The sequence below is a fragment of the Crassostrea angulata genome, chromosome 5 (assembly GCF_025612915.1).
Source record: "Crassostrea angulata isolate pt1a10 chromosome 5, ASM2561291v2, whole genome shotgun sequence".
NCBI lineage: Eukaryota > Metazoa > Mollusca > Bivalvia > Ostreida > Ostreidae > Magallana > Magallana angulata.
Genome location: NC_069115.1, coordinates 11994189 through 12138367, shown reverse-complemented (window position 1 = coordinate 12138367; position 144179 = coordinate 11994189). Strand labels below are relative to the sequence as shown.

General features: G+C 33.4%; 3 protein-coding genes and 3 pseudogenes across 3 annotated transcripts; 3 read left to right on the top strand and 3 right to left on the bottom strand.

The window, feature by feature from the left end:
- Positions 1-19533: 19533 nt before the first annotated feature.
- LOC128183453 (putative uncharacterized protein DDB_G0274435) lies at positions 19534-20050 on the top strand. The gene is made up of 2 exons (XM_052852435.1): positions 19534-19550; positions 19732-20050. Exons 1-2 carry the CDS (start codon positions 19534-19536, stop codon positions 20048-20050), a joined length of 336 nt encoding a protein of 111 aa, XP_052708395.1.
- A 19079-nt stretch (positions 20051-39129) lies between these two features.
- Positions 39130-39570, bottom strand: LOC128185104 (uncharacterized). Its single transcript, XM_052854783.1, has one exon. The coding sequence runs from the start codon at positions 39568-39570 to the stop codon at positions 39130-39132; it is 441 nt and encodes a 146-aa protein (XP_052710743.1).
- A 22648-nt stretch (positions 39571-62218) lies between these two features.
- LOC128183849 (uncharacterized) lies at positions 62219-88145 on the top strand (annotated as a pseudogene).
- Positions 88146-89111: 966 nt separating this feature from the next.
- On the bottom strand, positions 89112-92163 carry LOC128185695 (uncharacterized). The gene is made up of 6 exons (XM_052855322.1): positions 91831-92163; positions 91151-91636; positions 90800-90923; positions 90442-90572; positions 90246-90310; positions 89112-90126 (listed from the first exon to the last, which is right to left on the bottom strand). The coding sequence occupies exons 1-6, from the start codon at positions 92161-92163 to the stop codon at positions 89697-89699; spliced, it is 1569 nt and encodes a 522-aa protein (XP_052711282.1). The 3' UTR covers positions 89112-89696.
- Positions 92164-93062: 899 nt separating this feature from the next.
- LOC128183847 (uncharacterized) lies at positions 93063-105865 on the bottom strand (annotated as a pseudogene).
- Positions 105866-107243: 1378 nt separating this feature from the next.
- Positions 107244-126378, top strand: LOC128184901 (neurogenic locus notch homolog protein 1-like; annotated as a pseudogene).
- Positions 126379-144179: the final 17801 nt, after the last annotated feature.

The window sequence follows — 144179 nt, the reverse complement described above, 5'->3', positions numbered from 1 at the left end:
TTTTTTCAGGCATTTTTTTCAATATCAAATTCAGAGTACCTGTGTGCAATCAGAATGATTTTTAACAACTTTAAATGACAAGGAAAGCATTTTTACGAGTTTCATTTTTATTGAAAGAACAACAGCCGATCATATCAAAAAGCCTAGATTTTAATTTGTAATGAAAGAATTGTTGTATAAAGCGTTAAAATAAATCGTACGTATAATATTCAATTTGGTAAGATTTTAAGACCTCAACGTTTTTGGGAGTGACTTTAATCAACTCTCCTATGCATTTACTCGGGCACACCGAAAGTGAAACAGTGTTTGGACCCAAGCACAAATCAACACCGCTGACAACATTTAGTTCTAATCAATAAATTCGATGTAATGAGTTCTTAAGCATTGTTCTTCAAGGAGACTCATCTATAGATACCTTGTAAATGGTCAGATTTTAAATGGTACGAACATTTGGATATTTTTGGAAGTCGTACATTTTATGAATTCCTACGCCAGAGTTCAATATAGTCTTGTTCAACAAGACGCTCGGCTGTCTCCGTAAATCTCCGACAAGCATAGGGTCTCTCTTGCTTGTCGCAGATTAACGAATAAAGCTGAGAATCTGGTTGAACGAGAGTAGAGTTCAATTTTACTGGGATCCATACAATTTCTCATAACTATTTCGATTACTAATTACTAAGGGTAAAAAAAATGTGCGTATTTCAAATACTTATAGGAATTTACTTGCCACGCAAAATAACATTCTTGATTTTAAAATAAATAGCAATCGATAAAATCAACTCCCGTCAGTACTCTGATTAATAATTCATGCGAGTTTTTTAGTATCCACATCTGCCTCACACCGCTTCTGGAGTTTATTTTTAGCTCACCTGAGCTGAAAGCTCAAGTGAGCTATTCTGATCACATTTTGTCTGTCGTCTGTCTGTCTGTCCGTCTGTCTGTAAACCTTTCACATTTTCAACATCTTCTCAATAACCACTTGGCCAATTTCAACCAAACTTGGCACAAAGCATCCTTAGCCTAAGGGGATTCAAAGCTGTGAAAATTAAGGACCACGCCATTTTGCAAAGGGAGATAATTAGGAATTTATGAAAATTTTCGATAAATTCTCATAAATCTTCTTCTCTTGAACCATAAGACCAGGAAAGCTGAAACCCTCTGTGGAAGCATCCTCAGGTAGTGTAGATTCAAAGTTGTGAAAATAATGACCCCCGGAGGTAGGGTGGGGCCACAATGGGGGATCGAAATTTTACATAGGAATATATAGAGTAAATCTTTGAAAATCTTCTTTTCAGAAACTAATCAGCCAGCAAAACTGAAACTTGTGTGGAATAATCCTTAGGTAGTGTAGATTCAACGTTGTGAAAATCATGACCCCCGGGGGTAGGGTGGGGCCACAATTGGGGATCTAAATTTTACATAGGAATATATAGAGTAAATCTTTAAAATCTTCTTCTCAAAAACTAATCAGCCAGGAAAGCTGACACTTGTTTTGAAGCATCCTCAGGTAGTGTAGATACAAAGTTGTGAAAATCATTACCCCTGGGGATAGGGTGGGGCCACAATGGGGGGTCGAAATTTTACATAGGAATATACAGAGTAAATCTTAAAAAATCTTCTTCTCATGAACCATAAGACCAGGAAAGCTAAAACTTCTGTGGAAGAATCCTCAGGTAGTGTAGATTCAAAGTTGTGAAAATCATGACCCCCGGGGGTAGGGTGGGGCCACAGAATATATAGAGTAAATCTTTAAAAAATCTTCTTCTCAGAAACTAATCAGCCAGCAAAGCTAAAACTTCTGTGGAAGCATCCACAGGTAGTTTAAATTCAAAGTTGTGAAAATCATGATCCCCAGGGGTAGGGTGGGGCCACAATGGGGGATCAAAGTTTAACAAAGGAATATATAGGGTAAATCTTTAAAAATCTTCTTCTCAGAAACTAATCAGCCAGATGATTCTTTATAATTGTTAAGACTTTGGCCCCAGGACAATTCTTTAGCCTCACAAGAAGGTTCAGAGTTTGATGTACGTTTATATCCGATATATATAAACTATTGTTAAGGATCTTTTTGGGAACTGCAATACTCAACATATGATATGACTATAAAATCATCCTGTTAGAAAAGGGACTAATGATTATAAACATAAGAATATATAAGGGGAAAATGAATTTTATTTATACAGGATCTACATGTATTATTTTACATTGTCCAGATAGTTTGTATTATGACTCCATTAAGCTGATTTTATCATACCTATTGTTCCTCAGGTGAGCGATGTGGCCCATGGGCCTCTTGGTTTACTGTAATCATGAAGTTTCTCATTCACTAATGTAAAAATCTTCGCAAGGTGTAAAGATAGAAGTTTGGTGGACATTTTCTGGAACCTGTTCGTAAAAATAGGAATCAAGTACAAATAAGGTAAATCAAATTCATTTTTGGAATCAAGTACAAATAAGGTAAATCAAATTCATTTTTGGAATCAAGTACAAATAAGGTAAATCTAATTCATTTTTGAAGAAGACAACCGAGTTTAAGGGTTTTTGTCAGACAGAAAAGTAACTTGGATTTCCAACCCCCTCCTATATTCTTACCACATACATGTAGGTGGATAGTAGGAGCGGATTTTTGGCAGATGTCACTTTCAAGAAATGAAAGTATGGTTCATGATTTTTTATTAAATCAACTTCTTTAAATTTACAGGGTTTTTTTTGCATAAGAAAATAGGTGAATAAGGTGTGTAAAATGCCCATATGAGGAATGATTAGATAATAAAAAATAAGATACCCGAGTATGTCTAGGAAGCAAATGGAATCTGAGTTATTCCGTGTAATCACAAATCATAGTTATTATGTACATATTTATATATCTAAGCAACGAAACGTTGACCAAAAACAAAAAAAATACTAAAGACATATTTTTTCAGAAATTAGTTTGTATTAGGTAGAATTACACATTGATGACTTCATGATAAAAAGTTGAATGTCGTGTGAATTTGATCGGAAAGCATTGTAAACATATTCAAAATATAAGTCTTCTTCTAGGATTTCATTTTCGACTGATATTTTTAAGACAGAGAATTCTTAGATATTGAATCGTGAATGTAAAAGATCATGCATATTTTGAAATATCTTTCCTGATTTAATATTAGCTGTTTATAACACTAGTATCATTCAAAATTTGAATTACCTCAAACGTGATGTCAAGGGTAGAATTGTAGCAACGTTGGTGGTTAAAATCGTTTGTCGGAACAATGCATTTAATGGTGTAAAGCACATCATTTCTAAGGGTGAAATTGATGGCTTTGTCTACCCAGGGAGTAAGGACGCACGTCTGTCTCTCATAAGAGAGACGGAGTTCTCTCCGCTGGGTCCCGTAGGACGTAGTTGCCGCCTCTCTGACCTGATGATGGAAAAACTGTTACGTCTAATAATGTAATGCAATATTATATGCCTTATAAACAGCAAAATAAATGCAATGCAAATACAGTCGTTATGGCAACTGGAGAAAGGGAAATCATTGTCCCATCTCCTACTGTGGCGGCGTCCTGCATTTTTAACATGGGTGGGTTTATGAACCAATCGCGGAGGCCTCCGACCCCAAATGCGAAAAGCTTGTGTCCATAATATATATATTGTTACTTACATAGAGCTGTGATGTAGTGTAAGCATTAATTTTAATTTGTGATTTAGTGCAATATGCCAGTACTGCTCATCAGGACAAAACTGTATATGAACTTATTTCTTTTCAAAAGCAATAAATGAAGATGCGAATATATTTACCACTAATATCTAACACGATTTACAAGCATGGTTTAAACATAATTTATAAATACTAGCTTGCAATTTTATATAGAATGACGTATCTAGATTATCTTAAACAAATAAAGGGATCTAAAAATGTGGCTTAAAGAGCAACATTGATCCTAAATTGTATGGATCTTTTTGAGAGAGTATGGTAGATAAAAGTCTTAGTAGAGGTCTCATCTACCATAGTTCTCATGAGTTTAAGTACAATATCCGGAACTGTGTCTGTAGTGGCCTTTTGTAGGGATGGGTATGGTTGGTTTGGCAGCAATGTACCTTCTGACAAGTGAAGCACTGAAGCTTCCTAGCCAAGACTGTCACAACTTCTGGCATTATCCCACATAAAACTAGGCAATAGTCAGCTCCAAATGGCAATTCCACAAGTCCTGCATTATATTGTGAAATGAGATTATCTTAAACATATTGAAAAAGAAAACAATCTACAACCCATCACTTTGATAAGATAAAATTGTATCCATAATTCATTATTATCTGCTCAAGAAAATATAAAAATGCATTCATTATTATATGCTCACGTAAATAACATGAATTTGATTATCAAGAATTATTTCTTAAATACACTATACCGGTACTATTAAACTCTGAAGGTTTAAATCATGCCCTCTAGCCAGATCGATTAAAACAACAGCTAGCATTTTTTTTTACTGGATGATGGTACTATGTACATGTATTAAAAAATGATGTTAACTTCCAAACTTTTGTGTAAGATTTACTGTTATTTGTATTTGCATAAAAACATACAGCATAATATAATATATGATAGTATTAAAACCACGAATGGGTACTGCCCAAAATTACATATTGTGATATATCATGGTTTTTTCTAAATTAAAAACATGATAATTTTATTCAGAGATTGAAGTACAATTAACCAAAAAAACAATTAGTAAATGAACATGCATATACTTAAACAAATTATAAAATTAAAACGGTGCTCTGCTGATCGGAATGTGTAGAAATAGCGAGAGGTAACTGGCGTTGTGGATGGAAACAGTTTCCACCTTACTGAGATTGATATCACAAAACCGCGATGATGTGGATAGGTGAAAGTCTACACCGCGAGATTGCCAAGTCTTACATGAGCTAAACCGTGATCAATTCCACTACACAGGGACACGCGAAATGTCAACAATTTTCTCCTTGATTCTAAGTCTCACTTTTCCGTCATATGTTTCTTTTGTAAAGTGAGACTTGGATCAGAAGTAAGCTCGTCTAAGTTTCATGGCCCCGGGGCCTGGTACCACCAACACCTTTTCAACAAATCTTGCAAAGTAATAACTCCTGAGGAAATAATTTCCTTTACCTTGTTCATTGGGTTATTACTATTTGTCGAGTCACCAAGAACATCTGTAGTAGAACCCGCTGTTGTTGAACATTGTATCGACAAAAGTTGGTGCTTGACATAAAGTTATTCCACGTTCCTGTGAAGTTGTGTTCACTCACTTCTTGAATGTCTTGGTCATTTTCTTAATTGTAATCCGTAGAAAGGAACAATTTCTTGCCACATTTTCGGGAAGACAATGAAGAAGTTCGTTTTATTTTGGGGATACGGAATTGATAATAATTTGTCTATCCTGCTGTAAAGAAATATTTGCTAGATTTGCTTTACATCTCCCCCGCAGTTGTCTAGATTTTTACGGGCCGCCAGGAGGAGGTTTTCATTTTTCCCCTCAAAACAATGTATCAGGATCTATATACGGGACATTCCACAGGCCAAAAATACTAAATACCTGAATGACATGAAATTTTATATAAATGTTATATTTGCTGCGTCAAATAAAATGGCTTTGTGTGTGTGTGTGTGTGTGCTATAATATAGTTTTAAAAATATTGAAATAACATTTTTACATTTAAATAATTTGAGGGTATGTAAAGATAGTTGTCATTGATCTGCTATTTACCTGCAATTATTGTATTGATTGAAGATACGAATTTTACAGAGGGAAGCAATTTTCAGGCGGAGTAAATAAATCATTCTTCACTTAACTTAAAACACTTAAGTAGCATTGTAGCAACAAATATTGATAGTTCAGAGTTGTGGCACAAAGCAGGATAATTAATCCCTGAAGACTTATTTATGTTCATCTTTTCAATTTGGCTGTGTAAATTATTTAATTATGATAAAAACTCTTGATAAGTTAAAAATAATAGACTTGTTGAGATATCACAGATAAATAAAATCATAAATTAATCAGAAAAATGATGTTCTTTCATGTCTCATAATCTACTTACAAAGCTTTTTTAGTTCATCCATCAATAATACTTCTTCAGTCTTGTCTCCATTTCTTTCTCTTTTTGCTTTTTCGTGTACATTGTGGAGATCATTAAGGGTGATGACTTGGCGTTGTTGTGCTTCAATGTGTTCTTCAGGTATTTGACTTTTACACCAAGCTCAAGCATTGTTTCCACTTCTCTTGTTCTTTGCTTCACTTAACCGCCGTTGTTCTGGGTAATGCTGAAATGCATAGCTGAAAAAAAGTTTAAATACACATTATTGTTCACATGTATATGTTATTTCATTTAAAAAAATAAATCAATATGTTTTATGTCAAGATTTGATTTAAATTGAAAGCTTAATTTGTTAATGTTTTTCTTTGACTTTGTCAAAAGTGCAATCCAAATTTGATAGATTTTCATTGGATTTCATTTTTACATTAAGACCTTAATACATAAATATAAATGAAATCTTATGCATACTTACTTGCTAGTCTCATGATTGTTAGCAGTGACCTGAGTTTGAACAACAAGCTTTGTCTTCTCTTTGTTAACAGTGAGAAAAAGTATTGCTTGGCAATCTTGTTTAAAGGAACTAGAATTAGAAATATGAAGTATTATCGAGCTGTTAAAAACTGTCAAACAATTACCATGATTATTCTGACATAAAGTATTTAGATTATTATTCAGACTTAAATCATGTTATCATTTTTGATAAACACTCCACATTTAATAGCGTAGTGAAGAATTTTACAGAGGTAAGACATATGTTAAAATAACGTTACTCACCGTGGCATCCGCCTTGAGCTCAAATCCATAAGTTTGATGGTAAGTTGTGTTAAATATTTTATAACACTTTTTTGTAAGGAATTTTTCAATATATTGTTTTTTGAATGGTGAAATATTGGCTATCGTCTTTTCCCCCTGGACAATAGCTTGTACAACATAGTTAGTCGATTTCCCAGAAGGGCTAAATCGGGAATTTATGATTCTAGTTTCTATTCCAACTACTGCGTAAATTTTGATGCTCTACAAATAAAAAAAATATCCAAAATAAATTAATGATTTTAAAATCCGATTGATTCTTAACTCGAATAAAGAATAATGTAAATGATTTCATGAACGACTTAGCAAAACACAAACCCAATATGTTTAAGTACGAGTTTATACTGATTCTTTGTTGAGTTAATTTATTTACAAACTATGTTTAGAAAAAAAATTCCGAATAATTCTTGGTACGACGTAACCAGATCGGAATAAATCTTATTAATTACGATTAAATAAAATCGTAATTATAATTTTAAAAAAGATTTCAATAACAACATTCCAAAAAATTTCCTATTTGGTCTTCCGTTGATGTCGAAATTAAAGTTGGAGAAACATATTTCGAAAATCACTGTATTTTAAAATTATACAAATATACAAATACAAATACAAATATTTTATTGGCACAGACACAATTACAATAATTGGCAAAGGCCCAATGAATATATAAGAACATCATTGTATGTTTACAATAGTTGCATGTACAGTATATATATTTTTACTGATCTATATAGATCAGTTTAACATTTCCTTAGACTAATTGACATCTGTGTTCAAAGCAGTCATTAATGAATTTAACAGTAATATTTAAAATAGTATGTATTTCACTATTTAAACATACATATAAAATGTATCTTTCTTTGTCCAAGTTATTGGCAATATTTATGTTACTTATCTTATAAAAATTACTAAAATAATTGTTCCTTAGATGAGAATAGGTTTTACATTGAAAAAGAAAATGAGTTTCATCTTCAATTGCACCAGTTTTACAAGCATTACAATATCTTTCATTCCTAATTGTGGCATTATATCTACCACTTTCTATTGCAAGTTTATGTGCACTTAATCTTATTCTACTAATAGAGGATCTCTCAGATCTTTTCCTGAGTATATCAACATAAGGACTTCTTTTTCTCATATATAATTTTTGAAAAAATGAAAGTTTTTCTGAACTAAAAATTTTTGATGATTGCTCTTGGATACATTGGTCAATGATTCTTTGCTTTATGTTTGGTAAAAAGTGTTGGATTGTGCTTTTATAATTACTAATGTTTGAGAATCCCAAATTGTCTAGGATGCCATAAATTTTCTTAGTCCAGGAATTAGAATTGATCGTTCCCTGATATAATTTAAATGCCAAAGAATTAGATGTTATCAAGTGATTCCAATATTTAATGCTTGAGAATGAGATTTTAGACCAAAGTGGTAACCTGTTTAATTCTGCCAAACAACCAGCATTAGATGCTTTGCAATGTAATCCAAGTATATCTTTAAGAAATTTTACATGAAATTTTTCGATAACTGAAATATCTTTCAATGAGAGATCCACTCCCCATATTTCACAACAATAAAGAAGTACAGGAAGTACAATAGAATCAAAAAGTTTTTCTAAGAGCTTACATGGATTATCAATACCAATTATTTTTTTCATTTTAAAATATGCTTTTCTGGCCTTTTCAACAAGCACAGATGTTGCTAAATTAAACTTCCCATTACTTTTCAATACAATACCCAAATAACAGTATTTTGATACAACTTGCATAGTATTTCCATTGAAAGTGAAATTGATGCTTTGATGTTTACTATTTGAGTTAAAAACCATGATTTTAGATTTATCAACATTGACTTGTAATTTCCAATTTGAACAATAGTTGTAAAGAATATCTAAACTAGTTTGTAAACCACTTTTGCTCTCTGATAAAATAACAATATCATCAGCATAAAGCAGACAGTTTACATTGAGATTATTTACATGTACAGGTTCACATTTTACATTTTGTTTCAAGTCACTGACAATACCATCAATAAATATATTGAAAAGTGTAGGGCTAAGAACATCCCCTTGTTTGACACCACATTCAGAGTTAAATATTTTACCTAACCCATCAGAAAATTTTATCCTACTGGTTGTGTTGCTGTACATGGAAAAAAGAATATTAAATAATTTTTTAGAAATATTAGAGTTAAGGAGCTTATAAAATAAACCTTCTCTCCATACAGTGTCAAATGCTTTTCTAAGGTCAATGAAAGCAGCATATACTTTTTTACTTTTATAATGGTCAATGATAGTTTTTATAGAGAACAAGTGGTCTGATGTTCTACAGTTTTCTTTGAAGCCAATTTGATTTTCACTTATAAGTGACATGGACTTTACAAATTCAAGTAACCTAGTATGTATTATTCTATTGAAAAGTTTTCCAAGATTTGAGGTAATTGATATACCTCTGTAATTGCTAGGGTCAAGCCTATTTCCAGATTTATATAACAAAACTAAATAACTCTCATTCCAGCTTTGAGGAAATGTACCAGAATTTAGTATAAAATTAAACAATTTTCCCAAAGAATTTAACATTAAATAACCTCCATGTTTTAACATCTCATTTGCTATCATATCTGTAGATGAGCTTTTCCCATTTTTCAGAGATTTTAAGGCAGTTTTAATTTCATTTATGGTGATTTCTGGTTCAAGGAAATTGCTATGGTGTAGTTTATTTTTCATAGCATGAAATTTTTTTAATATATCTTTATGAAACTCATTAAGATTGTTGTCAGCTTTATTGAGGTTTGTAAAAAATTGGTAAAATTCTTCAGAATTAACTTCATGAGACGAAACCTGTCTTGTGGTAGATTTATCCAGTTTGTTCAATAATTCCCAAAATGATTTAGGATTATTGTTAATATTTTTGTAAATATCATTACAAATTGTGTTTCTATAATTTTGTTCCTCAAATTTACATAGTCTTCTGTATTTTGCTTTATATGTATAAAACATTTTCCTGTATTCACCATTGAATGGGTGTTTGTTTACAAGTTTCTCATAATTTTTAACTGTATTCCTAAGATCAGAGCATGACTGTGAGAACCATGGTTTTTTCCTTGTTTTATGTTTGCCTTTTGATGTTTTCATAATAAATTTGGTTGATATTCCTGCACATTCAACAAGTATTGAGCTAAAGGCTTTTGAGATTGATTCACAATCAAGAAATTCATTATTCATAAATTCAGAAAATTTAATTTGAAATAAACTGCTTTGAATATTATTAGTGTATGATTCTATTGCATCATTGTTCCACAGAAATTTTCCGGGAATAGGTTGTAAATTATTTAATCTATCAGAGCAAGGTTCTGAGCAAAAACTGTCAAATATTGCACAACATATAGGCCGATGGTCTGAGAAGGATGTAAAATCTAAAACTTCAAAGTAACCTACTGAATTCAGAATATCCTTAGATACAAGACAATAATCAACAAGACTACAGCCGTTATATGTTATACAAGTTGGCTGACCAGTTAGGTCACCTGTTGTTCTACCATTTAAAATTCGTAAACCAGATTCCTTACAAAGGTTCAAAAGGCATTTGCCACTATTGTTAATATGTTTGTGGTCAAGATTATTTCTTGACATAATTCTATCTGGTTGATATAGAACATCATCAGAACTTGTGTGTTCAAAATCAAACATAACAAAATCAGGTTGGGTATTGGTGTACGCATTGAAGTCACCTTGTATGATTACATCACCATACTTACTATATTTCACAATATCACTTAGCAGAATTGAATATATGTCTTCAATGTCGTTTACAATGCCGTTAGAGTATTTAGGAGAAATATAAACAACTCCAAGATAAATATCCCTTTGTAATCTAAAAAAACTTTTATCAAGTTTGATCCATAAAATATCTGGATGATTATTACTTACTGGTTTTATACCATTTATAATTGTTGTTTTAGCATAGATATGTATTCCGCCTGAATAACGCCTAGCTTTTTTATGTTTTTTCCTAAAACTTGAATGAATTAATTGGTGATTAGGAAATCCATTGAATTGGTTTGTTTCACCTGTCCAGGTTTCGACTAGACTAGCTATGTTAAATTGGGACAATTGCTTTTGAAAATGAGGATCTTGGATTTTTTCATTTGATAGACCTTCAACATTCCACATACCCAACTTCAGAAAATCTGCATTACACTGTTTGGAGTGTTTTGAATATTTTTTCATACTAAATTGAAATGAAAAGGGATACTGGAAAAATACACTTTTTGTAATAAGTATATGCATATCTTTGAGCAAATATTCTTTGCTAACACTAAAATAGAATAAAAAAGAAAAAGAAAAAATTACTTGTTCCTGAAAACCCACAATTCATAGTGGATAGAGACATTAGTTAAAGCATCATATACGATGTATTCAATAAGTCATCAATAGAGTGATGAAATGTCGTAATTATATGGGACAATTCAGTACATTATATGTAGTACAACAATTTGGATAACAAAAATTCTTCAGCAATACCTTACAATGCTGACATTATACAGTAATCAGACTAGCTATCTGATAATAAACATATATCTTAATGGACATATATGTCTATTTTGTAAATTTGAACAGTGCTTTTTTAGGTTTTCAAAAGTAGCTTACATCTAAAACAAGAACAAGTAACATATTATCATAATACACTGTATTACAAAGTTGTTCAGTGCTAAATGAGTAATTGAGTTGTAGAATGTTTTATGTAATTTAACCGTTATTTATAATGTTGACATTATATAGTATTCAGACTAGTAATATCTGATAATATAAAAAAAAGAAATAAAGAAAAAAAGAAAACTTATTATATGTCTATTTGTAAATTGGTACAGTGTTTTTTTTAGGTTTTAGAAAGTAGCTAATATTAAAAACAAAAGCAAGTAAATTATCATAATATTCCCTTTAAATTGGTACAGTGTTTTTTTAGGCTTTAGAAAGTAGCTAATATTAAAAACAAAAGCAAGTAAAATATCATAATATTCCAAAGTTATTCAGTACTAAATGAGCCACAGAACATGTTTCAAGCAGTTGAACAGTTATTCAATTTTAACGTTGGAACTGGGGAATGGCCCAGGGCGCCCTCCACGGATCCGCAGGCGGAAAAAACCACGGTGCACTGCCTGGGTGTCCATGGAAGTGGAACATAGGAGGGTTCTCGTATTTGGTGTTACTCACAGGCCGAGATCCGCTGTGCCGCATGGTGGCTCCCGCCGAGCCCAGGGTAGATTGACGACGACCATTTCCATTGTCACGAGCAATGTTGAGAGCGAATTTTAAATGTTTTACAATGGCTGGTAGGCCTTTTCTAAAGTTCAGGTGGACATCATCATGGTACATGTCTTCTGTTGGTTGGAATGGGTCTGCAACAGTGACTTTTGAGTATTGACGACAAGCTGCATAGATTGCAGCATTTGCCTGATCCACTTTGCTAGCATTAATATCTTTTCGGTATATGATTGGTAATAAGTATATTTTGGAGTGTGTCCAAACTGTTGTACATAACTTTAGAAGATCTGAGAATTCCTCACTTTTTACGTTGTTGTTGTGGAGGTCTCTTGTTCCAACGTGAATCAACACTGATTTTGGGTTGAATTTATGATAGTACTTCTCAACGAAGTTTGAACACACCTTTGCGCCTCCTCTTATAAAACGTATTATAGTTTTCCCTTCTGGTGTAAATCGCTTTGGTTGTATTCTTTTAAGCATGGAATCACTTAGGATAAGGACATCACATTCTGTAACTGTGTTTGCATTATCTTCTGTTTTTTGCAAATTGTTGTCAAGAGGGTTTGGTAACATAACATCTGCTGGTGAAGAGTTTACAACCGGATTATTTGCATTTGTACTGCAAATCGATGATTGTAATGAATGTGGTTTAGGAAGTGTTGGGCTTTTGCCCGCTTTTGGAGAGACCACAGGTAGATGTTCATTGAGATGTTTTGGATTGTCGATATGTGTAAGCCATGATGAATTCGTAGTCTCTATGTATTCAACACGGTCTTGTAGGTTGTGATCTGGGACTGAAGAGTTTCTAACAAAGAAGTCTGTTGATTCTGAGATCCAATGATTTCTTTCAATTGGTTATCTAGTACGTTGGTCTTTACATGTAAAGAATATAAGAAATAAGATTATAGCTATAGTCTGTCCCAAGATCTTTATGCAGCACATTTGGACGATTTTTAATGAAAATACACTTACTTGTGAAAGAAGTGCAATTGAAATAGTTTAAAGGGATATTTTACAAGATAATTTCATTGACACATTATCATCTTTCACTCGGAAAAATTCACAGGAACGAAAACAGATTCCTTACGGAGTTTTATAATGGGGAATGTTTACATCTTTTCTCCATTCGGAATACACTCGGAATACATTGCGCAATATTTCAACGTTATCATCCGGGCTTGCTGCAATACAAAATATCCGTAGACATCACATTTTTAGCATTGGATTGAAACCTAATAAGCTAACAGGGGCGTTTTGACTGAGAAATCTTGGAAATTTTTCATACTTTTGAATGAACATCGTTTGAATCCTGAGGTATTTATAAATATCAAGCAATTAAGCCAAATGTGAATCCAAAATATATTGGGACAGAGTATATGCTCTAATACACATACTTACAATTAATTCCGATTTTAGCTCGTACTCGTACCGGGTGAATGTAGCCGAGAGAAGCTTATCATGAATACCCAGGCACCAGCTTGTTTCTGAAATCCTCCTTGGAAAGGCTGATTACACTTGGGATGGTCTCGCCTTCAACCAGGCCGGAGATAAGGAATTTTGTTGCCTTGTCCCTGACAGAGTACCTAGATGTAATGGCTCTTGTCTCTGGCTCTTCCAAAATGAAGCACTTGACATTCTGGTATAAAAAGTATTGAAGAAATTGTGTAAAGTGAATTTGTTATCTTTTTAGCAATTATTTTCAAAAGAATTCAGGCAATTAAATCTCATAGTCTCCTTAATTTTTTTTTTTTTTGATAATATTTTTAAAATAAAAATTTTACAAATGATCATGGTGTAAAAAATGTCCTCAGGTTATCTGAGAATTCATCGACTGTTGCTCCCCTCCCTTTGTCAACATTAAAAAAATAATACGGGAGTTAACAATCAGAGGAGTCTAAGATGAGTGTGTTGACTTAAAAAAAGCAGCCGAAATAAATTGCAAACTAGAGCTCCCTGATAGGTGTGTCAAGGCTTGTTGCCCTCTAATGTTGATTTCTTTTATTATTGTACAGAACCTGGCTCAATGTTTCACTCTAAGCCATTCGCCATTTATAGAAGAAATATTGTTGTGTGTACAGGAGCTATATCATAAAATTGAAACTCTAAGACCAGGAGGATATGCAAATTAAGACCTTTTTACCATAATTTTTTTTTTATCTCATACCATTTACTGTCAATCAATCCTCCCCCCTTTCATTCTCACTCTCTCCGTTCGCACCTGCATTCCAGTCACTCCCTATCACCCAGTCCGGACAATCGGAGGGCGGCGTCCTTCTTGAGGGTACATCAGATATGATCCTATTCCTTTTGTTTTCCTTTAGATGGTCAGGCAGTTGTTGATTGTAGATATCTTCCAATGTCTTCTTCATCTTCCTGACCTTTAACCTCTGCCATGGAAGCTGTCGGACACGGAAAACCTTTTCTCCACCTTCCGTGTCCGATTCCTCTGACGACATATATTGGGCTGCCATAATTGGTTCTACCTTCTCCATACATTTGGTTGTGTAGTTGGCCTTCATATTCAAAAATAATAGTTTTATTTAGTTTCACAATGTGAAGACAAGTAAAAAACTTTAAGTAAACCATCAAAATAAATTTGTAAATATCAATTAATGAATGCATAATACACATACTTAGCATATAATATTAACTGTGAAATCATCATAAGTCATAGGGGACCAATGTTTGTGGCTTTCGTTGGTCATTCTCGCCCACGAATTTACATCTGTTTTTAGTACAACTGGTCAATTGTACAAATGTTAAAATTTTAAGGTATCCTATCCATAAGAGCCAAATACTTAATAAATGCATAACATATATGTATGGGTTTAATTCTTAGTATACTTGGACTTATTTTCATGTTTAAGTATCAGTATGGAGGAGTGGATTGTGTCCTAATAAATGATCTGTTCTCAAAGAGTTCCCCCTTTTGATTTTAATATATAAAATTATTTTAAAAAAATATACGGTATTAAATTTTTTTTCGATAATATACGGTATTAAATTTTTTTTCGATAATTTTTGTAATTCTGAAGATGAAATTCGTTATTTCAACAAAGCATTTATTGATATATTTAGTATTTACTTGTTTTTTAAAATTAGCTTGTCCCCATAGACCTTTTAAATGCAATCTTCATTAGTTATTTACTGTTTAATTAATAAAATTTGATTTTTGTTGCTTCATAATTTCCTGGGCAGAGGAGCCCACATCAGATTGTGATTTAAGTGCCATAGTGCATATATCTTTTCCTTTAATAAAATAACAGATTCGAATATTTGACATATGACAGTCTTCTTAATGTTGTGTGCTTTTTTCTTCTTATGATGATGTTGATGATGATAAGGAAGGTGATGCAGGTAATGGACGTGACTGAAAAAAAATAAAGTTTGGTTATTATAGTCTTGGTAATTGGTTCCAAATATAATTTACTTTCTAATACTGATTCAATAGATGCATAATCATTACTAAAAGATGAATCAGAAAAATATTCATCCATGTCAATATTGTTTGATTCATAAGAGTTTAAAATACAGGTTTCTTTATAAACACCAGCCATATTTATGGCTTTTTGTCTAGTATCAAACTGCTTTTTTTTTAAATAAATGATACCGAGCGCAGCGAGAGGCGGGCGAAGCCCGCCTCGCGAAGCGAGGATTAATGGTAACACGTATATATAAGAAAATCAGTGAAAAATGAAAGTTGAATCAGGGGTACTAAGGCCAAAAAAAATTTCTTCCAGCCCTGGGCGCCGCCATATTGGCTGCCATTTTGTTTTTAAAAAGTTAGTTCGATCATTGATTGACTGGTACTTATCGATGTATAGTGCCTCTAAACTTGGTTAAAATGTTTCAGTGTTTCAATAGAAAGTTATTTGAATTAAAATAAATAAAAAAAATGACAACAAATAAGTTTCAATAGTGCTTCAATCAAGAAACACGACTAATTCTATGTATGTCTTATCAAAATATCAGATGGAAAATAAAAGCATTAACATCAAGGAACTGACCTTTTAGATACTATATAAAATATTTAATTTCATTACAGCGGCATTCATATGAATTCAATTGATGAACAATGAAAGAAGAAATTAAAAAAAGTTCGGAATCACGTAACTCTCTTCGGCTATTTCCGAAGACAAAACTTGAACGTTTTACGTCTGAAATATGACGTCATAATGTAGACTGAGCACGCGTTAAACGTTGGCTATTGATATGTGTAGGCAACCAGGCGGATCCTACTGTGTGCGTTTCAAATAAATTTTATTCTTCAAAAATCAATATCCACTGTGTTAAATCTGTGCTCGGTCCAACGGTCACACCGTTTACATATTAAATCTATAAATGCTTATTGGAAGAAACAACACAAGTAAAAAAAAAAAAAATAAAGGTAACTTAAATTCATATGATAAAAATTTGATTGCAAATTACCTAATATAACATGGGTAGAACTAGGCAAAACATCAGGTGTCGTAGAACCAGTAGAGGAGGGGTAGGTGGAATTGCCTATTCTACCTGTAGACCTCACCCCCTCCTCCACTTGTGTCGTTGCCTCCTCCTGTGGGCTGGGCCTCCCTGGGGTGGTGGAGGTGGGGGCAATGCGCGAACCCTCTGTGGTAGTAACGGATGTGGGAGCTCTACCGGGACCCTCTGTGGTGGTGGTGGCGGACGTGAGATCAATCTTCTGACCCTCTGGGGTGGTGGTGGTGGCGGAGGTGGTGGACCCCCATCCTGGACCCTCTGGGGTGGTGGTGGCTGAGGTGGGGGCACTGATAGAATCCTCTGGTGGTTGACTCCCGTCCTGGACCCTCTGGGGTGATGGTGGCGGAGGTGGTTGACTCCCATCCTGGACCCTCTGGGGTGGTGGTGGTGGCGGAGGTGGGGGTACTGGTAGTACTCTTTGTGGTTGAAAGCGTCTTTGCTTCTTTAAAAAAAGACAATAATTTAATATTTTTCTGCATAATTCATAAAAATAATTAATATATATTCTGCATTAAATTTCAAAAAGTAGAACTCATATATTTGGTAAGGTGTATGAAAATCAAGGTGTGAATGTTTTATCGAAATTTGGCTCTCCATGTGCACCATCTTGTTACCAAAAAACCGATGATGAAATTCGAATGGTAAATCGAGTTGAAAAATATGCAGGTATTTTTATAACAAAACACAAAGTATTTTCTTCTTTATATGTTAACTTTCTTCTGTTTATTCCTCCCCCCCCCCCCCGCTTTTTGATGCGATGCATCAGCTAAAAAAATGTGACCTCGTGTTCCGTAAATTAAATCGCGGTGTATGACACTTTGACAGATAATCATCGTCTGCAATCCGATCTTTTAATGGGAAAATAAATGGATCGTGAGTTAAGTACATTTAATACCTTTCACAATCTAACAAGTATTTTCTTTCCATCAAGCCCCCCCCCCCCTACTAAAATATAAAAAATTTAAGTGTCGGAATGACAATCGACATGTCATCTACCTACCATCTTCTTTCGAATGATGCGCACTCAATAAAGTTCAATAGTTGAAAAATGATGGCGTAACATCCGAACTTTTTCCGAAATAGTCTCCTCATCCCTGAATTATTTTATTACTTATGAAATAGCATAGACTTTTATTTATTTTATACTAAATTTTAGGATTTCTTTTATTTTAGATCTTTATTTAAATTTTTAAACAGTTACAAATTCATACACCCCTCCCTTTTTTGTAAATATTTTTTTACATGAAAAAAATGATATCTTTGAAAAAATATTGTCAAAAACATACCTTGACATGGCATCCGTGTATAGACTGTGGAGCTCTGCTGGTGGACAATTATTTTCTCTGAAGCAAATATTCTGTGGGTAGCGCGGCCAATGTCCACAATCTTGTTGTCTGCCACCGCACACAGAGAAATACAGGAAACATGGATCCCTCTGTAAGGGGCAATCAACCCCGCGAGCGGTTTCCCGACAACAACGGTTTACATTATTACATTGTTGTATTGTTGTAATAAAAGATACTCGGTGTGAAATGAAGACAAAGTGCGGTACTGATAAAATGTTTACCTTTACTTATATAGTTTAATTGTGACCCTCATAGCATTAAAGGGTCAAAAACGATAATGAAAAATCGGGTGTAGCAATTAGTCCTATAATTGAAAAAACCTTTCAAATCTTGAAAAGAGCTGACCTATACATACTGACACAAAATGCGTCTTTAGGTCAACAGTTCATTGTATTAAGGGAAGTGTAGTAAATCCGTGTTAAAATAAATTGAATCAGCACAATTATTTGTCAGTAGAAATCACTAATAAAAATTTATATAGAAATGTAGAATTTAATTTGACCAATAAGGTCAAAAAAGTTTCTAATCGGGTTGATTTTATTGTAAATGCAATTACTTTTGATGGGTCAAACATTTCCAAAAGAAGTTAAAAAATACAAAGTCAGCAGCTTTGTGCCCTTTTACCAGAGTAAAAACTGATCACCATCATGGAGTGATTCATTCTTACAAATAATTGCAAAAAATGTGAGGGTGAGGGGTGATTTGCACTTCTCATTCAATAAGGTCATCCTATTTAAAAAGTAGTTCACATATTCAGCACTTTCTTAAATATACGCAAAAAAATTTACTAATGTTACAAAACCCATTAACAGTGTATCAAGTTATGTATTCAATATATGAAAACTATGCGCTTCTCTTTCAATTTTTAAAATCGATGTCATCTTAACAAAAATTCTTTCTCGTCACGTAACACATCATTATAAGTACAATCTTATAAAACTTTGAAAGGGTTACGGTATCAATTTTATCTACACCTGTAGGATAATATACATATCATTAACCTGTTTCAACACACTGTACCAGCTGCAAAGAACTCGTTTTCTGCATCCAATCAAAAAGAGTAAAATAGTTTTAGGAGGGAAATTTAACATTTACAATGTATAACAAGACACCGCTAATATCCAATCAAAAAATCTTACGCTGTACTAATTGCAAAGAATTTGTTTTTTGTATCCAATGAGTAGGAGTAAAATAGTTTTTGGAGGGAAATTCAACATTCACAATATATAACAAAACCAAACCAATATCCAATCAGAAAAAACTTAAACAGTACAAAAAATTGGAGGGAAAATGCATCTCTTTTTTATAAAAATCAAATTAAATTTTAAGAAAATCACCTTGCAATCTTAAATCCAATAGGACAAGTTCATTTTTTTCACCAGATCTGAACAATTCAATTCACCCTCCAAAAAAAATGGAAGTAATTATTATGTAAGTATTTTTTTTTTACATCTATGCAGATTTTATTTTATTTATTTTTGTCTTTATTTATCCTTTTAATTTATTTTTTAATATTCATTTCTTCATTTTTTTAGAAATGACTTGACAGTTAATAACAGCATTACCATACAGTTTACAGAAAATACCATGCATTTCACAGTCAGGTATGCGTTTTATTTAAAGCAAATGAAAAAAGGATAATTTGATATAAAAAAAAATATTAAGAAAACTTTTTATATAAAACATTTTTTTCTACCGAATGTTTTTCTTTGTTTAATTTTCACTAATTTTAAACAAAAAAAAATAAACTTATGTAGCTTTAACCTTCTTTTTATATAATTACAGTAACTCCAATCTCCCCTTAAAATCAACCAAAGAAGTAGGTACTTCTTGTGAAGGCCTAGAGCAATTCAGAAAAAAAGAAACACAACATCAAGAAACAGAAGAAGACGAAGAAAAAGAAGAAGAAAAAGCAGAAGAAAAAGAGCAAACGGCAGAACAAATGGAAATTGGCATTGACGGTGTTATGTTGGAGAGGCTGGTTAATAGACAAGAAGAGTTAAAAGAAGAGAAAGAAGAAATTGAAAGACGCTTAACAGACTTACAGTCGAGAGTTGATAACATTGAAGAAGAACTTGAGGATATCAGGTATTTAATGGATTAACGGAAATTTTCGCAGTGCATGTATAGTTTGTAGAGTTACCTCTCTTTTCTCATCATTAAGTAATTTATCATGATTAAAAAACTCACCTTTTTCACTGATGTCTAGATGTGAAATGAAAAATGCCTATATCTTAAAAAAGAATTTTGCCTTATATATATATGTCTGTATTTATCATTTCTAAAAATATTCTTTTAAAAATTACGTATAAGGCCATTATTATTTCATCACGTTTATGCAATACCATTCACTTATTTTTTTTTTTTAGACATTATAACAAATGATAGCAATTATGTTCTATATATAAAACATATTCTTATAAAAATTATGTTTTTTTTTAAAATGTTATATAAAAAATATTGAACATAATTTTAATTTGTTTTTTTCTTAAATTTCCGTTATTTTTTCAACTTTCTTGCTTCCTACAGTTATTTATCACAAACTTAACTGATTAAGCATATGAAAAAAATTAACTGTAGGTTGTCAAGAAAAAATCTTTCATTATACAGTACATTCGGTGGAAAAAAAACCTTTTCACCTACTGTACTCGAATAATACTTTTCCTCTAATGCACACGTTTCATTGTATTAGAGACATCTTTTCGAAAAATTTGGTGGCCGTTAAAACGACCGTTGAAATATTTGAGCTTCAAAGAAGCTACTGTTCTTTTCTCTTGTCTTCTTCCTTCTTCTCCTTTACTTCTTCCTTCTCTTCTACTTTTTCTTTTTCTTCTGCTGCTTCTTCTTTTTCTTCTTTTTGGTCTACTAGATTTTGTAAGTACTGTTCGTACTTATAATCAAACATATATACCAGGCTGCCATCAATGTCCCTTAACCTCCCAGAAGGATAGGGGCCCATTGCTATTTCCCAATCCCGGTCTTCATGCTCAGGGATTGGTAAAGCAGTATCCAGCCCGTTTACCGCAGCCGAAGGGGTTGAATCGTTTGGTGTTAAAGGCATTTTGAAAAAATGATAAAAAATTGTAACTACTTTTTAAAATATACCCTAAACTTTTTTAATATACACCCTTTTTTAATGTTCAAGTGCGCATTCTACATCACCGCAATTTTTCATGTAATTTTTTTTATTAAAATATCTCTCTCTGTGCACAGGTAAGTATACCTTATTTTCACTGTTTGCTCAAAATAGGTAATCCAAATCCACCTATTATTTCTAAATAAAATTCACGTATTGCTTAATATCATCTATTTTACGTTATCGATACTACAGCGCATGCTCTTTAACCATAGAATCATCTTATGGTTTCGTCATAACCTAAAACCTCCTTTTTTTACGCATGCTCACTAAATCTGTATATTCAACCTCCCTTTCTAAAGGCAACCAATGAGAACACGACCTCTGTAAATTTACTGTTCTAAAAAGTCCCTCTCTATAGGGCCTCAATAGTAACTACGTCACCACCTCTATATTCAATCCTCCAATGAAAACGCGACCTCTATATTGCTACCTTTTCTAAAAATAGTGATGAAAAATCACCTCTATAATACAACCTCTCTAAAACAGCCAATCCGAAACGACCTCTATAAATGCATAATTACGTCATCACCTATACCTCCACCTCTATATCACTATATATGCTGCTGGTATGTGACTGTGTCTATATTATACTTATATTCTAAATCTCAAATGAAGTGAATATGTGATGTGTATGCACTGTAAAACTAAATATATAAGATGATTTGAATAACTTGTACATGAAAGTTCGAATAAAAAAAAAATAAATTTTTTTTACTGAAATCTGATTGGTTTAGACGCAGTTGAGAATCCGTTATATTACCCTCAGCATTAGCAACTCCCTTGGCAACGGGTAACACAACAAATTGTTACATACGCGTACGGTTTGCCGTATAATTCTTTTCTATGTAGAAGCAGTAAAGTGTTCTCTAAAATTAAAACATTCAGTATAATAAAATAAATAGTCTTGTTTTGGAGGGTAACAGTTGAAATTGACACAATTGAAAGTATTAGATAGGCGTACATGGCAACATCCATTTTTATAAAACTTGATATAAATACAACACAATCTATGATCTGTTGAGATCTGACATAGACTTCATTAAAGCCAACGATATATCCTAAACTATACCACGAAAAACGACACACAAGGCTGTTTAGTCGATCCTTATTTTAATGGGAAGCAACTCCATTTTGTATAAAATTCTTACATCCGGTAATGTTAATGCATTCATGTTATTTCCGAGCCTGTCGGGAAGGCCCGAGAAGTTGCAATTAGACTGCACTGATAAGTAACACAAACGTACAAGCGGAATACAGAGACACATGATTAAGCACATTTAATTACAACATTATGATAATCTGTCTCTTGCTGTATCATAGATATACAAATTCAGTGACATGCAATCCATTAAATGTGCACATATTTTTAACATATAAAGCATGTAAATGTATATTTAGCCATGATCAGTGGCAGTCAATCTCTAATATTAAACTGATCGTACGAACAAAGCCCTGAGATGGCTTTAAAAAATGTAAAAGATTCCGTTCCGTTCCGTTAAATACCAATATCCATACTGATATTGGTATTTTGCGGAACAGAACGGAATCATTAGAAAATTATTAATAAGTATAGAATCCACATTCTTATATTAATATCTATTTTAATGTACTACAAATAAACTCATCAATTATTTTTGGAAATAATGTTATTCCTCAGAATATGTTTGATATAATATAAAATTCTACTGAATGTAAACATTGTGTATTGTTAATTTGATAAACAAACTCGTTAAATCTCCCGTAAACTCCCGTAACAAATACATGTTCATTATAGATTAAATAAATGCCATGCTTGTTATGATATTTTTCATATTATAAAAAATTTGAAAGATTCCGTTCCGTTCCGTTAAATACCAATATCCACACGGGTAATGGTATTTTGCGGAACGGAACGGAACCACAAGAAAATTGTTCAGACGGAAGGTAAGTGATAAATATTACACTTTTTCCTTGCGAATGTCCTCGTTAATATTTTGAATTCTACGTAATATGGGATACACATTGCGTTATTGCTAGCTTAATGAACAAACTAGTAATATCATCCGTGTAAGTAATGTAGTATCATAGACGAAATAAAAGTTATAGTTGTACACAACACAGGAGTGATATGCACATATGCAAGATGTTAAAATTGATGAAATTATTTGTTTATTTGCTTCATTTTCCCCAAAAGAACATAGAAATAAACAAACGGAGTGTAGTTGTTGTGATATATTTTATATTTTAAAATTTTTAAACGATTCCGTTCCGTTCCGTTAAATACCAATATCCACACCGGTAATGGTATTTTGCGGAACGGAACGGAACCAGAAGAAAATTATTTATAAGTATGGTAACAACATTTGTTATATCATCATTCATTCAAACTTATTTCAAATAAGACTATCAATATTTTTATCGATATTATCCCTGCGCTGCAAATGATCTTGGTATAATATGAATTCTACTTGATATAAGCATATTTTACATTTCAAAATTTTTAAACGATTCCGTTCCGTTCCGTTAAATACCAATATCCACACGGGTAATGGTATTTTGCGGAACGGAAGGGTATTAGAAGAAATCATTCAAAAGAAAGATTACTGAATCAATTCTCATCGATTTTACACACACAAATTTATTGCATTTGGTTTAAACCTCAACTTTATATTAAGAGTGTCAATCTAACATCTTAAAACAACTAATGACTTTAGGTTTTCCTGGGAAAGAAGCGTGTTATGACTTATAGACCAAAAGTAGCACATTTTTTATGTAATACTTAGTCCATTCAAACATCAAAATTTGTAAAACAATCTTCCATTTACGATAGTTTGAATTGAAATATTGGTTTTTTTTTAAAACTGGTTCCGTTCCGTTTCGTTCCGTTCCGCAAAGTACCAATAGCCAGAATAAGAAAAGCACTATGTACAAAAGAAAACTGTAGTTAGTCTAGCTTAACATTTTCATATCCAACCTCAGACACAGAAATATCGTCCATCGCTCCTGAAAGTCTTTTGAGACGATATTGCTTATGCACGATGATGACAAACACACAAATCGCAATGCAGGAGAAAGCGAGAGACGATATTCCTGGGACTATGATCCAGGGAGTGTCTAAAAAAAAACCAGATATGCTCAAAATTTTGTTTCCGTTCCAGCTCATTATATTTGTAGAGCATTTGCATTTTATGAAAATATAAATATTCCTGATTACAAAAAATAAAAAACACTTACTAAACCCAATGGCTGCAGTCTCTATCATGCTTGTTGTCGTAGAGGGGTACATGTAACTTCCGTCGGTCAGTTGAAACTTGTAAAAATAACGGCATTGGTTATAAATTAATCACAATATGAACAAGTTTACACAGTATGCACGTAAAGTCAACATTTGAACATAAATTACACTTGCAGGTTTACATAATCTGTCCCCCCCCCCCCACTTTTTTTGCAAAGTTAGACCTAACCATTAGGAACATAGCACAATAGAGGGTTCAGCCCCCATACTTTTTTTTTGCAGGAAATATAATTGTTCATTAATGTACCTTTGAAAGATTGAGAAGTTGGAGTCATAGGCATACTAGCGCCCCCCCCCCCCCCCCCCACACACACACACGGATTAGGATTTTCATGATTTTGGGAATTAGGTTTTTTTCTCAATATTTCTGAGGACCAGTCTAGCCCCCCCCCCTTTCAATTTGCTTTTGACGCCAGTGTATCGTGCATTACTTGGACCATTCAATTTATTGTTTCTAACAAACAAATAAGTTCTGTAAAATAGTGTCAAGCATGGTGCTGTTAACTTAATCGACAGGGTTTTTTGTATTATTACAAACGGGTTCGTTATCGGGTTGGTCTGTTGAGACGGTAAGAAATGATATTCTGCATAACAGTGCATTGTTTCGGTTCGGTGTGTAATAAATAAATGAGAAAAGTATATAGTCAGTAATAATATCGTGCATAACTTGGACCATGCCGTATAACAGTCCATTGTTTTCATAAATTTGTACAAACCGGTAGGGGACGTGTATTGCTTATGCAATACTCTCAGAATGCTTGTTTAAATCAAAAATCGCTACATTTAATATCCACACAAATTATCGAAGAATATTTACGTTTGCAAATATGTTTCCTTTAAGAACCTATAGAACAGCGAAAACGTTAGATTTTGTGTAAACTTTTCCTGACGTCACAATGCTCGTAGCACGCTCTTAAATCGATTGTCGCTTGGATTATTGTAAACATAAAATCTCATAGTAAATATGAAGTATAAAGTTGACCGGGATATGAAGTTGGTGGGTACGTGATCAAATCTACTGAGAAGCCCTTTGGGCTTAACATGATTTGATCACGTGTGGGCTTCACAGAATTTGATCACGTGACCAACCAGCTTCATATCTCCATGAGTTTTTAAAATTGCTGTTTGTTTCTTAAAAGCATTTCATTTTTTAATATTTACATCTTATGATAAAAGAATTAATGAGTTGGTCGTAAGGAATATAGTAAAATTTATTGTTAATGTACATCAGTTCTTTAAATGGAATTTCAGTCTGACATCATCATCATGATTTTAAAGTTCGTGATTTTTCTTCGGTACAACACATTAATTGAATTAATCGTAAAAAGGTTGAAAGACGTATCTAAATTACTGTTAAAGTTCATCAGTACGATAGATAAGAAAAAGCCAAGTCTAGAATCTTCATAGTTATTTTAAAGCTTGCGATTTTTTCTAGGTTGCTGAAGAATCCGACCAATTAATCAACTAATCTACCAAATTCCTTATGATCATGCAAATTTAGATCACACGAGTTGCTCATACAACGACTGGTATCTTGGCAGGTACAGTTAAAACCATTGAACGATTTTGAGATCATATCTTTTATTTAGATCTTTTAGTTGAGTCTCTGCTTATCGTTTTTCCAGAACATAAACCTTTTATCCCTTTAAACCTATGACTCAAACGATATTTTTAACAGCATTATTCTATTTGCAATCTTCTAAAGTTTACCTTAAATTTTTTAAATGATTTATAATCTATTTATTGTCAATTAAATTTGGCTTACTGAATTACAATAGGTTTCTCTTTTTAAGGAAAGTTGCTGGTTGACAATTTGAAAGCTGCATTCTTCTCTGGAATTGTGACTGGAAAATTGAAATGTGTTAATATAGATTGTCATGTCAATTATTAAAGTTTTTGCTATGTCAAGTTTTTCAAAAGTAAAGATTTTATCGGTTTTTAATAAAGTTAATATTTGAAATACTATAGCTTAATTACAAAGACATACAGCACGTTGTACATGTATTGTTTTCATCGACCATGATATGTTTAAAAATATATTACCAAACTGCATAGAAATTCAAACAAATAATAACATATAATTAAAATTAATAAATGAACTTTTTTTCTAAGCTGAAGACCTTGTATACATATAGGTGGTATTTTTTTAGATTATTATTTTTAACAGAAGCATTATCCAAATGAAGTTGATAACCAGTCCCCTATCTGGGCCCAAGTGTTGCGTGCTTGAAATTTATTCCTACGATCTTTAAAGCCCTTTTTGAAGTTCAAAATTAAAGACGTGCATCGTTTCGAATGACTCCGATGCGTATATGAAACCGTTACGACTAAACGATTAAAAACCCTATCTGATTGTTTCAATAACAGAAGCATTACATTTTATAATGTATTCGGCAAGGAACGGGTGCTTTTATTGGTATCGTTCTATGTGTTAACCGTTATTTTATGTTTCCAACGTTCTATTATTTTTATGGTAAGTATTTCTGTTGATTATTTGCGTTAATGATAATTAAGATTTTTTTCAAAATAAACCAATGTACATTATTATAGGAAATTTTTATTATTTTATGACAAAGGATGTACAAAATGTATTTTATCAGGTTACCTCTTTTTTTTATCAACACAGTAGTGTCAATTTTAAGCATCCGGCAAATGTTCCTATTTGCGCACGCATTGCGCATTGTACTTCTTTCTTTTACTATTCAACGACAGTCTACATGTAGATGACTTAAACCGTTATTCTAATGAATTTACCTTTAGAGAAAAACATTTATAGAGGAACATACATAATGTTTTTTTTTCTTTTTACATATGCATAAGAATATGAATCATAAGTACAGTTTGCCTTCCAAATGCAAAGTTATTTTGTGTCTTTTTTTTGAAATTAACAATATGGTGCGACATATCTTATTATTCATATCTATTGCATGTCACAAAATGCTTTCGACCAATAATATTACATGCCGACCATTTCTTTAAAAAGAAATACTTCTATTAACAGATTACAAAATAGAGCAGTTTACAAACTTGACAAAGACAATTTCGATGTTGTATCTGTATATCGCGACAATTTTATTTCAGCCGTAAATCGAGTTGATATTAAATGCATCATAACAAACGCATTATGATTGTAGTTTTTTGTAAAACTAGAACTTTCATTTCTTTTTTTCAAAACTACAAGTCTTTTATTCACTGCCAATTTTATTGAAAGATAAGAGAAATATTAAAATTTGTCTAATTTTTGAACTTAAGATGAAACTGTACTCGCGGTCTTACAAAACCCAAGTTATTTTGCAGAATGCTTGCGCTTTGTTCATTGTTCCTGAAGTAAACTAAGTGCAAGAAAAAAGAAATGTAAATTCTTACTTGATAGTCTCTTTTCATTACTTGCCTTGGTCTTTTATATAGCACATTGATCTAAATTGATTCCATTTAAACAATAAATGCTTTCTTTAGTGATTCATAAGAGACTTAAAAGGGGGCGACATTGCAGCAACAAATAAATATTTCGCGTTAGGGGGTTATAAGGTCTTTCCACCTTTCGGGTGACAGACCTCTTGTTTCTTAATGGTTTTTATTCTTCTTCTTTTTTTCTATTCACCTCGGGGTCACTTTTTTGTTATTAGGGTTATCCAAACAATTTAAACTTTATGTACTTGCTCATTAAAAGTTATAGTACCAATTGACCCTGTGTCAACAAACTCCCAGAACTTACAGAGTTAATGCCCTTTGAGAAGGATATGGTTGTTATCGCTACCTGTCTGAAACCATAAGAGACAGAGACTTGGAACTTTATCCAATGTCTTTAGTACAATTAGAGAGTTCTTCAATCTATTCAAAGTGAAAGGATGTGAGGCTTTCTTTTAGTAGATATTGCCCATGAAAGTATTTAAATTTCCATAAAATAACTTTTAAGTTTTATATAACTAACTATATAGACTTCGGACCACTTCGGATGGAAGTGTCTACCTTCGCCGAACAAAATGACATAAAGGTCAAAGTTCAAGGTCATTTGAAAATCCGTTAATTAATAAGTTATTATATCTCTTTTGTTTAGGATGGTAGAGAAAAACTTTATCATGGATGTAGTAGGACATCTAAGACATTTAAAAATATATCCTTTCAGCCCCTACCTTAAAACAATTACAGAGTTATTGCCCCTATTGTACGAAATGGTTGTTATCGCTACTCCTCTGAAACCATAAGAGATAGAGACTTGGAACTTTTACCAATGTCTTGAGTACACTTAGAGGGTTATCCACTCAATTCATACCGAAATGAACTGACGCCCCCTTCTAGTTATTGCTCCTGAAAGTATTGAAACTTCGATAAAACCACTTCCAACCGTTTTACTATATGTCATAGAGACTTCGGACCACTTGGGATGAGGCGTCTACCTTGGCCGAACAAAATGACATAAAGATCAAAGATCAAGGTCATTTAGAAGTCTGTTAATTTCTGAATTTTCATATGTTTTGAAATACAGAATTATAGTAAGGATTTCAATACCTTGCTTGATTGCGCAGTTAGATATTCAATTGGGTCAGCCAGGTATCACATCAAGTCATGTGGTTACTCAAGCGGAACTTATTTTTACAGTCAACTCATTCATATTGTACAAAGATACTCTTCTATTGTTAGGTTTTCTGTTTATATGCTTTTGTAAAGAAAATTCACTTGGCTCAGTTGTTTTGTACAGAGTAAGTGCCAAAAAAAAATCAGAAAAGAGATTAAATAGATGTTTACGATACACAACATGGAATTCTTAAAGCAATTGATTGAAATAAAAAAAAACATTCTTTAAAAATCACTTATGAGTTAGTGGTTTTCCCATTTCGTAGCATAACATAGATTAAAGGTACGAAATTTGTTTGTATATCTTATTGAGCAATCTAGCAATTTATTAAAAAATATTAAGATGGAACTACCTCTAAATTGTTCGAGAACAATTAGTCTACTAGTTCAAATTTAAAATGGCTACATTCAATATACGCACAAGTCATCAAAGAAAGCATTTTATTTTTTCATTATATACGCACAAGTCATCAAAGAAAGCATTTTATTTCTATTTATTTACTTTTTGGAATTTAAGTCTGGCTTTAACATAATGATTTTTAAAGTTAGTGATTTTTCTTTCGTACAACAAATTAATCGTAAAGAAGTTGGAAGACGTATCTAAATTACTGTTTATGTACATCAGTACGATAGATAAGTAAAAGTTAAGTCTAACATCTTCATAGTTATTTTTAAAGATTGTGATTTTTCCTAGGTTGCTGAAGAATCCGACCAATTAATCAACTAATCTACCAAATTCCTTATGATCATGCAAATTTGGATCACACGAGTTGCTCATACAACGACTGGTATCTTGGCAGGTACAGTTAAAACCATTGAACGATTTTGAGATCATATCTTTAATTAAGATCTTTTAGTTGATTCTCTGCTTATCGTTTTTCCAGAACGTAAACCTTTTATCCCTTTAAACCTATGACTCAAGCGTTATTTTGAACAGCATTATTCTATTTGCAATCTTTTAAGGCACGCGTTCTATTTTACAAATGATCTATTATCTATATATGGTCAATTAAATTTGGCTTACTCACAATAGAATTTTTTTTAAGGATGGTAGCTAGTTGGGAAACTATTCAAAAGCTGCATTCATATGTAGAGTTGTAACTGAAATCGATATGTGATGATATAGATTGCCATGCTAATGAAAGGTTTTGCTACGTCACATATCATCTGACAAACATATGCTAGAGGATAACGTTAACACTGAGCAACTTAATGATTAACAATCACCAGTTTGCGTCTAGAATGTGACTTTCATAAAGGTATGTTAATCAGTTTTATAATGACAAAGACGTCTATCATGTAGCACGTTATATTTGTTTCATCGACCATGATATGTTTAAACAAGCATTCGGAGAGTATTGCATAAGCAAAACACGTCCCCTACCGGTTTATAGAAATTTGTGAAAACAATGCACTGTTATGCAGAATATCATTCTTACCGTCTTCTGTACCCCGAATCAACAGACCAACCCGATAACGAACCCGATTGTAATTATACAAAAAACCCTGTCGATTAAATTAACAACACAATGCTTGAAACTATTTTATAGAACTTATTTGTTTGTTAGAAACAATAAAAGGAATGGTCCAAGTAATGCACAATATTATTACTGACTACATAATTTCCTCGTTTATTCAATACACACCGAACCCGATATCGAACCCGAACATTAAAAAATTGGAATATAAAAAATTCATTGTCTCGAAATTGTGTCAACCAGACGCTACAAAAATGTAAACTTGATCTGTAGTTTGACATTTTGAAGCTGTCAGCAAATTTTATGTTATTCCTCAAACGCATATAGAAAAAAAGCGTGGAAAACTGAAGTGGGACAGACAGACAGACGGACGGACGGACGGACAGTCAGACGGACGGACGCAGAGGAAAGCTATAGTCCACCCCCGTGAAACCGGTAGAGGACTAATAAATTAGCAAACTGCATAGAAATTCAAACGATTTATAAGATAGGTTTAAAATCATTTAATTCAGGCAGGTATTTGATTTTCTTAGTTGAGTTGTATAGGTGGTATTTTTAGATTGTTATTTTGAACAGAAACATCATCCAAATGAAATTCAGAGCCAGTCTCCTGTCTGGGCCCAAGTGTTGCGTGCTTTAAATTTTATACGTACGATCTTTAAAGCCCTTTATGAAGTAGAACATTAAAAACATGCATCGTTTCGAATGACTCCGATGGGTATATGATACCGTTACGATTAAACGATTAAAATCCCTATCTGATTGTTCGAATAACAGAAGCATTATATTACAGAATGTATTTGGCAAGGGTGCTTATAGGTATCGTTCTATGTGTTAACCATTATTTTATGTTTCCAACGTTCATTTATTTTAATGTAAGTATTTCTGTCGATTATCTGGGTTAATGATAATTCATATCTTCCAGACTAAATGCAAGGCACATTTTTAAAGCAAATGTTTATCATTTTGAGACAAGGGATGTACAAACATATTTTATATAGTTACTTCTTATTTAAGAAAGTTTAAATAGAACAATTTAGAAACCTGGCGAAGACAATTTCAATTCTGCATTTGTAAATCGCGTCAAAGTATATTTTAAGCAGTTAATCCAGCTAATATAGAATGCATTATAACTAATGCATTATAATTTTTAGTTTTTGTAAAACTTTAACTTTCATCTTTACTCAAAAGACACGATACAAAATACAAGCAGTGTAGCAACCTGTAATGATACACCGTCCACTAATGATATAATGTTGCATTAGTGGTAAGGATGTTGACCACTAATGATATTATTTTATCATTAACGAACAACCTAACCGTCCGCTAATGTTACAATTTCAGATTTATATCATTAGCGGTCAAAAATCTTAACCTCTAATGACATGGGGAAAAATGTGAAATAAGTACTGCCTTGACCACTAATGATATACATTTGCACACATTTTCAATTGCATTAGTGGATGGATTTGCAACCTTTAATGATATAATATGATATTATATAATTATATAACATATAATCAAATTTTAAAATCGTACTTGAGTATACCTGAGCTCTATACTTACAAAGGCAAAATATCAAGGACAAAATGACGATAATACTTGTGCTTGCGAGCTGTAACACAGCACAAAGGAAACAGAGAACAAAGTTCAAATAATTTTTATAAGGTTACGAAGCAAGAGATGAAGAAAATACATATCAAGTAAGAAGTTATCTCGGTTACAAAGTCCAAGAATTCAAAGTTATGGTTATCGTTCCAAACAACAGGCACCCCAGATAACACAATCTCTGACGGGAGAAGTTGCTCTACATTCTGAGATCGTAATAACTTTAAGGTTTCAGGATGACCGGAGAGTATGCTCTTCGGCACTGATGGATGGTGATTTGAGGACTGATCTCTTCTGACCAAGTCCGAGTATTTTATTCAGAGGTGATCCTTAATGTCCTTAGATGAAAGGACATTCAACCGTTACCCTGATAGTCTTGCCATAGAGTTCAACGAAGTAGATGACCATGTCAAACCTGATGATGTTTATAGCACTAAATGCTCATTTATGATCCCCACGGCATGGTCAGAATGTCCTTGGGTGTCATCAGGTGTAAGTACATCCACCCATCCCTCCTGTGTCAGTGACAATATCCCTCGAGGCGTCGTATACCGGTGCACTGGTGTCCGCATGAACAAGCACGGCCCTGGTCGAGTGCCTTGGGGGTTGTGTGTTTCTCATGTAGACAAGTGTAAGATAGATATGTGAATCAAAGTACTGAAGAACTGACGGGAGTTGCTTTTGTCGATGTTCATTTATTTTAAAATCAATGATATGTTATTTTGCATGACAAGTACGTGTAGTTTCTAATTTGAATTACGCACATTTTTATAATGTGAACTTTTGGACTTTTTCGACAAGAATGTCGAGAAACCTCTATAAAAATCATGTTAAATAGTATTTAAAGATAAAATAAATTCAATGAAACTATGTATCAGTAATAGAAATATTTCTCGAAAATTATATGGATCCAAGCAATATTGAACTCTAGTCTCGTTCTACCAAACGCTCGGCTGACACCGTAAATCTCCCACAAGGATTTACAGAGACAGCCGAGCGTCGAGTTGAACGGGACTATATTGAACTCTGGCGTAGGAATACATACGACTACAAAAAATATTTATATTGTTCGTACTATTTAAAATCTGACTATTTTCAAGGTATTTATAAATAGGTTTCCTTGAAAAACAATGCTTTAGCATAAATTACATCGAATTTATCAATTATTTTTAAGAACTAAGTCTTGTCAGCAGCAATGATTTGTGCTGAGGTCCAAACACTGTTTCACTTTCGGTTTGTCTGAGTAACTGCATAGGAAAGTTGATTAAAATCAACCCCCAAAAATAAAAAAGGATAATGATAATCACATAATTTGTTGAAGCTAATTTTGTTACAAGGCTTACAAAACTCAAGTTATTTGCAGTGTTTTGTTTAGGATTGCAGGATAAGTTGCGACAGCGATCTGTTCAAAATATACAAGTGTTTTAATTAACAAAATTAATAAATTTTCATTTGCAATGACTGCTTTAGAGACATCGGATCTTTTTGGTATGGAGATACTGAAAAATCCTTAAAGTCAATAAAGGCAAAAGTTTAAAGACTTAATCTCTGACGTTGTAAGAGGAGTAGCTGTAAAAAGTTTATTGTGTAATATAGGCAATAACTGTATGACTATTTCAAGATAGGGACGAAGGGCTATACTTTGAAATGTCTTAAAAAGTTCTACTAAAGAACTATTTAAGATATAGGTCAAATTTGGCCCCCATAGTTCGCTATTTTTTAAATGATTCATGTACATTATTTTTTTGTGTTATTTTATAAAAGATATGACATAAAATATTTTTTCACCTATTTTTTTATTTATATTTTCTCAATGTCAGTAAATGACGTCAGAAGTGACGCTAGTTTTATAATTCAATCAAAATCAATAAAAAATTGACATTTTTCTTATCTTTTTTCGAATGAGAAATATAGAGCGACTCTTTGAACAAGAACGAACTTGTTGTCACTTATAAGTATAGGAAAAATACATCTTTGGTGAAAATATTTTGTTTGTTCAAGTAGTCGCTTAGTGTTTCCTTAAAGAAAAACTGCTTCAAACCAAGTCGTTTTAGGCTAAAAATGAGAAAATGGCGAGAAAATGTAAAATTTATGATGTCATATTTTAGCCTATTTTTAGCATATTTTTATTTTTAATTTGTGGGTACTAAAATCAAAATAAAATTATGAAAAAACTTGAAATGTACATTTGTACAAATTAAACAAAGAATTACAGTAAAAGGACAATGTCCATTTTAGGGGGCCATTTTAGGCTTCAACCATATACATGTAGAGTCCTTTATGAAGTTTTTTCTGTACCACTTTAAACAAAAATAGATAACAAAACTCATTAATACAATGATTTTTAATAACAAGTATGTTTCTGTATCTGTAATGTTTTACATTCCAACATGAAAACGGTAAGCAAACGGCGAGTGAGCGCTGAACGAAAGGTGAGCGAACGCAAAGCAAACACAATGGTAACTGAACGGTGAACAAAATTTTGTGAACGGTGAATGCACAGTAACGCAAGATAAACGATTTGTTTAAAAAAAGTTGGAAGTTATCCTCCAATGCTCAAAATTTCCACAAAAATAAAGATTGAAAATTTGAGTCTTGCTTTGTTATTTAATTTTTCAAGAACGGTTGCTTTTAATTTAAGATTTGGTCAAGCATTGAATTAAAAAAAATATATCTTTGTGATGAATGAACTGTAAACGTTATCTATACAGATATTTATCGAATTTTATTGCTGATTGATAAATGTTATGTTTTCAAAATGAAGTAATTTTTGGCGAAAAGGAAGTACAATTTAAACCTTGGTAAATTTATTTTTAAAAAAATCAATATAAAACTAGATCCCGTTGAAGGTTAGCAATTTAAAACTAAAATTCTATGTAACAATGTACTCGGTAGTTGCTACAGGCCCTGAAACGTGCTACTACACCTCTAAAACGAACCATACCGTTCCGTGCAAGAAACGAACCGTACCGTTGACAAAACGAAACGTACCGTTCAAAAAGCGTACCGTACCGTTCACAAAACGAACCGTACAGTGCAAAAAAGCGTGCAAGATAATTTATGAAAGACCCGTCTCCAGACGAACAAAAAAGCGCACCGTACCGTGCAATAAGCGTGCAACTTCCATATGGGTCAATATAAAAAAAAGCAGCTAAATAGTTCAGGTCAAAATGATAAAAAATAGTCGATCTTTCTGCACCTTTATTGAACTAATAGTAATAATACAACATTATATTTTTCAAAAAACACATTTTTCAAACAGTAGTTAATATAATTTGGTTAGAATGCTCTTTTGAAAATGGACAATAGCTGTTTTATTGTCATTGGTGTTACCTGTAAACAATAAACTGTACTGAAAAAATAAACAACTCTTTAAATTAAATTTGAGGTACAAATGAATGTCTGATAATAAGACTTGACAAAGAATAAAAATTATCAGCATTTAGTTATGACAGTAATTTTCTTGTTACAGTTTTGACATGAATGCGAGCCAATTTTGTAAGGAACATCTGCTGTATTATATTTTTAAATATAAAAAAGGGCAAAAATAACCATAATTTCAAATCATACATTTCATCTGGAAATTCCACACATTATTTATCATGATCTACAAACCAAAAAATAAATGAATTTTAAGACGAAAAAACATTTGGAAGGCTGGTTACTCCAATGACTTTATATTAACACCAATGACAGTTTCAGTAACGCCAATGACTCATGTACTAAAATTGTGTCTTAAACATCTTAAAGCAAAGAATAATTAAAAAAACTTCATTTTAAATATATTAACCTCTCTAAATTACAAAGATGAGAAATTATTTCTTAAGTTTAACACTTAAAACGGGTTGCAAAAGCAAAAATTGACAAAGGAACACCAATGACATTTGGTTATCCCAATGACAAAATTCAAGCAAACAGTTTGTTATTAACGTCCCTTTTTTAATAAAAGCTTGACAGATGCTTAAAACCACTCAATTTGGTATATCTACCCACTAAACGAAATCTTTACTCAACATACATTTGCACAATTTTGGCCCATTTTTCACTTTCGACAACATACTTAGATCCAACTCTAGTTGGCTCTTTAATCAAACATGCAACGTTATCTAAGCTATACCAACATTCATCTCGGACGCATTTTGGCCAGTAAAACATACAGGAATCAATCTTCTTTCCGGGAACTCTCTGCATACAACGAACGAAAACATCATCATTGTCTACGTCTGAAACATATCCTGGATAAGGCATCCCATCATACAACACGATGACATACTTATGTAACAAGTCATCACTTGATGTATATCCTTTAAATTCATCATCATCTGGCTCTTTTGAATTCTCATCATGCTGGAGGGTGGCATCTGGATGTGGAATGTCTTTGTATGTTTCTCCATCGGAAGGTTTCTCTTCGATTTCTTTTTCGTGCTCAGGTGCCCTACTCTGTTCAGAAGTATCGAATGGTGCGATTTTCCTTCTTGAATGTTCTGTATTTTTTTCTAGAAATGACTCTTGATGTTCTGTTTTTTCTTTTCTTCAGCTGATTTGAACATACCATTGTTATTCGTATCCTTTTGGGTTTTAACCTTTTCTTTGGTTCTCTTAGCTTTAAGTCTCCATCTTTGGATTTCAATGTCTGATGGTTTGTGAACTACATCTGTTGGCAACACTGGAATGAAATGATTTGGAACCAAATGGACATGTACCATATCGGTTCTTGTACTTGTCCACATAATAAACGCCTTGTTGCTTCTTTGTTCTTCTCGGGGAAATATTGTCCTGTTTAGGTCCATTCTTACTGAAGGATTTCCAAGCAGAGGATACAGAGAGACTATGGGTCTTTTCAGGACACTAGAAAGAGCAAACATCTGCCAAATGCCCATATAACATTTGTATCTACTTACATTAAAAACCTTTTGATCGAAGTTGCATTTAACAGCAATCCAGGTAGGTAAGATTCTGAATACATGGCAAATCGCATTGGCAAATTCGTAGTTGGAACATCCAACCCCCTCTGCAGATATGTCTGGTCAAGATACAACTGTGGATGAAGTGCAAGCTCTGTTACAATGCGAACCCTCATTTCTGCTCCCCTTTTCTCAGTGCCAAATGCATGCACACTGCCAGTGTAAGGTAGGCAATTACCATCTGCTGAAACAGAAACAGGATACATAACATGTTCTTGTGTTATGTCTGCTGGATATATACTCATCGATATTTCATCTACGCTCAACCCTGTATTGTGCAGTGAAGGGATAAACTCACAAATTTCATAAGACTTGGTGAGGTTTTTAATGCTCATGGACAGTGTGAGTATTTCGTCAAATGTTTTCATTTTCGCAAAAGCCTGAAGTGTTTCTTCAAAGAATTTTGCCCGCTGGTCCTCAGCAGATAATGCCACGATAGAGTCTTTTGCCATGTTCACTGGAGTTGAATGGCTTTGTTAGCAGGATGAGAGTCAAAAACAAACTTTTTCAAATCGTGGCAAGAATGAGTGTATGGGTCATAGCATGTACAGCTAACAGATCGATAGGCAATCTCTCCAGGTTTTTTTGTGATCATCTGGTGAATTTTCATGGTTCTAGGCATGGATTTCAATGATGGAAGCAATTTGCGCTTTTCTTCAACCATATTAGTAGGTCCGTGGAAGACTGAAATATTCAATTTCTCTTCTTCAAGCGTTTCTTTAAAAGAAATTGCGTCTTTTATATCTCTGCCATGCAACACCTTCCGATTGGCCGTTCGTTTGAGGGTGCCTCTCACCCCGTCAGGAGCACCTTTCCCGTGACCTGATTCATGGAAATTCCATGTAGCCATTGATATGCCACGAGCTGCAATTTAGGTAGCAAAAACAAAGAAATTTCCTTTTTGTCGGTATTGAGTTGTTGGACCGTCACTAAAGATGTGCAATGCATTTAGGTGTGGGTTTTCTCTTTGCATTCTGTCAAGAACTGGCTCCAAATAGGTTCAAATTGCAGGGGGGCTGTGATCCATTGAGTCTGATACAGTCGCAAAAGAACAGGCTGAATTGTTTCCGTTGTAGTAAACTCCTGTGTGAATTGTAATTTGACTGTGTGAGGCACCAAAGTGCATGCTTTGAATTTCTCTACTAAGTTTAGTCTGAAAATTTTCAGCAAAATCGATGTGTAGAAGAGCTTCATTTTCTTGCAAGTTTTCCTTGGTCAGTCGGTAGTGTTTAAGCTGATTACCAATGTTGAAAGAGTGTATCTTGAATCTGACCATTTGGTCAGTGAATAAGTCAAGAAGGTTTCCAACAGTACCTTTTGTCTGTTCTTTCATAGTGATTGTAATTTCTTTTTCTTCTGACCTAACTATTCTTTTTTCTTTTCTTTTTTGACACCCATTGATACCATTCAATATCCATATTGGAATCAATTTTGTTTTCTGTGAAACATACATCTTTGCATGTTTCACAATACCAATACATGCAGCTCATTTGTTCAATGTCAGATGATTTTTCCTTTAAAAGGAGCAAGAGTTTGCTGGTACTGATGACTCCTTTTTTGTATAAGGCATCTGTGTATAAGGCATCTGCCATGAATTGGATGTTTTCGTGAATCTTGCATGCACAAGTCTCACGGTCTCTCTCTGATGGTGGAACAACCCAAAATGGTTTTTGTTTGCAAAAGGGTGAGTAACTTATCCTGAATATTTTTTCACCCAAATACTTCTGATGTAGTTCCTTCAGGCTGCAAAGCAGAGTTCTTTTTTGTTTCTTTACCTTTTTTCTTGTGACAGTATCCTTGACTCCTGCGGTCAAACGATTATTGTCGTCTCTTTCAAAGAAGTTTTTTAACTCCTTGTTCAACCTCTGAGTCATACTGTATTTCCTCTTCTGAATCTTTTTGTTTTGCATGCCAATCTCCATTTTGGCTCTGCTCAGACAGCGGTATTTACGAACAATGTTGGCCGAAAGAACATTTGACAATGTGCGTTTTAGCTGTTGGTTTCCTCTCCTGTACTTTTGCTTTATTACTTCTGTTAGCACAAAGTGAAACTCAAGAGAGCGTCTTACAATGTTTCTTTTCTTTTTAGATGGAAAGTTAAATTTTACACCTCTCAACATTTTCGTTGACCTAGAATGCAGTGATTCAACTGAACATTTCGTGTTTTTCTCTTTTTCTCTCAACCATCTCTTCATACTTCATATACATCATTTTTTTCTTTCTCTCTTCTCGCAGCTGCTCTTGTAACTTGATCTTATCACGATAACATTTTGCTCTAGACTTTTCGCGACGTTTGGCCCCAGAAGATTGTTGATGTGGCTGAGCAAGTATTGGAGAATCAGGAGGGGTAAGTAAATTCTGATTGTCCTTTTTTCTCTTTCTGCAGAGTTTTTGAATTTTCCGCCATGTTCTTCGTTGCTGTCGTTGATCTCTCGAACTCAGCTGGTCTACGTGTTTCCGTTTCCCGACAGCTACATCTTGGATATATCTAAGTCTTCTCTTTTCCGGGTACTGTGACCTTCTCTGAGGATCACTGTCTCTCTTTTCCCGATATCTTCTCTGCTTTTCTGCATTAGTTAATGCCATGAGCTGAAGAAAAAACAATAGAAAAAATTGTGACTCTCTCTTATTATTATATATATTTTGAATGAAATATAATAATTTAATTTAATGCCATGATTTTCAATTATCAACTTTAAAAATTATCAATATATTATAAAAGCAAAGGTGTAATTGATACATATAACATGCACATGTCATTGGCGTTACCATGTACTTTAACTTTCTTTTATGAGATAAATATTCAAAACGGATAAACTTAGATTATTTTAATTTCCTTGGAGTTTATTAATTTTTTATTTACTTGCTAAAAAATAAACATTTCATAATTTCACATAACAAATATTTATTTTATAACACTTTTGTCATTGGTATTACATGCGCATGTCATTGGCGTTACTATTGTACCTAAAATTCTTTTTTGAGATAAATTGCAAAACTGGATTAACTTTGATTATTTTAATTCACATTTAAGTTAAGTTTTTCTTTATACCAGCTTAACTAAACAAACATTTTCTTATTTCACAAACAAATATGCATTTTATTTTAATGTTGTCATTGGTATTACATGCACATGTCATTGGCGTTACCATTTCATCATAAAATTTCTTTTTTGAGGTAAATTTTAAAAATGGATGGACTTTTATTTTTTCTTCTGATATGTATTCTATTCCTTGACAATTGACCAGCTTTATAAAATTAACATATCATTATTTTACAAAACAAATATTCATTTTATGATATTTTTGTCATTGGTATTACATGCACATGTCATTGGCGTTACCATTTTATCTTATATTTTCTTTTTTGAGATAAATTTTAAAAATAGCAGAACTTTTATTTTTTCTACCGATATGTATTCAATCCCTTTACGATTGACCAACTTTATAAAATCAACATATTATTATTTTACCAACAATTATTTATTTTTATAGTATTTTTGTCATTGGTATTACTTGACATGTCATTGGCGTTACTTTTGTACCTAAATTTGTAATTTTTTTTTTAGAAAAACGTTTTTAAAAATTAAAAATTAAATCAAATACCTTAATATTTAAATTAAAATTGATAAAAGTTGTAAATTAGAAATGAAGTTGCATTTTGTTAAAAAATAGAAGAATATGTAACGAAATATATATTTTCTGTCAGTGGTGTAACCAAACTCATCACTGGTGTTACTTTGTAGCAGTAACACCAATGACAGTAACACCAATGACAAAAAGTACATAAATGGGCTGCTATACTTAAAGGTCATATGAAACGATATCCTGACCATATTGAGTTATATACGGGAATGAGTTCATAAGTGCCTATTTAATAAGACTGACATTGTTTTTTGGATATTTTATGCAAAATGTGAGCGCCACAGTCGATCAAAATTACTTAATCGGGAAAAGGAACATTGACTTACGCGGCTTACCTCCCTTGCTTATGACGTCAGTAAGACCCAATCACCTTATAAAGCTTTTTTGTGAATACAAATATCCATGTCATTTTGCAGCATTTTAAAAGAAAAAAAATACTATTTTATATAAAAACTTGTATAATTATACAATAATCAACCACGTCAGTATTTTTTCTCTCAAGAAATGAAATCGTGTGCGTGGTTATTTACATGTAATAGCGTGTACATAATGATATTCAGTTTCGAGACTGCAGGGAGAATAAATGATTTTCTTCATAGATCCACATGCAAGTATAATATAATTTTAATATAAGCATATTTATATGTTTTATTTTGATTTTTTTAATGAAATTGACAAATTCAAAAATAAGTCTGATCGTTTTTTCCCATTTGCACGTTCATGCAATTCATTAAGATTTTTTTTCTAAACAACTTGTAGGCCTCTTTGTGCCTCATTCGCTTCACGATTATATTGTTTGTTTCACTTTCAAATTCACAAATATGTTACCATTTAATCATTTTTAGTCTAAGAAAAATTTCTTCAAATGTTTTGTTTTTGAAACGTGTACTTGAATGTGCGGTGTTTTGATTTTAAAACGTGTATGTGCGGTGTTTACTCACAGATCCCTTTTATCTCACTTTCTTCCGCAATGTTTTCTTTCGGTTTTTTTTTATCATTATTGATGCTTGTTCTTAATAAAATCTGTTGATTCTCTTCACATTCGTTCACAACTATTTTTTATCAAACAACCGACTTATTTTACCGATACATTTCTAAATCCTTAAATGCCATATTTCCGCGATCTAATTTAATAAAACGTTAGTAAACGTGTACACAACGTATTTTCTAACGATATTGCTACATGTATATGTCAATAAGTCAGAAATTTATATTATTTCGAAATAAAATTTAAGAATAATTTTGCGGCATTTTATAGCAGCTCTTAAATACAAACAATGTACACAATGCCTCAAATATTTTCATTGGCCTGCCTTATATACTTTTTTATGTGACAAAATAAATCAAATCAATTTAAATGCTTTAATTCCCTTTAAATGTAGCTCAATCATTATACGTAACGAAGAAGAAAATGATGTTTCTATTTCAAAAGGATAAGGATAATTCATTAATCAGCTGTAAATGTTGGAGCATTTCTTTCGTTAAATTTCCACTCCAGTACGGGATCTTCATCATGATTTTACTTTTGTGAGAAGCTGATATTAGATTTATTCATTAACGACCAATTAAAACTAAGTCATCTGTAGGCTACTACGAAATCAAATGATCTCATTTGAAAAGAAAGACACTTCATATATGCAAAAATTACTAAAATTTAATCGATAAACTAATGTAAAATTACACTAGTTTTAATGCATTGTTTACATCGGTCGGTCTTTGTGACGTCATAAATCCACAAAATCAAGAACGATAAGCGGGCAAGAATTTTTTCAGGTGCTCAGTTTTCACGGTTATTTCTCAGTAATGCAAAGGCAAAAAAATCTTACATCATGTATTTAAACATTTGTTTATACCAAGCTTTATATTCATGAAAGAAAATCATAGTGTTAAAAATCGTTTCATATGACCTTTAAATGCCCTTTGAGAGCGGTAAAGGTCAACATCATAATTTGTAAAGTAAACATCTTAAAAATATTCAGTATGATAATCAAACTTTTATCTGCAATTGTTTTGTCATAATCACTACAACACCAATGACAAAGTATTATTGTATTTCTTACCTTTTTGCAATCTGGAGCTCCTTTTCATCACACAACCAACAAAACATATCTATGCTGTCTGCAGTCTTTAACAGGAAGTGATGTCATATAACTCAGGACTAGTTATGATGTCATTTATCAAGAATGACAACTCTTTTTAAAAAAACTAAAATCGGTTACACCAATGACTAAGAATTTATGTACAGACACAATTAGTATTGTATTGATTTCAATGGAGGACGGGGTGCATGTTTTTATTTGAAAAAACATTCATCCAACTGTGTATTTTATAATGATATATTTTTTGGGGTTAAATTTAAAATAATTTTGAGATTATTATTCAATTAAACAGAAGGTGCATTTCTATTGACAGTGTAAAACTGGAAAATTTAGGTGATTCTGTCCTTATATTTATCAAAATGCATTTTATTTTTTAAATTTTTCTCAAAGTAATAGAAAATATAGAGTCCATTACTTGTTATATGATCGTTTTTTATGGTCAAATGATAAAAAATAAAAATCAGCATATTTGTGAAACAAATAGCTGCCTTTTTTTATATTGACCCATATACGGCTAATTGACCTAATGTCTTTCGAATACGGACGGAGATTATCGCCGACCAGAATTCTGCTAGATTTTTTATACGGGATTAGATAACACGTGCTAAGATTTAAAAGTGTTATTCTTATTAAAACAGTCACATAAATATTTCCATTCTTAGACCGTAATCATTTCTTTGTTTTTCGACAAAACTTACATCGCCGATTTCTTAAACTTTTTTAACTATTAACGTTCACACATTTCGTGGTTATACTATTTTGATTATTTTTATGAAATGTTTGAAACATTGGGCACATACTGGACTTTACATAGCTTTAAGTGATTTTCAGGAGAGAGAGAGAGAGAGAGAACTTGTGTGTTGATTATAATACTTAAATTAAAGTTTTATCACTAAACTTTATTATTTCGCTTCAGGTTTCTATAGTTGTTCATTTGAGCGGGATTTTATCTCAGGACTCCACGTGCTTCGCCTGTCAATCAGTTAAAGTATAACAATACAGATCTCGCCATGCGCCGCGTGCTACTTGGCTTCTCCTATATGGCTAGAAAAAAATTATCGAATGAAACGTTTTTGTTTTATGTTTTCTTAAATCCTATTAAAAAGAGTGTTCCTATTTTAAATTATTCAACAATAATTTCTTTACGATTTCATGATTATAATTCAAGTACGGGCGATCAGAGTCGTTTTCCCTTGCTGTCATATTATTTTTGTTACTAGATATGTTTATCATTTTTAACATTCATTTGTTGATTACCGGGTATTTGTTCGTGTCCTGTTTACAACAAGTATGTGTGTAAAAAAGTAAATAAAATATAAACAGGTTAGTCAGCATTTATAAAACGTTAACGTCAGCTAAATCGCATGCATACACTGAAGAGCGGACACTTGTTCAACAGAATGATAAATATCGCCATTATATATATTAAAGTTATTAACTTGTTGTGTATATCCATATGTGTACATATCGTAAGAAATATGTAACATGTACATGTTTAGTTTAACGGAAAAACAAAAACTAATTGTCATATTTTGACTATACACGCGATCTTAGTTCAGATAAGAGAAGCGATGACGGGTTACATGTAGGTGTGATCTGTGTATACGAACAATTGCAGAAAGTCATAGAATCAATATTTAAATGAATAAAAATTCGTGTCAAAAACTATATAACAGTTGATTTCAAGATTTCTTATGTGAAATTCATTGTTTATCTTATCATTAATTTTACATCGTCTATTAACTAGGGCAATCGGCGATCGGCAATAGTACTACAGAAGTACGCAATAAAGAATGATCATACGAATTATGAACACTAACAACTAGCCGAGAATCAAGACAACGATAATGGAAACTAAAGAAATATCGGAATAAAGTCGGGACAATTTTTCATAGCAATTTTAAATGGATAAGAAATATTTAATGACTTCAAATCAAGTACATGTATAGAAATAAAAAAAAACTTAGGATGCTTTGTAAAATTATCGACAGCTCGCTGAATGAACAAAAATATATCGGATTAAAATCAAACAGTTCTTTTAATCTATCTTAATGATTACATTAAACTAAATTAAATAGTAATAATAACAGACTGATCAAAATTAAAACTACCCTCCGCCTCTCGGTTGTCACTGAGTACACGTTTCACGCAACGTATCAAAAAAGGGGAACGGATGGTAGATCTGATTTTAAAAAGATCGATTAAAATACTTTTATAATATATCAAATAAATAAAGAAAAATTCTTGTCATAATAACCACCTTGCTAACGTAGATCGGGCATAAAATAAACAAAATTATATTGAGAAAAATCAAAGCCTTCAGGCCACGCCTACCTTATTAATAAAGCGCGCAAACCGTTCACAAACACAGGATGAATCTCTGCCACTCAGTCAATTGAAAGGTGACTGAAAAGTGACTGAATTACATATTTGTACCATTCAGTCACCTTTCCAGACCATTCAGTTATCATTGCATTGACTGAACTGCAGAGCTTCATCCTGTGGAAGCGTGCAGCTATTTTTAGCAAAGCGTACATGTACCGTGCAAGAAGCGAACTGTTCCGTTTACAAAGCCTACCGTACCGTTCACAAAGCGTACCGTACCGTTCATAAAACGAACCGTACCGTTCACAAAGCGAACCGTACCGTTCACAAAGCGAACCGTACCGTTCAAAAAGCGTTATGAAACGAACCGTGCAACTGGTGCAGTAGCACGTTTCAGGGTCTGTATCTCAGTGTAGAACTTCTTGTTGATCTATGCCAATTTAAGAAGAAAGGACATAATATTCATCCATGGACATAAAGTTTTCAATCGGGATTCCTTGAATTTGTTTTGATCAAAACAAATCAGTTGGTCTTAACCTCCTCTTTGATTCCTTGACACACTGTTAATTCAAGCTATTGAAAAAAATGCAGTTTTATGAAAAACAAAAGTGGTTTAAAAAAATCAAGCTTTAATTTCGTTGTTTGCAAGGTAAAATATAGGATATGGTTATTTTGTTTTTATCTTCAATTCATAATCGGGCATTATTTAACCTTTTTTTTTTAAATTATATAAAATGTTAACATTAAGGATATCGGTTGTGTATTGTATCTTACTATTGCTAAGCTAGAAATATGAGTTTAAAACGATCATAATTGTTATGTCTACCTATTTCAAATTTACCAGGATATTTGCGTTCTCTGTTTGTTTTATTTGCCTTATTATTATTTGTTTTTAAAATATTTTCAGAATGGTAATGACTAACCAAAACGATGAGTCATCTTCGGCAACTTCATAAGAAACAGACATTTAATTACCCAACAAATGAGAAAAATAACTTTCACTGTGTAACAGTCGCCTGTGTTGATGTAATAAAGCTTTCTCTTAGAGACATCTTAGCTAGTTTTATTCAGCCAAAAGACCTTTTTAAAGAAATAAGTTCATGTACTGCTTTGAAGAATGGAAAACACAAACTTAGTCCAGACCAGCTAACAACTTGCTGCTTAAGTCCACATCAAATACCTGATTATGACACTTTTGATGTAACTCTTTTGTACAAACTGATAAGACATCTGTGCCCTTCTTCTGTAATACCAACAAAAGGATGGGATAAGCAGCCTGATGCGGTTGATATAATGATAGGGGATGACATCGAACGTCTTAGATTATTCAGAAACAACTACTATGCACATGCACATTCTGCAGTGATTTCTGACACTGAATTCCGAGCACTGTGGAGTAATCTTAAGTCTATCTTGAAAAGAATAAAGTCATATACCGGGTGCAATGTGGATTACAATAAAAGATTAATAGAGATTGAACAATGTAAATTTGAAAATAATTATGTGGAAGGTTGCAAACTCCTTTTGGACAATTACTTGACATTAAGAGGAGAAGATAAAGGTAAGTAATATGTGATAAATATTACATATGTAACACCATAATGTAAACATATTAATACGCGGAAACAAAACAAATAACGTTCAAACGTATCCCACCTTCTATTTAATTAAATTCATAAACACGCATTCTTTTCCTTTTTATGACTACTGCCATATTAGTTGTCAATTTCTATTGTTACGCTCATCGCTACACACCCACTATATAAGGTTGAGAGCACTGTTCATCGCATTCAGCCACTTTATTCGCCCGAAAACGTTACACCAGACGAAAAGATATGTAGAAACGCGCGATGAACAAGAAACGCGCGATGAACAAAGAAGAATATTACAACTGCAATGGTAAGGAATGTCTGATGAACGACGAAACAAGAAAGATTAAAATTCAGGCACAAATATTTAGAAAATTCTCGATCATTGTAGAACGTTTTCCTGTGTACGCTATAACCTCGCACAAGCGAATACCACAGAATAAGGCAGAACAGGCAATGTCAATGATTTTAGAAACGGTGCATTTTCTTGGAAACCGATACAAACGATGTTGTTTCTTTCTTGGATTTACTATTTACTTTGTTGGACGAAGTACTGCCGGGGTTTATTTTAAAGGTCTACAATGCTTTAGTGATGTATTACTAATGATCAACTAATTTTTGAGTATTGGTCGTAAAATTATTAGCAAGATATAATGTATCTTCCCAAGTCAAGAATTTCTGATCCGCTCCGCTCTATATAAACACTTGACCGAACACATGCCGGTTAACTATGGTGCCATCGAGTGAGAGTACGCATTTTTTGAACTTTTGTGACCTCTTGTTATGACCAATCAGAGAGTATATACTAAACAAAAACAACATAACAATATAGAGGCTCTCATGATGAGCAAGTTGTTTCTTGTGATCGGGTAGGTTTACTCGGACTAAAACCGATAGCAGCAAGTCAATTACTAACAAGTCTATCTCAAAATTGAGAACGGTTCAACATTAAAATCATTCTTGAAACAACGTTTCTTATTGGTTTTAACACCATCCAGCCTGCTTGGTTTCTTACTCCATTAAACTCCTATCCGGTCAAGTGTTTGTGAGTAGCAGAGCGGATCAGAAACCCCTGACATAGAAAGATGGATACAATAGTACATATACCGGCTAAAGTTCTTTTTAAAACACTTTTTGACACATTCGAATGAGATCTAAACATCGAATATTCAATATGTAAACAATTGCTTTTAACATGCTTTACTGAAGCATTGTTAACATAAAAAACATTAAAATATTTTTGACCTGAATCATGGCCATGCCCCTTAAATCTAAAACAATCAGAATTTAATGTTTAAAACAGTCCATTTAAAAGGTTATAAATTATAACATCATTGTCAATATACAGCTTGTGCTTTCATAATTTCTTTAATTTATTAAGTATACTGATACATTGATATGTTATATGACATTTTTGCATTGTACTTAATAGATCAAGCAGAAATTATGATCACAGGTGAAGAGGAAGTATTATGTGGGGATGAAACGCACTTTGAAGCAACCGTGAAAGGAACAGAAGCCTCCGAATACACAATCACTTGGCAAAAACGGAAAGGTTTAATTACAGAGAGAATCGATACAAATAAAGAGAAATACCGCAAAAGTACCGGTAAAAAACTGGTCATACAACCCATGTGTAAGGATGATGAAGGAGAATACCAGGCCGTCCTTACAAAGGAGATTAATGGAAATGATTTCAAAGTTTCAAGTAATAAAATCTGGCTACATGTTTTGGGAGGTAAGGTTTTGGAAAAAATATAATTTTCACTGAAAAATAGTATTATTTTTGCTAAGTCAACAATTATTCCCTGATTTCAGAGATTCCGTTTTTAGATGAACTGAAAATATCAGCAGGAGATGAAGGAATCACCATTCATTACAACTGTGTAGTCTCGGAAAAATCACCTAAATTACAACATATAAAATGGAGTAGAAACGGAGAAACACTGAATGTCAATAGTCCGAAGTTTATTGGCGGAAGTTTAAAGGAGAAATTTTGTACATTAAAGACACCGTCTACAGACGACAGAGGGAAATACACCTGTACAGTAACAAATGCTGTCGGATGTACATCGAAAACAGTTATACTTGGTAAAGTTAAATTCCATGGAATTTATTTTATCACTTAAAGCATTTTTGATTTACTTGTTTATAATCTAAGACATGGATTTACGTCATTGAAGTTTTAAGAAGAGGGTTACTTGTTAACGAAGTACCTGTAACCTATGATCATGTTGATAAATAGTCTTTAAATGCGCTTTCGTAACAAAAAATTACAACTTAACTTGAAAACAAGATAAAACCTTTCCCTTTGTCAACTTCTCTTGATTTCGTTAATTAATCAAGATAAAGGTTTTCTTTTTTGTCCTTAATTGTACCTAGATGCCGAATATCCCCTTTAAAGCTTCGCCTCGCCATCTATGAGATTGATCTACTCGATATATCGCTGTAGTTACTCAGTATCATTCCTAAAAACTATATATATATATATATATATATATATATATATATATATATATATATATATATATATATATATATATATATATATATCTACTATATTAAAATGATATTTACTTTCCACGTATATTTTGCATGTAAAGCTATTGCAGATATAGCACCATAACACAGAAAGGGTACTTAAAGGTTAAATGACGAGTTTAAATTGTGACGTCACAAACGTTGAACGCTGATAAATACAACGTCACAAGCGAAAATCAAAGATCACGCTTGTGGCTGTTACAGTGGCTCTTCCATTAATTTAAACTTACCCATAGGATAGTACAGTAATTTTGAGGTATAGTTCGCATTTGCGTACAAGGCAAGAATGTAAAAAAATGTAAATATAAGCATTAAATCCTTATTTTTTGAAAGATATAGTCTCATAACTGCAACGGTGTGTGCAAACAAATTTTCATAACGCGCTAACGCGCGATATTCAATTAGTATGCACACACCGTTGCTGTTATGAGACTATATCTTTTGTGGCGTCTTATCAGTCCGGAATTATTACGGAATTTTATTACCCGTTTTGGTTCATTCTGTTTATTGTATGTACACATAAGCATTTCCGCCCAGGTAGCAGGCGAGATTTCCATGCCGTTTCTGCATAGTTTTGTCGGCTTTACATGCTCACAGTCTTTTTACCACCTTCACCCAACTCAATAGTTATACTGTCTGTAAAGAGACAGAACAGTAAAAAGACTGTACACCATGTCCACATCCTACGACGCACTGGTTGGTTCAGACGGTCAACAGGGTTGGGAGCCACGTGAGGCGAAACTAACAGAAAAAGGAGAAGAATATTTCAAGAATCAGAAAGACATTCTACATAGAAAACTCCAATCAGCGAGTAAAATTCTCAGCGAGTGTATTGTCGACTCTGAGCCACTACCAAAGTCCATCAGCCTATTGGAAAATACTGAAGGAACATTGCAAAGTACATTTCAGCGTTACAACACTTGTGCTAATGACAAACTTGACTTCCTTTCCCGTTCTCGGGATCCTGATTCAGCGCAAGAACTGGAGAACTACTGGCCCGTCATGAAAGATCTGAAGAAACAGTTCAACAACCTGATGGAAAAGATTCACTTGAAAATAGAGTCAGCAGATGGTAGGACTTCAAGGACAAGTCGCTCGACGAGATCAAGTGCTAGCCTTGTTGCGAGCAAAAGAGCCAAGGCAGAATCAGAAGAAGTGAAACTTCAGTTTGTGAAAAAGGAGACTGAAATTAAGAAAGAACAGTTCGAAAAAACGTTACAGTTAAAAGTTTTAGAACAGGAGAAGACGGCAGCAGCAGCTGACGCAGAAGCAACATATCTGGAGAGACAATGTGAGGATGACATAGTGAATTCAACAGAGTCGGTTGTTCCACCGGAAGAAGAAATGAGTCCTTTCGACAAAACTCTCAACTATCTAGATAGACTAAATTCTCCTGTAAGACCTACACAACCACTCTCACCTCAGGCTCCACCGTTTACACCTAAACCTCGTAAAACGCCAGAAGTAGAAAGTTCTACTCCAGGAATCGACAATCAAAATGTAAATCGAGCCTTGATTGATTCTACCCCACATCATCCTATTATACAGGCGAGACAGGTGGACTCAAGTTCTACACATCCTGTGAACTCTCTTCATGACACTTCAAACTTTCTCATCAAGAAAAACATTCTTTTTAAAAGTTTTCAACAGCATCAATTCCAGGATAGACCAGACAGGTACATTGTGTGGAAGACTCAATTCAGAACCATGGTTACTGACATCAAGTGTTCACCTCTAGAAGAGATCTCACTGCTAACAACCAGCATTCATAAGGACTCTGATGCCTACAGATTAGTGGTGAGTGCTAGAACATCATTTGCAAGCAATCCGCAACAGTGTCTACACACCATTTGGAACCGGATGGATGAACGCTTTGGTTCAGCAGAGTTAGTAGAGGCTTCGCTTAAAGCTCGGCTCATGGATCTGCCTGATTTTATGGACCGTAAGAAACTTTATGCACTGCATGACTTGCTGACAGAAGTTGAAACTGTGAAAAACCTCAGCGAGTACAGCACCATATTTTCCTATCTTGATTCATCACTTGGTGTTAAGCCCATCATTCAGAAACTATCAAAGCAGATTCAGGAGAAGTGGGTCACTCGCGCCACTAACTACAAGAAGCAACATGCTGTACTCTTTCCACCATTTGCCGAATTTAAGTTCATAGAGGAGATGAGCATCATACGGAATGACCCGGGACTGATGTATGAAATACCCAAAGAGACTAACCTTGTACAGAAAAGTGTAAACAAGAATAGACTTGTGTATGTGACCACTCGCAAAACTGACATCTCTTCAGGAAATTCAAGAAACTCGTCACACCTGTGCCTAATCCACAAAGGATCAAAGCACACCATCAATGAGTGCATAGCCTTTCGATCCAGAAGCTTAGAAAACAGAAAGGCAATTTTGCGCAATCATAACATTTGTCTGAAATGCTGTGAAACCTCTGATCACTTTGCCGCAAGGTGTAAGTCAAAGATTTATTGTGATATTTGTGAAGAAAGTGATTTTCATTGCACTGCACTTCACCCATTGGAGGATTCACAGAGACCCAGACAACAACCATCCAGGACAACCACTCCCATACTAAAGCATGGCGAGGAGTCATCTGGCTCGAGTAGACTTTCTGTAAATTCAAAGTGCACTGAGATTTGCGGTAAACCAAGCTTTCATGGGAGATCATGTGCACGCATCGTACCTGTTCATATCTACTCAGAAGGAGAACCAGGGAACTTCATCACAGCTTACGCGTTGCTCGACGACCAAAGTAATAAGACACTAGGAAGAAGTCTTCTTTTTGACTCCTTAGGAATAACCACTTCACCAGTTGAGTACTTATGCAGTCCTGCTCAGGCAAGAATGTCAGCTATGGAAGGTTAGCCAGAGGTTTGATTGTGAAAGGAATCAATGACAGTCAGAATGTCCAACTGAAACTTCCTTCTGTGCTCGAATGTGACAACATTCCAGGGAATCATTCCGAGATTCCAACTCCTGAGGTCGCACTTTGTTACCCTCATATACGGGACATTGCTAAACAATTACATGTTCTAGACTCTTCAGTGAAAATACTACTACTCATTGGAAGAGACCTTCCCGAGGCCCATCACTTGATAGACCAGAGGATTGGACCACTAAATACGCCTTTCGCCCTCGCGATCACGGCTTGGATGGACCATAATTGGAGATGTCTGTCTGTCAGGACAACACATTCCTTCATCACGACATAGTTCACACAAGACATTTGTCAGTGAGAATGATAGGCCTACAGCCTTAGAACCTTGTACGCAGACAGTCAACATCCGCAACAATTTTGTGAACACTTATAAGACACAAGTGACCAAACTGAACATTTTCGAGACCACGAGTGAAGCAACATGCTGTACTCTTTCCACCATTTGCCGAATTTAAGTTCATAGAGGAGATGAGCATCATACGGAATGACCCGGGACTGATGTATGAAATACCCAAAGAGACTAACCTTGTACAGAAAAGTGTAAACAAGAATAGACTTGTGTATGTGACCACTCGCAAAACTGACATCTCTTCAGGAAATTCAAGAAACTCGTCACACCTGTGCCTAATCCACAAAGGATCAAAGCACACCATCAATGAGTGCATAGCCTTTCGATCCAGAAGCTTAGAAAACAGAAAGGCAATTTTGCGCAATCATAACATTTGTCTGAAATGCTGTGAAACCTCTGATCACTTTGCCGCAAGGTGTAAGTCAAAGATTTATTGTGATATTTGTGAAGAAAGTGATTTTCATTGCACTGCACTTCACCCATTGGAGGATTCACAGAGACCCAGACAACAACCATCCAGGACAACCACTCCCATACTAAAGCATGGCGAGGAGTCATCTGGCTCGAGTAGACTTTCTGTAAATTCAAAGTGCACTGAGATTTGCGGTAAACCAAGCTTTCATGGGAGATCATGTGCACGCATCGTACCTGTTCATATCTACTCAGAAGGAGAACCAGGGAACTTCATCACAGCTTACGCGTTGCTCGACGACCAAAGTAATAAGACACTAGGAAGAAGTCTTCTTTTTGACTCCTTAGGAATAACCACTTCACCAGTTGAGTACTTATGCAGTCCTGCTCAGGCAAGAATGTCAGCTATGGAAGGTTAGCCAGAGGTTTGATTGTGAAAGGAATCAATGACAGTCAGAATGTCCAACTGAAACTTCCTTCTGTGCTCGAATGTGACAACATTCCAGGGAATCATTCCGAGATTCCAACTCCTGAGGTCGCACTTTGTTACCCTCATATACGGGACATTGCTAAACAATTACATGTTCTAGACTCTTCAGTGAAAATACTACTACTCATTGGAAGAGACCTTCCCGAGGCCCATCACTTGATAGACCAGAGGATTGGACCACTAAATACGCCTTTCGCCCTCGCGATCACGGCTTGGATGGACCATAATTGGAGATGTCTGTCTGTCAGGACAACACATTCCTTCATCACGACATAGTTCACACAAGACATTTGTCAGTGAGAATGGTAGGCCTACAGCCTTAGAACCTTGTACGCAGACAGTCAACATCCGCAACAATTTTGTGAACACTTATAAGACACAAGTGACCAAACTGAACATTTTCGAGACCACGAGTGATGACAACAAGCCAGGACTTTCTATAGAGGATCGAAAGTTCCTGAACATTATGGATAAGGAATTCCACATGAACTCAGAAGGGAAATGGACAGCACCTCTGCCATTCCGTTCACCACGTGAACCAATTCCAGAAAATTATCAAATGGCTCTCCGACGTGCCAAGTCTCTGGATGCTTCCCTACATCACAATGAAGTGAAGAAAGATCACTTTCTAGCATTTATGCAGAAGATATTAGACAATGAACATGCTGAATTAGCTCCTTACCTACCCCATGGTAAAGAACGTTGGTACCTCCCTCTGTTCGGAGTGTATCATCCGCGCAAACCTGATCAGATACGTGGAGTCTTTGATGCATCAGCAAAGTATGAAGGAGTCTGCTTGAACGACCAGCTTCTACAAGGACCCGATCTCATTAATTATCTGCTGGGAATCCTTATTCGCTTCAGGAAACACGCAGTAGCCGTCGTCGCTGATGTCCAACAGATGTTCCACTCCTTTCTAATAGAAGAAGAACATCGTGGAAACCTCCGATTTCTATGGCACAAAGACAACAAGATGGAAAACCCGCTTGTAACTTACAGGATGAGAGTACATGTGTTCGGAAATCGTCCTTCGCCTTCTATAGCCATGTATGGACTTCAACGCATAGGCGAACTCTCCGCAGATACTCATGGACCGCAGTTTATCATCAATGATTTTTACGTTGACGATGGTCTGAAGTCATGTCCGACAGTTGGCTGAAGAGTGGGAGACATGGAAATCATCACTTCCTGTCTTGGAGAAATTGCAGATATTGAATTGTGTCCAAGGAACTTTTAGTTTACTGTGATGCCTCAGAACTTGCCATCGCAGCAGTCTGTTATGTCAAAGCAACTTACCTTGATGGCTCCTCTTCCATAGGATTTGTACTCATCAAGGCAAAGGTTTCCCCACTGAGTGGCCATACTATACCGAGGTTGGAGCTATGCGCAGCTGTCCTTGCGGTAGAAGTTGCACAAATTGTAGTGGAACATTTGGGAGTGAAATTAGACACTATAAACTATTTCAGTGACAGTCGTGTAGTTTTAGGCTACATCAACAATGAGACCAAGCGTTTCTTCACATATGTTACTAATCGGGTCGCACGGATTCGAAGCTTCAGTAAACCAACACAGTGGTTCTACGTACGGAGTGAAGCAAATCCTGCTGATGTTGGCACAAGGGGAATCCAACCAGGTGACATGCAGAACAGTACTTGGATCCTTGGACCCCGAACAGTATGTTCCTCAGCAGAAGACCACGTATCCCTTGAAGACACCACTTACCCTCTCATAGATCCTGATGTAGATAAAGAAGTCCGGAGTAACAAGTTGGAAGTCAGCACGAAGGTCACCCTTGGACTCAACAATGACAGATTCTCTAGATTTTCCAGTTGGAAAAGACTCATTTTAGCCTTGGTTTGCATACGCCGCTTTATTCAAAGACATCGGAATGCGAAGTCAGTCAGTTTGAATCCGATGAATGATGCAGATTTGTTTCTCGACACTGAGAAACTTGTGATCAAGGATGTGCAAAGAAGTGTTTATCAGGAAGAGATCAACTGTCTGAGGTCATCCAAACCTTTGAAGAAGAACAGCCCTATTTTCACACTGGGCCCTTATCTTGATGCAGATGAGCTCTTGCGTGTAGGAGGACGCTTGAAAAATTCAGGCTTTGACCCGACATTCAAAAACCCAGTAATCTTACCAGCCAAGCATCACATTGCAACTTTGATAACTCGGAAGTGTCATCAGGAGGTGAAGCATCAGGGCCGCCATATTACTGAGGGACGCGTTAGATCATCAGGATATTGGATCATGGGTGGAAAGAAACTCTTAACTTCCCTGATACACAAGTGTGTTACGTGCAGAAGGCTACGCAAGCCTCTTGACTACCAAAAAATGTCAGACTTACCTGCAGAGCGCATTCTCCCTGGATATCCACCATTCTCATTCATTGGAGTCGATGTCTTTGGTCCCTGGGAGATTATAACAAGAAAAACAAGAGGTGGATCAGCCAACAGTAAGAGGTGGGCAGCACTCTTCACATGCCTAACAACAAGAGCAGTCCATATTGAAGTGTTGGAGGATATGACGACCTCTGCATTCATAAATGCTCTCAGACGATTTATTGCTATTCGAGGCTGTATTAAAATCATCCGTTCCGACAGAGGGACTCACTTCGTGGGTGCAGCAAATGAATTGCAGATCAACACAGTGAATGTGGAAGATGGGTCTATACATGACTATCTTACAGAACAAGGGACCACATGGATCTTCAACTCCCCACACTCCTCACACATGGGTGGAGTGTGGGAGAGGATGATTGGGACCACCAGACGGATTCTCGATTCCATGTTGTTGGACTATGGATCTAGCAGCTTAACTTACGATGTGCTCACGACTTTTTTATCAGAGGCATGCTCTATCATCAACTCGCGTCCACTGATACCCATATCAACAGATCCTGAAAATCCACTTATCCTAACACCATCAACTTTACTTACCCAAAAGTCGAATTTGATAGCTGAAATCTACATTAACACTGATGTTGATCAGAAAGATCTACGTAAACAGTGGAAAAGGGTTCAACATTTGGCCTCCATCTTCAGGAAGCGTTGGAAAGTTGAATACCTTAACACATTACAACCGCGCCGGAAATGGAACTCAAACCAGCGAAATGTGACTACCGGTGAAGTAGTACTTATCTGCGACAAAGAACTGTGTAGGATAAGTTGGCCCATTGGGCTAGTCGTTAAAGCCATACAGAGTGACGATGGACTCGTACGAAAAGTTTTGCTTCGTGCAATCGTAGACCAAACACCAAGAACCTATGTACGACCTGTGAATGAACTGGTTTTGTTAGTGCCGTGTTAAGTTGCTGATGTTGCAACAGTGTGTGCTGTTTTAGAGAAACTGGGTTTATATGGTTACATGTATTTTAAGAAGCTATTTTTTGTTTTTGATAAGTAGTGATATCTCACTGTATCAGTCAATATCAGGCGAGGAGTGTGCCGTCTTATCAGTCCGGAATTATTACGGAATTTTATTACCCGTTTTGGTTCATTCTGTTTGTTGTATGTACACATAAGCATTTCCGCCCAGGTAGCAGGCGAGATTTCCATGCCGTTTCTGCATAGTTTTGTCGGCTTTACATGCTCACGGTCTTTTTACCACCTTCACCCAACTTTAATGGTTATACTTTCTGTAAAGAGACAGAACATCTTTCAAAAAATAAGGATTCAATACTTAAATAAACTCGAATTATATATATATATATATATATATATATATATATATATATATATATATATATATATAAACATTGCATTTAATCGGATACTGTAGACGTACATTTGTCCGCGTGGTATTAATTTACGCTATGAACGCGGGAACAAATTTTCCGCGGAATTTTTCCCCAGTGTACTTAAAGTGCATTTTGGAATGAAATTTTGAAATTGCATTACATGAATAAGGATTATCGGAAGTTACTACATTATAGAACATTGCATATACGTGTACCTAATGTATATCGTTTTTATCTATAAAAACTGTCAAACAAATTTGTATTGAAAATTCACGTAATAAATAATTTAATCTCCTAAAGATTTGAATTTCCGGTAAATTTACTTGCATGAAATTTAAACTTCTCCCAGCTTGAGATAACGGCACGTGTCGGACGACAAATAGCCCCAAGCGGGTCTGTCTTTCAATGACCCTATTAACTACACGCCAAGAATCTTGTTTTTACTGCAATTTTTAGATCCCTTTGTGCTCTGACTTTTAATTGATAAAACTGATCAACTCATAATTTAAACGACATGTGAACCAATAAATTGACAGTCAATAAAGATCACAGGATCGAAACTTGGCAGCTACATCTTTGTATTAAAGATTTCAAGCCCGAGAAAGAAGAGAGGAAGCTTTCTCGGGCTTGAAATCTTTAATACAAAGACAAAGCTGCCACGTTTCGATCCTGTGTTTATACATTTTTTAGTTTTATATATTATTTAGTTTTTAGTTTAGTGCTAGTTTTTTAGGGTCTTCCGTTTCCAACGGAAGACCCTCTTGTTTTTCTTTAAAAGTTATCATGCCTCAACGATATTAAAGTTTCAGCATTTACGTCACTTCCGTTCAAGTTTGACGGCCATTTTTAATGTTTAAAAAAGTGATTTTGTCCGGAGGATTTCTTCAAAAACTTTAAAGATATCGCTTCGAAATGTTAACTGATGATAGATGTATCAATTCTATGATGTACTGGGGGGTTTAAAATTTTATTCACCGATTTTGCTCAAAACCGGAAGTAGTTCCAATTTTTGTAAATTTTCATTTTTTTTATCAAAATAAGACAATACCTCAGTCTTATAGAACTTGCCATGGTGAATTTAAATTTGAAATTCGTTTGAAAATCGGACGATGCATTACAGAGATATCGGGGTTTGAAAATTGATTTTTTCGGAAATGTTAAGTCCTTGGTTTAAAAAATAGTGTAATGTTCAAAGTAAAATTAACTCGTACCAAAAATAATTGTTTAGTCGTACTTGAAATCATTCGGTATTTTTTTTGTTAAGTCGTTCTTGAAATCAGAAAGGTTTATGTTAATTCGTACTTAAAACTATTCGGATTTTGTTAAGTCGTACCAGGAATAATTCGATTTTTTTTTCATCTTAACTAAATAACTCTTGTTATTGGTTTAAGATCTCTGCTTCTTACAGAAACTTCCAGCTTTACTTCCGACATTAACGGAAGACCCACTCGTTGCTTTGCAACGAGCTTTCCTCTAGTTTTAGATGTTGTTCTTCATTCATATGTAGTTTTTATTTTGTTGTCCTGAAGAAGGGACGGGTCGTCCCGAAAATTTGACAATATTTTACTTTAATGTTCGTGTCGTTGGTTATTTTTAGTGTTTTTTTATATTTAGGGTCTTCCGTTTCCAACGGAAGACCCTCTTGTTTTTCTTCGATTTCTTTTTATTATTATTTTATTTTTTATTTTTTTTCTGACTCCTTCTCGGCTTTATATCTCAAAAAGTTTTCATCTGATTTCAATGAAATTTTCAGAGCTTTTGTAAAGTTACCGTGCCTCAAAGATGGTAAAGTTTCAGCATTTACGTCACTTTCGTTCAAATTTGGCGGCCATTTTTAAATTTAAAAAAAGTGATTTTGTCCGGAAGAAATCTCCGTTAACTTTAAAGATATCGCTTTGAAATTTTTACTGATGATAGATGTATCAATTCTATAATGTACTGGGGGGTTTAAAAATTTCTTCATCAATTTTGCTCAAAACCGGAAGCAGTTCCAATTTTTGGAAATTTTCATTTTTTTAAACAAAATAAGACAATACTACAGTCTTATAGAACTTGCCATGGTGAATTCAAATCTGAAATCCGTTTGAAAATCGAACGACGCATTACAGAGATATCGGGGTTTAAAAATTGATTTTTCCGGAAATTTTGATTCCGCGTCCTTGGTTTAAAAAATAGTGTAATGTTCAAAGTAAAATTAACTCGTACCAAAAATAATTGTTAAGTCGTACTTGAACACATTCGGATTTTTTTTAATTAAGTCGTTCTTGAAATCGGAAAGGTTTTGTTAATTCGTACTCAAAATCATTCGGATTTTGTTAAGTCGTACCAGGAATAATTCGGTTTTTTCATCTTTTTATTTTAGTTACTCTTGTTATTAGTTTTAGAGCTCTGCTTCTTACAGGAACTTCCAGCTTTACTTCCGACATTAACGGAAGACCCACTCGTTGCTTTGCAACGAGCTTTGCTCTAGTTCAACTTAAAATCGTGTATCTTTTGATCTGACACTATAGATAACGAGTGTTGTTGGTTTGTCTTATATATATATATACATATATATATATATATATATATATATATATATATATATATATATATATATATATTAGAATAAAAGACTTGAATTTTTAGTCTTTAATACCGAGAAATCGGAAGAATACTGTCTTTTGTTTTATATATTTTAAACATCATTGGTACTTAAAGATTACCATTTTGTGTTTATTTTTTCTCAGTTAAGCTTCGCTTATTAATAATCAACAAAATTCCTCAAAAAATCCCGGAAATCACCTGAACTTTTTGGATTTTACAATCTTGCGCTTACACAATACATTCACGCTAACGGGATCTTTAGTTTATGTTTCCATAATATCACATCTGCATGAATAAACTCAGAAATGATAATACAAATACGGGTAAATTTCCTGTGCATCTATATTTATTTTTATGATTTCTAATGAGAGAAAGTATAAAATATCAAATATACATTTCAACTAAGTTCTTGCTTTTGTCTTCGTGATGACAAAAATAGGTGATTACATGCAAAAAAAGTAACATTATATTTGTTGGGAGAGTGAAGATAGAATTCGTTTTATCGTTAAAATGAATAATGTCCTACGGACCCAGTTTTACAAAGAAAATACGTGCACGTTGGTGAAAAGGTGTTGAATATTCTTCCATTCTCTGGATTGAAATTTTTAGTTGATAGGTATTTGCGGTCTCAAAGAGGTTTGTTGTGATGAATTTGACTATCATGTTCAAGGCAACTTCATTAATTTTCTCCAAAATCGTTCCGGAGCGATTCTGCAATTTTCTGCTACATTACGGCTATAAGGACGTCATTCTAACTGTGGTGAAGGCCTTTCTCGAGACACAGTTAGATTATTCAAATTAAGGAAAGTGTAGTGAAACTAATAGCATTTTTGTAGGCTTATAGCTTTGTTATGTAAATGTCAATAATATAATATATATAACACTGTTTGCGCAATCCGTTGTTATTCATGCATAACATCATTATGGGTTAAGAGGTCAGAGTAGCGCATGAATAATCTAGGTTACTACTTTTTCTATGTGCACAAACTAACCAACTTGTGCTGAAACACACCTATTTAGATATCGTGAAAATTATTATGTCTGTATTTTGTTATACGAAGTTTTATTTATTCATTTTCATTAAATTAATTGTGTGTATAAATGATTCGTGTTAGATAACTCGTTAGGCCTGTAAAAAGAATGTTTATGGATCGACATCGTAATGAGGCGTTCTTGAAAATTACAATCACAATTTGTCAAAGGAGTTTATTCAATTAAAATTTATTTCTGACTTTATTACGAGCATCGATCAAAATTGCAAACGCAATATCACAGACCCTTCTTGTTTAGTCCATTCACGGATCACGGTCAAATTTATCTCCTTGTGCTTTTCTGTCCGTAAAAAGAACTTCGAAGTTAAAATAGCTTTCCTCTATAATGTCGGATGAAATCATTATGCTCTTGAGTCTGTTTCTGCGATAGAGTGTCCCCTGAAAATGCCTAAGTAGACTCTAACTCAACTTTCATTCTCTTTGTTTTCAAATCTCTAACCGCTCTGCGACTTTAACAGAGGTGGTACTATTCCGCCAAGCTTCAATAGGTTTTCTTCAATTGAACAAGTTAATTTTTTTTTCTGTTTCCCTCTTTAATAATACAAATGTGTTGTCTTGTCAAAAGTAGTGACATATTTATTTATCACGATAATGAAATGCTAGCAACATTGTTGCACTATTTTTGGGAGTTGATTTTAATCAACTCTCCTATGCAGTTACTCAAACAAACCGAAAGTGAAACAGTGTTTGGACCTCAGCACAAATTATTGCTGCTGACAAGCCGAGCGTTTGGTTGAACGAGACTAAACTTCAATATTGCTGGGATCCATACAATTTTCGAGAAATATTTCTATTACTGATACATAGTTTGATTGAATAATTTTATCTTTTAATATTATTTAACATGATTCTTATGGGGGTTTCTCGACATTCTTGTCGAAAAAGTCCAAAAATTCCTATTACAAAAATGTTCGATATTCAAATTAGAAATTACAGGTACTTGACATAAAAAAAAGCATATCATTGATTTTAAAATAAATTAACATCGACAAAATCCACTCCCGTCAGTTCTTCAGTACTTTGATTTCTTACGTCATCTTAATCGAAGCGACTTTCTCGGTCATCACAAAAGAGAAAGTATGGAGCATTGTTATTTTCATAATTTGAAACAAATGTAAATATAAGAAATAAGGTATCATTTTTGGATGTTTATCGGGATATAAATACGGGTTGGTATGTGATCAAATCTTCCACAAAGCCCTTCGGGCTTTACGAGATTTGATCACGTGACGTGAATGTTAATATATCATTGATGAGAAATGATATGATTTTTTCCTTATTATATTTGGATGAAGATATTTAGGTGATACATGTACATCCTGTTTTCCAGAACTCCCAAGTGTAAAAATTTCTGTAGATCCAATAGTGTGTTTTGGATCAAAAGCAACAATTCAGTCTGAAGTGTTTTCAACCCCTGAACCTGAGAAAATTGAATGGCAGAAAAGCAAGGATGGGTATGATTTCCGTGGCATTGACCTAACAAAACCGAAGTATTATGGAAGCAGTGACCTCACGAAAAACCCGAAACTTATAGTTCTGAAAACATCTTTTGACGATAAACTGCATTACCGTCTTCTAGTTTGGAATAAAATTGGAGAGAGTATTAGTAAAACGGTGTACCTTAATGTCACAGGAAGTATGTTTCGTTTAAATTTGCATCATAAAACAGTTCACTTTTTCTAGATATATTCACTCTATGAGGTTATTCAAATTAAAGATATACTATAAACAATAAAATTAGATTTTGATACTTCAATTTAATGTATATATATATATATATATATATATATATATATATATATATATATATATATATATATATATATATATATATATAAAATAATGTTTATGAGTATGGATAATTATTGATTAATGTAGGTGTTCCAAATATAACAACAAGTCATGAAACAAACATCCAAAAGAAGTCTCTGAAACTAATTGGTAACGTGTTTCTGTATGATGCCTCGCCCGCTATTGAAGAAGTTCTTTGGTTAAAAAATGGAGAGAAAATAGACGTTGAAGGAAGTGGTGGAAGGCTGTCATCATACACAATATGTGATCCATCTTTAACCATTCGAAATGTCTGCCAGGATGATGCTGGTGAATACCAACTCACTGCTACCAACGCCGTAGGGTCAACAAATAGTGATGTCATCATTCTTGGTATGATACATGCAAACGTGTTTTTAGCAATTTTTCTAAGATGTTTTAATAGACACCATTTAAAAGATGATGTGAAATAAGGCCCCAGTAAATTGACACCAAAAGAAAGTTTGGAATATTTATCTTATTTTGAATATATCTAATCCGCTGGTAACTCTAAGCGATCGATTAAGTTAAGAAATAATTTTAAAAATTTCTTTTGATCAACGTATCAACAAATAATTTCTACTTTTAAATATCAGGTGTCTAGTGACCTTTAACCAATTTTCAAGGTCAACTGTAAATGACAAATCAGAATTATATGAAAAATCTTTGTTAAAAGCAAATCTTCTCTTTCTTGGTCAAATCTGGCTCCTACATCACCCTCACGATTGATCGAAGGATATGCAGTGAACTTGAACGATGTTTGTAGATCAGTTGTCAAGGTCATATCAGGTTAAACCAAAATAACATGCTTTTAAGAGCATATATATACTCTCCCCTTTTGGCTAATACTTTACTTAAAGAAGGCTTTTCGGTAAATCTTGAACAAAGTGAACGTGGAGGTCAAAGCAGATCTCTTTATAATCAGTTTTAGACCATGGATTATTTCCCATTTGGTTAATATGTTCAGATTGAACAAAATGCTTTAGTGTAAGGGGAAAATGATATTTAAGTTGAAGTTTTATGAAAGCTGGAACATTTCGAAAATGCGAAATTCTCTGAATGTTTTTATCCTATTGTCCACTTTTTAAGCGGGGCCCTTTGAAATGGTTACCATCTCAATGTTGTCTAAGTATGTCTTGTATTGTTTGTTCATTATGCGTCGAAAGATGCAGGTGAAGGTTGTACGTCAAGAAAAGAGGTATAGCGCACAAAATATACGGTTTCGCCTTAAATATAGCACGCAACCATCAGGTATCTTCCATTTTATACAATATTCACATAAAGGGTCATGGCCACGATTTTGGTCAAAAATTGTTTTTCCGATTTTAATATCTTCGATGCCTCAGAAAGGCATTGTTAATACTCAACCGAAATTTGAGTGTCATTTGTAGAGTTATAAGCGAATTATAGAGCTTGAAATTCTTCGCTATGTAAACAAATTGTTTGTTTACAGTTTGAAAGTTGAAGTAAACATTTCAGTTCTAAACCTAAAACGAATGTGTTAAACGTTAGGAACTGTTTATCTATGCTTAAAATAAATAAAAAGATAGACAAATAAGCTGGAAAAGGATTTTTACTGGTATATTAAACCTATGTAATCAAAAACAGGGCACGAGCCTTTTTTTCATGACAAAGAATTGTGAGCCCAGTATCCTGCTTATATCTCTCCGAGGGACTCTCAAATTTTATTTGATCATTTGAAATGCATTTTTAAAGCATGGTAAATAATAAAAACATAAAAGTAGAATTTGATCAAAATCGTGACCATGTCCCTTTAAAATATATCTAAAGAAACTTAATTTAAACAATTACCATGCTCTTAGAGTCTTAACTATCTTTCATGACATCATTAAAATATTCAGGTTTTGTTAGGGATATAAAGGAAAATAGTTAGTATGCGATAAAAATGGTATATTTGGCTATATGGTCCTCTTTTAACCAAAGAAAATTCGATTTAAACTATTTTTACCTGCTTTAACGTGGGCTATGTACTGAAAATTAGAGAATTTTTTTTTAAATTTGTGACTTTTCTACATGTAATACAATCATTTATATAGCCATATATATTTAAAAGACACCCAATGAAAATTGTAGAATCGTGGTCATGTGGTAACGCGGAGGTAATTTTTGATTTTGTGGTCGCTTGATCGATTCCACCAGGTAGTAACTTTTTTCACTTAAGATAGTCCATCCATAACTATCATGTTTCATATCTGATAGATTGAAAGTTTGATCACTTCAATCTTAGTGTGATTTAAAGGTTATTATTAATTAATAAAGATTAACCTTTGAAATTAAAAGATAAATAAATATTTACAAAATTAACATATGTTGAAGTGAACATTGATGTCTATGAAACAATGCATTCTTAAATAAATATTTCTAGTACAAGATATTTGCTCACATTTCTCGTGGTAAAAAGTTGCAAAACTTTTCGCTTTCCGAAAATAGTTTTATAAAATTTTTCTAAAGGGCAGACAACTCTTTCAAAATAAATTAAGAGCAAAAAGTTCATTTAATTGATTACATACATACTCCCGAGTTTGGTTTATGTAAGCCCCATAATAACTTAAAAATGCGGTTTGAATGAAGTATAGATGTGTCATAACTGTTAAATTCGCCTTAGTTATGGCTGGATTACCTTATTTAAAGCATGATAGGAATACATGTAGTTTAAATTGCATGTATCTAATTGACGGGATATTTTATTCCCGCACTTTCTCAAGAAACTTCGGGTATATTGTTGTTACCCTGTTCCTTCTGTCCTTCTGTCACGTTTTACTTTCTCAAACTGCTCTTCATCTGATAAATCAGCAAACTGAACTCTAGGAGTTTGATTGGGGGTGTCATGTTGTTATGTAAAAAGGTTTCAAAAATTCTCTGGTAGTCCTAAGGGTCATATAACTGGTAAAACAAAATGTATTTTTACAAAAAAATCTTCTTCCTCGAACTCCTCCTACATTTTCATCAATAGACAAGTCATCTCTTGGAATATGTTTCGGGGTGTCCAATAGATGCGCAATAATGGTTCAGAAATTTAAGTTTTGTCCTTTGGGTCATTTGGTGGATGAAAAAAAAACCGTTTCTTGTTTTTTTTTTTTTTTTTTAAAAATCTGCTTTCAAAAACGTCAACATCTTTTGCAGTAACGAAATGATCTTTTATAAAATGATTGGTGGTGTCATTTAGAAGTGTGATCAGGTCTCAGAATGTTTATTTTTATCACGGGGATCGTTGGGCAGCAAAATAAAATGACGTTTCTTTGCAAAAATGTATGATTCCAAAATCTCCTCTTACATCTTTTGGAGTAGCTACGTCATCTCTTGGAATATGATTGGGGCTGTACTATAGATGTGTAATAAGGTTTCAAAATTTTTGATTTCATCCAGGGGGTCAAATAGTAGCGGAAAATTGCATCCCAGCACTCCTCTTATGATTTAATGAATAGACACTTGGGATATGATAGGGGCTGTCCTATAGATGTGCAATAAGGTTTAATAGAGTTAAATTTCTTCCAGAGAGTCAAATAATAGGCAAACATTGACGTTTATCACTCCCGAAAATAACAACATCCCAGAATCCCTCTCATGATTTTATGAATAGACACAACATTTCTTATAATTACATTATAATATTGCCAATTTTGACCAACCCCCCCCCCCGGCAAACTCAAATAACCCCCCCACCCCCACCCCCCCCCCCCCCCCCCGCCAGAAAATCTTGATCAACGCATGAATTCCTCTTTACACTGTTAATAAAATGACGTTTATTTTTCCTTTAAATTAAAAAAAAACACCTAGCATTGCCATTTACTTTTTCTTAAAATTAACAAGATTTAATTTTACACTTTTTTAAATTGTCGAATGATCTAATAAAATCAAAATACCGTACAACGGGTATTTTTTACGTGCTGCTAATTTTTACGATTTTTATAAGTCCGGAAAAATTAAACGCGTAATTTTTCACAGATTGAAGTAAAAAGAACACCGCACGTAAATTTTCTACATCGTACGTATGAGAGTAATGTTCGTGACCTTCAACTCAGTCCCTGACGGCCGTACATGTAGGTATATTAGAGCGTTTTTGGTCACGTGGTGATAACAGTTCAGATCTTTCTATTTAGTCTTGAGTATTTTTAGATTTCAATCACTCAGTCAATAACTATGGATATTATTCACTGAATAAACACAATCAACATAATTAAGGACTCGTTTACAGAAAAACAATTTCCTGATTTGTATGTGGGTTAACTGTAACAAAGTCACGGTGAAATTTCACCTCCTTTTACCTGAATGATTTTAATTTTTACGGACATGTCAAATTCGTAAAAATATTACGCGTAAAAAATCCAGTCGCCCTATTTTAAGACAAATTCGTAAAAAATCACAGTAGTAAAAATAACCCGTTACACAGTATAATTTGGGATCTAAAAAGTTTTATAAACTGGTAAAAAATGTTTTTTCTGAAAAAAAAATATCACATTTTGCATAATTGACAAATGATTTATTGAGATATAATCAGAAGTCATACTTTCTACCTGGGGATCAATAACTAATATTCAAGTTAAAATTAATAACAATAAAAGATAGAAATTAAATGTCCACTTCCCATCCACCCCCACCCCCCCTCCCCCCCAAAAAAAAGAATCAAACCTGGTTCTAAAGATTCAGAGTCTTCTTACATATGTGTACGGTAGCAAACTATAAATCATTTCCTGATTGGTATCTCTCTCTAAATGCACATCAAGATTTTGGAAATTGGTTTTTAATTAATTTTGGCGATGAACAAATTATTGTATTTATTCGGGACAATAGTAAAGTCTCCTAAACAAATCAGGTTCATTAATAAACTAGGAATTACCCACATTGGTCAAACATTACATAATAATAAGATAATATACTTTATTATTTGTAGTTCTTGAGAGTCAGGGTGTCTCCAAGGGGGATAACCTATACACCATTTGATGCGCAGAGACGCAAAGAGTATGGAAGAATAAATATGATTAAGGGATTGGGATCTCAAAAGTTATCAAAATATATCATCATTTCCTATTTCAGAGGGGGGGGGGGGGGGGTTAAAATACAACACCCGGGGGTCATGTACTTAACACCATTTGATGCATCATAATGACATTAGAAACAAGACTTATGATATATGGTTAAGTGGCGGGGATCTCAACCTTTTTCAAGATATTTGGTATTTTCCTGTTTCTTGGTGTCAGTTCAATCCCATAGGGTCATGGCCTACATTATATTTGATTCATAATCATACATTTAGAAAAGAAGACCCCTTCCTTCCATATTATAACTGATATAAACATGATAATAAGTGTCTACACTTAATTACATGTAATACACAAATCTAATCCAAAATGTCACAGGGTCAATATGGGGCCAACTCAATAGTGTAAGTCTGACAAATGAAAAAAATAACCTTTGCAATTAATATGACAGAAACTGTACAAATGCGGTAGAAAGCACACATTTTAGTCTTAAGGTGGTACAGGACACCTGTATATTATCCTCCACATCCACTCCCCATCCACCCCAACAACCCCCCTCCTTTCCAATCAAACCTGGTTTTAAAGATTAAGAGTCTTCTTACTTGTGTACGGTAGCAAATTATATATCGTTTCTTGATTTGTATTTTCTCTAGATGCACATTAAGATTATGGAAATTGCTATGAAGCTCACCTGAGCCGAAAGCTCAAGTGAGCTATTCTGATCACATTTTGTCTGTCGTCCGTCTGTCTGTCCGTCTGTCTGTAAACTTTTCACATTTTCAACATCTTCTCGAGAACCACTGGGCCATTTTCAATCAAACTTAGCACAAAGCATTCATAGCCTAAGGGGATTCAAAATTGTGAAAATGAAGAACCACGCCCTTTTGCAAAGGGAGATAATTAGGAATTTATGAAAATTTTCGAGAAATTTTCAAGTCTTCTTCTCAGAAACTAATGAGCCAGGAAAGCTGAAACTTGTGTGAAAGCATCCTCAGGTAGTGTAGATTCAAAGTTGTGAAAATCATGACCCCCGGGGGCAGGGTGGGGCCACAATGGGGGGGGGGGGTCGAAGTTTTACATAGGAAAATACAGAATAAATCTTTAACAATCTTCTGCTCAAAAAACTAATCTGCCAGGAAAACTGAAACTTGTGTGGAAGCATCCTCAGGTAGTGAAGATTCAAAATTGTGAAAATCATGACCCCCGGGGGCAGGGTTGGGCAACAATGGGGGTCAAAGTTTAACAAAGGAATATGGGCCTCTTGTTAATTTTTGACATAAACTAAATATTGTATGCATTCGGGGCAATAGTAAAGTCTTCTTAACAAAGCAGGTTCATCATTAGGCTAGGAGTTACCCATATGAATTAAACACTACATATGAATCAGATAAAATACTTTATTTTTTCTAGTTATAGAAAAACAGGGTGTCCAAGGGGGCATAACCTATATACAATTTGATGCGCAATGACACAAAGAGCAAGAATGAATATGGTTTAGGGATGCGAATTTCAAAAGTTATCAAAATATATCATCATTTCCTATTTTAGAGGAGGGGGGAGGGGGTTTGAAGACAACACATGGGGGTCATGTACTTACATGTAACAGTATTTAATGCATCATAATGACATTAGAAACAAGAATTATGATATTTTAAGTGGCGGGGATCCCAACAGTTTTCAAGATATCTGGTATGTTCACGCTTCTTGGGATCAGAACAATCCCATAGGGTCGCGGCCTACATTATATTTGATTCATCATAATACATTAAGAAAAGAGACCCCTTCCTTCCTTTTATAACTCATATAGACATGATAAGAAGTTTCTACTCTTACTTAAATGTAAGACACAAATTTAATACGAAATTGTTTATACGGGGTCATTATGGGGCCAACTCAATTGTGTAAGTCTGACAAGTGCAAAAAATAACCTTTGTAATTTAATTGTCAGAAACTGTGAAAATGCGATAGGATAGGTAATGATTATAAGCTTATTCAAATAATAAAAGATTGTGATACAGTATGCTGACAAAGGGAGGTAACTTATTTAGAAAGTAAAAGCAATTCTTATACCTATACCGGTATCTCATAATATTTTGCTGCTACATGTATTATGCTTACCTATATTGATAATTTTATGCATGTTAATTAATCCTTTTCTGCATATGGAAAACACATACCGGTATGCACACCACGTGAAACCCATCAAACCGAAGAGGTAGGTAAAACTAGTACCCGCTAATGCGGCCTGCAGACCTGTATTGTGTACATAACTTCGGACAAAGATCAATTATTTATAACATACATGAATTTTGATGACTTTATTCCTGAAAACATGTTTCACCTTTTTATTAGGTAAATAACTACGTAAAGCACACATTTCAGTCTAAATTGGTACAGGACACCTGTATACTGTGATGCACTCTCTATTGAAATAAAGTACTAATATAATTTTTCCCCCCAAATAATGTTACCTAACACTGAAGTGCGATGAGTTAGAGCGGTAACTACGTGTCCGTAAGTAGAGTGTTCAAATCTTGGAAATTACATGTAGCCTTTGTTTTTACTAAAACTTTGACAAAACAGTGTTATTAAGAGGCAAGCATTTGGTGCGGGTGCTACTGTCTAATGACGGCATCTAGTTTCAAATTATCTTCCTCAAGTCAGCATGAGCTCACTTAATACAAACATATCTCTTCAATAACACTATACACGAAAATGCTAAATCCACGCCAACTTGTTCAAAAACTAATTTCCACCAAATAGGTTTCACGAAGAATAATTCTTCCTTCCAGGACCCCGATTTTATTTGAATTAATTGTACATTTTCTCTCAGCGTGTTTTTTTCGACTTGGCTGAAATACATGACTAGACTTACTTCATTTCAGACTTTTCGTGCCTTTAATCCACAAATGCATGACAGTTTATAAGTTTCTGAACACGCGCATTCCAAATCAACAGGAGAATTCGCATCAGTTAATCCAACGTGGCCTTCCAACACCTTCATATAGCCGCTCGCAATCAGAGTTTGATCTGGCTTTTTTTTATTAGTCAACGCTATCCGGCCACATTATTTATAAACAGCACTGATTTTTCTTAATCAATTAAAAAACAGAGACTGTTATCCCTACCAATCGCTGAGCGTCTATCTATTCATAACGCTTCACAACATTGTTATCAATTAAAGATGGATGGAAAAACGCGTGTGGATAGCCATCTGATCTTCTTTAATATCATCAACCAAATTGACTACACAACTAAACAATTTTAACCTTCTCTGAAGTAACACATGACATGGCATAGTGTAACGCTCTCTCCTTCGAATCCAAGCGGTCTCGGACCGATACCGTCTCGGACCGATACCGTTTGCGGAAAGAGGATTATCTTTAATTTACCGATTTCCTGCAACAGATTAATCAAGAGGTACAATTAGTAGTGGAAAGACCTTCTAATTGTTTCATGAACAATTAGTCTGCTAATTTTTTTTATTTCTTCTTTTCTACAAATGTTTAACATTTCACTTTGAATAATTTCCAATGTCCTTTTCTTAAAATAATTTTTGTCTTGAAAAAAAAAAACCTAAATCATACAAACAAACTTTCTATTTTTATAGATCTAGACATTGAACAAATAATAAGAACGGTTTATTTTTTTTTTCACTTGCGACCTTCAAGGCGAAATAAGTAAGTAGGAATCTTTTGGTTTGTTTGGTTTTCCATGCGAGTTAAATAAAATATGATAAGAGAATCATACATAGACAGCTGTAAACTAGCACACATATCTTTTGATCACCGGAAATATTTCGTTTTGTGTCGTCTGAAAACATGAAAGATGCAAAAAACTACATTTAATGTAACTTTAAAATTATATGAAATTAGGCAATGCATGCTTTATAGACAGTTTTCTTACAAAAACAATAACCGAGATATAAAACATTTTAGAATAAAATCGGGTACGTTTCAAGTTTACATCTGTGCAATTTATAATGTATTAAATTATACTTCCTTATAGAGGGTATTTTCTGTGCTATTTCGCTGTGTGAAAAATTCGCAGATATTCAAATCGCGTATTATTCTTAAATTCCAAAGTCCAACCTTCCATGTATAGACTGTTGCAGCTTTTCAATTTTGAAAATGTACAAGAACTATGCAATTAGGGTAATTTGGGTAAATTTATTCATTTTAGCTTGAAAATAATACCAAATTTACTTAAGGCAAATTAGATGTTGATATTATCTCTACACTTCTTCCACATTTTCCTGATAACCTAACTGTGCGTGCATATTGTGTATGCCTATTGTACTGATAATCTATACCGCTTAAAATTGATTTTTTTGGTCAGTCTAACGTAATCCTAGAAATTAGAAACATAGAATATAATCTGGTACCTTTTTTGGTCGAAACCCACAAAAATTCAATCTGCCCAAACACCTGATTAAATCAATAGAAATAATCAAATCTATTGAAATTGAAGTTTATTTAATTCTAAAAGATTTTGTAATGCCCTGATCAAATATTATATAACATACGTGGTGGTACCTTTTTTGGTCGAAACCCCCAAAAATTCAATCTGCACAAACACCTGATTAAATCAATAGATATAATCAAATCTATTGAAATTGAAGTTCATTTAATTCTAAAAGATTTTTTAATGCCTTGATCAAATATTATATAACATACGTGGTGGTACCTTTTTTTGGTCGAAACCCCCAAAAATTCAATCTGCACAAACACCTGATTAAATCAATAGAAATAATCAAATCTATTGAAATTGAAGTTTATTTTATTCTAAAAGATTTTGTAATACTTTGATCAAATATTATATAACATATGTGGTGGTTTTTTACGACATATCGACGGAGTTATTTTTATAATAAACAGGTTATGATTTTCTTAAATTGGATTGTATATCAAGAGTAAATGTTTATATTCACTGTTTTAAATCATTAAGGAAGAAAAAGTTTTAGCTATTACTCGCGTAAATTCGATGACCAAGGTTTAAGAGAATGCCATTGTTTTCTTTATATAAAAAGAGAATTGTGCAAACTTAACAATTATTTTATTATTAAAAGGTGATCCTGAGATTATTCTGGAAAGAAGTGAAAAAAGAGAGGATAAAAGCCAATGTTGTGTGGCAACCATTCATTCAATTCCAGCTCCTTCTTTTGTCGAGTGGAGTTTAAAAGGCAGTAGTGACGAAACATTCACTTTAATCGATAGCAATGCTGCGGAATACAAAGGAACTACAAATTCTCTTCCTCATCCGGTGTTAGTGGTAAAAAATACAAACCAACTAGAAAACAATTCCTTCCGGATAGAGGTTAGAAACTTCGTTGGAAGTTCCGTTAAAATAATTTCTGGTAAGAATGATTCTGCGTTTGTATAGATCAGCAGACTATTAAGGTTATCCGATCCTCGACTCAAATTTGTAATTTTTTTCATTATCAAATGTTTTTATCCTTCTAACTTTATAAATAAAATAAAAAAAGAAATGTTTAAATAGTATCCATTTAACACGTGTAGTAGAGCTAATATATTACAAACATTTTAAAATGTGTTTATCAATAAATAAGTATGTTCTTCCATACAAAAGATTACTCCCTAGCACGTTTTAGATTGTTGACAAAATCGAGGATTGCTATTGAGGCATTTTCATGCTGATTAATCGAATTATCACCCCAAACTTCACTTTATTCAACAATTTTTCTGCAACTTAAAATGAGTTTAAAAGATTGCCGATTAAAGAAACAGAAAAAGTTTATATTTTACGCGTCTCTGTAACTGGTATCGTTAAAATCTTTTGAATGACGTAATTTAGAGGTTCTCAATTATTTTTCTTCAGATTTTCGTTAATATAAAAATCAGAAAGTTTTTGATTATCCTAAAAAGGATGTGATGTGTGGTACAATAAATACATTTACCATACATTAAAAAATCCGATATTATTTCCGGAATAAATGTATCATTATTCACAAAAATGCCCTGGTAGATGTGTAAATAGAGATATATTAAGTTAATGAAAATCTAATTTCACAAAATACGTATTTAAGCAATACTTTTAGTTTTTCTTATCACTTATTTGATCAGGACACACCAAGCGTGTACTTGTTGCACTACCAATTCTAAATATATTATGCAAAGTAATATGAACAACTACAGTGACAATTCGTCTATTTTTCCTCCTATATATATATATATATATATATATATATATATATATATATATATATATATATATATAATGAGGAGTTTTCATTTTTTTTTTAAAGATGACCGGAATTGGTCCATAAACGTGACGTCATAAAGGTTCACAAAATATAATTTTTGGAAAGTAACACATTTAGTTTTATATTTAAGGAGGCCGATTTGGGTTTTTTTGCGGAAAACTACAATAGCAAAACTCTTTTTTTAACCATATGTAATTTAAACCAACTCTAGTTTATATGCGAAGGTTCATGAAAATCGACCGTCTGGTTCTTTTTAGGGACCATCTCAAAATAGAGGTACATTTACTATAGGAATATATAGGAGACTGTCATTTTCCGCAGATCAAAGCAGTTTTAAAAAATACTACAATAGCTTTTTTTCTCAAATTGTTATATATGATCAGTAGTATCATTTCCTACCTTATATGTAAAAAAACACAAAATTCTACCGTCTGGTTTTAAGTGGGGGCCATCTCAAAATAATAAAATGCACCAAATTTTGCTATATATTTGGATCATCACGAATGATGATTGGTATAATGGATTCATTCCAAAAATGAGGAAAATGTCCTCGAGGATAGCATCATTCTGTATATAAAATTTCAACAGCGTACAATTTTTACTTTTTCTTTTATGTTATTTCTTATAAAGTACTCCTACAAAGCTTCATTTTATCATAACGTAATAAAAGCGCAATGGCAATGCTCCCCTACCGCACAACGTAAAAATCTTGTTAAAATAAAAATGTCCTTTAACAATCTAAATATTTATGTCTCCCCTTTCAAAGGGGAGACATATTGTTTTTGTCGACTTTCTTATTCTTATTCTTCTTCTTCTTCTTCTTCTTCATCCAAATTTGTCCAGGCCGTAACTTAAATACCCTTTGACATTAAGACTTCAAACTTGGAACATAGGTAGATGGTATTGAGAGAGAGTGCACACCACCAAAAGTTTTGACCTTGACCTATTTTGTTCTTCAAGGTCAAGCTTTTCATAAAAAATGTTGTTCGGACCATAACACAAGACTCCTTTAACATACAGACTTTTAACTTGTATCATAGATAGATGGTATATAATCTAGTTGAACCTTACCAAAATTTTTGACCTTGACCTAGAATTTTTATTTCAAGGTCATATTAGAAAAAACTTCATTGTTCAACTTCTGAATATTCTTTGACAGAAGGACTTCAAACTTTAAACAAAGAACACTAATAATACACTTAGGTGTACTATTAAATAATATTTGACCTTGACCTTGTTTTACTCAAGGTCAAATTAAGAAAAAATAATAAAATTTTGTCTGGGTCATAACTTTAATACCCTTTGACATTAAGACTTCAAACTTGGAACATAGGTAGATAGTATTGGGAAGGAGTGCACACCATCAAAATTTTTGACCTTGACTTATTTTACTCTTCAAGGTCAAGCTTTTAATTAAAAATATTGTCCGGACCATAACACAAGACTCCTTTAACATACAGACTTTTAACTTGTATCATAGATAGATGGTATATAATCTAGTTGAACCTTACCAAAATTTTTGACCTTGACCTAGAATTTTTATTTCAAGGTCATATTAGAAAAAACTTCATTGTTCAACTTCTGAATATTCTTTGACAGAAGGACTTCAAACTTTAAACAAAGAACACTAATAATACACTTAGGTGTACTATTAAATAATATTTGACCTTGACCTTGTTTTACTCAAGGTCAAATTAAGAAAAAATAATAAAATTTTGTCTGGGTCATAACTTTAATACCCTTTGACATTAAGACTTCAAACTTGGAACATAGGTAGATGGTATTGGGAAGGAGTGCACACCATCAAAATTTTTGACCTTGACTTATTTTACTCTTCAAGGTCAAGCTTTTAATTAAAAATATTGTCCGGACCATAACACAAGACTCCTTTAACATACAGACTTTTAACTTGTATCATAGATAGATGGTATATAATCTAGTTGAACCTTACCAAAATTTTTGACCTTGACCTAGAATTTTTATTTCAAGGTCATATTAGAAAAAACTTCATTGTTCAACTTCTGAATATTCTTTGACAGAAGGACTTCAAACTTTAAACAAAGAACACTAATAATACACTTAGGTGTACTATTAAATAATATTTGACCTTGACCTTGTTTTACTCAAGGTCAAATTAAGAAAAAATAATAAAATTTTGTCTGGGTCATAACTTTAATACCCTTTGACATTAAGACTTCAAACTTGGAACATAGGTAGATGGTATTGGGAAGGAGTGCACACCATCAAAATTTTTGACCTTGACTTATTTTACTCTTCAAGGTCAAGCTTTTAATTAAAAATATTGTCCGGACCATAACACAAGACTCCTTTAACATACAGACTTTTAACTTGTATCATAGATAGATGGTATATAATTTAGTTGAACCTTTGACCTTGACCTAGAATTTTTATTTCAAGGTCATATTAGAAAAAAAACTTCATTGTTCAACTCCTGAATATACTTTGACAGAAGGACTTTAAACTTTAAACAAAGAACAATAATAATACACTTAGGTGTACTATTGATTTATATATGACCTTGACCATGTTTTACTCAAGGTCAAATTAGAAAAAGATAATAAAATTTTGTCTGGGTCTGGGTAACATATAGTTGACATCATTCTTTTTCAATTGTTAAATTTGCCCCATATAACAATCCTTGGGGAGAAGGGGAGACATGTGTTTTTTTTGTAAAAAAACAATACCCACTAGTTTTATCTGTATTTTGTTTATTGTGTTCAATTTTATAAATGATATCGAAAAAATTTCACAAGAAGTATAAATCAACTGTATTATATAAGAATGCGCAAAAACATGCGCAAAGCAAACTAAAGTCGGCCTCCTTAAGGTCTTCCGTTTTAAACGGAAAACCTTATAGTTTTCGTACAGATTCTTATTTTTTCCCCACAAGTTATGTGCACGCAATTTCTCAGAAACTATCCAACCGATTTTAACCCTTTTTTCACAGATGATTGGAAGTGATCTGAATTTATTTTGTTTTTAATATTTTTGCCGCATCACTTCCGGAATCGATTTATCGCTGATTTTGTCACTTATACGACCCATTTTGTGCTCGCGTAATCTCGAAAGAGATATAAATATGCAATCTTCGGGATAGGTAGACCATAGTCTGAAGTTGTGCATGTGTTTTTGTTTTACGCCAGTTGCAGCATTCTTAAGAGCTCATTATGGCTTGAAAATTGGGTACCAATTTTGTTCGTTTTTTTTTGGTCTACAAGATTTCTCAGAGTTGGCTCGATAGATTTTCTTATAATTTTCAGGAGTGATAGAAAAAAAATATATCTCTAGAAAATTTTTCATTTTATATTGAGTTCATTTCCTGTCGTCTGTTTCCTGTCCCGCGACAAAAAACTTGTGACATTGAAATCTCAAAAATGATTAGGTCTTACATCTTAAGATTCATACTTTGTAGGATTATGGATTTATAGTTGTAGATGGCTTTAGATTATTTTGTTTTGTTCGTCATAACTTCCGGCCGTCACCGGAAGCACTTCAATTTTTTTTTTTTTTTTTTGCATTTAATTTTTTTCTTGTAGAATTGAAATAAAAGTATAAATCCTTACATATGTCATATATCCGATGTGATATAAAAAAAAAAATCTACTTCCGGTGAGGTATCTCAAATATTTCGGGTAGCCTTTTTTTTAGATACATGTTATACCCACGAGATCTCAGAAAGTCAAGTGATAAACATTAAAATTATTCAGATATTTGATAGCAAATGCGTATAGCTGCCTTCATTTTGTTAACCGTCACTTCCGGTCCTCACCGTTAGGGTTCTAACAAATCAAGCTCATTGAAAGTTTAACTGTTTTTCTATGACAATTTTAGTAAAAATGATGGAAAATACAGTACAGTTGTCTAATGTTCAAGAAATTCTAACTAACTTACACTGAGTGTTTCCGTTTGTCCGTTCCCTGCCAAAAACGGTGATGGCTTGAACAACCAAATTTTGTTTGATAATAGCCATAAGTATCTGTGTTTACATTATTTTGTTTGATTCGTCGTCATTTCCGCTCGTCACCGGACACACTAATAATTATTTTTTATCCTTATTTTTTTATTTTACCTGGAATAAATATATCGGTACACGATATTTTATATGTTAACTATACAATGTCAAATAAGCAATCACATTCTACTTTCGGTGAAATATATCAAATAACTTAGGTACCTATCCTTTGTTACAAATTTGATACCCGCGAGTCAATGAAAGTGATTGAGACACGAAACCTTTATGAATGATGGGCAATTGATTTTAGATGTGTTTAGCAAGTTTTATTTTGTCAACCGTCACTTCCGGTACTCACCAGAAGGGTTCACACAATTCATATGTTTAACAAGTTAACAGTTTTCTTTGTCTGTTTCATCTAGCATGATAAACAGTGATATACACTAGGCAAATGTACAAGAATTAGCAGCTTTTATTTTTATTAATTACTTTTGTTCGTCCGTTTCCGGTCTCGAGAAAAAAAAACCTAGTTTCACCAGGATCTAAGAATTGGCAGAGAGTATCGTTATTTCATCATATCATAAAAAACAAAATCGGACGGAAAACCTACTCGTTACTCGTAACGAGATCTAGTTTATTTTAACCTTATTGAACATGGTTATTCATCACCTCTTGAATTTTACATTAAAGCCTAATGGAAAAGTGTATCTTTTTGAGATTCATTTTTACTACAACTTATTTTCTTACAAATCTTTACATAAAAGTTTTCCCTTTTTTAAACAAGGCCAAAAAGCATCTGATCTTACCATGTTTATTTTTAAGATAATGATTTTGTTTTTTTTTTAATTATTTTGAAAAGCAGACAACTCTTTAAAATGTTTCATATACAAAACGTCCATCACATGAAGTGCAGTTTTCTTATTATGATTTGTGTCAGCCTCTTGAAAATTTCATAATGTAGCTTGGGGCAATCAAAATTGTTTTATTCACGACAATTACGGATTGACTTACTTTATGCTTTCGTCACGTTCAATAGCAAAAAAAGTGTTTGTTATAGTAATTTTGTTGGATAATCTATTTGAATTCGTTTTTTGATTTTTTTTTTGGTTATTCATAATACGTCTTTTATCCTCCTATAAAGGTGTTGTTTCTAGAAAGTTCTACAAAGACCAGGACACAGGAATTAGATTTGCAAAACTCAGTAACTACATAGCAACACATTTTCCAAAGGAAAAGTTACAAAAACTGAAATTTATATTGCGGAGTAAGTTAATGACGTACTTCTTCCTACTGAACAAAAAAATCAAATGAAACGATTTACTATTAAGTTTTAATTAAATATTGAAAATGATAATTTGAACAAATTTGTAGCGTTTGAATTTACAGTTATTAAACTATCTTTTATAAACATTTTACAATCGTATGATAACGATTTAGGCTTGTACGAAATGTTTTTCTTTTTCCAATTAAAAAAATAAAACGACTTTAATAAAGTCGCCAAAAAAATTAAATAAGGGAATGAAATTATGTGTTGTAGCTTCGGGAAAAGTGAAAGACGAGACATCCTTATCAGCAGCAAACTCTATATTGGAATGCATCTCTATTCTTCATGATGAGAACTTATTTACTCAAAAGGATGTTATTTTTATGCAGTTCCTTTGCAAAGAAACAGATTGTGAAGAGATGTATACTAAATGTATAGAGTTTGCATTAGCACATGAAGCTTTGTGTTTCTTTGAAAAACCTCCAGGTACTATTTATTTTTTTACTTGTTATCTATCAATCTATCTATCCATTTTTGTGTGAGTTAAATCCAGATAAAATACTCAAATAAAGTGTTGGGGTTTACAGGAATCGCAATGTCTCTCTGTCTGTCTATATCCTTAAATTAATAGCTGATAAAAAAATAGATATTTTTTTTAATTTCCGAAATCAGTTGTCCCAATTGTTTTATTTATTAAAGCTTTGATAGTTCTATTGTATTTCTTTTCTTCATAGTCATACACAATATAGTTATACAATAATTTAAATTTACAATATTTTAAACGCAATTCACATAAATTGTTGTCATATGGTTGCACTTACTTTTAATCCATATCAATTACAGAAAATGGATATAAAGAAGTTCAGTTCCATGTAAAAGGAGACTTGAATGATTACACCAAAGAAAATATTCAACGTATTGTTACAATTGTAGCCGCCATTCTTGATTGTAAGGTGGAAGACATTGTTGTTAATGGTTATCGTAACTCAGCAAGTTTTATACTTGTGCTCTTAATAAAGGAGGGTCACACTAGCAAACTGTCCGCTATGAATGATCAAGATCGTCTTAAACTCATGAAGCTGAATATCGACTTTTTAATTGTTGACGGGAGGACCATTCGCTTAGAAAGATCGAAAGGTAAAATATAATTTGCCAAGTTTAGTTACTAAAACAACTTGTTCAATACTTCTAAATTGGTTTTATAGCTCGCCTTAACCGAAGGTACAAAGGAGATTTTCTGCTTACTGTTGTCCGTCTGTAAACTTTTCACATTTTTAACTTCTTCTATAGAACAAATTGACCAAATACTTATATAAAGCATCCTTATGGGAAGAGAAATGTAAACTGTTATAACATAAACCCTTTTTAAAAGAGGAAGTAATTGAAAAAAAAAGTTGAATAATCGATATCCATTCCAAGCTTCAGTTGATTAATTCCTATCAAAATTTCTAGTTTACATTATCTTAATATATACAAATTATATTAAAGATTGCTGTTTACTCTATGACAATAACAAACTAATTGATACTTTTAAATCAAGAAATTACCCAAATAGAATACGAAACGCCAGAACTAGAAATGTTTCATTCGCTATGGAAGAATTTGTCATCATCGTAACTTTATTAACATATGCATGGCAATTGTTTACTCCTGAATACTTTAATGGAGGAACAGGACATTGCAGTGTAAATTATTTGTCAATGAATTCTTTGCTGTTTTAAACACATTATCATTAAGATGTACACTGCAATACATATTCATTTCATGACTAATTTTGAATTTTTTGGACAATTTTATTTTTTTGCAATAATCATTTTATTTGATGCATTGTTTTTTGCATATTATATTAATTGATTTTAAGAACGGAAACAAATTTTTAAATTATTTACATCATAGAGTTTTTACAAAACAATATCATAGTTTTCTCAAAATATTGCTAAAATAAGCTCTTAGAATTCTGGAGATTTTGATTCTAAGCTTAAACAAAAAAAAGATGGTACATACCGAGTTCTCCGTGAAATTAAAAATATCATACTTCATCCTTAGCATGTGCTTTGTAACTTAAAAAAATATTAAATTTTCAAAATCCAATTTTATCAAATAGAAATACGAACCACAAATCAAGCAAAGAATTTTTGTCAACAATCATTACGAAAATAAAGTTTAAAAATTGCAGCTAATCAAATGTAACAGATCCTGATTCTAAAATAATTGATTTTGATCAGAATTAGTTTAAAATTAACATTATAGGTTTCCTTGTCATTTTTGAAAGATTTCAGACAAGGAGGTTGTCATCATTACAATATCATTTTTTCTACTATAGAATGAAACTTAATAAAATGCACATATGAGACTCCTTGACATATCTGTATATGTGCAATGGTACTCAGGTGACCGTTAAGGCCTATTAGCTTCTCGTTGGGAATATCAGTGTATTTCAAATTTAGATCAGTGAAAGAATAAGACCAAGCTAAAGAACAGCCTCTTCGTCAAAAATGATTGTATATTCAAACTTTAGATGATTTAGTTTTGATTCAATTTCAGGTTCGGTTCAAAATCTTCCTTTCAAGAAATACCATGCTATGCTGAGTATCTATACTACTATATTAAAATTATAGACTAGAATTCTTGGGCTTTAATACCGAGAAATCGGAAGAGTAACTGTCTTTTGTTTTATATATTTCAAACATCATTTGAAGATTACCAATATCTTTTTTTTTTTCTCGATAAAGCTTCGCCAATTAATAATCAACAAAAATTCCCTTAAAAAATCCGGAAATTATCTGGATTTTTTTACAAATCTTGCTCATGAGCATTACACTCACGCTAAATCATGGGTGGCTCTTTAGTTTATGTTTCCACAATGCCAAATTGCATGGAAAAACTCAGAAATGATATTACAAGTACATGTAAATTTTCATTGAATTACATTCTGTTTGTTAAAGGAATACGGGAGATAACTCTAACTCAGTGCATTTAATATGACATATCTCAAGAGTTCCGAATGTCAACATGCTATGTAAATTCGAAGCGAGTAAAAATCGTTGGTGAAAAAGTTTTGAATTCTTCATTAAAATGAATTAAATTTTTAGATGAAAATTTGACTGTTACTTTCAATGCAGCATCATTAATTTTCTCCAAAATCGTTTCGGACCGATTCTGCAATTTTTTTTTGCTACATTACGGGTAAATGGGAGGCATCTTAACTGTGGTGAAGGCCTCTTCCGAGACACAGTTAGATTATTTTAACTAAGCAGAGTGTAGTGAAATCAATAGCATTATTGTAGTCACAAAGCTTGGTTATGTAAATGTCAACAATACAGTGTGTCGATGTATCTATTTCGTAAATGTCCGATATTTTATGCAATGTCAACCCGTCCAGGCACGAGTCAAAATCTAGTTTTTTCTATGTAAACGAACTCAGAATAGCCTGTATTCAATTCAAAGCCTTATAGTTGTACAGAGGTCACCGTGACCCCCGTAAACAAAGTTTGGGGTATACTGGAAACATCTTCTCCCTCTGCCTGCCAGTCTATCTGTGTAATAGTGTATGGTCCATATCTTTTCTATGAGAACAATTCTTACCTCACACAGGTTTAACTTTTTAAAAACATCTTACCGTCTTTAGAGCAAACTCTCAACTGTTATAAATTATCAAAGAAAATTTTATTTCTTAAATAAACGAAGCCTTTCCCAATGACATTGCCTTTGGAACTTTTTAATAAGTGCCTTTTAAGCGTGCGTGTCTAAAATTGAACAAGTGAAAAGCTGTCAATGTGACAGCAAACCGGGTTTTCTTTTATGTGAACTGTAGACATAATCCATGTCAACCTGTATCCAGTGAAATTGAGTACCCTTTATGCAATATTTTTCCAAAAAATGACTAAGTTCAAAAGCTGGGTTTTTTTTTATCATAAATTATCGGAAATCAAAATCCTAGCAATATACACAATTCTAATATAAGTACAATTGATGTGCAAAAGAACAACTTCTTATCTTGAAAACTGTAGGAAGATTTATCTGTACAATGAGGGTACCCTATATGCAATATTTCGCCAAAAAATGACTAAGTTCAAAAGCTGGTATGTTTTTCATAAATTATCGGAAATCAAAATCCTAGCAATACGCACACATCTGCTATATGTACAATTGATCTGCAAAAGAACAACTTCCTATCTTGAAAAATGTAGGAGCTATCCGTACAATGAGGGTACCCTTTTGGCATCCGCCCACCCGCCATTTTCACCATTTTAATAACCGGATTTTTCCGTTGGAAAACCCGGTTAAAAATGTGTAAAACATGCTCATTAGTTGAGATAGAAATTGAGATAGGGCATAGAAGGCAGAAAAAAGAGACCGAAGAAAAGGTCGTGATATTTCAAATCAAAGTTAACACAACTGCATTTAGCATATGTTTTACTGATTCTAGTTTTACCGCATCTAATATGCAAACCTTTTTTCGAATATTAGCCTTACCGTATCAAATTTTCAAAATTTTTGTACTTGAATAAACAACACAAAACGACATGATATAACATTTCTTCAAGTACTTGTACTGAAAAATTAAAGCATGAATTTCATTTGTTTCCTCACTTTTAAGGTTTATAATCTCAGAAAAATGTTAAGTCGTACGTAAAAAAAAATCACCAGAAAATTATCTCCCTTGGACAGAACAGTATTCCAACAAATGAAATTAATGTAAATTTTCACATCATGTTTTTCCTACCAATCAATTCAGCTATAGCTTACGGCCACCATAGAACACGTTTTAAAAAACGAAAGGTGTAAACAGTTACTCTGGTACAGGCATTTTTTATTAGCTCATTGGCAAGTCTTAATTTATAACTATAGATGTATATTTAAAAAAAAAAATCATGAAATAGGATTTTCTTTCTCTATCCCCACTTTATTTTTGTCCAGATTTTAAGGATGAGTCTGCTGTCCCCCACCGGACTCTCAAAAACTGATGATTAGAGTACGTGCCTGATAGCGATTTTTGACTTGAAATAAAAATATATATAAAACTAGACTTTTGTTGCTATAGCAACAAAAAGTCTTCCGTTCCTCAAGTATTAATCTGTACAAAAAATCCATTTCTCTTGTTAACAAAAAATGGATATTATATATACTGTAAAGGAATTTCAAAGAAATAAACAAGACAAAAAGACAAAATGTCCATTTTTGAGTAATTTTTGTGACAACCAGAAGTTACGCCGGATCATAAGAACATAGTAAACATAACTTCATACATTGTCTTGTCATTCCTCAAAGTTTGGTGTTCAAGTTTTTGTTAGTTATAATATATCGTTGAGGAAAGGTTTTTGTCTCGGGACCGGAAAATACATATTTTTAGTACATTTACCTACGGTACGTTAATGTTCATCACACTGAGTCAAATGTTCTAAAATTCTAAAGTAAAAAAATGCTATTGCTTGAACGCTTCGAGTGAGAACCGGAAGTGACGTATGACCAAATGAAACCCGTTAAACACATGTTCAATCAAATGTCCATTATACATATAAGTTTTGTGTCTTGATCTCTCACAGTTTCTGAGATCTTGCGGGTACTTTGTTTTTAAAAAGAAGGCTACCTGAGATATTTGAGATGTCTTTCCGGAAGTAGAACTTTTTATGTTTTTTTTTACCATGTGTAGATGACCTTTTGTAATTTTATAGCTAAAATGTTACTTCCTTGCTAAATAACCAACATATTTTTAAAAAATCAGAATTGGGTGTACTTCCTGTGACGACCGAAAATTACGCCGGACGAAACAAAATAGTGTTCACACATGTACATACATAGGTCTATCATCCCACAAAGTTTGGTTGTTCAAGTCACTACCGTTTTTGAGATCTCGTCGAAATTAGGTTTTTGTCTCGGGACAGGAAACGGACAAACGGAAGTGCTCAATGAAAATTAAACTTGGTTTTTCTTATTTTCTTGCCTATCTAACATTGCTATTTATCAAAGTAGCTAAAACTATCGAATGAAAACAGTGAAATGGATAAACAGGTTGATTTTTTTTTAACTCTTCCGGTGAGGACCGGAAATGACGGTCGATAAAATGAAACTGTTTAAACATATCTTCAATTAAATATCGATAATCAGTAAAAGTTTCGTTTCTTGATCACTTACAGTTTCTGAGATCTTGCGGGTAGAAAAAAATGTTTTTAAAAAGCTTCCTGAGATAATCGAGATATCTCACCAGAAGAAGAATTTTTTTGTTTATTCAACATTGCATAGATGACATATGAAAGGATCTATACTAATATTTTTATTCTACGGAAAAAATTAATTAAATATGTAAAAACAAAAATTTTTGAAGTACTTCCGGTGACGACCGTAAGTTACGCCGAACAAAACAAAAATGTTTAAACACATCTACAACTATAAGTCTATTATCCCTCAAAGTTTGGATGTTCAAGTATTTATCGTTTCTGAAATCTCGATGTGACAAGCTTTTTGTCGCGGGACAGGAAATGGACGACATGAAATGAATTTTCAAAAAATAAATAGAAAGCCTCGAGATATGATCATTCTCTATCAGTCCTGAAAACTTGAAGTAAATCTATTGAGCCATCTTTGAGAAATCTTGTGGACAAAAACTGGGAAAAAAATCATAATAAAAAACCTTACAACCACTAAAAGGTCCTCCGTTGGAAACGGAAGACCTTAATAAAAAAACATTACAATCACTTGAAGGTCTTCCGTGGGAAAACGGAAGACCTTAAATACAACAAAATGACATTTTACGAATAATTATTGGCTTTCTTTTCAATTTTACAGATTTGTGTTCCTTGAAGCGTCCAATTTTGAGTCCGATTCTGAAAACTACTGTTACTTTATCTGACTGGATCTACCACATTTCGTGTGTATCAACTAAACGAATGTGGGTCAGTAGTATTCATTCTCTCTTCGAAACTGGCGAAACAGGAAAGAATCTCATGAATATAGATGACGCTGATACAACCCCAATAGGAAATCACACCATAACAAATGACGGAGATCTATTATTTTTCAAGCAGTTTCATGTCTATTCATTGAACTCTAGTGGACAGATGCAACGATTAAATATAGGACCCTACCCGCTTTCTTGCATACATTCCTCTAAAATGAACAATGATATTCTAATAGGTTCATCAAATATCGTTACGAGGCACAGCAAACAAGGGGAACAACTGCAGGAAATCAAGCTAGACGGCAAAGGACGTCCACTTTATGGAAAACTTCATTACATTACAGAGAACCTAAACGGGGATATTATTGTATCTGATAATGAAAAACAATCAGTGATTTCAGTTAATAAAGCAGGAAACTTTCGGTTTGCCTACCCAGGATGTGACCTTTCTACTGATTTTAAGCCGTGTGGCATTGATACGGACATTCATGGACAAATAATGGTATGCAATGCTTCTCTTGAAGATCCAAGTGTATATCTGCTTAATCTGAACGGACAGTACTTAATGCATTTATTTACCAGACAACATTACTACTTGCGTACACCATCTGCAATTTGTATAGACCGCAATCAAAACATATACGTAGGAGATAAAAACAAAATACTTATATTCACTTATCTAAAAGACGAATAATTTCATCAACTATATACCGATAGAGTACCAAAAAAAAATAGAAAACAACAACGAAAAACAGTTTACATTACATTCAAGCAGCGGTAAAAGGAGGTCGTTTTGTTTAAACTTTATTTTTCTGCATGATAGATTCTTTAAAATCTATTTTTTGATGTTTTTGCAAATATATGGATCCCCTTAACTTGATTATGTGTTTATATGACTATCGAGTGACTATTCAGTGTCCTGTGAGTGTCTTTCATACTATGTCAATGCTTATTAAAACAAAAAGACAATGGCAAGAGAAACTCAACTTTTTCTTATTTATATGCCTACTTATTCAAAATCCTTTATACATCATAGAAATCTATTGTATTTAGTTTTACAGATCGTGTATAAGTGCCCCGCTCTGCGGGCGCCCTATAGTGATCAATCCGTCTGTCCGTTCTTCTGCCCGTCCGTCCGAAAATTGTTGTCCGGAGCGTATCTTCTCTCTCCGTATCTCAATCTGGCTAACACTTCACCCACAGAGTACCTTTGGGTAGAGGGTATGCAGTAACCTTGAACCAAGTTTCTAGGTTGAAGTTGAAAGTCATTTTAGAATTATATGCATTTATATGCAAAGTCTGTAGTATATCTTCTCTCCACTTGGTCCAATCAGGGTCACAAGAGGCATTTAGGAAATGGTTTGGACATGTTGAAGAGCTACAATCATTATTTCCAAATGCCAATGTGTTGGTTCTGAGTGCAACATACACGAAGAAAAGAGCCAAACGTGTAGAGAAGTGCCTCAATCTTGGAGACAAATCGTTAGAAATCATTGTTTCACCTGATAAACCTAACATTAAATTAGTTGTAAAAAAGGTGTCAAAAAATATAGAAACGGCATGTTTTGGCTGATCGACCCTCTCCAAGATTTATGTGAAAATTTCCCAAGGGTTATAATTTATTGAACCGTAATTAATGATGCCTTAAAAGTGTATAATTTTTTAATTGAAGAGGTGCCATCTTGTGTCCATCATATTGACTTATATCATTCAAAAACTGAAGACATTAAGAAAGATTTCATAATTAATGAACTTTCAACAAGTGCACTAGGTATGGGTATAGATGCCAAAGGTTTTAACAGTGTTATTTTATATGGTGCACAGTCAAATGTCTCAGATTTTGTGCAAGAAATTGGAAGAGTAGGGAGGGACAACATGCCATCTATTGCTTTAGTAATGTTTAATTCGTATCATCAACGATTGACTGATCAAGCCATTAAGAAAATACTTCTTAAGAATGATTGTAGACGTCTTTGTCTTTTGGACAATTTTTTGGATGACCACGAACTGATTAAAGTAAAAGAAAGTTTAGTGGGACAGCATGCATGCTGTGATAATTGTGCCCTCAAATGTATGTGTAAAGAATGTATATTATTGCCAATTGAAAAAATGTATCATTTTAATGTGAACACAGAGGAAAGTGATGATAGTGACAGTGATAAAACAGAGGAATATGAATCTGATTAAGACTTATATGAACCATTATAACTCTATCCATCAATGTTAATTTCTTATTGATCTTTGAAATTCATTGTTTTATGCTGTCTTATTTACTGAAAACAATGTGTATAAGTCTGAATTTGGAATTTATCTTGAAATCACTCAAAAGGATTTACAGAGTCTTTTGATAGTGTTACTAGAGAAACACGTACTTCATTTCAAACCAAAACATGTTCAACAATGATTATATATGCATAAATTTGTTGAATTTAAAATTAGTTTCTGTTTCATTATTTAGACAGAATTGTGTCGATACCAGATCAGTTGGTAAAAAATTATTCTTCGCATCGTTTTTAAAATTTTAGATATGATTTTAGACATAAGCTAGGTATTTTGGCTTTTTAAAATTTTAATGTTTTCATAGATCTCTTCTTCTGAAGGAGATTAAAAAGAGTCTTAAAATGATCGGACAATCTAGTCTCTTAATAAACATTTACAGCCTATATAATCAATGTACTTAGAATTTGCTACCAAATAAAATTTTAGAGAAAATGTAAACCAAGTGTATCATAATTGAAATAACATTTACAGTGAAACATCAAATAAGGTGGCTATAAAATATTTATTAAAGATGCAATGCATATTTTTGATATCGTGATACAATCACAATGTTGCTCATTTATAACTACCCGTATGTCTGATTGACTTGATATAATACACCAAAGTTAGGTTGTACATGTAACAATACATGTAAAACAGTAAAAAAAAAAAACACCATAGAAACAGTGTGTAATACATTATGCATGATAGCTCATGTACAACAGTACCTACCATTTCAAAAACTAGAAGCAGTCATTATGTACTGATATATGTAAAAGTTGCAGTCATAAGGAAGAAATGGCTAGAAAAGTTTAAGCATAACACAGTTATACCCGTGGATCTCTTAGGCGAATAAAAGGTTGGCTTGGTTTATGTCTATGTATCATAGTAGATAATCCAACAAATGCATTGTCAAATGGGTTTTTGTCCACTGAAATATCTTGAGACTTGAATTTTCGATTTGGAACAATAGAAAGCATATTAGTATTTTGTAAATCTTTTAAGACCTTTAAAACATCTTCCTTGTAACTAGGGATGTGATGGAAGCCCTTTCTGCTATGGATTTCAGTAATAACATCAAAGTCACTAACTAAATTTATTAAGTGGGGATATTCCTTTGAATGGGCAAGGATGCTTTCTTTTGTTTTATGGCCAGAGCAAGCAATCTTGCTGTCCCTATTTAACATTTCAAGGTATTCGTCCAATGACACATTCTTGTTTTTTCCACCTTGTAAATTTACGAAGCGGTTGGCTACTAGGCGTTCCTTTTGGTCATCAGGGAGAATGCCAGATGTTAACGATATCAAATGAATCGAGCCAATAGAATACTTTACTTTGTTTGTCAGATGGTAGACAGAAAGTTCATATTTTGCTGATTTTACAGCCCTCTCACCGTCACCCATATCAACAGCAGTGTCTAAATTCTTGTGCAAAATAACAAGCTTAAACAGCATGACAAGGTAATCGTGCATTTGGTCTTGAGTTTTATTCTTCGGTTTTTTTTATGGCTTTGCAATGTGAATGTCATGAACCTTCTCTTCGTGGGTTTGTAAAGAGAGAACACGTGCATATGTTTTGTCACAATGATGACATTTAAATCTTCCACCCTCTAGTGTTGATGTCCAATAGTTTTCTGGGTGTTGTGGGTCACACACAATGTTACGTAAATTCTGAAAAATGTCATCTGTACTGTCAAAAAAATACTTCCTCAGAATGTTTTCACTAACAGAGTCAATGTACTCTATTTTTTCTTCATCTGACATAGCTGCAAAGTTTCTTGGCAGTTCAATTGCATGTTCAATGTCTGGAACGTCAAAGAAATTCAGGAAAAGTAGCAAACAGATGGCATCCAGGATCACATAGTACAGCATCTTGTATGCTCTGTAGGCATTATACACTTGCCCTTTCACATTTCTCATGTTCAGGAGGTTCCTACAATCAATTAAATAAAAAAAAATCAAAGTCAGTAACATGTATTTTCACAATAAATCTGTTATGATACACACATTAAATGTATGACATACGAGTCAAATAAACTTGCTTTATCATACCGATAGTAATATACTGTGCCTTGGTCCACAGCACTCTTGGTTGAATATGTCAGTTTGTGTATAGCCTAAAAAGAAATGGTACCATGAATTTCAAAGCATTTTAGTCTTCTTTAAATTTTACTTGAAACAAACAATTCTTCTATACACTACTGTCAATCAAGAAACATACTACATGTATTATGTATCAAATACATACCTCTAAGAAATTCATGAGTCTGTGGAAGTCCTCAATTTTGGACACAAAGCCTTGTAATTTTTGCAGCGGTGTTTCAGCATTAGCCATAGCTTTCTGAGCTGCTTGCACTCGTTCATCTGTTAACCTGTCACCTAATTAAAACATTAATTTGATTATATATGTATATTAGTCTATCATTTAAACCTTTATTTTAGAAACACAAAGCAACATAAATTATTGCATTTTTTGCTTAATATTTAACACAACCATTACAAGAAAAATCACGTAAGGATCTTTCTGTAGTATACATGTACTATAATATTGTTATCTTAGATGAACTAAAAAATAACTGCAAGTCTCATTATTATATAAAACAAACCTCCTAAAAAGACAGATTCCACTACTTCTCCATCCTTGCATGGGACATAAACAGATAACGTTTTCAAAAGCCGAATCAACTCAGGTGTTTTATTCTCGTTGCAATCAAAAAGTCCAAGTGGGTACTTTAAAAAATAGAGAGAAAAAATGTAACCTTGTATATCTTCCATTAAAAGCTAAATTGGTTTATATTACTTACTGATAAAATAAAAATGTTTCATAAAGTATATATTTCAATACTGAATCTGTTTCTTTAATGATATCAATTTACATTTAAACAACAATTAATACACTGAATTCTTCTGATTTTTAATGTAAGGAAAAATTATAATTACATGTATAACAAAATTACTTGTTTTGTTTTATTTCCAACACAGTGAGAATATTTATGTTCCAAATGCTTTGGGTAGATCTTTCTATATATTTTCTGCAATTCAGGATGATTTGCGATGACTGATGTGGAGAAAATAAATGTTAGCTCTTTCATCAAGTTCTTTTGGTCGTCTATGGATGGAATGAAGGTTCCAACTTCAATGTCATGTGGTGCGGAAGCATGACAGCCACGTTCAGTTGGGATAACTCTATCCACGATGGCGTACACATGAAACAGATGAAGAGAAATAGTTTTCCGATCCGATGTTCTATATGATGGAAGTATGTTCTTGTCCCAATTGTCTCCAATTATTTGATATTTGACACTTCCTCCTTCAGCCCAAGAATCCCGAATCTTTAAAATTTCTTTGTCCAACACATCCTGCCAGTCAAGTAGCTTTCTCTTTATAGTGAGTGGATGTACTGTTAACCCAACCTGAGATACATGAGATAGTCTTTCTATGTCCTAAAATAAACATAACATATCATATAAGAATGCCTTTATACTTAAGGGTTAATTGTACCATGAAACTATAAATTTACTTCCATTTTAATAATAACGGTACAGGTTAACTAAACAAGAGGCATCAAAGATTTTAAAAATGTAAAAAAAAAATTCTCTTTTTTTAAGGAAACATTTTACACAAAGTACATGTATACCCGCTGTGTGCATCCACCATGATATAAAAGAAAACCATTTATGTACTGCATAACAGCCATCTCCTGACTTCTTCCATGAAGTGCTATGTCTACAGTTTGCAAAGCATGAAGAAATGGTTTGCTTCCAACAACAGGTGGAATGTCAGACACAGTAGCTGTTATTATAGATAAAAGTGCTGGACACATCATCTGCAGTTGTTGGTAGATATTCTCCCATCGGAAGTTGACAAAATCTGCATGGGTTTTCTGTTGGAGTAGTGTTCCTGAACCTCTTTTTGAAACTGCTTTACATTCTTCTTGCACAATCTTCCAGGAGCCTTGCACTAATACCATTGGGTTATGTTTACGCAAAATGTCAACTATGGTACTGTCTGCATTTCTACCTCTTGCTATAGCTTTGCAGATCTGTTGATGGGCATCCTCTTTGATAGTCGCAGATTTTCTCCCACATGGATAGTGCACCACAACCTGGTAGTTTAAAAAGCTATCAAAATTAAAATCAAATCATGCAAATATGATGAAATACATTTTAATACTTTTTATCAAATTAGACATAAATATACACCTTTTCAATAATATGATCTTTATGACTAATTATTTAATAATTTTCAATTACATGTATACATGTACGTTTTTTAAATATTTCTCATACTGATTTAAAGTCATTGTATAAGCTAATTAGTGGAATATTGGAAACTTTATCTCTCATTCTTTCTCTCTCTTCCTTTTGGTTAGTGTACAAGTTTTTTCAAAAATTCTTTTGTAACATAATGTTAGAATGAACATAAAACAGAAACTCAACAAATTAATAACTAAATTCTAATTCATCACATGCACTAATCATGCATTGAGAGACCAATAGTTTGGAATAAAAAGGCTAATTCTTTAGGGTTTGAAGAATCTTCAGAATTCAGAATTAAAACAGTCAACTATAGTGGAACAACCTACAATAATGATGTCTCAAAAATCAAAAAAGCAGGATTCTACTTCTGGGTTGGTTCTTTTGTCAGATATAGTAACCTTTGCAGATTTGTTTTCTTTTTAATTACATAATTATGTATACCCAAAGCACACTAAAACAAAGGTAACAAAGTTAAATCTAAAAGTCAACAAAAATATTCATTACAACTACATGTAGTATTCTGCTTTTCTACAATAACTCAAAATAAATAAAACAAGAACAAATGTAATCTTAAAATAAGCCAAACAGATAACATGAAAAATAACAAATTTTAACATTGCACCTCTACTCTCCCATCAAGGGAACATTGGTCAGATTTGTTCTCTTTGACAGAGAAAAGGGCTCTCTTTGTTTTTGGAACTGGTTCTGTCACAATTACATTCATTATACATTATTACATGTGTTAAAGTAGGAATCAGTAGAATAACCCTAACATAACAATACCTTTAACGATTTTAAGCCGTAAAGACATGTAACGGTAAATCAATGATTTGTCAATTACGTTACCATAAACTTACCTGACAATTTTGTGTTTGAGTACTGAGTGAGCAAGCACATCTAACATAATTTTATTTTGATTGCTCCTATAACAACAGGTGTGCAATACATATTTGATTTGAAAAATACATTTTAAAATTCAATCACGGTGACCAGGGACATATATACTAATATACATCCCTGCTGTGAAAGATACTTTAATCCGAAATATTAAAATCTATGTCTCAATTCTTTTAAAATCTATTTTAAGCAACACACACACAACAAACACAGTTTTTAAACATCTTATAAAATATATACATATATGTACTCATTAACTTACCAAAGTCTTGTTCTTTTTCACTGACTTTGCTCAGGATCTGTAAACATAAAAATACAAATAATAAAACTTCAATTCCTTAGTTTAAAACTATAAATCTTTCAAGAGAGACATTAAATGAAGATTTTTTTTTTTACCTCAGTTTGTGGTGCAATTTTTCTGTACTTCGTTAATTCACGGAATGGGGACAGTTTCACAGGTGAAACAAACGAAACTTTGGCGAGGGGGTTTGCCGGTCCACTGCAAGTACCACTCGTGTTAGGGGGGTTCGGATCAGGACGTAACATTCTCTTAGTAACAGACGTCTTCTGGGAGAGGGGAGGGATATAATTTGTGTTCTACATACAAAATCTATGCTTTCCCTGATCTTTTGTTTTGCAGCTTGGTTTTTTTCATCTGTTTTAATGACAGACTCAACTGATCTGAAGCATTTTCTGCATATACCTGCTTGGATGTCGGATCTTTCACTCACTTTCTTAATGTATTCGATCCTTTCCGAGTTTAATTTAAGCTTTGACTGATAGAATTTATGAATTATGTCTTTACCGTCTGCAGTCCTTTCATGCTGTACGAAAGAAAACCCGCAAACAATGCACGAATCTCCCAAAACACACGTTTTCCTAGGTGTCATAGACTGCGCCATATTTGTTTTCTTTCGTTTAGAACACCTCGGGTATCTACGTATGCTGATGATAAAGCCGAGAAGTTCGAAGTCTCACCCAACGAATCGGGACATGTTATTTCATTGGTTAGCTAAAAGGTCACACTGACGTGACCCTCTATGGGATGTTGTTAGATGTTTGTGTAGCGAGTAAGCGAGCGGATCAAACGTCTAATTTTAATTAGATTGCAAGTCTTATGACTGCCATGTTTTATTTAACGCCTTGGAAGCAGTTGGGAAGATGGATACTTTTAAAGATCATGTTGCTGGATTTGTCGATACCAAGCTTTTGTTTAGGTCACAATTCCCAGGGTTGCCATCTTAAGTTATCCATTTTAAGTAATCAAAATCATTTTGTTATAAGTTATTTAGTTACTTGTAGTCGTATATCAAAAATATCAATTGTACATAGTTGTCTATGTACAAGACTGTGGCGTCGTCTCGGTGACATCTTTACCTTTCCCTTTTTCCCATTGAGATTCATTTTGGTCATAATTTCTTCTTCACTAAACAAAAGTTTGGTTATTGACCACAGGAAATTCAAAGTTCCTTGGGACAATATCTTTCAGAGACTTTACGTCAATGATGGTGGCGTTTGCAGGGCAGGATATCAAGATGGAGTTGTTTGTCACTGCAAAGTCCAGAGAAGAGGGGATGGAATTTTCATCCAGGTCGGTCAGTCTAGCTGGCATGGACTGGTCACTACATTCCTCCTCAGTTTCTTCTGGTCTTCAGGAAACAGGTCAGCAGGGGAAGGAACTCCCTGGCATTTTCTCTCTCGAACAACTGAATAGCACTGAGTGGCTGCCTCTTATGTTTGGGTTCCTGAGCAACCTCATTAGCCGGAACTGATGTTGGCCTTGGGGTTTGGAGCTGCCTAAGACATTCACTGAGGCCGCTTATCTCCTGTGGTGGCGTTTCAATTAGTTCCATGGTTCTGTTCAGTTGTAGGTTGGTTTCCGCCTGGGTCCTCTGAATGTTACTAAGTTTTTGGCAGCATTGAAATTCTTTCACAAAGGATGCACACCACACATCCATTTTGGATCTTGAAAGCTTCACATTTCTGGCCTTCTCACATACTGACCGCAGTTCTTGTTCGTTGCTCAAGACGAGAACTGACTGTGATCCACAGCTCGATTGATTTTCCTCGTTGTTTTCCACCATTTGTTCTGGTCGCTGTTTGGCACTGCTGCTTTCTTTCTCGTTTCCCCTGCACCTTGGAAGAGAATCCTCAGTGATCTACCATCAGCCTGTCAAAAAGAAAATCGTATAAAATCATTACCTATGCAACAGACATATATCCCACTACAAAGCTAGGACCAAAAGAAAAATCACTGTTTGTTTGGAATCTGCCTCAATGATATACCCCTGGTGATAAAATTCTAAATAAAACAACAAGTACTTTGTTAATATGATTATTATATGGTAGTTATGATTCTCAGGTTGTTTTTTTTTTAACTAAATAAACAAGAGGCCCATGGACCACATCGCTCGCCTGAGGAACAATAGGTATGATAAAATCAGCTTAATTGAGTCATTTTACAAACCATCTAGACAATGTACACTAATCAGGCTTGGGGTAATGCTAAATGTAATGGTAATGCATTGCAATGCATTACATATTTTCAAAGTAATGCTAGTAATGAGTAATGCCACAATTTTAGCATTACAAGTAATGCTAATGTAATGCATTACTTTCCAAAATCTAGTGTAATGCTGGCATTACATGGCATTACTTTGCATTACTAAGCATATTTATGCATGTTCACTTTAAAAAAATGTGATGAATAAATGAAAAGTTGAAATTGAATTTGATTAAATCTATTTTTAAAGAAGAAAGAAATAATTCTAATTAAGAAAAAAATGTTTAAATTGTACATGTTTTATTAAAAAAGGTTTTTTAAAATTCATTTTTGAATTGTTTTTATTACTAAAGATAACAGCACAATTTCATAACATTTTTAAGAGTGTTGTTATTAAGAGTTTTTAATCATTTAAACAATTTACTCCAATTAGTTTGCACTTCAATAAGAAATGTGTCAACAACACACTATGCCCCCAGGATAATCTAAGTATCAAAACAATCTATTGTTATAAGAAGTGCTAAACACCCCAATCCCCTTCCCTTCGCTATGTCACAATAGAATAGGAGACAGACATGCACCTTTAAAAGCAAAATGAATGCACTGTCCATCCATGATGAAAATCAATATCACTTCCAATATTATAACCCATTTGAAAATAATCTTACTTATTCTCTCTCTCTCTCTCTCTCTCTCTCTCTCTCTCTCTCTCTCTCTCTCTCTCTCTCTCTTATATTAATTACACTGTACATTAGTTTGGACTGATAGAAAATACAAGATTTATGTATTTAATCTATTATTGCACTTAATTTATCCTAAGATAAAGATTGTCAAACAGTATTTCCAGTCAAAGCTTTGACTGCTCCTTCAAAACATTTATTTAGTATAGCCCGGAAGATGGATGCATTTAAAAGATGAACACTCTGAAACTTCGATCATAAAGTGCAACAGCAATCTTTTGTCTTAAAGTGTCCTCAGAAAAAGAAATACGATTAAAATATATTAAGAAATATAACTGGGAAAAATCATATGTTTATAAATTATTAAAATTAAATGTCCAAAATCATAAAGATTTGTTTCATCTGGGGATACATCTATATTTAGCTTTTAAAAACCGCAACATTATTTCATAAATTGTTTTTTGTTACGCATGTTATCCTGTGTCTCTATTTCATATCTGATATTGTATCATGCCAAATGTCTATAAATATCATTTTACTCATATAATATGTTGTTCATATTGCCACAATATGATTATATATTGAGCAAATAAAGAATGACTCTTGTTTATTCATTGAATTTGAACCTGATACTGAGCATGAAGGTGTAGATATGTTAAAGAGTGTTGTATATTTGAAACATTTGCAAAAACTCTTTATTAGCTTTACTTTAAAAAAAAAAAGTAATGGTAATGGTAATGCATTACTTTACTCATGTAATGGTAATGTAATGCATTACTTCAAAAAATCAAGTAATGGTAATGGTAATTTAATGCCCAAATTCATGAAGTAATGGTAATGTAATGCATTACTTTACAATGTAATTCGCCCCAAGCCTGACACTAATACATGTAGATACTGTACAAATAAAATCCATTTTTCCCCTGAATATTCTTATGTTTATAATCATTAGTCCCTTTTTAATAGGATGAATTTATAGTCATATCACAAGTTAAATATTGCAGTTCTTAAAAAGATCCTTAACAATTGTTTATATATGGGATATAAACCTACATCAAACTTTAAACCTGTAAGTCCAAATAATTGTCCTGGGACCAAAGTCTTCACAATTATAAAGAATTATTTGGCTGATTAGTTTCTGAGAAAGATTTTAAAAGATTTATTTTACATATTCCTATGTAAAACTTTGACCCCCCTATTGTGGCCCAACCTTTCCACTGGCCGGATCATTATTTTCACAGCTTTGTATCTACATTACCTGAGAATGCTTTCACAGAAGTTTCAGCTTTCCTGGCGGATAAGTGTATGAGAAGAAGATTTTTAAAGATTTAATCTATATATTCCTATGTAAAATTTCGACCCCCTATTGTGGCCCCAACCTACCCCCGGGGGTCATGATTTTCACAACTTTGAATTCACACTACCTGAGCATGCTTCAACACTAGTTTCAGCTTTCCTGGCCGAATGTTTCTTAAGAAGAAGATTTTTGAACATTTCTCAAAAGTTTTTCAGTACTGTTTAATAATCTCCCCTTGAACAATGGCGTGGCCCTTAGTTTTCACAACTTTGAATCCCCTTTTGGTTGAAATTGGCCCAGTGGTTCTGGAGAAGATGTTCAAAATGTAAAAAGTTTACGGGCAGACAGGCAGACGGACACACATTTAGGTATACATTGGGTACTTTGTTTCAAAACATTATTGGGTATCATTATTGGGTACATGACATCGTTTCACACGAGAATTCATTGATTGGGTAAGCTTTGCTGATTACATATATTGGGTATCAACCAATGTCCATCGTCCTCTTGGGTACATAATTATGCATATTACTATGCATATCTGAAAGAAAACTATTCAAATAATTATATTTTTATTAACCATATTGAATAACAAAGCATTAAATGGTAAATGTTTTTATATTTTATTACAGAACCGCTTTGAAAATCATAACATGATCAACAAATTCAATATATTTATAACAATGCATATGCATGATGTTCTTTTCTATGAGCATAGAATTGAGAATATGATTGAAACTGGACAAAACAGGAAGAGGTTCATGTAGAAAAAAAATCGTTGCTGATGTGACGAATGCGCTAATTTCCGTAATATAATTCTCATGGTATTATAAAAGGAAATGCCTAATATCATATTTCTCTATAAAAAAAAATTGACATGTAATTTAAACTGGAATATAAGTAAATGTGTACTCTTTTCTAGAAATGAGACGGATCAAGAAATTTCCCAAAGGGGTAAATATATTTTGAGCGGCATGGGGTTCGAAGACCGCCGTGAGGTCCCATGTAACTCCGCTGCTTTTGAGAGAGAATTTTTAACCGGGTTTCCGATTATTGAAATAGTAAAAATTGCAGGCGGGCGAGTGGCTGTCAAAAAGGTACCCTTATTGTACCAATAACTCCTCGAACAGTTTTCAAGATAGGAAGTTGTTCTTTTGCAGATCATTTATACATATATCAGAGGTATGCAAATTGCTAGGATTTTGATTTCTGATAATTTATGAAAAAATATCAGCTGTTGAACTTAGTCATTTTTGGAAAAAACATTGCATATAGAGTACCCCATTTTTACTCATGTTATTTTTCTGAATTAATTAGAATAAACGACCTGCAAAGATTTGGAAATTTTTCGCGGAAAAATGTATGTTACTTTACATGTATTTATACTTTTTGTTGTTGTGTAAGTGAAAGATAAATAATAACACAATCTTCAATAATAATAAAGAACTAGCGCATATTTTTTGTGCGCTGTAAATTGAAGTTTTACTATGGGAGGCACTGTAGCTCCCAGGTCGTCCATCTGTATTTTTAGACAGGGAGCTATAGACCTGCAGCTAGCTCACAAGTGGCTGTAAAGCTGTATTATACTAGCTCTCCAGAAAATTTGTATCAACCAACTTCACAAAGTGAAGAGATATTTTCTTAATTCAGCCGAGGCCTATACTTTAACAATGTGTTGCATGTACTCTAATAACAATGGCGTCGGAAGCAAATTGAAAAAAAATATTGACAAGAATTCCCATAATCATGAAAATTCTAATCCGTAGGGGGAAGGTATACCAATAACTCCAATCTTACCTGTCCAATCCCCCCCCCCCAAATCATGAAATTCCTAATCCGTGGCGGTAGTGGTGGTGGGAGGGGGGGGGGGGGAGTGTTTGCTAGTATACCTACAATGACCCTAATTATTTAATATCACTATTAGTATTTCATTCTCTTTAAGGTCTTTTAAGGAACAATTTTGTTTGTTGCGAGGAAAAAGTAGGGGGGGGGGGGGTTGAATCCTCCCTGTTGCTTGTTCCTAATGGTTAGGTCTAACTTGGCAAAGAAAGGGGGGGGGGGGGCTAATCCCCCCCCCCCGCCACCCCCACCAGCCCGCACACTTCCCGGTTCCGACGCCTATGAATAAAAATGCGTATATATATCTTTATACATGTGTATTCAAACAAAGTCATTAAACGTAATTTTTTTCAGTTGTAAGAGGATATCTGAAGCCGATCGAATTCTTTACTCGCATCTTTTATACATTATCTTGATAAAATGTACACCAATCTCATAATTTGATTTTCCGAAAAATAATACTCTATGAAATGTTGTTATCCAGAGATAATATGATTATAGGCCTACCTAATACCTTTTTTTTAATTTATTCCGTCCCTATTCCGGCGATTACGGCATGCCTTTACCTGCAGCTAGCCTTTTTCTATCAGTGACGTCACTGTTTCCATATAAGGTCATGTCAAAATTTGACAAACTTGTAGACTTTACATTTGTCAATCTGTATCATGTCAGATGTGGTATTGCCGAGCTGAAGTTACAAATGCAGAAACTACAGATTGAAAGTGTGCAAAGTTGAAGGTTTAATTAACTAATGTAAACAAATAAGTTGCAAAATGTGCACCATGCGAAGGAATTGAGTCAAATCTTACATGCGTTTTTGCCCGAGTTTTATAGGTTACACGATCAGAATTACACATATTCATACTCAGGCTCACACATCACCACGATTGCATATTCGAATTTACAAGTTTACATGTCTGGATTTTTGAACACGATTACCCTCCATACGATTGGGCCATATTTTGTGATGGGAAATTATTAGAATTTTTTAAGCTAAAATTTGACTCAAAGATTGTTTGTGACCTGTAATTATGTCCTGATGGGAGCTTTTGTCAGTTGTGCTAGTTCAACATAACTTTAAGAAAAAGAGACATATCGATTCTTTTCCATTACAGAAAGACATCAGTTTTTACTTCTACGTCTTTACGAATAAATGATGAATGCAGAACAAGAGGCCCATGGGCCACATCGCTCACCTGAGAAACAATAGGTATAATAAAATCAGCTTAATGGAGTCATAATTAATACAAACTATCTGGACAATGTACAATAATACATGTAGATCCTGTATAAATAAAATCCATTTTTCCCCTGGATATTCTTATGTTTATAATCATTAGTCCCTTTTCTAACAGGATGATTTTATAGTCATATCATATGTTGAGTATTGCAGTTCTCAAAAAGATCCTTAACAATAGTTTATATATGGGATATAAACCTACATCAAACTCTTAACCTTCTTTTATAGCCAAAGAATTGTCCTGGGGCCAAAGTCTTAACAATTATAAAGAATCATCTGGCTGATTAGTTTCTGAGAAGAAGATTTTTAAAGATTTACTCTATATATTCCTATGTTTAATTTCAACCCCCATTGTGGCCCCATCCTATCCCCGGGGGTCATGATTTTCACAACTTTAAATCTACACTACCTGAGGATGCTGCCACACAAGTTTCAGCTTTCCTGGCTGATAAGTTTCTGAGAAGAAGATTTTTAAAGTTTTACTCTATATATTCCTATGTTAAACTTCGACCCCCCCCCCCCCATTATGGCCCCACCCTACCCCCAGGGGTCATGATTTTCACAACATTGTATCTACACTACCTGAGGATGCTTCCACACAAGGTAAAGCTTTCCTGATCTTATGGTTCATGAGAAGAAGATTTTTAAAGATTTACTCTGTATATTCCTATGTAAAAGTTCGACCCACCATTGTGGCCCAACCTTTTACATAGGAATATATAGGGTAAATCTTTAAAAAAATTTCTTCTCAGAAACGAATCAGCCAGGAAAGCTGAAACTTGTGTGGTAGCATCTTCAGGTAGTGCAGATACAAAATCGTGAAAATCATGACCCCCGGGGATAGGATGGGGCCACAATGGGGGGTTGAAGTTTAACATAGGAATATATAGAGTTAATTGTGGCCCCATCCTACCCCTGGGGGTCATGATTTTCACAAATTTGAATCTACACTACCTGAGGATGCTTTCACATAAGTCTCAGCTTTCCTGGTTTTATGGTTCAAGAGAAGAAGATTTTTGAAAATTTCTCGAAAATTTTCATAAATTATCTCAATTCAAAAATTATCTCCTTTGCAAAGGGGCGTGGTCCTTAATTTTCACAACTTTAAATCCCTTAGGCTAAGGATGCTTTGTGCCAAGTTTGGTTAAAATTGGCCATGTGGTTCTTAAGAAGATGTTGAAAATGTGGAAAGTTTACAGACAGACGGACAGACAGACAGACAGACGGACGACAGACAAAATGTGATCAGAATAGCTCACTTGAGCTTTCAGCTCGGTGAGCTAAAAAGGAAAGTTGAATGAGTTAACCCCCTCTCTCCCCAATTTCTTTTTAATTTTGCTCCCTAATTGCTTTAAATTCTTATTTGGGACAGTAATAAAAAATTATAGAGAAATTTGACATTGAAGCAAATTGAATATATCATCCATTTCAGTGTGGATTTTTTAAAACCCTGCCAGCTCCTCTAAATATTCAGGCATGGTTTGGATTTTTTATTTTAATTTTAAAGGAAAAGTTTTTAAAAAAAGAATTAAGAAATTTTTCGGTCAAAAATGAACAAAAACAAAATGGAAAAAAACCTTGATATTAATTATATACATGTACGGTGTTTATTCACACGCTTGCGCGGAAGATCTTTTAACTATGCACACATTTAGTTTCATTGGGGTATTGATATTTCAAAGTTCATTAGGGTATCATTGGAATATCATTTGGTATCATAGGGGTATCATTTGGTGTATTTGGGTATCATTGGGGTATCATTTGGGTATCATTGGGGTTCATTGGGGTAAAAAGACGCACCGAATAAGAGATACTAATAATAGAAAATATTCCTTGACTTCTTTTTCTTCCTGTTTGGACCATTGTACTCTTGTTGCTATATATAATATATACAGGTAATATAAAAACATGTATACATTCGCATTAAAGCAAAGTCCTAGTAAATGGCTATGGAGTATCATTTTTGTGCTAGTGCCAATACTTTTAATGTCATAAGTACATGTATGTCATATTGAATAAGGTTTCTTTTTAAAAGGTGGTTGAACAACAATTGACCTCTAAAAAGTTAGATAAAGATGTTTTACTATGGAAATACTGTAAATCTGTGTTTACTATTGTAAATGGTTGGTTCACTTAAATGGTCATATGTTTATTAAACCTCAATGGAATTGACAATATGTGGTATTATTTTTCTCAGAATTGCATTAGCTTTCTTATTCTACGACAAACCGTCTTTTCATAAAATGTTAGTGTACTAAGTAAAAGGTACAAGGAACAGTTTCCGATAAAATACTGTCAATATTTTTTTTTTTAAATTGAGAGTGACTGTAATTGAAGGTTAATCAGTGTTGCGTAGATTCATGAAATGAATTTTAATGCTTATCAATAGTTAGAGGGATGTTAGAATTGGTAAGCAATATTAAGGCCCCTAATTTTAAGTACATGAGAGCAGTAATAAATTGTGAAACTTGCGGCTATGACTGTTGTGTTGTCTGTTGTATTTAGAGAGTGAAATTGAAGGTTACAAACGAGAGGTTATATAACACGAAATGTAGGTGGATGGGATATTCTATGCCTATTTAGTTTTTACTGGGTATGAGGATAATAGCAAGTTTATTGTCCCCCAAGACAACAACTATTTCATGAGGCAAAGCCAAGGGAAATAGTTGCTGTGGAGTGGGACAATAAACTTGCTATTGTCCGAATAGTCAGTTAATTGGTATTTTATTGTACCTAAGAAAACTTTATTTGTCAGCGATGCAAATTTCTTAATGATAAACAAATTAGAGTTATCAAACTTTGTATTTAATGCGGCGATCTGATTAGGTCAGAGGTGTTCTGAGTTTCAAAAAGGAGGGAAATCAAATTCTGCTGATGAATGGTTTTGATGACTATTCACCATGGGCAGATAGCATGGATACTATTTCAAATTAAATAAAAAGCATGTTTATACGGGCGCCTCCTAATGATCAGTTTGTCAGTCTGTCCATCCGAGATCGCTTGACTGGAGCATAGCTTCTCTGCCCTTGGTCAAATCTGGCTCATACCTCATCCACAGGGTTCCTTTGGGGAAAGGATGTGCAGTGACCTTGAACCATGTTTTTAGGTATAAGGTTAAGGTCATAGCAGAATTATATATATAAAATCCTTGTCTTGGGCATATCTTCTCTCCCTTTGGTCCAATCTGGCTAATACTCGCAGAGTGTCTCTATGGTTAAAAGATGTGAAGTGACCTAGCATGGAATTTCTAGGTAAAGGGTGAAGATCATATCGGATCATGCAAAAATCCTTTTTTCAGAGAATATATACTTTCTACTAACCCCTATTTGGCTCAGACTTTACATTAGCAGAGCTTTTGAGTAGGGGTGTGTAGTGACCTTGAACCTATTTTCAAGGTAAACTGAAGGTAAAAGCAGAATTATATAAAAAAAAAATCCTTGTCCGGAGTATATCTTCTCTCCCGTTGCTCCAATCAGGCTCATACTTCACCCACATGATGCATTTGATCAAAGAATATGCAATGACCTCGAATGATATTTGTAGATTAAGTGTCAATGTCATATCAGATCAAACAAAAACCAATATTTTAAGAGCATATATATACTCTCCTTTTAGCCCCTATTTGGCTAATATTTTACCTTTACAGAGCTTATTGGTTAATGGTGTGCAGTGATCTTGAACCAAGTCAATGTGAAGGTCATAGCAGATCTTCTTAAAATTAGTTTTAAACAGTAGATTATTTCCTAGATATGCTTAATCTTGGTCAGATTGAACAAAAATGCCTGTATGTAAGGGGGAATGAAATTGAATTAGAAGTTCTATGCAAGCTGGAAAAATTTCCAGTTATAGGTCAAGGTCAAAGCAGAATTCTCTATAATAGCATAAGCGGGGCCCTTTGTAATGTTCACCATTTCAATGTTGTCTGGTTCATAGTAATTTTACATAGAAAATATTCACAGAGGTATAATAAAGTAAATTATACATCGATAAGTTTCTGACAATCGATGATGCAACAAGCATATAGTACGAAAGGTCAACCCTTTGTAAAGCAGTGTAAAGGAAAAGTTGCTTCAGAATTTTGTTTTATATCCACAAAATTGATTTTTTACGTAATTTTTACAAATTTTTTTTTTTACGTGATCTTTTTCTTTCCTTAAATGGTCAACTAACTCCGTAGCGCATCAGTAAACATCAGTAAAAGGACTATAGCTAGCAAACCTATTTTATGTTAGATATTAGTTTACCTTACCCGTAGCATCACATTTGAAAGAGGAGAGGGAAAGTTTTGACCAAACATTGAAGTAAAAATATTCTTTTTCTATATAAAAGAAAAAGATGTGTGTGATGTGGAGGGGGGGGGGTGTATCTTGGTTGCTTCGGGTTTACTTCTTGAACATTTTTATATGAAAATATGAAAAAAAATATAATTATAACCCATAACCTTTGCCAAAAGGGTATCCTCTCTCTTGCTAAAAGATCGATGGATTTTCTTTTTGTCTGTTAAGACCTTTGTGGGCTCTTTCCTTTTTTGTACACTTCAAAATGGACACCTTCCCGCCCTTGGTTGTTTTTGCTGACAAAATTTTTTAAATATATCATTATAACACACATCAAATAATATAGAAAAATTACTATAATGGTCCTTCATAGAAAAAAAAATTAGCCTTTGACGTATATGATTTTATATCAAGAAATTTCATTGGTTATGATTGTTTTACGTCAACCGGATGCATTAAATTGAAAATAGTCAAGTCAAGGAAAACGCTCAAGCTCATAACAGCCTCTGAAAACGGATTTTAAGGTGACATGATGCAAATTTAGTGGTTCTAGCAAGGTACTGTTACAATGTATGTTTATTTTTAATAACTAAGCGCAAACATTTCCACATACAATTTTAAAGAAAACCTCAAAATATCTACAGTAGGAGTTCTGAACTACTCACCACACCACTCGACATCATGCGCTATGATTCTCTTAGTGTGAAAGAAAACGCACGCTTTTTTACTCCCAAATATATAACAAATATACAACTAGTATACTAAGTGTATGATTGACATGGTTGATTGCCCACCAAACGGGACTCGAACCACCATTTGGGGGGTGTGTGCCAAACCTGTCGATGTCGCGAGGGGATGATTCGATTAGCTGTGCCCTTTTAAACGTTAATAATGAGAGTAAAAGTAAAAACTATAAAAATTACGTCAATATATGCCCTTAAAAAATATATATTAATAATAAAAACAAATGAATAAAACCGATCAATGCAAAAAACACCGGCAGTATTCTTATAGTATAAAAGAAAGGAAATGCAATTCAAAAAAAAAAAGAAAAAAAGGAACGCTTAAAGTAATACCTGGTAAACGACACTGATTGCATCACCCCTTCAAATCTCTCCTGTAGCTCTGTGCATTCGTAAGTCTATGATGATAGATCAATATCAATAGATATAACAGTCTGCTCGGACTTCACAATAACATTTTTATATGATGATATTCTTTTACAATATTTCAATATCATGCTTAACAAATGGAATTTAACTGATTTTCAAGCAATTTGTTTGTCTAAATGCATTGATTTTACAAAGATTTTTGATAAGATATTGCCATGAGATAGTGTATGTGCATTTAACCTTAAACTTTGTTAGGGGTGTAGATGACAAACATATCTGTGTGTTGAAGTCGTTACTGGGGACTATTTTTTGTACGATATACAGCTCCCCAGCAATGGCTTCCAGATCTGTGTCCTTCCCCTTCGGGTAAAGATAGCAGATCTACCCTCCGTTGCTAACTGCACCTCTCTCCGCCTTGAACTGGTAGAAACAACACCGGTCTCACCAATCTGAATTTGAAATCAAATATAAATATATATTATGTACACTTGTACACATTTAAAAAGACATCGACGTACATTATTTTTACACTTACACTTTTTTCTTGTAATTGGACAATGCAGAGTCCCGTGCAGTTGGGCAAAGAGGATGCCCCATCCATGGAATAGATTTGGGGAGAAAAAACTCCGTTCTAATTTTCTTCTCCTTCTCTGTGATGTCAAACATGATTCACAAAAGATATTCCAAAAAACTACACGTAAATGCATATAGATATACAGCGTTCATTTAAAAAAGAAACGTATGACTGATTACGCCCTAAGTTCAACGCCAAAGGTGGGGTGAAACGTTCAATTGACAAGTCGATAGCATTTCCCCGGCTTCAACGACACAACCAAAATTTTTTTTGAAGCTCGAAATGCTTTACAAAGTTTATTTATCAAATATTCATTTTACCAATTCAGTGCATATTGATTTCCCATTTCTGCATATAATGGAATCAAAAATTTAAAAAAACAAACTCTATAACAATTAAAAACTCAAACGGTGCATTATCATTGCTTCGAAGTGTGCATTCGGACTGTAAAGTGTATATTTATACATGCAGTACAATGTTGCTGTTCCGAATCTGTCGATGTCCGTGGTTTTTAATAAGTTTCCTTGTGCCGTGTTATTGCAGCTTAAAACCGGGCTTCTCTAAACTTCATCGAGGACACAGATTGGACAGGAAACTGATCCAGACATTCACAGAAGTCAGTTTCTTGGACTGTGTGACGGAATGTATGGTGACACCTCGGTGTAAATCAGTCAACTTTTTCAAAGGGGCAAATTACTGTGAACTGAATTACGAAAACAAGACGACAGCAGAGTCTAACTACATGGACAGTGCTGGATGGGTATACAGTGAAAAAGATCATTGGCCAAAGGTAAATTTATTAAAGTCCTTAGAAACCGACTACGCAGCACAGTTAAAGAGGTTCGATCCTTTGATTTTGGGTAGCCATTTTGTGTCACCTCTAGTCTGGAAATTCAGTGTCATATATGAATTCTACTTGTAAATTCCCTTTTTACAATGCCAAATAAACTATATAAAATAAAATAGTGAAGGAAAAATTCAATATTAAGATAGTTGAGAAAGGGACTATATTTTGTGGCGGAAGGTTTTTAAGAAGAAAATGAACATTTTTCATATCTCAGTTGTTTTAGAGTACCGTAATTTTACCTTTCTTATTTTCCGTGCAGACCAGTTTTATTTGGTGAGAAAATGAATGGTGTAAACATTTCAATTAACTTTAAGTGGGGGTGTACTGTAGATCCCTAATTAAAAGCTCACAAGTGTGTTTGACACTAAAAGAATCAATGTAGTTACATAACATTCAGCCGATTAACGTACGTGAATAAATAGTCATTTAACTGGACGATGGTCGGTTTAGAGATAAATAAATATTCTCTGTTTGGATAAATTATATATGTCAATTATCACGCCAATCAAATCTCATTATTGTATGTTTTTCCAAGATACGTTAGTCGTAGTAAGAGTTTAAGAGTTAGAAATTGAGAGTCAAGAGACAAGTCGTCCGTCTTATCCGCCTCGTTTCAACTAATTGTTTATTTTGTTATTAAGGACGTTGTTTATTAGTGTTTAAGTTCTCAAATTCAGATTGTTATAAAGTTCAATGTCATGAGTAAAATGTGTTCTAAACACATGTGTTTAGTTATATACACTTGTTTCAGCTTCTGTACACTTCGAATATTAATTGAATTAGTGAGAATTGAATGGGGTAACGTAACTGAGACGAGAAATCAGCACAATTTCGCAACAGAGAACAGCTTTCAAGGAATAATTTACTTTAACGTGTAACGTTCAGACACATTAGCTATTTACAATTGATGTGTTTTCCCCAGCAAAAATAATAATTACTGGACACGATCTCGTTGCGAGCAACGAGGAAGTCTTCCGTCTGATTTTAGAACTTGAGATTTATGTTTGATCTTGATTTTCCTTTTTAACACTTAAAATGATTTAAAACAGGAAAGGAGGGTCTACAATTCAAGGGCCAGATACTAATTTGTTTTAGGTGTCAGAGCTTTGTTCAACAAGTGTTTAGAAATTCGTCACCGTTCTTGAGTTATCTGTGAAAAACGTTTAAGAGGCCGGTCCCCTATCTCCTTATTGGGCCACTGAACCAAATTTTTAAGGTTGCATGTTGTTAAGTACATTATTTTGAGCATCTTTTCTTTTACACTGCATTTCAAAATATTTTTCCTTTTTGAGATATACATGTAGGTGATCAAAGTTTTGGACTTTTGAGCCCTATAAACCCCTAATTACGTAACACATTAGAAAATCATTATGTTGATAGGCTATATAAATGTAAGATAAACATATTTGCTTCTATAATCTATAACAAAATACCCCTCGGTTAAGAGCTATAGGAAAAAGACTTTAGAGCCCTCTAGGTCCCTACATTCAAGGGCCAGCCCCTTTTTCTTGGTATCAGATGTAAGGTCAATTGATTTTATAGACAATATGTTCAACAATTGTTTAGAAATTCGTTACAATTCCTGAGATATCTGATAAAGAATCTTTTAGGGGCCGGTCCCGTATCTCCTTATTTGGGCCGCTGAACCAAATTTTTAAGGTTGCAGGTTGTTAAGTACATCATTTTGAGTATCTTTTCTTTTACACTGCATTTCAAAATATTTTCTTTTTTGAGATATAGGTGATCAAAATTTTGAATTTTTGACCCATAAAATTCCCTAATTACGTAACACATGAGAAAATCATTATACTGTTAAGCTACATAACTGTTAGATAAACATATTTGCTTCTGTAATCTATTACGAAATATCCCTAGGTTAAGAGCTATAGGAAAAAGACTTTAGAGCCCTCTAGGTCCCTACATTTAGGGACCAGCCCCTTTTTCTTGGTATCAAATGAAAAGTCATTTAATTATAAAGACATTTTGTTCAACAAGTGTTTAGAAATTCGTTACCATTCTTGAGATATCTGAGAAAGAATGTTTTAGGGGCCGGTCCCTTATCGCCTTATTGGGGCCGTTTAACGAAATTTTGAAGATTGCATATTATTTCGTATATCATTTTGGGCATCTTTTCTTCTATACTGCATTTCAAAATATTTTTCCTTTCTGAGATATGGGTGAACAAAATTTTGGACTTTTGGCCCCTAAAAACCCCTAATTACGTAACACATGATAAAATCATTACGTTGCTTGGATACATAATTGTAAAATAAACATATTTGCTTCTATAACCTTTCACAAAATATCCCTCAGTAAAGGGCTACAGATTAAAAAAGACTTAAGAGTCCCTTTGTTCCCTAATTTGAGGGGCCAGACCCTTTTTCTTGATATCAAATGAAAGTTCATTTAATTCGTAACACATTTTACATAACATGTATATAAAAAATATTTTTTAGAAAAGAGATAAACAAAGAAAACCAGAAAAAATAACGACGTTTTTAAAATCCCAATTTCCGGGTCCAGGCGAGCTTCAGCGCCTTTTGAGTCAGACACTAATGAATGCCTAAAGACACATCTACAATCTTTCGACTACAATCCCTGAAAGTTTGAACTCAATATCTTCAATCGTTAAGGAGAAGATCCCAGGACAAGCTGACCCTCTGAAAATCGCTTAAACGTCAATATATCAAAAACGAAAATGACGTCATCGAAATAAAAAATTACGTATAAAGTTTAGATCAGTATCTATCATGTCTGAAAGTTTCATGAAAATCGGTGGAGTCGTTTTTGAGAAATCGCGTGCACAAAATTTGTTGGAAAAAAAAGAAAAATAGCGAAGAAAAAGAAACAGAACGAAAACAATAAGGTCTTCCGTTGGAAACGGAAGACCTTAATAAAAACTACCGTCACATTTAAAAAAATTGATCCAGCAGCCATTTATTGCAACCATGCAAGTTGAAGCAGCTAGCAGACAATTGGTAAAATCATCAAGGGCATTTAAGCGGGAAAATGTGCTTTGTAATCACCATATTTTAACGATATCACGGTTACTGCATAATTAATTTATTTGTTGGATGATAAAGAAAATTTGACGCAGCAAAACTTTTCTCGCATCTACGACTTTAAAAAAAATAGACATGCAGTTCAAAATTTGTCATCTGAGCGGACCACTTTAAAACGTTCAAAACTCCGTTGCATACAATTTTTGAAATAATATACATACATACTGTACATTTTGATAAACACTCATTATTTGAGAGAAGGTAAAATAAGTTACATTAACAGTAAGCTCGCGTATTCATCAATGTTTTATTTGGCAGGAACTGGCTGGTGCTTGTTCGAACTCACCCTGTGAAATCAACCAGACATGCAAACACAAGAAATATTCTGAGGATAAATTCTTTGAATGTGTTCTGTCAGGTAAAATCATCCGGTAACCTTTTTTAAATGCAACAAGATATCTGTGAGCCAATGCTCACTAGTGATACCCCCGCTCTGATGTGAATATGCAAAATAAGCAAAGTCGACATTTAACAGAAAGCTGGCATCCGATTGGTACAGAAATATATCCCACAATATGGCATGCCTAAACAAATAGTGGGTTAAAATTTCAAGCATCTGTGATAAATAGTTGCTGAGAAATCTTTGACGAAAATTTTTTGAAAATTTTGGTTAAAAAATAAGCAAAGTCGTCATTTAACAGGAAGTTGACGTCTGATTGGTACAAAAATATATCCCACAATATTGCATGCCCAAACAAATAGTGTGTTAAAATTTCAAGCATCTGCGATAAATATCTGCTGAGAAATCTTTGACGAAAATTTGTTTGAAAATTTTGGCTAAAAATAAACAAAGTCATTATTTAACAGGAAGTTGATGTCCGATTGATACAAAAATATATCCCGCAATATGGCATGCCAAAACAAATAGCGTGTTAAAATTTCAAGCATCTGTAATAAATAGTTGCTAAGAAATCTTTGACGGAAATTTGTTTGAAAATTTTGGCTAAAATAAACAAAGTACTCATTAAACAGGAAGTTGGCGTCCGATTGGTACAAAAATATATCCCAGGATATAGCATGCCTAAACAAATAGTGTGTTAAAATTTCAAGCATCTGCGATAAACAGTTGCTGATAATTCTTTGACAAAAATTTGTTTGAATATTTGGCTAAAAATAAGCAAAGTCATCATTTAACAGGAAATTGACGTCTGATTGGTACAAAAATATATCCCACAATATGGCATGCCTATATAAATACTGTGTAAAAATTTCAAGCATCTGCGATAAATAGTTGCTGAGAAATCTTTGACGAAAATTTGTTTGAAAATTTTGGTTAAAAAATAAGCAAAGTCGTCATTTAACAGGAAGTTGACGTCTGATTGGTACAAAAATATATCCCACAATATTGCATGCCCAAACAAATAGTGTGTTAAAATTTCAAGCATCTGCGATAAATAGCTGCTGAGATAAATGCGACAGAAAGTTTTGTTACGGACGGACAGACAGACAGGCAGACGGACGAAAGACAGACAGACAGACAGACACACAAGGGTAAAACAGTATACCCCCTCTCTTTCGGAGCAGGGGTATAATTAGATACAATTAAAAATCTACCACAGGATGAATCTCTGCCATTCAGTTAACTGAAAGGTGACGGATAGGTAACTGAAATGTGGCTGAATGGCATAGCTATGCCATTCAGTCACCTTTCAAGACCATTCAGTTATCATTCAGTTGACTGAATGGCAGAGGTTCATCCTGTGTACATGTGTTAAATGTACATCTACATATTTGGTTGTCCTTATGCATTTTGACAAAAACTTAGAGCTTTTTTCTCTAACAAAAGAACTCATCTAAACCAGAATAATAAAAGTCCATTTGTCAAAAAGTATTATGTTTTAATCTAACACAATATACTAAATTTATGTCAAGAAATTTAAATTGTTAGATATAATTAAATACTTAAACAATTACAATGGACTAGAAAAATTGACATTGACAACTTGTCGTACCTTTTTGTAAAGTAAAATGTAGCCTCTTGTCCGAGGTATTGATCAGATTAATTTCACTGTTGAAATTTATTGTATTTTTGTTGATAAGATTGTGGAATTCCCGATATAAAAGGAATAGATCTGGGTTCAATAAAACGTGAGGACGCAATTGGTTTACACAGGAGGATACACGCCTCATGTGCTGACGGATACTCCCAGTCTGGTTCAGGACGGCTGAATTGTTAGTCAAACGGAGAGTGGAAAAACGACATTGTCTGTACAGGTGAATATGCTAATTTGATATGCGAGGAAGTAAATCATTAATGCTTTAGTATTTTGTATAATAATTGATATTTTAAATGGATGTAAATGAAACCAGGAAATTAATTTTTTTGGTTCCAATTACACAACATGTAAAATGAAACGGGTTTATTATTATTTCCTTGGATATCACGAGTACTGAGCCACATTCACGGCACCAGCAATGCCATCAGTCTTGAACAACGCAGTGAAAGTGTTAGCAAATAAATTGATTGACAATTAAAATGTTCCTATGAACATGAAATAAAACACGTACAGCTGTGCAAACAACATAACGCACTGAAGCTTGTATATTATTTTTAAAGAGCTAATTGTTGTTAATGATAGACATAAACCATTGAAAAAGTAATGCCTTCATACATGTATCTATCAAATATTTCAACATTTTTGTTTTCTGTACTTTTTACCATGTTTTTTCTTTGTTTTTTTTTCTCCTAAGGTAAAGGTCTGCATTTAAAACATTAGCAGGTACAACCTTCTCCAGTCTGCACTTATCTTGAAATCTTTTTGAGGAAATAAAACCTAGCACACTTTAGTTCAATTTAACTTTGAATCTCCCATTGTCGGTTCTTATCAATTCATATTATTGAAAGTACCTAATATTTTCTATTAAAAACGAAAGATGAAGAGTATCTGTCTGAACATTGCTTATTCGTCTTTTTAAAATACGAATGTCCTCTGTATATGATATATCACTTTTTTTTGTAAAAAAAAAAATATGATACATGTACAATGTTTTGATTTATAAAAGAAAAACGAAATGCGGATCTTTTAATCCAAAAATTTAAACTGTGAATCCATTATGACCCAATATCATAATAATGTCGATAAGATACAAAAAGAGTCTTTTCAAAAAAAAAAATAAAGAAGAGGAAGGCTGTTAATATGGTTGTTATATTTAATATTTTTTCTGCAAAATTGTTCACGGATAATATTGTATTGCAAAAATGTTAACATACTTCGACAAATCATTATTAATTTTGCTCGCAAAAGAAATTTCCTAAACTAAGTGTATCAATTTTTTTAATTTTTTTTTTTTTTTTTTTTTGGGGGGGGGGGGGGGTGGGGGGGGGGATATTTTTCAACCTCGTATGAATTTTTTTTCTTCATAAATATGTGGACGATACAAGCATATATCTTTAAGCAAAATATGATATTAGAGTTGAAATAGATGAAATATTCGCATTCCTTGAATATATTGTTCGAATATAAACCCGTGCATATTTTATTATCTTAGGTGAAAGAAGCAAAATCTAATCATGATTTCTTTAAATTCTAAATCTTAAAAAATGTTAATGAATATTGTGTGGATTCAGGTTTGATAAATCCTGATCACATGTTTTTAGATTTCTAAATTGTAGCTGCGCAGTTCGACAGCTGTTTTATGTGATTAAAAAGGTACTGTCCTGTTCTTGTGTGCACAATATGCATACAAAACACCATGTAAAATCTCACATTTATGGCTTTTGTATCTTCTGGCAACAATTTCGGTCAGTTTCTGGCAGAAACAAGTCAGTTCAAGAACTGGGTACATTCTTATCCTCAAATTTATAAGATGGCCGCACATCCCCCTTAAATCCGGACTATGTTTATAATGCCAGTATATTCAATCACATAGCGTAACATTATAATTTATCTTTATATTATAATTATGATGCGCTTTGTAAGACAATAATAACTTTTCTTTTTTAAAACCATGCTCCTTTCAATGTCTGACTTATGAAACTGTAAGTTAATATATTTTAACTGGTAAACTTTTCAGATATTAATGAATGTCTGGATAATCCATGTCACAACGAGGAACATGCAGTAACTACAATGGATCTTTCGAGTGTACATGCGCAGGTGATTTCACAGGGGCACTCTGTAATGAAGGTAAACTCTCAAACACAAACACTCTCTCTCTCTCTCTCTCTCTCTCTCTCTCTCTCTCTCTCAGAAATTATAATAACTGTAAAATTGATATGCAATTTAAAAGTCATTAATGTAATGTACATGAGAATCAGAAGCAAAATATGAAACTTGTGACTAAGACTGCTGTGTTGACTTTACTCAATGAAATAGCAAGTAACAGATGTACGAAAGCCGAGAAGGATCATTCGAGATTCGAGATTCAAAATACGAGATTCGACATACGAGATTCAAGACTCGAAATTCGAGATTCAATATCTAAATTAACCAATCAAATCAAGGATCTGAAAATGTGTATCCTAGCGACATCAAACTGTTCTAAATAAAGATCATCCGTACATGCTCTTATATACAAATAAATGCTATGTTCACTTCTCCCTACCTAACTAATAATTATTTGTATTTACTTTTACACGGAATATCTAAGTAGACTAGTAATAATGCAGTGTGCTTCACGGATCTAAGTGATTTTGTTTGCCCTGGTGCATTTCCACCTGATGCGTTTGAACCCTGGGGTATTTCACCACCAGTAATGGTTTAAACCCCGGGTTTATTTACCCCTTTTGTGTAAAAATGCAGTTATGGTAGAGAACTTCATAAGCGTAGCTAATTTTTCTGTAGGGGGGTCCTAGGTCAATTTTAAATAATTTTACTATGTAAATTTAATAAGCTCCAATTTTCCCGAGGAGGGGTCCAGATCCCCTGACCCCCTCCTTTCTAGATCCGCGCATGAAGATTAGTACATGTATTAAAATAATCAAAATATAAATAATCAGTTCAGTTTCACCAATAAATATAAGCATTACTTATCTTTTTATGTATGCATACAGTCATACACTAGTACTATGATTATAAACAAATCATTGAGATATTATCGCATCATACGGAATTATTAATTAATATAATTTTTTTCCATTGCCTCAGTAAACAACTTATTTTATTATGAGTCTTACTTTTGGAATTGCTTTCAATATAGAAGGATACCTACTCTTTACAATTAAAGGTAGAGATGATATGGTGCCAATTTTTTCACATTGCCGATTTCTTGTGCAGAGAACAGTAAAACTTTTTAAAAATTTGATTGTGCATGAATATTTCAAAATTGATTGTTGTATTTTGTTATAATTCATTGATTGATATATCAACAAGAATGAATAAAAGGTATAGACAATCATATGCATCACAGCCACGTCAAGATTCTCGGTAGTTTCCTACCCTCCCACCTTCCCCGCACCAAAAATTGACAGTAATTACATATAAATCATACAAATGTTTTCTTTGTATGTAAGTAAATCTCTAAAGATGTAAATAAGCACTGCAAACAAAGATGTATGTATTTAATATACTACTACATTACACTTAGCCAGATAAAATGTAATCAGGGTGAAGCTACAAGGGGGCGAGTGGTGCAAATTTACCAATTTGTCGCCATACACACAGAATACCAAATAAAGAAACTGTGAATCGTGTGTGGAATGCATAAAAGATGGCGGCAAATTATCTCAATTAATCACTGCAAAAACCAACAAATAGGCTGTTATTTGGTACCTATCCTGCAAACATTGATAAAAAAAATGTTATCGTCACATAACATAGCCGATTAAGTTAATGTGTACATATGATCAACGTACATGTAATTCCAATATACAAAAAGGCGGACGTATCAGGCGGGGATCCAGAAAAATAAATTTCAAAAAGGATCGGTTGAAATACATTAAATGCTTTGAGAATTGTTTAAAACTATCGCACGGGTCAAAATGCATGATAGAAGCTATGTACAGTGTAATTGGAAACTTTCATTTTATATCAATATGTAGTATTACCTATTATAACAAATGAGAATATAGCACAACTGCCACAAGCAATACATGTCCTTTACCGGCACCACCACCCTCCCCATAAAAAAAATGAAACAATTGTCGTTTTATTTGCTAAAATGTATGTGGTTCAAGATTTTTCTAAAGGACATTAGAATTGAAAAATGAGTCGTACGTTTAAAGCTTATTTTGTCAAAATTTTTAGATTCATTTGGTTATATTTTAGTCCATTTGGGTAAATAGACGCACCAGCGCAGCTCTAATTTATATATAATCAGGCCATAAATTCAAAATATTTTCAAAAATTAATAGCTTTAATTCCAGTGGATAAGAAAAGGAAAGTCGAACTCGATTTGTGCTAATACCTGTGTTGAATGAATGGTACAGTAGGATATCCGCAAAAAAGTCCCGTATACTCTTTCCTACCCTATATTTATTGGAATATTAAATCCGATTATAAGAGTCAAATTAAAAATCAAGTACGGATATGTACCTGTTTATCAAAAGTAAAACTACTCATAATTTATCCACAGTGCATCGTTATGTAGCTACACAGAAAGGTTTATAATAATTTGCCGAACCAATTAATAAAAAACTTGGAAAACGAAGAGAAAACAAAGTGGGGACAGAATAACTGACAAATTAATTAGGACTATATAACCCCCCCCCCCCCCCCCCCCCACCTTTGAAATGTATATACTGAAAACAGATTATTGGAGTACAACATCCGAACACAATTGAAAATTTCATGTTTTTTTTTTTTTTTTATCATTTTCGCTAGCTAATGTAATGCATCACGAATACCCCAAACCCCCTCACAGAAAAAGGAAATGCTAGGTGGTTAAAATTAAAGCTTGCTAGTTGCTATGCCCTACCCTAGCTACCTCCTCTCTTTTCTCGTTTTAGAGGCTTAATTATTGTCTATATATGCTTGTAATGCCTTGTATCAAATCAAATCAATTTCAAACTCTAAATCAAAATTGACACTACAAAATTCTCTCCTCTCTCTCTCTCTCTCTTCCTCTCTCTCTCATATCGACAATTAATGGCATTGCCATACCCTACAATACACTATTCCTATCTGGATTGTTGTCGTTGAGGTTGTAAATCATTATATCCTCTATGGTTAAAAATTTTATCATAGCCTATATTTTGACATGTTGTTTATTTCATTGAATTTCGTTTCATAGCTAAAACCACACTCAGTTTTAATTATTTAGATTAAACAGATATTTCTTCGCGAGCCGATTTTTACACAGTTGGGGCGAATACACTTCGGGTTAAAATTGTTCGGGGGAAAATACATACAGGGCAAACAAAACTACTTAGATTCGCAAAGCCAACAGTGTTATCACTAATTTAATTGTTTAAACTGTGTGGGGTTAATTCATCAATGTTAGTTTAACTATTTTATAACCACTATACAAGAGCTATTAAGACATTTCTTTGTAAAAAAGAGCATGTACGAATGATATTTATTTAGAACATTTTGATGTTGCGTGGATATAGGTTTCAGATCCATGATTTGATTGGTTAATTTAGATATTGAATCTCGAATTTCGAATCTTGAATCTCGTATATCGAATCTCGTATTTTGAATCTCGAATCTCGAATGATCCTTCTCGGCTTTCGTACAGATGGGAGTTGAATAACACAAAGAGTAGGTGGATGGGGCAAAGTAGACTATAAACCAGTAAGCTTCTGACGTGTGATGATGCAATATACGCTCGGTATGGAAGGTAAACCATTTACAGAGAAATAAGTTTTGGGAGGTCTAAAAAGCTGATATCAAGAGAAATGGGCAAATAAAAGAGTGTTGAAATCTCAGGGAATCCACTTTGGTGAAAAATGTACTCATTCTGGCTATTAATTTTCACAGAAAAATAGTTATTGGCCTTACAAGAAGTGAAAGGTATCTGTGCTGAATGGAAACGTGGGAATTCTAGTTACATGTACAGAGTTTCGAAAACTCACTTTCCCTAGATACAGTGAATTGTGAAAAAATGCCCCCCCCCTGCCACCTTAACTTTGTTGCGAAATTATAAATAGGAGTCAAATGCAGATAATAAACAGTACAAAAATGTAGTTGGGGCCTTTAGGCTATACAACGTTTGATGACACACTAGCTAAGTTTAAAGGAGATAAGATTCCTACCCTGAAAATTTTAAAGTGTATTATTAGGTATGCATATTTTCATCAAATTTTGGTGTTTTCATTGCAAGCCTACTCTTGTTCATATGGAACTAGTTTACAATGTTCAACATGTAACATACTGATGCTAAAAAGTGTTGAATACAAGTCATTTAGCTATCCTCAGAAATTTTTAATGACAGCTCTATCTATGAAAGGAAGTTTAGCTATCAATATAGTAATTAGTATCTTCTTATCATTATCTTATATTTTGGAATATTGTTGACAGTTCTGCCGAACATCGCATTAGGTAAACCTGCCAAACAGTCATCAACAAAATCTGACTATAGCGCCGCAAATGCAGTGGATGGCAACAGAGGAACGAATCATCTTGTAGACAAGTGTACAGTTACAGATGATGGCGACAACAATCCGTGGTGGAGGGTGGATCTACAGGCTGTGTATTACATCACATCTGTCAGAATACTCAACAGGGGAAAAGATAAATACGGAGGTAAGTGTAAAAAAAAACATTGTAAACTGAATCGAAATATGGTAAATCAAGAAAACACTGAAGGTTAGATTTTGGTTTCTATGTCCATACATTATGTCAAATATGTGAAATTAAAATGTTAACCCCCCCCCCCCCCCAAAAAAAAAAAATTCATTGTTGATCTGTTTTTGTATTCTCTGAAAATAGAAGTTGTATAATTGGTATTATTTTGTAATAATGTAACACTTTAAAGATATTAATGCTTGAACAATTACCGGATTACATACATGAATGGGACAATATATCAGCTCAGTTTATAGAGCCAGAATATTATGATAGGATTAAATAAGATTTTGAATACGCTCGTAAGAATATTGAAAATCATAACATTAAAGGTACAGTTTTTAGCTCACCTGAGCTGAAAGCTCAAGTGAGCTATTCTGATCACATTTTGTCTGTCGTCCGTCTGTCCGTCCGACTGTCCGTCCGTAAACTTTTCACATTTTCAACATCTTCTCAAGAACTCAAGGCTAATTTCAACCAAACTTGGCACAAATCATTCTTAGGCAAAGGGGATTCAAAGTTGTGAAAATTAAGGGCCACACCCGTTTTCAAGGGGAGATAATTAGAAATTAATGAAAAATTTCGAGAAATTTTCAAAAATCTTCTTCTCAAGAACCAGAAAGCCAGGAAAGCTGAAACTTGTGTGGAAGCATCCTCAGGTAGTGTAGATTCAAAGTTGTGAAATTCATTACCCCCGGGGGTAGGGTGGGGCCACAATGGGGGGTCGAAGTTTAACATAGCAATATATAGAGTAAATCTTTAAAAATCTTCTTCTCAGAAACTAAACAGCCAGGAAATCTGAAACTTGTGTGGAAGCATCCTCAGGAGTGTAGATTCAAAGTTGTGAAAATCATGACCCCCGGGGGTATGTTGGGGCCACAATGGGGGGGGGGGGTCGAAATTTTACATAGGAATATATAGAATAAATCTTTAAAAATCTTCTTCTCAGAAACTTATCAGCCAGGAAAGCTGAAACTTGTGTGGAACCAGAAAGCCAGGAAAGCTGAAACTTGTGTGGAAGCATCCTCAGGTAGTGTAGATTCAAAGTTGTGAAAATCATAACCCCTGGGGTTAGGTTGGGGCCACAATGGGGGGTCGAATTTTTACATAGGAATATATAGAGTAAATCTTTAAAAATCTTCTTCTCAGTAACTAATCAGCCAGGAATGCTGAAACTTGTGTGGAAGCATCCTCAGGTAGTGTAGATTCAAAGTTGTGAAAATCATGACCCCCAGGGGTAGGGTGGGGCCACAATGGGGGGTCGAAGTTTTACATAGGAATATATAGAATAAATCTTTAAAAATCTTCTTCTCAGAAACTAATCAGCCAGGAAAGCTGAAACTTGTGTGGAAGCATCCTCATGTAGTGTAAATTCAAAGTTGTGAAAATCATAACCCCTGGGGTTGGGTTGGGGCTACAATGGGGGGTCAAAGTTTTACATAGAAATATATAGAGTAAATCTTTAAAAATCTTCTTCTCAGTAACTAATCAGCCAGGAATGCTGAAACTTGTGTGGAAGCATCCTCAGGTAGTGTAGATTCAAAGTTGTGAAAATCATGACCCCCGGGGGTATGTTGGGGCCACAATGGGGGGGGGGGTCGAAATTTTACATAGGAATATATAGAGTATTTCTTTAAAAATCTTCTTCTCAGAAACTAATCAGCCAGGAAAGCTGAAACGTGTGGGAAGAATCCTCAGGTAGTGTAGATTCAAAGTTGTGAAAATCATGACCCCTGGGGGTAGGGTGAGGCCACATGGGGGGGGGGGGGGGGGTGTTATAGTTTTACATAGGAATAAAGAGTAAATCTTTAAAAATCTTCTTCTCAGAAACTAATCAGCAAGATGATTCTTTTTAGTTGTTAAGACTTTGGCTCCATGACAATTCTTCGGCCTCACAAGAAGGTTCAGAGTTTGATGTAGCTTAATATCCCATATATAATTAATTGTAAAGGATCTTTTTGAGATCTGCAATACTCAACATGTGATATGACTATAAAATTGAAGCAGGCAGCTATTTTTTCATTAGAATCTTTTTAAGGTCTTCCGTTTCCAACGGAAGACCTTATAGTTTTCGTACGATTTCTTCTTCTTATTATTTTTTTCCACAAATTTTGTGCACGCGATTTCTCGAAAACTATTCCACCGATTTCAATCATTTTTTCACAGAAGATGGGACTTGATGTAAACTTCATACGTTTTTGAGATTTTTTCTGTCGTCACTTCCGGTACCGATTTATCGGCCATTTTGCACATTTTCACGACCCATTTTGTGCAGAGCTGATCTCAGAAACTATGAGAGATATGACTATGAAATTTTCAGGATAGGTAGTCTATAGTTTGAAGTTGTGCACTATTATGTTGTTTTACACCAGTGGCGCCATTTCTTGTAGCCCGCCTGGGCTCGAAAATTGAGTACGAGTTTTCATTCAAAATTTTCAAAGGTTTTCATCTGTATCTTTTTATCAGTTGATATTTTGTTAAGATATATATAACAAAAGTAGTAGATAATTAAACGTTCTTTCCAACAAAATCAAGAAAAAGGGGCTGGCCCCTTAAATTAGGGGCCAAGACACTCGTAAACTCTATTACAAATAACTTAAAAACGATCAAAATTTTATAATGCAACATAGAAGCAAAGTTGTTGATTGTAGCAATATTTATCAGGTAAAATCATTTTCACACCCATTTATGAAGTAATTAAGGATTTTAAAGGGCCAAAGTACTTAAACTTTGATGCAATATATCTGGAGAAGGAGACATATTTTGTTAGGCAATGTAGAAAAGAAAATGTTTGCATTGATGATTCTAATCGATTCCACTAATCAAAACTCTAAAGTCTGTCCCCATTAAGGATCTAGAGGGCTGGCCCCTAAAATATTCAATCATTTGTATCTCAAACATGAACAACAATTTTAGATGGGTGTAAGAACAAAGTTAGTATTCGTGAGACCTTTCGATTGAACTCAAGAAAAAGGGGATGGTCCCTTAAATGAGGGGCCAAGACACTCGTAAACTATATTACAGATAACTTGAAAACAATCAAGATTTCAAATATCTTTGGTACCTAGCCTTTTTACAAAATTGATACCAGCGAGAGTTTAGTCACTGTAAGTGATTGAGACACAAACTTTTATAAATGATAGACAATCGATTGAAGATATATTTAACGGGTTTTCTTTTGTCAACCGTCACTTCCGGTACTCACCAGAAGAGTTCAAACAATTCATTTTTTTCACAAGTTTAACTGATTACCTTTGGTGTTTCATCTTCGATGATTAACATGATTAACAGTGCTGTACACTAAACAAATGTATAAAAAAAAAACCTAGCTTTTATTTTCATAAACCTCTTTTGTTCGTCCGTTTTCGAGACAAAAAACCTAGATTCACCAAGATCGCAGATTTGACAGAGAATATCGATATTTCATCGTATCATATGAAAACAAAATCGGACGGAAGACCTACTCGTTACTCGTAACGAGATCTAGTTGTATTACTGTTTTGGGTTATTGGCTTTGATTTATTGATTCTTGATTATTTTAATTAATGCATCCACTGTTAACCAATTAATGTGATGATTATTTTTATACAATAATAAATATTTAATGTATATAAGTTGTTCTGCATAAGTAGTTTTGGGTTAGGCTGGATTAGTTTGTTTATTTTGGATTTCCAATTTTTAGATTCTATGAATTGTTTTAGGCTGGCACATATATAGGGACAGTGTCTATTGCATTGCAATGAGTGACTGTTTGGGGTTAAACTTGAACAGGTACGGAGAGATTGAGGGTGTTGACATCCCTGCTCTTTCTAGTCTTCGTGTTTTTCTAACCAACGATACAGAATGTGCGGACATTTCTGCCCTGTATCGCATTGATACAAGTGTGCGGTCATACCTGCTTGTATTGGTGGTGGTTGCGGCGGAGCACTAGTGTATGGTCATCCTTGCTGGTGTTCTGGCCTTTCTAGTGCAAGTGTGCGGCACTCCCTGCGTTAGGTTGAGCTGTTGGCGCAAGTGTGAGGTCATCCCTGCTTGCGTTATCTCTGCTTGCATTAACGTTGGTACCTGTTGAGTTGCGTAGGTGTGCGGTCATCCCTGCCTGCATAACGTTGATTCCCTATATATGTGCAGGAGCGGTGATTAAAGTCTGCTCATGTAAATATTTTCAGCAATCAGGGCTATCCGAGTTCCAAGGGGGGAAAATGGATTTTATTTATACAGGATCTACATGTATTAATGTACATTGTCCAGATTGTATTATGACTCCATTAAGCTGACTTTATCATACCTATTGTTCCTCAGGTGAGCGATGTGGCCCATGGGCCTCTTCTTCATTATATGTTATACGGAATTCGAGATTCCTTTGGCTCAAACCCCATTATGATATTCTGTACTAATGAGTATCAGGAATACACCCAACAAACACGTTACATAAAATGTAAAAGGGTTCAGTCAGGAACAGAACATTAATTTTATAGCGGTGATTAGTATGAAATCGCTTTTGTCTTTAAAATGACAATACATAAGTAATTTAACAATGATTTCTTTAAAAGCAAACACAGGTTTATGGTTATAATACTAATGATGCCTACAGGTTAAGTACTGCTGTTGTAAGTCGTCTTCCTTCTGAAATAGTATGACAGGTCTCTGCATTTCTCACTTGGAATCAAAATAAACGTGAATCACATTGTTAAGATTTTTTTATTGTGTCGTATGTCTAAACAAAGCTGTACATTTAACTATATATTATTCAGCAACTGCGTTTGACAGGTTTGATACATGTACACGCAAACTCTATAATTGTACTTAAAATACCTAAGACTTAAAGTATGTATCTGCAATGATACCAATCCAATCAGTATGTACCATACATGTAATAAAATCCTAATGTTTACTGACCTTCTAAAAATGGGGATATAACTCAGTAATTAACAAATGAAAAGCTGTCAATGTGACAGCAAACCGGGTTTTCTTTTATGTGAACTGTATCCATAATCCATGTTAACCCGTATCCAGTGAAATGGATAAGGTCAAAGAGTACCCTATATGCAATAGTTTGCCAAAAAATGTCTAAGTTCAAAAGCTGGTATTTTTTTCATAAATAATCAGAATCAAAATCCTAGCAGTATGCACACCTCTGATATGTACAATTGATCTGCAAAAGAACAACTTTTTATCTTGAAAACTGTAGGAGGAGTTATCCGTACAATGAGGGTACCCTATATGCAATAGTTTGCCAAAAAATGACTAAGTTCAAAAGCTGGTATTTTTTCATAAATAATCAGAAATCAAATCCTTGCAATATGCACACCTCTGATATATGTACAATTGATCTGCAAAAGAACAACTTCCTATCTTGAAAAAATGTAGGAGGAGTTATCTGTACAATGAGGGTACCCTTTTGGCAGTCGCCCGGCCGCCCGCCATTTTCACCATTTTAATAACCGGATTTTTTCGTTGGAAAACTCGGTTAAAAAATGACTACTGTAATGACAGATTTTTACATGTTGTTGTTAGATTACATGAACCAGTACTATTTTTCTTTAAAAAAACACTTTTTAGCTAACCTTGGCTGAAAGCTCAAGTGAGCTATTCTGATCACATTTTGTCTGTCGTCCGTAAGTTTTTCACAATTTCAACATATTCTCCAGAACAACTTGGCCAATTTCAACCAAACTTTACACAACAGCACCCTAAGGCTAAGGGAATTCAAAGTTTTAAAAATTTAGGATCACGTTCTTTCTTTTACAAGGAATTTTCTTTTAGAAAAATTTAAAAGAATTCTTCTCAAGAACCATTTGGCCAAGAAAGCTGACACTTTTGTGTTAATTCAAAGTTGTGAAAATCATGACCCCCGGGTGTAGGGTGGGGCCACAATGGGGGGTCGAATTTTACAAAGGATCATATATTGAGTAATTCTTTACAAATCTTTTTCTCAGAAATCAATCAGCCAGGCAAGCATTCTCAGGTAGTGTTAATTCAAATTTGTGAAAATCATGAGCCCGGGTGTCGGATGGAGCAGCTTTTTTGGTAATATCATTTGTTAACACATAAACTGTATACAAGATGTCGTGTCAGACAAAAGACTTGCATATACGAACATGTACACGACCACATAAAGTGAATAACTTAATAGAAAAAAAGAATGAGTTGAAAGATTTTATAACAGTTAATAACTGTCTAAACTTTAGGAGTGAAAGGCAAGTTTAATAAAACAGATCATTATATTCTTGAATAGTTATATGAGATTTGTAAATACAAAACCAATCTAAGAAATCCTGTGTATATATACATTTTCTTCATAAAAACAGCCGTTATGCTGCTTTTATTATCTTGCAAATGTTTAGAAATAATTAATATTAATATACTAAGGTTTTTGCAGGTATAAGATAAGACAATAAGGACTATTATTATGAATACAATCAGTCTCATATCCCTGAAGAATAAAAAGTTATGTGTTACCCTAATTTTCGGGTTTGTATTTATTTGTCTGTTGCTTTTAAAATCACTATCGCAAAAAGTTTAAACCTTCAGGCCACGTTCACCTCATTATAAAAGCAAGCAAACCATTCACAAAGCCTGAACCGTGCAGAAACTGAAGCGGACTGTTTAAAAAGCTTACTGAATCGATCCGTGCAACTAGTGTAGTACCATGTTCTAGTGTTCTGTACATACCCTTAATGACCATAATTTGACTATTTTCAGATGTGTCATACAAGCTGCATGATGTTACCGTCACAGTAGGGCTGTCAGAATCAGATGTAAACCATGTCTGTGGTTTCTTTGCTGGCCCGGGTACTGCATCACAGCTGGTCGTTTTCGACTGTCCAACATCACTACAGGGGAGATTCGTAAAGATCTCCAAAACAAAAGAGGCCCTCACTCTGTGTGAAGTTGACGTGTTTGGCGTCCCCGTCTTACCATTAAATTAGTTTGTGTCATAGATAAAAAGTTACCGTATAAAAATACATGCATTTTTTGTGCATTCCGGACAATATATTATGTTAATTCATCTAAACAAGTCTTAATTATGCTTTCAGTCAGTTCAGGCATACATGAATCTTTTACAACAAACACCATTGCATACAATGTAACAGAGCACTGAAATCTTATACCACTGCTTTGGAATCCAATACCGTTACATATAATCTCATGAATGCCATTAATCATACCATAACATAGCATACATCATGGTTCAACTCGCTTTAAAATGATTATATTTTAGAGGAATAATGTTAATATTACAGAACAGTGGTGGGTTTTAGCTTCTTATCATTGTAATTCAAATGTGTTGAACTCTTCTGTATAAAGAGGCGTTTTCGTGCAATTGTCATAGCATACCATAACATATCTTATCGTTAAGCCTTTCATTTCAAAGTTTTATAGCATATCATTGTAATAGTATAGCATATCATTGTATTAGTATAGCATATCATTGTATTAGTTAAGCATATCATAAAAATAGTATAGCATATCATTAAAATCATAACCATAGCATAGCGTAATTATAATTGTAAAAGATATGCATGAAATGATTTTTAACATGTATTTGTTCGATATGTTGCTTGATGACTCTATCCTATCTCATTTACATGTATAATACTACATACACTGGATATATTGACTGTGAATCTTTCATGTACCTTAAAGCTGACCACCGCTCGTAAATAGGCATCGTCACACAGATACCTCCTTCGATTTCGTTACACCCGATTGCACACCTGAACCTCGTGGCCGACATGTAGTATTCCTTTCGTGTTCTTTAGATTTTATGCATTTTTTTCTTATCTTATGTTCATTTTCTGTTCGTAAATAATGCATTGACCAATTTATTTGATGTTAGTATTCTCCTGGCTTCAAAAAGTGCGTAAAATTTGATAATTTCATCGCGACCGGGTAACACAGCGAGGCAAAATGTACGTCCACACAGGTGAGACCTCTACAGCGAAGTACTTTGAACTGTTTAGAGATCTGTCCCTTATATAAGGGTTGTAGGGACAGCAGTGATTAAAGAGAAATATGGCGGACAGTGCCTATTTACGAGCGGTGTTCAGCTTTAATGTGCATCAACATATACACAATTCCTGTTTGTTTTTATTCTGTGTTATTAATGTTGTGTCAATAAATAACAACTGCGTTTTTTTGTTTTCTTTTCAATAGGACAGTGGATAGGACATTGTAACCATTGACCAAGAGAATATTCTTTTATAGCCTTTGTCTTTAGATTAAAAATACATAATGATGCGTTGAAACGGTACATTTTTCAAAACTTTTAAAAAATTGTTTGTGCTAGCAATTTGTTTTTATGAAAAGCAGAAGAATTTTGAATTCATGTAAAAATGGTCAAAGTAGGAAAGGTTTATGCTCCATTTGAAAGAAAAGTTTAAATAGAAATAATGAGGTTTGCTAACTGTAGTATATGCATAATGTAGACTGCTAACTGTACAAACTCGTGCTATTAAGATGTTCAGTTTACTACAGTGTAAAAAGCATGCATTACATTCTAAATATAGTATGCACCAGTTTGTACAGTTAGCAATCTACAATGATATACTTCCATCGGTGGGGATAAAATCATGAAATGCGGTATAAAATAAATGTTTTGCACCATATGGAGTAAAATGTGGATTATTAAATAACAAACCAATTTTACTTTTATCATTCACTATCTTTACAATAATAAAAAAAAAACCATTGTAAAAAATATTGCAGATTTTAATGCTTACTGATTACAAAGGACATAACTGTGTTTGTATGGTCGCTATCATCATCATTGGAGCTGCTAGGAGAGGAGGTAAAGAAGGTTCTTGTGGTTGAGTCAAAATCTGGTGGATTGGTGATGATGGTGTGGGTTCTTATGCTGAAAGTAGTTTAAAAGTGCCAAAATATAAAATTTATTACTGTCATATATAAAATATTCTTTTAGGTGGATTTTTGTATAGCTGCAATATATAGTTCTTCTTCTGATTTAATTTGGGGGGAGAGGGCTACAACTCCATAGAATCTCCGTAATGGTGTAAGTGTGGGAGTGATTTACTCCCGCAACGATTTCGGCTCAAATTGTATGACAATAACATTGCATTCCTTACCTGAATTCAAAAATTGTAGTTGTGTCTGGCATAAATTTGTCCAAAAATATCAAGTATAGTCCATATATCGGTTATTTGTCGTGTATGTCATTAACACAAGTTGGAATTTGTAAGCCATGTTTACTGACCTTGATCGGTTTTATTTTGGGTCAGCGAATGAGAATTCAGAGCGGATCTTGAACTGAATATACGAATTCCCCCATTTTTAAACATAATTTCCCTAAAAAATGTTTAAGTGATAGAATGAGGAAAAATCTCTTATTTACACTTACAGTCACGTCATCAAGCCCACCGAAATTTCCAGCGTAAATCCCGTAAAATCACGCGAAAACTGCCATGGCTGCTGAAAAAGACGACTAGTAAACATGCTCTTGTGTTTTATCTGGTTTTGATTTTTAAACATCTAAAGGAAGTCAGATTTAAAAACGATCTTTTTAGACCGAAGTCGGTCGCAATAAAAAAATATATTTTTGCACCAATACGGAGATCCTATGGAATTGTAGCCCTCTCAAGTAAACATCATATATAAAAAAAAATCGGAGAGGGCTACATTATTGCAGCTAATTTTTGTACAGTTACACACTGTACGATCAGTGTAACTTCATAAAGAAATAATAAATATCACTATGTGCTTAAAAGGATGAAAAATATGCCTGACTAATACTAAGATAGAGGAGAGGAAGTGATGCGTGTTGTTTTGGCGCGTTTGCTGTAGGTGGTTGAAGTATGCAGAAATATCAAATTAATAAGTTAAAAAACCATGTTCTATTTCAGTTCAGATCAGTGGTTCTTGGACGAATTGCGCGGTTGTCATTGACAACCGGTGCAATTTTAGCTTAATAGTAATCCACTACATTTCCCTTGCATTTTGTTGTTTACTTAAAGCTATACACGCTATAGTTTGCGTCAATTTTGAATAAAGGGGAAAATGTATGTGTTTGATTACTAATAAAAATTACCTTTATGCTGTTAATCATAATGCTCAATTCGATCACGTAACAAATATATCAAATATTAAATAATAAAAAATATTTATTTTACTGCCAGGAAAGTAATGCCTCCTCGTGAATATCAATCGATCACGTGATATCGACAGCTAAATTTAGTATATCATACCACAACTGGTGAAGGGTCAACATATTCATAATTGTGATTGTTTCACAACGGAAAGGATATTTTCAGTAGAGCATAAATTTGTCCGATATACGAGTACAAAAAAAAAATACAAGCCTGTGAGTAGATATGAATACTTCCTTTGAAAAAATGACGTAGACCTGTGTTTTTCCCCTATGTGCTATTTATAGATCCTATAAGTTTTAATGCAGAAGTAAGGGTATCGTGAATGACAAACGTATTTTACTCTTTATACATGTATGTATTTCAAATTAACAGCTGTTAAGCATATTAAAAATCAAGTTGGATATTTAATTAGGCAAACAATAACGACCACCTAGTTCTCCGTAGACATGCGCAATGAGGTCGGTTTCGCTCTTCCTTCATCAATATTCATGAAAAGGTATATTTTCCTGGCAGGAAAATAAAAAATTAAAAATCTATATCTTTGTAACGAGATGGAATTCACAATTGTAATTTACAGATAAAGGATAACTTTTATAAGTAGACAAACACATGCGTTTTCACTGTCATTCAAAATTGACTTAAATTATAGCGTGTATAGCTTTAATTTTTGTTGTTATTAGTTTTGATTCATTAATTATCATATCATAAAATAAATCAAAGTCACTTTAACATCTGATAATAATTGCTGCTGTTCTTTATTGAGTATGAACAAGTAATCCGGAAATATTAAAATGGAAAAGAACAGACCACCGTTCCATTTAGAATACTTTTTTAATAGCTTGATTTGAATTACTGCATTTTGCAAGTTCAATCATGAAGTTATTCATAAAACCACTATGATCTATACTTCGGTTTATAAGACTAACAATTTTTTAATTTATTATTTTGTAAGATTTACACCGAAATGACATTTAAGAAACCGACCCATGGCATTGATATTACAACCACATAAGTGTCTTTTTTTAAGCAACAGAGGGTTAACATGATCGTGACATAGCGTTCCTTTTAAAATGATTTGCTATAGGTTCAAACATTGCCGACTTTCGTAATCATTGCTTAATTTTAATTTAAACATTTGTATGATTTATAAAATATTCATTTCAAAATGTACTATTCCTGTATATCAATTAAAATAAATTACATAAAAGCACGATAAAGGTTGTAATTAAAAAAGCCATGGACTGCATTTTACAAAAGGACTAACGGCAAAGTCGTAAATATTAACAGACTCGTAAAATGATCTTTAAAGAAGAAAATTGACATAAACACCATTTGTTTACAAATATCATGATTCCCATTATTTCATTTTCGAACCATTAGAATAAATCATTGATTAGTTGTTGATTAAATACCATTCATTAATTTGGTCGTAAGTTAGTTTGTTAAACACAGCCCTGAATTATAAATGAGACTATTAGGTTTCAATATTGATTAAACGTTATTAGCTGTCCTTAAAAAAAAATTGCAAAAGCTATGTTTTACTATACAAAATAATAATTAGTTCAGGTAATGACAATGATATTTAGGGATTTAAGTAAAACGGTATGTTGTTTGGGGGGTTGGGATTCATCTCATAAAGTACTATTTCTTGTAAATCAATAAAATCAATGAAGATGCAGATGACTACCATGAAAAAAAAACCCTGGAGTTAAATCAAAAAGTTAGGTTCTCTGCATACTGAAATATCACGATAAAGAATTAAAAGTTCTCCAAAGGTTGCTTATTCACACTTTGTCAAAAACATTATGTTAAAAGCTGGAAAGCATTTCAAAGAAATGTTGATTACTGTATTTTTATAAAGCAGATAATTTAAACTTTATATAAAGTGAAATCAACACTATTTATAGAAGTAGAAATAACTGCTGGCAACTATGAAATGAATAACTTTTTGCTAAGAATATGAAATATACCGATTTCAAACTTTGAAATAGTACCGGATAACGATAAATTTTAAGTTAATTCCAGGTACATTGTACCAAATGAATTTGTAGGTGACAATGCATCATAACATAATCAAAGGATGTTTATCAACTTCGAGCTTATTCCTAGGCTCATATGTTAAAATGATCAATGTTACTTGTGCAGAAGTAAAATACAATGATAAAAATGCTGAAAGAAACCCCGATTAACTAATTAAGGTTGACCCAAACTATAACCAACATTAGTTAGTCTTATGCATCAATTTTTCCCCTCAAAATTTACTTTTGCCTCTCAAATCGCAGCCGATCATGTGATACTGCTCAATGACTTTCTAACTGTATAGTTGAAAGTTAGCCACATTTCAACTTGACTTCTACTGTACTGAAACCAGGAATTTCTCAGCTAACACACCTTTAATTAACTGCAATTTATTTTTTGCTTTTGTTTCTCTCTCTCGTTTCAGTATTATGCGGTAATGTTTTCCGCCTTCTACGATCGCTTGGAGAAGCGTCGGTCAAAACAATTTGACGCATTTTTTTAATAAAATATCTACTTGAAGGTTGTAGAAATACATGGTAACAAAGAACCATTTAATCAACTAAAATTAGCGCATGCTAAAGAAAGTAATTTCGACGAAATGTTACAATTTCCCGAATCCTCGGTGTATTATATATATATATATATATATCTCATTATTATTATTGAATAGCCTCATTGGTTTGGCTTCAACAATGGTAGAAAATGAACTCGGAGTAATAAATATATTTCTGCATTAATTAACTGTTTCAAAATGTTTTGTTCATGAACATGTTAAGAGTTTAGAGTATAAAATGAATGTAAGAAATAATAGTTTTTATACCAAGGAAGACTTTGGTTTATGGTTTAATTATTACAGAAATTTTAGAACAAGTAATAATCACATGTATTTAAATATATAATTTTTTGTTAATACGCAGGACAGTTAAGGCTAGATTTTGTGTATATACATGTAAAAATGACTATGTTGAATATATGACACGATTAAAAACCAAGGAATGACCGTATTAACTTATACTGATATTTTAGTAATAACATGAGGTTTCTCGTGTCTGATCATGAAAACAAATAGGTCACGTGACCTTTCTGATGCACGTGCACCACAAATATTGACACATATTACGTTGAGCATATTTAAGTGAAAAGTTCAAATACAAGATGACCATGTATCCAAAAAACCCGAATATTTTCTGAGACATTTTAATTCTGTTCCTGATTAACAACTCTCATTCTGTTAAAAATATTTAATTCTCCGGGATAAATCCCGAATTTGTGAGGACATTCAACTTTTTTTTCTATGTTCTCGGCATTTTAAAGTGAAATGTGTGAATGTCATAAGATTTTAAACAAATGAGTATTATTTTTCTGAAAGTTCATCAAAAAAGGAAACCAATGATGTGTTTAATTCATACCAGTGTGTCCGTTTTGTATGTGAACTTTTCCATTATATATACATCTGTTAAAAACTCCATGACACTGCGTGATAAACAAACGCACGGGAGACCAAGAAAGGGACACAACTCTAAATCTACTAATATTCAGGGAGGACAACTGCCGGCATGTACTTGAAACCTTGTTTTTCTGCCCATTACTTCATAAAATAATAAAGTATATTTCAATAAATATATTATATTCTCATTCATTGTATCCTTCTTTTTCATTTCAGGCTGCTGACGAGATGGCTTAAAAGGACGACACTTCATCCGCGTTTCCTCTGTAACTTTTTGCAACATTAAATAAATTGGAAAAAACATTGTCTTATTGACTCACAATATATCTACAACAGTATACCGAGAATGTTTAATACAAAAGGAGCTAAACTACTAAAATAAACTTCAGATATACTCGAGTCTGAGGCCTATAACAAATTTAAAAAACAAAGGGGGAGGGGGGATCAATGTTTTACAAATCATACACACCAAAAAAATAACGCCAAGAAAATGAATTGAAAGACGATTGTTTATTTCATTTAATAGTTTAACATATTAAAACTGAAAAAAAGTTTCATTCTATTTAACAGTAAAATTTATCATACACATATTCGGCATGAATGTGGATGCATACAAAATTCAATTAATGTCATGAATTTTAAAAAAAGTATAAAAATTCAAATTATAAGTTAGTGTAAACCCTATACATGTATTCATGTTTTTTACACATAAATCAAAATTAATAGATACAGATACATGTAGACGCTATGCTTAAGCATCTGGCTAGTCTGTACATATCTTGCAAGTAAAAAAATCAAACAAAACAAAATAAATATATATACATATTCTTACAAATATTTTCCATTAAAAAAGCAAATAATTGGTCAATAAATAAATTTAAATTTATTACATATTTTGCATGTATTTGCTGCAGACCTGCTATAAATATTATTAGAAACATCCTGTTGGAGAAATTTCAAGGTTGTTGATGCCAGAGATGAAAGTTCTTACTTAAACCAACCAAACTATGTCACAAAGGGTAAAAAATAGGAACTATAATATCAACAATATGAGACTTATGATGAAGATAATCTGAAAAATGAATTACTGCAATTTCTCTAAAGTGTTTCAAGCCAGGACCTCCAAGGAAAAGGCAAGGTGCTAAATGTCAACTTAGTACAAAAGAACTTGCATCTGTTTGCTTTTCTCTGATTTTACTGTTTATTAATTATATGCTTGATGTTAAGTGTTGAAAACCTGTGTATTTTATAGATGAAGAATGATGCAGGAAAATGTTTCCAGCATTACCAGGACAATGCTGTAGAGACACATCCCAATAATGACAATAAAGGCAATGGGGCAGAGGCTTGCCCCCATGATGCTCAGGAAGGTAAGAACAATTTTTTTAATAATCAATACTGGTGCAGAGGATGGTCACAAAACAGCACTTAACTAACCATGCAAATGAAAAATACAACAATAAAATTTTTTACTTCTAGACACGACTGATCCTTGCGCCAACATGGCGACAGAACAGGACCCTTTTTGCAGACAAGGGGAGGACTCGGAGTCGTTGAATCAGGTAACCTACAGTTTCAATGCTACAATAAAAAAAAAGGCAAGGTGTTAAATGAATTATCAAAATATTGGTAAGGCTGAGAAAAAAAAGTGTGTTTCCTGTAACCTGACATAACCTAATTTTTACACACGACCCTTCAACTTTTTAATCCACATCTGGATTTGGAAATGTACTTCTCTGCGCATGCATATTTTTCATGCAGTATTTATTAAAATGCATACCTGCATCATAGAATGTGTCTGTTCTTGTACTTTAAAGAGTTCACATTTGTTTTGTTGCATGTTTTTATTTATATGTGTATGTATATTGACAAAAGACAATGTATATAAAATAAATAGTAAAAATAAAAAAAAGTTCTTGCCTAACTACCTACTCTAAATATTTTTGTCATGTTACCAGCAACGCAACTATTTTTTTTAATTTGGCCTATGTTAAATTTTCGTTCTTTTTTAAAACCAATTTTAAAGTTTTCATTGACGTTTTATCTTCACAGAATATATTAGGCACAAGAGATTCTGATGCACATTTACTGGTAGAAAGTCTTCCACGAAAGAAACGTTCGCTTGTAGAATTTGGTAAAGTATCTGATACAAATTGCTTAATGGTGTTTATTGTACTAACAAAAATCAAAAGTTACCATTTTAACCGACAACACTTGACATTGTAAACTCTTTTTTTCAGACCCTCAACCAAAAAGTTGCAGTAAGAGACTTTTCATTGAAGCTAAAGGTAAACATATCCTCTATTAGTAGAATAAGATTAAGTGCACATAAACTTGCAATAGAAAGTGGTAGATATAATGCCACAATTAGGAATGAAAGATATTGTAATGCTTGTAAAACTGGTGCAATTGAAGATGAAACTCATTTTCTTTTTCAATGCAAAGCCTATTCTCATCTAAGGAACAGCTATTTTAGTAATTTTTATAAGATAAGTAAAATAAATATTGCCAATAACTTGGACAAAGAAAGATACATTTTACATGTATGTTAAAATAGTGAAATACATACTATTTTAAATATTACTGTTAAATTCATTAATGACTGCTTTGAACACAAATGTCAATTAGTATAAGGAAATGTTAAACTGATCTATATAGATCAGTAAAAATATATATACTGTACATGAAACTATTGTAAACATACAATGATGTTCTTATATATTCATTGGGCCTTTGCCAATTATTGTAATTGTGTTTGTGCCAATAAAATATTTGTATTTGTATAAAATGACCAATAAAAGAAAAAGCACAAGGACAACGTTTGACAAGAAAATTCTTTAAAACAATTCTTAAGCAAAAAACACTTATTTTACTAATTATATTTTAAAAATACATGTATAAATAAGATTTTTTTACACCAGTAATTCACTGGTATATTTTAAATATTTTTTAATGGATCCAGGAATTTTTAAGCAAGAAATTTATTTTAAAAATAAAATCTGTAGATCAACCAAAATCAACGGCTGATATTCTGAATGCCTTACTTGCGAACTCGAAGCTTGTGGCCGAGTACACGAAATACAAGAGACTGTGTAAAACCAGACCTCATGACAAAAGATTCTGGAAGTGTTATGATGCTGCAGTAGCCAAAGTACAGATTGCCATCAGCAAATTTCAGAGAGAAACTAAGAATAATTCTCTCCTGGAAGAAAAAAGAAAATTGGCAGAATCCTTACTTACACATTGGAAAATATATCATTTTTGAATTTATTCAACTTGTCAATATATTCCATCATTGACAATTAATGAATTCTAATATGCCAGCATCTCAAATAAATTAATAGCATCTAAATACATTTGTATAAATTGTTGTTTCCTTTCTTGATAATTTAAAGAGACACTTCAGGAAAACTTGTATAATACATGTATTCTAGGGATGGGACGATACACCGATGCACCGGTGAATCAAGGTATTTATTTTGACGATATTTGGATCAATACATTTACCATTAATACAACGATACCTAAGCGATTTTTTTTTATTTTCCAAAAATATTCGAGCTTCATATATTGGCTATTTTTAGTCTTCGGCCAAAGATGGCGGAAAACCTCATAAAGTTGTCAAAATTTTTAGGAAGCTAAATCTGGAGTGTGGAAAACTTTTCGATTACTTGTTAATGAAAAAGTAGTGTATACGAGACTAAAGTAATTTGTAAATTGTGCAACGCTCATTTTAAATATATCAAAATAACTTAAGACATGCGGTAATGCATCTACAGATTGAATACATTTTTAACCGTTATTCATGTTTTCATTTAGTTGCAATGTATCTTGATATGTATCGTATCACATCTCATGTATCGTGATATGTACCGAATCGGCTAAGTACAGTATCGTCCCAGCCCTAATGTATTCAATGTTAAAACAATTTTACCAAAACATTTGCTAATTTTGTTGCAATGTTGAAAGTACCATCATGAATTGTGATGATTTACAAAAAATCAAAATCTAAAATTCCCATTTTATTTATGATTTTTTTCAGACCTGTGCATAAATATTACTGAATTCACTTGCCAATCTCCCAACACATGAAAAACTTTTAAAACATTTTAGCATGGCTTAGGTTAAAAGTCAAGATCAAGGTTTCTATACTCTGTCCCAGATTATCCTTTCCTTCACTCTTTGCTTAATATTTTGATAATTATAAATTCCTCTGAGCCAAAATGCGCTATTCCACTAGAATGAAAAATGATCAGATTTTCTGTTTTGAATTCCCCCTCCCACCCACTTCAGGTTTCAATACAGAACCAAACTTTAAAACTCTATGAGGATTTTGCATTGCAAAAACATCTTGAAGATAACGTTGAAAAATTGTGCAAATTGCCCCAATTAATTCATAAAGGAGAAAAAATCTCTGTAATAATTATTTTTTGTTTTTATAAATATCACTGGGTAAATATGAAATGCCATTTTATCTTTCCAGCTTTTGGATATAGTTTTGACATGGAAATTTGTATATTAAATATTAAAGCTGCTTCGTCCGATTTTTTTATTTTTACAGTACCAACATTTTTTCCATACAAATCATTTATCTTAGAAAGTTGTGGACTTTTTTCCTATTTACACCAGCAGAATCAGTCTCCTTTCAAAGTTAAAAATATTCAAAGTAAATAAAAATAATTTCTCTTTGGCAAACGAAAAAACAAACCAAATTGCATCATGGGAATGTTTAGAAAAGGAAACCGCTTGGTTTCGTCCCCGAATGATTGGGGTTATTCAACCCACATGCTATGCATCGATTGTAAAGAAAGCAGACTTCAGAAATATTAGCGAAACATAGGTAATCACAGATTACAAAGCTCACCGAGACGAGACATCACCTTTATGAGATTTCACCTTTATGAGACCATCTTTATCATATTAAATGAAAATCATACTTTATGATCTTGGATATTCATGGATTCTGTTTTGACACAATATCGTATATCATCTGTTAAAAAATTGTACGATAATCATATGCTTATATGTTAATCAATACAATAATTTAAAATTATATTAAATATTGCATCCTATCATATTTACAACATATATCATATAATACAATAAAAAAACCATAATAAACAATGATGAGATATGATATTGTAACGTCTGATATGACATTGTATTGTGTTATACGTTATTGTATTTGATCAAATAATACAATATCATAATATATAAAACAATATGATATAGTATTATATTACAATATCATATAACATAATACATCATAACATTGAAACATGATATTATATTGCATAATATAGTATGATATTGTATGATACTGTATCATTTTTGATACATAATATGATATTGTATCATATGATACAATATAATTTGAAACAACATTGTATCATATCAAATGATACAATTTTATGTGATAAAGTAAAATATATAATACAATATTATATTATACATATGGTATCATATGATACAATAATATATTTTACAATATCATACAATACAATATCATGTGATGTGATAAATATCATATTATAAACCAATATTATATTATACAATATCGTATGATACGATATTATATAATATAACAGTATCATATTATACAATTTCATGTGATATAATTCTCTATTACAGAAACTAATATCATGCAAAATCGTATGATACAATATTATAGAATATACAATATAGTATCAATATACAATATTATATTTTGCAATATCTGATGTTATAATATCATGTGATTAGAAAATAAATTAATAATACAATATAATATTATACAATATTGTATCATAATATACAATACTATACATAACGATATCATGATACAATATCATTACATAAAATATCAAAAAAATTATACAATATCATATCGTATCATATAACTTTTTATAATATTACGGTACATATGATTTTATATTGTATCATATTAAACAATATCGTTTCATACCATACAATACTATATCATAGGAATCATGTTATATCATTTATCAACAAACACATCTATCTATCGAGCAGGTTTGAGTGAGGTAGGAGATTTCTTTAGCTGGTGAAGTTCAGACCAGTAATAACTAAGATATCATCATCAGAGGGCACTAGAAATTTAAACCTTAACCTGCTCCAGCATCTGCAACCTATGGCTCAGATTCAACAACCATGCCTGTGCATCTGTATCATAAGACACACCATCCATTCAAGTTTGGTGAAGTTAGGACCTGTAATAACTAAGATATATTTTTTAGCATCCTTGATATTGGAGATCAAGCTCTGCATCTGAAGCTTCCTCTGTGATTCATTCATACTACAGTTTAATCAACTATGCAAGTTTGAAAAAGTACTATTATCTATTAAATATGTAAGATGATACCATATCCAGCATCTGAAACCTATGGCTCAGATTCAGCATTAAAACCTGTCAGGTGCATCAGTATCATAAGACACACCATCCATGGAAGTCTGGTGAAGTTAGGACAAGTAATAACTAAGATATAATCATCAGAGGGCACCTGTTTCAAAAACTTTAACCAGCTCTAAAAACCTTAACCTCCTTCAGCATCCGAAACGTATGGCTCAGATTCAGCATTCAAGCCTGTCTGGTGCATCAGTATCATAAGACACACCATCTATGGAAGTCTGGTGAAGTACGGACCAGCAGTAACTAAGATATAATCATCAGAGGGCACTGCAACAAAAACTTGAACAAGCTCTAAAAACCTTAACCTCCTCCAGCATCCGAAACCTATAGCTCAGATTCAGCACCCAAGCCTGCCTGGTGCATCAGTATCATAAGACACACCATCCATGCAAGTTTGGTGAAGTACGGACCAGCAGTAACTAAGATATAATCATCAGAGGGCACCTGCAACAAAAACTTGAACAAGCTCTAAAAACCTTAACCTCCTCCAGCATCCGAAACCTATAGCTCAGATTCAGCACCCAAGCCTGCCTGGTGCATCAGTATCATAAGACACACCATCCATGCAAGTTTGGTGAAGTACGGACCTGCAGTAACTTAGATATGATACCATCCGAAACCATCCGAAACGCTATCAGAGGGCACCTGCAACAAAAACTTTAACCTGGTCCAACAACCTTAACCTCCTCCAGCATCTGAAATTTAGGACTCAGATTCAGCATCCAAGTCTTTCAAGTCCAGAAGTAGGTCCAGATGCATCATCCATGCAAGTTTGGTGAAGATAGGACAAGTAATAGCTTAGATACAGGACCTGCAACAAAAACTTTAACCAGGTCCGGACGCCGACGCCGAGGGTATAGCATAAGCTCCCCCTGACTTCGTCTCGGTGAGCTAAAAAAACGTACACATGTTTATTTGAAAATTGTCTGATCATTTCGACCTTTATTTAAAGCGATGTCAAATTCGTAATACAACCATACTCGTCTCGTCGTCAGGAGTGAAGTTTAACATGAAGCGAAATAACGCGGTACCTTTTAATGTCGTTTGTTTTGTTAGCAAATTTTGTACGTATTTTTCTTCATTGAAATTTGGCATACTTGACGGGTAAAACTACTGCAATGTCTATTATTATACATATTCTAAGCAAAGCCATTGTTTAAAAGCGTGCATAAAATTTGATATAAAATCGGACCAAGCAGATTTCAATTGATTAGAAAAATGTTGTGAATAATCATCTTGGGACAGATTTTAAATAAAATGGCGAGGTAACATCCCAATTAGACAGTTCAGAAGCCCCATCATGTATAAGTTCATTACATTTGTAGTAAGGATTCTCTTTATGTGTTAGCATACGCAGGGGAAATCCTGCCAAGGAAATACCCGGCGTCTCTGGCGTTTGTAATGCACCTTGGTTTGACTGGCTATTTATGGTGAAAATACACATTTTGTAAATTGTCAAGAGTTGCGGATACATATATCTTTAAGAGCTTAATATTTGCGTTTAAGGGTTCAAACAATATATAAGGAAAGTATTTAATAGGCCTACCGTGATCTTATAGTCTGCAAACATGCCATTCTAAAATGACGAGCCTCGATACAACAAATCTGTCGTCTGACCTACTTGCACGTTTTCATGCTAAATCGCAGAAAGTTCTCCAATTATAAATTTTGCACATAAATAAATGGAATGACACAAAACAATTATCATCTACTTCATTGTGATAAAGTTTTACTATGTTTAAAAATAAGATTAAGACTGTGCGTATATAATTTCTACACGAATTTCACAGCTACTGGTAATTGGGTCAACACGTGGTTTTCTTACCTAAGCCTTTTTCAACAGTTTTCGTATTAAATTTACGTTGACTTCTTAAAATATACACACAAAAAGACAAAACATTGATATATTTCAAATAATATCTGAGCTACTCACGTTATTTTTTCTTTGAAACGTCTGAAAATTGAGATTTTGAGCAGCGCGTCTTCAGTTGACAATCCTCCAGCCATTGTGTTGACAAGTGCGCAGCGGAAGCGCCTGACCGACACAGATGTCGCACCAAACGACTAGCAAAAAGGACGTTTTGATAAAAGATGTACATTATTCTTATTCATAATTGAAAAAAAAAACAAGATATCTGTGAGCCAATGCTCACTAGTGATACCCCGCTCTGATGTGAATATGCAAAATAAGCAAAGACGACATTTAACAGAAAGCTGGCATTCGATTGGTACAGAAATATATCCCACATATGGCATGCCTATAAACAAATAGTGTGTTAAAATTTCAAGCATCTGCAATAAATAGTTGCTGAGAAATCTTTGAGGAAAATTTGTTTGAAAATTTTAACTAAAATAAACAGTCGTCATTTAACAGGAAGTTGACGTCCGATTGGAAAAAAAATATATCCCACGATATGGCATGCCTTAACAAACACTGTGTACAAATTTCAAGCATCTACGATAAATAGCTGCTGAGAAATCTTTGACGAAAATTTGTTTGAAAATTTTAGCTAAAAATAAACAAAGTCATTATTTAACAGGAAATTGACGTCCGAATAATACAAAAATATATCTCACAATATGACATGCAAAAACAATTAGTGTGTTAAAATTTCAAGCATCTGCGATAAATAGTTGCTGAGAAATATTTGACGGAAATTTGTCTGAAAATTTTGGCTAAAAATAAACAAAGTACTCAATAAACAGGAAGTTGACGTCCAAATGGTCCCAAAAAACATCCCACGGTATAGCATGCCTATACAAATACTGTGTAAAAATTTCAAGCATCTGCGATAAACAGTTTCTGAGAATACTTTGACGAAAATTTGTTTGAAAATTTTGGTTAAAAAATAAACAAAGTCGTCATTTAAGTTGACGTCCGATTGGTACAAAAATATATCCTACGATATGGCATGCCTATACAAATATTGTGTAAAAATTTCAAGCATCTGCGATAAATAGTTGCTGAGATAAATGCGACAAAAATTTTGTTACGGACGGACAGACGGACGGACAGACAGACAGACAGACACACAAGGGTAAAACAGTATACCCCCTCTCCTTCGGAGCGGGGGTATAAAAATAGGATTAACAGTCAAACTTGTTGACGAGATAAATTAAAATATATTGTTTTCTATAATCCTGTAAATCGCATGGAATCCATATTTGGTAAAAGAGGCGGAGCTTAGCAGAGTTACGTCACATCTCATTATCCCCTTATTAGCATATCTTCTACCGATGTAGCCTTAACTGTCCTGCGTATGTTCATCTTCTGCGAAGAAAATGAACGGAAAATGCAAAAAACTGGAATTTTCTACATCCAATGACCATAACTCTGTCGAAAACGGCTTGATTGTACCCAATATAGAACTTGACCTAGATATTATCATGATAAACCTGTATACCAAATTTCATTTCAATATGTTTAACCTATGCGGAGAAAATGAGCGGAAACTGCAAATAATTCAAATTTTTCTAAGTCCAAGGGCCATAACTCTGTCGAAAATGGCTCGATCGTACCCAATATCAAACTTGACCTAGATATTATCATGATAAACCTGTATACCAAATTTCATTTCAATATGTTTATCCTTTGCAAAGAAAATGAACGGAAACTGTTGATGGACCGACCGACAGACAGCAGCAAAGCAATATGCCCTCCCTTCTTCGAAGGGGGGCATAAAAATATGGCAGAAAAAATCCTCCTCAAAACAATTGTCAAGAATGAGATCGACCGGCTTGAAAAAGCGGGTGTTGTCAGGCACACCAACTACAAATACATGACAGAAGAACAAGTCGAACATTTCTTCAAGCTGACGTCAGAACCTGGAGACACTGAGAATGCCAAAGACACACTACATCAGAGGGAAAGGGAATGAATGTTAAAGATGTGGCATGAGCACTCAGATATATGGAATCACTCTTATGTAAGTTTTATGTCATGCTTTCTCTATCACCCTATCAACTTTCTGACAGATGAAGAATTCAAACAAAGAAATCCAGAAAAGAAAAACATTGACGTGCAGTCATTCATTGAGAGACCCCAACTCTACATTTTTGGATTATCTGGTAAGACAATGAACAACAAATATTAGAAAAACTAGAAAACTGACCAGTCAGGAAGGGCCCCGCTATGACAATTAATATAGAGAAGTGAAAAAAACTTTGAATTCCATCCTCTTTATATTAACAATGATGAAAAATAAATGCCCGGCAGAAGATGTAAAGAACTGGAATATATAGGATCTTGTGATTTGTAATTGGATATGATTTTCATCCAACGATTAAAGTGTTTTTTCTTGAGCCTTACTGAGGGGATAAAACACACACAAGTTGGATAAAAATCATATTATACTACAAATCATATGAGATTCTATTTATCCCATGTTTTATACACCACAATCAATGTTTACACTGTTTATAAAACTCCACATTATTTTACTTCATTATGCCTACGCAAATCCTATTGTAAAGTCACAACTGTGGAATATCAAAAACATATCCAATGAGACATATCCACGGGATAAAGGGGGTTAACATGGGATGAAATAAAATTTGTTAAAAAACAAAGAATTGATACCAATGCAATGATACCTAGGTATTGCCTCAACTTCAAACAAACATCACTTGCAGACACATGTGAACGGTAATACATATATCAGATAAAGACAGACCTAGATAACAGGCAAGATAATTAATCTCAGGGGATTAATTATCCTGCTCTCATCCATTTATTGGATTTAATCAGGG

Excerpts from the sequence above, each read along its gene's own strand:
- LOC128185104 (XM_052854783.1), bottom strand. The coding sequence starts at position 39,570 with ATGGCATTAACTAATGCAGAAAAGCAGAGAAGATATCGGGAAAAGAGA.
- LOC128185695 (XM_052855322.1), bottom strand. The coding sequence starts at position 92,163 with ATGGTATTAGTGCAAGGCTCCTGGAAGATTGTGCAAGAAGAATGTAAA. Across the intron at positions 91,637-91,830 it reads ATGGTGGATGCACACAGCGG|GACATAGAAAGACTATCTCA; the intron begins GTATACATGTAC and ends TGTTTATTTTAG. Across the intron at positions 90,127-90,245 it reads GGCACAGTATATTACTATCG|GAACCTCCTGAACATGAGAA; the intron begins GTATGATAAAGC and ends AATTGATTGTAG.